At 36.3% G+C, this 116,022-nt stretch overlaps 4 protein-coding genes and 3 long non-coding RNA genes across 18 annotated transcripts; 4 read left to right on the top strand and 3 right to left on the bottom strand.

Moving 5' to 3' along the window:
- Positions 1-31,750: 31,750 nt before the first annotated feature.
- LOC148843427 (uncharacterized) lies at positions 31,751-32,687 on the bottom strand. The gene is made up of 2 exons (XR_016103879.1): positions 32,447-32,687; positions 31,751-32,084 (listed from the first exon to the last, which is right to left on the bottom strand). It is a non-coding gene; the product is annotated as an uncharacterized LOC148843427 (long non-coding RNA).
- Positions 32,688-39,820: 7,133 nt separating this feature from the next.
- Positions 39,821-40,874, top strand: LOC148843426 (uncharacterized). The gene is made up of 2 exons (XR_016103785.1): positions 39,821-39,975; positions 40,139-40,874. It is a non-coding gene; the product is annotated as an uncharacterized LOC148843426 (long non-coding RNA).
- Positions 40,875-51,726: 10,852 nt separating this feature from the next.
- Positions 51,727-55,701, top strand: LOC148843425 (putative leucine-rich repeat receptor-like serine/threonine-protein kinase At2g24130). The gene is made up of 2 exons (XM_088956715.1): positions 51,727-54,178; positions 55,310-55,701. Exons 1-2 carry the CDS (start codon positions 51,727-51,729, stop codon positions 55,699-55,701), a joined length of 2,844 nt encoding a protein of 947 aa, XP_088812841.1.
- A 1,607-nt stretch (positions 55,702-57,308) lies between these two features.
- LOC148843424 (uncharacterized) lies at positions 57,309-70,167 on the bottom strand. 2 transcript variants are annotated; one of them, XR_016103395.1, is made up of 3 exons: positions 69,918-70,167; positions 62,384-62,509; positions 57,309-59,170 (listed from the first exon to the last, which is right to left on the bottom strand). It is a non-coding gene; the product is annotated as an uncharacterized LOC148843424 (long non-coding RNA). The 2 variants fall into 2 exon arrangements; XR_016103394.1 differs by having other exon boundaries at positions 57,309-62,509.
- A 1,449-nt stretch (positions 70,168-71,616) lies between these two features.
- On the top strand, positions 71,617-76,022 carry LOC148843423 (putative leucine-rich repeat receptor-like serine/threonine-protein kinase At2g24130). Of its 6 annotated transcripts, none has more exons than XR_016103393.1 (3): positions 71,876-74,439; positions 75,091-75,220; positions 75,340-76,022. XR_016103393.1 is itself a non-coding variant. In XM_088958548.1 (3 exons), exons 1-3 carry the CDS (start codon positions 71,877-71,879, stop codon positions 75,753-75,755), a joined length of 2,535 nt encoding a protein of 844 aa, XP_088814674.1. In that variant the 5' UTR covers position 71,876; the 3' UTR covers positions 75,756-76,022. The 6 variants fall into 6 exon arrangements, 5 of the variants coding, with proteins under 5 accessions (XP_088814673.1, XP_088814674.1, XP_088814672.1 ...); XM_088958548.1 differs by lacking the exon at positions 75,091-75,220 and having other exon boundaries at positions 71,876-72,297; positions 72,742-74,439; XM_088958546.1 differs by lacking the exon at positions 75,091-75,220 and having other exon boundaries at positions 71,876-73,482; positions 73,606-74,439.
- Positions 76,023-87,757: 11,735 nt separating this feature from the next.
- Positions 87,758-96,024, top strand: LOC148843422 (putative leucine-rich repeat receptor-like serine/threonine-protein kinase At2g24130). Of its 4 annotated transcripts, none has more exons than XM_088958537.1 (3): positions 87,758-90,812; positions 91,411-91,747; positions 95,713-96,024. In XM_088958537.1, exons 1-3 carry the CDS (start codon positions 88,271-88,273, stop codon positions 95,732-95,734), a joined length of 2,901 nt encoding a protein of 966 aa, XP_088814663.1. In that variant the 5' UTR covers positions 87,758-88,270; the 3' UTR covers positions 95,735-96,024. The 4 variants fall into 4 exon arrangements, with proteins under 4 accessions (XP_088814663.1, XP_088814665.1, XP_088814664.1 ...); XM_088958539.1 differs by lacking the exon at positions 95,713-96,024 and having other exon boundaries at positions 87,758-89,819; positions 90,261-90,812; positions 91,411-92,347; XM_088958538.1 differs by lacking the exon at positions 91,411-91,747.
- Positions 90,146-114,034, bottom strand: LOC148843421 (zein-binding protein (Protein of unknown function, DUF593)). Of its 3 annotated transcripts, XM_088958540.1 has the most exons (4): positions 113,240-114,034; positions 111,365-112,776; positions 90,783-90,906; positions 90,146-90,670 (listed from the first exon to the last, which is right to left on the bottom strand). In XM_088958540.1, exons 2-3 carry the CDS (start codon positions 112,688-112,690, stop codon positions 90,826-90,828), a joined length of 1,407 nt encoding a protein of 468 aa, XP_088814666.1. In that variant the 5' UTR covers positions 112,691-112,776; positions 113,240-114,034; the 3' UTR covers positions 90,146-90,670; positions 90,783-90,825. The 3 variants fall into 3 exon arrangements, with proteins under 3 accessions (XP_088814666.1, XP_088814667.1, XP_088814668.1); XM_088958541.1 differs by lacking the exons at positions 90,146-90,670; positions 90,783-90,906 and adding an exon at positions 110,824-111,241; XM_088958542.1 differs by lacking the exons at positions 90,146-90,670; positions 90,783-90,906 and adding an exon at positions 110,824-111,241 and having other exon boundaries at positions 113,059-113,248.
- Between the last annotated feature and the right edge of the window lie 1,988 nt (positions 114,035-116,022).

Genomic DNA, 116,022 nt, shown 5'->3' with positions numbered 1-116,022 from the left:
ACGTGCGGCGTGATCCCAAAGAGGTGGCAAGAAATGTCGAGTCATCATCCAACCAGCAGGTCGCTTCCACGCATCTGGGTGTCGATAGGTTGGGCCAAATAACCTCTCATCAATTGCAATTACCAAACTTCAGGGGATGTTTTAGAAATTTAAGATTTTTTAAAACTAACTAAAAAGCAAAGTCATTCTTCCATCCAAGTGGTGGGTAAGCAATTTCCTCAAATTAAGTCTCATATTTAATGTATTAACTCCTATTGATTTCTGATTTTTTTGGCAAAAATACTCTACATTTTGAATTTGGACATTTTTCATTCTAGAGGCAAAAGATGTAATTTCAATACTAATATACAGATTATTCAATTCCTTCACATTAAGTACCATATTTAAGGTATTAACTCCTATTCTCTGTGAAAAACGTTCAAATTTCCTCACATGAAAAATGTCCAAATTGAAAATGAATGGTATTTTAGCCAAGAAATTTTCTAGAAATCAATGTGTTAATACCTTAAATATGGGATTTAATGAGAGAAAATTGAATGAACTGAATAGTGATATTGAAATTACATTTTCCCCCAAAATAAAGTGTCTAAATTCAAAATTAGGGATATTTTAGTCAAATAAAATTCCAGAAATCTCAAGCCTCATTTGTGTTTTTTAATAACATTTCTAATGTTATATATTCTTCATATTAAATAAAAATAATTGTTAAAATAAAAACTTTTTATTAATAATCAAAATGGAATACAAAATATAGTAGTAGTAATACCAACAACAACAACGACAATAATAATAATAATAATAATAATAATTGATGATGCACAATCTGCTCACTCCCTCGTGTCTTAGTGATGTGGCTCGAACAGGGGTCCAACCTGGCAGTGATGAGCTATATGGCCGAGCTGGTATCTGTGTGACAAGCTGAGTGTGTGCTGCAAAAAGAAATGAGGTGAGGGTACTCGAGTAGTTTTTACCCGGGAAGGGCACTCCGATGGAGTTGTTTCCGTAGTTTGGGGTATGTTGGACTGCTAGTTGCTAGATTTGCGTGGCAGTTTGTGAGTCCTGCGGCATACGATTCTATGAGTTGTTCCTATAATCGACGTAACGATGTTCGAGTAAGCATGACGCGTGGGACGGTTTCAAGGCAAGCTGTTGTTGTTGGTGGGCCAAGCTCACCCCAGCTCGGCCGCACACCTTATGTTGATTGCCATGTGCTGATCTATCGAGTTGTCTTGATGAGTTGGACGTTTTGTCGCCGACAGCGTCCACGTGCCTGTAATTGTGTGGGGTAGCTATTGTTGTCGGCAGGCCGAGCTCGCCCCAATTCGGCCACCCACCTAATGTCGATTGCCGCATGCCAATTTGTTGAGTTGTCTTGCTAAATTGGATGTTGCGTTGCCGACAGCGTCCATGTGTCTGTAACTGTGTGGGGTGACCAAAATGCCCCTCATCAATAATAATAAGAATTGCTATTGTAATTTAAAATTTTCACATGGAGTCCACATGAAGTTGGATTTTTTACTTTTTATTTTATACATGCATGCACACACACATACACACAATACCCCATCCCTGCTCCCTCATTCACTCTCTCTTTTGTCTCTTTCCTCAACCTACTCCTCCTATTGAGCCACATGGCAAATCTCTATCTACCACTAACCCAAGGCTCTATCTACCACCGTATGCCTCCTTAGCTCACGTCATCATCCTCTCTTCATTCCTTGCAACTATCTTTCTACTTTCCTATTTTTTTCTTCTTTCCTTTTTTTTCTAAGCCCCAAAATTTACTCCCGGTGGAGGGGTGGCCATTGCAAATTTATTCATGTGCAAAAAAACCTTAGAGGGGGGAACATGAGGCCTTACCCCTCAAAACTATATAGTGGAAATTAAACCCGACTCATATAAACATCAAGTGTCTGGAACACCTAAAATCAATGAATTAATAGTAATGGAAGACCTAGACCATCTACTGTAACCGAGTTCTGGATGTGAGAAGGAAGAGCTTTTGTGTAGTCATAAACAATTTTCTAAGAAGTTAAGCAACTAATCTTTGCAAGAGCATCCGCTAGTTGGTTAGCTTCTTTACAAACATGTACACAAAAGAAACCCAATCTACTCCTAAGCTCCTGTACTTGAAACAACCAAAACCAAAGCTTCCACGGGGTTATACAATCTCCATTAAGAATTTCAGTCAAGATTTTGGAGTTTGACTCCACCATAATCCTATTTAAATCTAAAGCAATGGCAAGCTTTAAACCATCCAGTAAAGCCATAGCCTCAGCAACTAAATTCGTTTCAGTGCCATAAGTGTTAGAGAAAGCACAAACACAACCATTCATTCCATTTCTAATGATACCCCCTCCACCATAGGGGCCCGGGTTTCCTCTGGAAGTACCACCAAAATTAAGTTTCAGATAACCATTCGGGACCGCCATCAAATGTACCACTTTAATGTTCTTTTCCTTTGATCAATTGGGTCTGCAGCCCCAAACCCTGTAAGGATAGCCGTTGGTTGTAGTTCACCTTGTAGATCAGAATTAAAGAAGAAGAAACCTCATGAAGCCATCGCACTATGATCCAAATCACCAATTTGAAACATTTGAATTTGTTTCCCATTCTGCGCCTATTTCTCTTTTTCCAAATCTCCCAAACCGCAAAGCAAGCAATCAGCCCTACAACAACAGCCCATCCATTCCTAGTCAATGCTACTAAAAACCAACTGGAAAGAAGCTCTTTAATACTCTCATTCCCCTTGAAAGGCAACCCTAGGATTCTGTTGAAGAAAACCACACTTTCTGAGCTAAACAACTACACACCAACATTTTTTTTCTTCTTTCCTATGTAGATAAGTTTCGGAAATAGATAAAACCAACCTCTCTCTATAATAGTTGTTTTTTAAGAGCTTTTATTGAGTAACGTCAATCTTCAAAATCAATATTCTTTTGATAATTATTCCATTTTCTTAGGAACCAAGACATGCTACGAATTCAATTATCTTCTTTAAAAGGCATGCTTAATATGGACTATTTGGTTTTCAATAAATCGATACAGTGTTCCATTAATAAATCAATAAATTATATTATAACTTTAATTAAACATAATACAATCTAATTAAATTATAAAATCAGTTTATTTAATTAAAATTTCCACTATGAAGCTAATATTAAAAATTAATTAATAATACAAGTTAGTAATTTCTTTAGTTTTAATGTTTATTTTCAATAAATTGTAACCACAAAATAATTAAAACGAAAAAGTAATAAAAATTAAAATTAAAATTAAGTACAGAAAAACTAATATAAAAATAAAAATGAATAATTATAATAAAAGTAATAAAATTTGTTTCTCTTAATAAGTGTTACAGCTAATAATTTTAAATTAAGTAGAATTTCAAAATATTATTAATAAATTGTAAAAAAATAAATTAATGAAACAACCTTGAGAATAATAAACCTTAATTAAATTAATGAACTAAGGTTAATTAATTATTTATTAGTTAACTTTGTGTACACCTATTAATTAAAGTAGGAAATTTTTATTTAAGTTTCTTAATTACATTAATTAACTTAACAAACTTAATTCACTTAGAAAATGATTACGTAATTAAAAAGAAATAATACCATAATTATATAATTTTTCCCCAAACTTTACTCCAAGTTAAGGGTAGCCACCTTAAATTTTATTAAGAAATAAAATCAAATAAGAAAGGATGACTTAGCCCGCGTTGCCCCAAAGCCCAGTATACCAAGCACATCCTAACACTAAACCCCAAAGCCCAGGACTTAGCTGCCTTGTTCATTGAATTGAACAAATGAATCCTGAATGTCATCGGTACGTCCAACCTAACAGATGCCAAGGACTATGAGCTTTGCCTTGAATAATGTCAACCAACAACTTAGAATCACTCTATATAATCACAGTCAAGTCAAGTGCTTTATTATAATTAATAGCATATAAGATAACTCAGCATTCAACAGTAATATATTAGAGCAATGATTATAAAAGGAGGTGATGAATGCAAAAATAAAGCATCCCTGCTCATCTCTAAAAATACCATCACCTCCATAATTCCCTGGATTACCTGAGTATGCACACTTAGAAGTAATGGTTCTAATTCTAGGTTGAAGAATAATGTAATCGTTTTTGGCCACGTATCAGTATTTTTATGATGTATCGATTTTTAGCTAAGCAGTTTGTCAGTGACGTCTGCCCCCAAGTGGTCTGTGATTCAGGGGCTGAAGTGGAGCTCCTTGGTGTAATGCAACTCGGCTGTTCTCTGGAGGAGATGACCTGCTCCTCTTTACGGACGGCGGGAGCTGAAGGACCATCCTTTTCTCTTTCTTTTTCCCCCTAGGGGGGTGAGGTCTTTATATACTGGTGATATGACAGGTTCGGTGGAGTTGGCCCTGTATCTTTGCTGCGGCGATCCACTACCAGGTGACGTCCTGGGGTGGCCTGTTACTGCAAGGACTGGCATGTTGGTGGGCTAGCGTGACCATTGCAGGGTACGGTCCTGTCAAGCAGTAGGCAACTACCAGAGTTGGCAGGTACGGCACCGCCATGTCATGGGGGTAGCTCTACAGCGGAAGAAACCCGTGCGGCATCCATACCAAGGTAGGCCAGGACAAGCCTTTGTGTGCTTAGAGGCTAGGAGTTGCCCGATGAGATGGCTCCACCAAGGTCAGTAGCACTGGATCATGACCTCCAGCCGCATGACCGGGGCACTCGGCTGGCTCAGGTCGGTCCATGGGAGGTGTTGCTTACGTGCTAAAGGGGGATGACCACAATGTGAGGCGACTATGCGTCGAAGAGGTGATTGGGCACTGATGCAAAGGGTCTCCTGTATGCCAATGATGACGGGCACCTGTGTGCCACAATGATAGGCAACCACTGGGCCAAAACACACATGTGTGCTAAAGGCAACGGGGTAGCTCACTCAGCTTGGGCAAGGGGCTGGCGTGGTGAAGGGTCATGCTTGAACCTGGCCCGCATGCCAAGCCTCCCTTGAGTTTCGGCAGCGCAGTGCCGATCCATGCACTGTTCCCATGAGCATGTGTGCACTCATGAAGAACCCTGGAAGCCATTCTAGCCATTAAACAGCACCGCCCCCGCAATGGATGATGGTCTAGGAGTGCCAAAGTTAGGCACCCAAGGAGGTCGACCACCCCTCCTCAAAGAGTACGTTAAGCTTTTAGAGGTCTGCCTGAAGATGACATCAATTCTCCCAATAATCTTACAGGCAAAAAATGATGATGTGTCCCTTAACGTAAGTCTGCCAAGCATAGACAAGACTAAGCCTGTGTCAGACCGTGACAAGATGTCATAATGTCACTGGAGGGCCAAATCCGCCCTCATCAAATACCATTATTGTTGTTAGGCACAGTTAGAAAATTTAAGATTGATTTCTCTCTCTATTGGAGGCCGACTTGGGTCTGGGTATTCAGCTCATGAGTGCAAGAAGTAATTTTCTGAATAATTTCTTGGGAGAAGTGAGCTTTACCCTCCATTCGCCTGCGACATCTCTCTTTTAAAATCTCCCAAACAATTAGTGGCGGCAAAGTTGAAATTAAAACTTTTAGTTGGGAGTTACTATTAGCTGCTAGGCCGAATCAAAAATGAATTCACTCTCTAATAACTTGATGAGTAATGAGAGGGATATACAAAGCTTGGCTAAAGTGTTTCCAACCGTTAATAGCAAGGGTGCCAAAAGTCGGTAGATGATGTTTGGTTTCAATTTTAATATTGTGATGAGTGTTTAAAAATGGCTCACTTGGGGTTTGTTTGGAGTCGTCATTCATCAGTTAAGGAAATAAGATTATGGGACCTCTGAGAATAATTTTTAAAAATGCTTTTATTTTAGTAGTGACATCAAAATCCGAGGCACTAGCTACACCAATCTAGGTAAGAATTGGATGGAAGAAGGAAGGTGTTAGGCATACTCTTACAAATCCAATAAGTTGGGCCCACATGAAATTCTCAAACTAGCATGAAGACAAAATGAACAATTCTTTAAACAAAAAGATAATAAAGAAAAACAGGTAAGAATTGGATGGAAGAAGGAAGGTGTTAGGCATCCCTCTCACAAATCCAATAAGTTGGGCCCACATGAAATTCTCAAACTAGCATGAAGACAAAATGAACAATTCTTTAAACAAAAAGATAATAAAGAAAAGCAAATCACAAGAACTATCCAACACAAAAGTAAATTCTACCTATTTTTATTTATTATTATTATTTTTTACCCTTTTGTTTTATTATTATTATTTTAATTTTTTATTTTGTCTTTTTTAGTTTAATTAATAACTTTTTTTTTGTCATTTTCTTATAGAACCCTATTTACATTTTTTAAGAAATTATCATTTGTATTATTTTATTTTCTAATTATTTGAATCTTTTTACGTATTTTTTAATTTTCTCTTCTTTTATTTTTTTATTTTTTTCTTCATTTTTTTATTATTTCCCTTTCAATTGCTTATTTCTCCTTTGTCATCTAAGTATGTCAAACCCATTGGAATAGCCTTCCTGCTTTATAACTTCACCAAATTTATTCATTGTTTTGTTTTATTACTTCTTTATTATTTTACTTTTGCCTTTTCTTACTTTTTTTCTTCTTCCCCTTTTATTGTCATTAAGTAAATTCATCTTCTCCGCTGATAACCAAAAAAGATCTGCTTTGTTAACATCCTATTCCTGTTATTATTCTTTACCTTCTCTTTTTTTATATATTCTTATAACTATTTGTTTTATTAATGGAGTTTCTGTAATCTGCACATATAGAATTCTAGAATAAAATATTCATAAATTAAAGAGATATAAAAAGAGTATCTGGATCCGTACTGCATCTTGTGCTCACTGCTCTCGGAACCGGAATAGCATAAGCCGTATCTTTCCTTTTTCTTCCTCTGTTTTTGGCTACTCAAAGTCACCATCAGAAAGTACCACACTAGAATTGTCATCCTGTCGGCCTTCAACTGCAAATATTTTTATTTAGATTTTGAATTCTTTTACCGATATGAGATTAATTGAAAATCTGTGAACTCATCAATTGTAGCCATGTTAGTATTAACTCTCGCTTCACAGTGAATATAGAGATCATCATGTTCAATAATGCCCACACCAATATCATGAGTGTTACCTTCACCATGAACGAGAGAGACAGGAGCATTCTCACCTGAATTTTCTTACTCCAGAATCACTGTAGCATTAGCAGTAGGTTGGGTAATCGACCTACCGATAGATTTTTCTTTTACAGGAGCCTTTTCTAGATTAGCCGGAGTTTTCCCTTTTTCCTTTCACGCTTCTTCTGATTTTCTTTATTTTTGTAGCATTCAGCCACCACATGCCCTACTTTGTAGCAGATCTTGTACTAGTTTGGAGTCCGGATCTTCTATGTCCATTTTTATTGCAGCCACATGGAGAACATCTCATCCTCTGCATAATATTATGTAGAAAATTTGGAGTCTTTCATAAATCACAAGCTGCCAAAAACCATTTTTACCGGATCCGGTCCAAACCCAATGGGGGCGAGGTTTCAGCAAATCGACTTAATTTTAGGGGAAATGACTTTGAACCCCCTTCACAAAAAGAAAACCTCCTAACACCTATATGTAGAATATCCAACCGCTGAAACACAGAACTAAACCAAAATACCACTGCAACCCCCCTCTACTCCTGATATATGTCAGTCATCTCCTAATTCTTTGACCATAATGCCCATACAAAACTCAGTGATCTGAACACCGGTTATGAAAAACTCTTAATACAAAATTCAGAGGCCCACAACTTAGATTTTTCTTTTTTTTTTTTCTTGTAAATTATTTCTTTAGAACAACTTGTAAATTAAAGATGGACGTATGAACCTGTAAATTCCTGTTTAAGCTTTCCTGTTGTCAAAAGAAAATCCAACATTTATTCAATTCTTAGATGAAGTAACCATTTATTCAATGCTTCGATCCATCTAAAAATAATATTTTTTTCAAAAAAAAGAGAGAGGAATTAGATATCATAGCTCAAAGCGTCTAATACAATTTGGCTCCACCATTTGCCATCTACTAATATATATTTACATGTTTTATATGCTAGTTCATGGGCAGCGGAGTTTAAATTTCTACGTGCATATTTGATAGATACCGATTCAAAATTAGGGATGTAATTGGATTGGATTCAGAAATCTGAATTCGATTTGATTAGTAAAATTGTGCATTAGAATCCGATCTGAAATTGATCAGAATTTAAGACCTTAGATTCAAATTCAAATCATGGATTCGGATCAGTCTCATATTTAATCCGATTCCACTTTAATTTTTTTTAATGTCAAAAAATTTTAAATAATTTTTGAATTTTATATAAATAAATTAATGTAAATATAACATACTGAATTTATTATATATATACATTCATATATAATATAATATATAAAATATATTATTATAATTTTAAATATAATTATATAAATTTATATATATAATTAATAAATATTATAATATAGGGGTTAGGGCATCAAAGACGGTAGTAGTATCTACATTCGTCTTCTCTCTTGCAAAAGGACAAGTATTCATTAAACGACGAACCGGGGTTCAAGATGCATGGAAATCTCCAAGTTGGGTATGGCTATCCACTACTCCAAGGTGAAGTTGTCTAGTCCGACGTGTTGGAAGGGAAGTTGTCTAGTAGCTTGAGTTTAAAGTGGTAAGATAGGTAAAATCAACCCTCCTTGCCAGACAGTTTCTACAATTTACAGAAGCCGAAATGATGCCAACTAGAGTCCTTATAGAGCTTGGGTGAAGGTGACCTATAGTTATGTCATGGTAACTAAGGACCTCGGGGACAAAAGGGTGAAGTGGAAACCTGAGCCCAACAACTAAGGCATGGTCAAAGACATAAATTTCATCCTTGGCTTGGTCCCAAGGATGTTGGTTAGATCCGAGAAGGTGATTTGGAACTCCTTGGGAATCCAGTAACCCATTTCATCAGTTGCCAGATGTAATTGGCAGAAAGTTGAGTTCGGACAAACTCAGACTTCTTCTTCCTAGAAGTCCAGACCCTTTATGGGAACCTCAATGTTCCTGATCTAAGGACCCTTCCTTGGCTGGAACAACTACCCACTCCTCTCCCTTAGACTCAAAGCTAGACATAGTTAGAAAGGAAAGTGGGAAAGTAAGAAAACTCACCTGAAGAAAGCTAGAACTGCTTGACCTAGCTACCTAGCTTTACCGAATTCCAAGTTCCCTAGCCCTGCTTCAACGCAAATTTATAGAGATTAAGTGAAGGACCCCTCCAACTCCACTATTTATAAGAAAAACAATTACACTACCAATGACTAAGATTGATCTAATACGGTTGTCACCAAGGACGCAATGATTTGCCTTTTGATGTTCAAAATTAGTTTAACACATTTTTTGGCATCTGTGATAGCTTTTTTTCAAATGAAATCCTTGTGTACTATCATGTGATCTATCAGATGATTCTAAATCAATAAATTGAACTAGCATAAATTTGTGACCTAAAAATAATTCAACTTTGGAGCATCGGGTAGACTATCACAAACTAGACTACTTTTTTCACTCGAAATTGTTCACCTCTAGCTCAGAAGTAGGGTAATTGATGAGGGGTGATTCGCACCTATAGTAATATGCCACCATGTGTCAGCTTGAGTTCATTTTATAACACTTCTTCCTACAAGTCGAGACCCCATTATGGGAACCTCAACATTCATGAGCCAATGACCCCTCCCCAGCTGGAACAACTACCAGCTCTCCTTCCTTATACTCAGAGCTCGACATAGTTGGAATGGAAAGTGGAAAGTAAGAACCACCCGAAGAAAGCTAGAACTGACCAACTTGGCTACCTAGCCCTACCAAACTCCGAGTTCCCTAACCTTGCTTCAGCGCAAGTTCATAGAGGTTAAGTGAAGAATGGACCCCTCAGGCTCCACTATTTACAAGCAAAACAATTGCACTACCAATGACCAAGATCAATTTAATAAGGTGGTTGCCAATGGTGCAATGGTACACCTTCCGATGTCTAATCAGTTTAACACATTTTTTGGCATTTGTTATAAGTTATTTTCTCATGAAATTCAAGTACACACGCCTTGTGATCATCACATGATTCTAAATCAATGAATTAAATCGACGCGAACCCACAACCTTATAATAATTCAAATTTAGAATGTTAGGTTGATCATCACAAACTAGATTACTTCCTTTGCTCGAAACTATTCCCTTCCAGCTCGAAAGTGGAGGGGAATTGATGAGGAATAGTGATATGAACCTATAGTCAAAGCTCCACAATGGCCTGAATATAATGGGCACACTTATCCTGAGTCTTGAGATCTATATAAGGGTGTGTCTTCACCCTCAGGAGGTATGCCTACTATTTGGCTCACACTATTGCCCTAATTCTTGTTCACCCACTTCATCAGCTTGGTACTAACTTGACCATTGGAGTTCTTTGTATTGGTCATCATCTCGAGCCCTTTGACATTGTCTTGCACATTCTACAACCGACCACATCACCTAATCTCTGAGTTGTCATTACTAGTGGGGACAACGAATTTTCGACCATCATCAAATAATATAACTATATTTATTAATAATTATTCTTAAATTATTTTGGTAATTTTTGGTAATACTTAAAGTACTTTTTGTAGTTTTCATAATTTTTAAACTTTTTTTGTAATTGCTTTTATTAACAAATATTGTTAATAAATATAAATTTAATAATTACTATTAATAAAAATTTAGTAGTAAAAACTTTCCAAAATATTTTTTTTCTAATAGCAACTTTAATTATGACTTATATTAATTTGGAATTTGAATTACATTATTGTTCACTTATGTTTTACATTTTTTGGGGGGCAAATGATATAAAGTTCAAATGGGTCCATCATATCTTATTAAAGAAACCTAAATGGAAGTTAGATAAACATGGATGATAAAGCTTAATTAACTTCAAGAAATTTTAGCACTAACTGACCTAATCATATCTACTTATCCAATTTTGTAATTAGTGGATCCACCTATTCTCTGTACTATTAAACTAAGTTATCTTGTTTTTTTTTGGTAAATGCTGTCGTTTTAGAGATAGTAAGCTGCATATTGCTACACATGGTTTCTTTCTTTACCATCTTCAAATAATACTTTGAGTCTCATTATTCGGGGCTGTATATTAATTTCTAATCTACAATTTTGGCCAAATAAAAAAGTATTGACTTGAATGAATTGAACTGAGCTGAGTTCTACTCAGTTATTGAGTGCAAATCTCGATCAACTCATCTCTACTTAGTTTAGCTTTAGGCCCCTAGTTGGTGAGGAATTTTCATGTTGGAATACAAGCTTGATTGGGATTAAAGGCCTTAAATAATCTGAGAGATAGTTAATGGGTCTTCCACTGTTCGTTGTTATAATTAATTAGATAGTCCATACTGGAAAAACAACTACACACAAGGATGAATGGATGATGACCCATTTCTGCTAACTGACAGTAATTACAAGACCAAGCTAGGTCTTCCACTGTTTGTGTTATAAATAATTAGATAGTCCATACTGGAAAAACAGCTACACACAAGGATGAATGGATGATGACCCATTTCTGCTAACTGACAGTAATTACAAGACCAAACTAGATTACCTTGAAGTTTGAAAACTTCAGAAAAAGGCCAAACCATGTTAAGAAGACCAACCAATCGTTCTGGATAAACTTTTATCCTTTATGGATTTTGGATTGTCTTGAATCCATTTTTGAAATCCGAACAGTGGCATTTCTCAAGCTTACGTTATTGCTGCAAATTGCAAATCATCCATATTGCCAAAAAAAAAAGGTGAACCATGTTAAGGACTGAACGATGAACAGAGAGTACCTTAGAATATGGTTTCGAGCAGTGTTCCACAGAAAATAATTCGATCCGGATAGGTGACCTCCATTACTTGATGGGCGAAAGTTTTCTTTTAAAAGCTATCACTGTTTGTCTTACATAGACCAGAAAAGCAGTAAATTCACAATAAGACTAATCAGTGATTTGGTGGAAGTTGTGGCTTTATTAAGTCAGACATTTCGTTTTTCTCGAGGCATCAAAATAGAGGAGACTGCATGTGTTTTGTGGTCTGGATGACTGGATCTTAGGCACGGCAGATCAGTGATAAGTTGTTAAAAATAATGTTTCCAACCTCTCGGCGACCGTGTCAATTGGGTCAAATAAATCAGTCATAAAACCTATTATCCATTGATATTCAAGTTGTTGATGACATCACGGATTCTCCCTTTGACTAGGATGGTTGAACCATTGATGCATTGACTCAGAGAGAAGAACAGTTGAAGCTCCAGGTCGGATTTTAAAACATCAAATGCATGTGAGTGAGCAAGGTTTTTAAAATCGGACCGGGTAGAGAACTGTTTTAGGTTGAGCAGTCTGACGATTTGGTCCGAATTGACAATTTATTCTGACAAAAAATTTAAAAAAAAATAAAAACCAAAAATGGTCAAAAATTGTTGTTCGGCTCAACGATTCAACAGTTCAACCACTTATGTCAACGATTCACTGACCAAATCAATGGTTTTGAGGCAACAAACAGTTTTGAAATAAAACAAAATCGGGTGACTGATTCTTGGTTTTTCCGATCCGGTCCGGTTTTAAAAACACTATGAGGGAGACAGAAAAATGAAAACTCTAAATATAACAATACAAAAGGGAACAGATTTTGATTTTTCATTCATTGTTTTCTCTTATGGGTTGACGATCGACATTGATAATGTAACTATCAGTCAAAATCTTCCTTGTCTACCTTACCCCACTTTTAACCTTTTACATGCATACACTCCTTTTCTATGAATAGTCCAACACTCATTGTTCATCTCTCATGTATGAGGGATAAATAAATGCACTCCCACAAACCACGGTACGGGTGGGAGTGGATTTAACGAATGACTTCTTTCCATTGTTTTATTCAGTGTTTTGAAACTGATTTAGAGGACGAATTGTTTTTGTCTCTGAGTTGTGGGTCAATGGTTCAGCCATATAGGTGAGACCGTGGCATGTCATACATCACTTTGGGATGTATAGATTGTTAAAAATTACTCAAAATAGAAAGAAAAGAAACAATATCAAGCATAATGTCATGGCCTCTTTAACTTTTCAATACATTGTATATTATAATTAGAGATGTTCACAGGATGACCGATTTGGGTCTAGGCTGGGCTTTGCCTCTAAAGTAAAAAATATGTCTCTTGACAGGCTGGATCTGGCTGGGTTTGAGTCTAGATTTGCCTCTATATTAATAAAACATGTTTAGGCTTGAGCCTGACTTTGACACTTGTATAAAGCCTGATGCTAGGGCCCAAGTTCAAAGCCTGATCAAGAACTTGGGCAAGAAGATTTGGATTATTTTTTATTCAACAATAAAACTGACATATTTATATTAAATAACCACAAACCCAAAAAAGAGAAGAGAAAAATGAAAAAAAAAATATTTTATATTTTCATTCTGTAAAGTATATCTTTCATTTATTTAAAATATTATTAGTTCAACCTCAAAATAGAGCTAGGCTCTTTTTGAGAAAGCTGGAGCTTGGCTCGAACCCTTGAACAATCCCAACCATGAATGGGTCAAGCATAGCTAGCCATTGAAGTTACAAAGTCCATGAGCTACCAATCCCAATGGGTCAGACCTAACCATTGGGCCTAGATCTTGAGTTCGTGCCCAGCTCTCATATAAAGCCTGAAATTAAGTTTTTCTTTTTTGTTTTTATTCAACAATAAAACTGATTTATTTATATTAGTCAAACTCAAAACCCAAAAATACTAAAAGATTTCATTATGACATGAAAAAATAAAGAGAAGAGCAACAAAGATAAAATATATATGCTATATATTTTTTATTATATAAAATATATTTTTAATTATATAGAATATTATATAGGGTTGGGCTCAGGCTTAGGCCAGGCTTTCTTGAGAAAGCTTGATCCCAATGGAGAAAAAAGGTTGGGTTTAGTGTTTTAGGTCTGGGCTTGAGCCCATGGGCCTAAAATCTTGTCCAAGCCGAACCATGAGCAAGTCAAGCCAGGCTAGCCTGTCGGGCTACACGGTCCATGAATAGGTCTATTAATAACCCATTACTTTGTGTTTGGATCAATGGTTCAACCACCGAGGTCGAATGCATTTTGATCAAGTCAATGGTTTCTTACAAAACAACGCGCGAGTTTTAGGGAACCTGAAACCAAAAATAGGACCAGTTGATGTTTTAATCATCCAGATCAATGGCATTGGTCTTATCATGTCTTTTTCACTGATCTAGGGCTGCAAATAAGTTGGATTAGATTTGAATTGAATCCGGATTCGATCTAGTAAGAGTCGGATTCGGATGCCCCCCTAATCTTTCCTGACCTGATCCAATATGTTAGTTATAAAATATTATATATGTATATTCTATATTAATTATATATAATTATAAATTATATATTATAATATATTATTATATTATATAAATAATATTATATCATCACGTTTTTTACTACAATCCAAATTGAATAAGATTCAAATAGGATATTTGATAAGATATTTGAATTCGAATTTGAATCATAATCTTGAGAATCCAATGAATTCTTGTCTAATTTGGATCAATCAGATTTCTTATTGAATAGGAACAGATATAACCTATATTGAATCTGATTCGATCATGCTTAATTAAAATACTACTAGGTTTAAGTTTGAGTTCAAGTTCGATTAAATATTCAATGAGTATGAGTAGTGTGCCTCATCAATAACTAAATGGCCAGAATACATGATTAGATAAGAGTCAAAAGGTTCAAACTAAATGTTTTAAAAGCCAGACAGATAAATTGAGTGTTGCAATTATAGGTAGAACCTAGGTCTCTCCATGGTTAGATTGGTCGGACCCCTTTTGTCTATCAAATGTTTCTGAGTAGCAATTAACGGTATGTATCAATAAGGAAAACCAAATAGAACAAAAGTTTTTAAAATAAACTTGGTGGTTAACGGGTGGAAATCTCATGTTTTTACTCTTCGCAAAGAACTGCAGGTTTATCTTTGCAAAGGTGATATCTTGACCTACACCATTAATTTTCTATTTTATACATTTTTTATTGATATCTCATTTACTTCACATTTTAAAACAATTTATAAGGTATGATTTGAAGGTTCAACCATTATGTTAAGTGGATTTGCATTAGAAGACGAGGAAATTGAATTTTTTTAAATTCCTTATACTTTTATATCAATTGGATATTGTATTTAAACTATTTGTTTTGGATTTTATAATAATTAATAATTCAACAAATAGATTTTGTTTTTAATTGCATTTTTAAATTGTTTTTTTTATGTATTAATTGCCATGAGATATTGAGATTTGTATTAAACAAGTATTAAATTGAAATTTGTCATGTAATTAAGCTAAAATAAAACTTATGAACAAGATGTAACCGGCCTGACACGGCCCACTTTACACCTCTAAAGACAGGGACTTCTAAAGATAAGTGCAAGGGATGAGCCAAAGTGAGCTAGATGATGACCTCTTAATTGAAATGCACGAACAAGAAAACACATTGTTTCATTTCTCACACTAACAAAGGCCACATGTAATCGGCTTCTATCAGGGCAAATCTATGCCCACACCATTCTAACAGTCTTTTTCAACCTTACATTGAGAATATCTCCCCATGAAATAAAACAGACAAATACGGAAATATTCTCAATGCAAGAAAAAAAAAAAAAAAACAATTGCCCTGAGCCGAACTCTCAACACTCTAAAATGATGCCTTATCACATGAATCAACTCCAAAGCCACCAATCTGCACCCTAGCTTAAGATTTAAAAGCCAATGATTCGGCATTATCATGCCTCATTGGTTTTTAAACCACCAAGTATATTACACCAGGGAAATGGGATCCCACTCCACTCAAACAAATTATACTACTTCCTTCGCTTGAGACTAACCTCAAACCATGCTACCACCCTCCTCAGCCTTGACCCTGTAATTAGGGGGATGTGATGTGCCCAAAATTATCCGTGCCAATCAACAATTGACACATGGATCCCTTGAAGGGCATTTATGATATTTCCCCCAGCCTTAATGGAGAGCCCTTCTCGAAGATGTTACAACTTGCAACAGCGTACGACTTCTTTGGCTCATTAAATGCCAATGTAACGCTGGGCCACGTTACATAGTCGTAACATTAATGAAGCTGGCCATCACTGTGACCCGATGTGTGAAGCCGTTACAAGATACCCATTGGCCGATAAATTACAGGGAGGAGGTCTTATGCATTCCGGAGTTTCCATCACTTCGGAAGTTTTCAAATTTCCCTTATTGCTATATTTGATAACATCACTTTCAAATTATTCAAGTCGGTCTAAATCCAACTCGAACCCTATTTTTTTTTATCACATACAAATCAAATCTCACATGCGATACATAAGATTTCTTGAGAGAAATTGAAACAAAAGAAGCCTTCATGACATTTTCAATTGGATAAGGTTGTTTCAGACTTTCAGTTTCTAACCCCCCCCCCCCCCCTAGTTGGATTATTTTTAGATTTTATTAATTTTTAAGATAAGTTATTTAAATTTGTATAAGATTTCTCCCCACCTTTATTTTAGTGATGAACCAAAAACCCTCTCCCCTAGTTTTATTAAACACGTTTTAATTAAGTAAAATATTATATCATCACACCCAAACTTAAACTTGTATGATATAGGAGCTTTGTTAATCAAACTTAAAGCAGATGAAGCCCAATGACATTTCTAATTCGCTCATGCTAATATCCAATTTGCATCTCTGACCAGGACCTATGCAATGCACCAGCCAGTGCCAACTGCCAAAGAAGGCTATTATTGGTTAGATTTTATATAGTTTTAGGAAAAATCACTAACCTCCACTATAATTTCTAATTAACAACTGCTTTCACCTATCCTAAACTTGGCCCCTCTAAAACACTCCCCTCAACTATGCAAAATTTATATAAACCAACCCCTTTCAATTGTTTGAGTAGTTAGGCATAATTATAATAATAAAGCATGGAATTAATAAGGGTAAATTGCTGAAACTTCCCCTGAAATTTCTGATCATTGTTAAAAATTCCCCTGAAGTTTGGTAATTGTAATTACCTCCCCTGATCTTTTTGACACATTTGCAAATAGAACACCTTGTTAGAATCCTCTAGCAAGAAGAACAAAAATTTCCAAAATACTCATGTAGTTATTTTTGGCCAAAATGATTATCTTCCAAACTTTTTCTTCATATCAATGACTATCCCAAGCCTCTCCAATCTCTTTCATTTACTTTCCAAATTTTCCCTTCATATCAATCACTCAAAGGTAAAATTATAACTTTAAACTATCTTTTTTTGTTGCTTATAAAGCTTGTATTGTTTCTTTTGTCTATAGAAATCAGTCTCAATAGTAAATACAAGGGTATTTTGGATATTTTCATGTCTCGTATTAAAAGATTTTTACAGAAGGGGTTTCTTTGCAACTATGTTAAAAAAATTTAGGGGAGGTGATTGTAATTACCAAGCTTTAAAGAAATTTTCAACAATGGTCAAAAATTTCAGGGGAGGTTTCAACAATTTATCCTGTTAATAAAAGAGTTAATTACTTATATATATACCCTGTACATTTAAGAAACTACTTATATACCCTGAACTTTCAAAAGTAGCTTTATGCATACCTTATTGACCTTTTAAACGTGAACTCTACCTGATAAAATTTGAAGGACCAAATTGTTCTTAAATGTTGATTGAAGTTTCGAAACATGCCATTTTCCTCTCTTTTTTCTTTTTTTTTTTTCCCTCTCCCTCTCTCTCTCTCTCTTCTTTTTCTCCTTCTCAGCTCTGCAATATTGGGCCATTGCAGCTAGCCATGCATTTGTCTACAGTTGCTTCAGAAATCTGAGGCCACGGTAGGCAAAAATTGTCTACAGGGGGTTGTTTGGAGATCATCCCCATGGACCGATCCAACTCTGAGCATTCAACTAATATAGTAAATAACATCCAATAAAGTAACAAAATTGGAACTTTGTTCAATGGGTATATCTATATTCTTATGGTTGGGAAAAATTGGAAGTTTCTATTATAATGTTTAAATGAAACCCACATCTCTACATCAAAGTAACAAAAGGGTCAATATGTACAGTTTTCCTAAAATGTGGAGGGAGGATTTTGGAGAGATCAAAGTTAAGGGAGGTTAAAACAGTTATCAAAAATTATTGAAGAGGTTTCAGAAATTTACCCCATTATTATTAGTTTATTATGAATTTGTATTACGTTTATTAAAAAATATAATTTTTATTAGTTTATTAATTTATGATTTTTTAACTTTATTATTTTTTATTGTTTTATAATTACATGTAATTTTTATATTAGTTACATTATTCAATCATTTATTTATTAATTTATTTATATATCTAAAATAGTTATTGAGCTATTAACATATAATTTATTAATCTTTATTAATTGTAAAAAAATTAAGTTAATAAACATGAAGTATGATTAATTAAAGATAATTATTTTGTTTTAGTGGAACTCAAAGATGGTACAGGTAACCAAAATAAAATCGGTAATCTATATAAATATATTAAGCTGAAATGTGTACGAATGAGGAAAATAGAATCTAACAGTATTTTTTTGCCTTTTTTACAAAAATTACAAGAATGCCACTCTCTACCAACTCTCTCTTTTGTTTTTTCTTTTTTTCAAATTACAAGAATTCCACTTGCTCCTAGTAACTCTCTCTCTCTCTCTCTTTCTTTCAAATTACAACAATGCCATTTCTCTCTCCATCTCTCTCTCTCTCCTAATAAATTACAAGAATGCCACTCTCTCTCCAATTGAGCGAGAACTTAGCTCGGCATCTCAACTACTAGGGGACCTACAATCAAAGGTAGTCGATCTCAAATTTCTGAGCTCAAGCTCAAGCTTCTAATTCGAATTGAGCTCAAGCTAGACGACACCTTGACTACTGAGGGAGACCTCGGCTTGGCACCTTATCAACTAAGGGAGACCTTAGCTCGACACCTTGCCTGCTAGGGAAACCTCAGTTCGACACTTCAGCAGTTGAGGGAGACATCGATTTGGCACATCGGCAATTGAGGGAGACCTCAACTTGGCACCTTGGCTGCTTGAGAGACCTGCAATCAAAGGTAGCCGACATCGAACTTCTAAACTTTTGACTCAAGCCAAGTTCAAGCTTGAGCCTAATAGTTTATGAGTGAGCCCCTACAATGTAGGGCCCCCTCTGCTAATAGTAAATTTAAAACGAACCAGCATCATACATTAGGTTCATTGAAAATCGGTCCTAAAATACCCGCCAAAGTCATCCTCTTCGCCCATGATGAAAAAATCGGGTTATGGTCAACTCGTTTTTTCAAGCACTCAAAGAATGAATATTTGGATTGGTATTCATGGCCCATAGTTTGTTGGAAAATGAGTATATGACCTCAAGAAAAACGAACTGTCTCACTGAATAAAGCCACAACCTCCAACAAACAGGCACTGATTCTGAGAATGTTAGAAATGAATAGTTTGTTTGAACATTGGCCGGGAGTTAAGCGGGGAAAAGATATAAAAAAAAAAAAAAAACAATAAAGCAATATGAATTCATTTAAAAGTTAGTTTCCATCAATTCTTCTAAATCTTAAACAAAGCTGATTCTGAATTATTTCTGGGAAGCTGTCAAATTATAAGAAAACAGAAAAATAGCTCATATTCATGTTGACTTGCTGCAATTTGCAGCAATAACCTGAGCCTGAGGAATTTCACTGTTTGAATTTCCAAAATGGGTCAAAGATAGCCCAGAATCCATAAGAGGACAATAGTTCCTGCACTACGATTGGTGGGCGTTGTTAACATGCTTTTTGGCCTTTTTCTAAAGTTTTCAATCTTCAAAGTAACCTTGGTCTTGCTGCTGTCAGTTTCCAAACATAGCGGAGAAATGGGTCACCACCATCCTAGTGTAGCTGTTTTTCTGGTATGGATGTGAAGAACCCACTAACTACCTGCCAGCTTATTTAAGGCTTTGAATCACAATCAAGCTTGTATTCCAGTATGAAAATTCCTCACAAAAAATTAGAGGCCTAAACTAGTAGAGATGAGATCGAGATTTGCACTCAATAACTCATAGTAGGACTCAGCTCAGTTCAGCTCATTCAAGTCAATACTTTGATATTAGCCAAATATGTGGATTAGAAATTAAGGTTCCGTTTGGTTCATGGGAATAGGGGTCTGGAATCGGAATTGGAATGGGCTATTCCGATTCCAAATGTTTGGTTGAGTGGAATTGGAATTCTATTCCCATTTCTACTGGAATGCTGGCATTACCCCATTTGAGGGGCCCTGCCCCTCCCTTGGGAATTAAATCCCATTCCTGCTGATTTCAATTTCCATTCCCATTCCTATCTGGACTAAACAGACTATGGGAATAGACAATTCCGATTCAAATTCTAAAGGATTTTGATTTTGACTCCTATTCCAACTCTGAACCAAACAGATCCTAATATACAGCCCCAAATGCAAGACCTATAGTATTATTTGAATATGGTAAAGAAATTAAATTAACCATGTTTAGCATTATGCAACTTACTATCTCTAAAAAGATAGTATTTACTATACTTGTACTCTTGATCCTAACCAAGACTAAAGAAAATCTTTACTTTAAGTTAAACTTTATCATCCATGTTTGCCTAACTTCCAATTAGGCTTCTTTAATAAGAGTCCAAGGCAAATGTTATATAGATTTTTACAAATTAATGCAAGCAAAAAGCCAATATTATTTTATTATCTATTAAAGCGTAAGGCATAAAGCATATGCAATTATTATATTTGAATTATTATATCATTTTTTCTATTTTACTCCTTTACTTTTAAATATTAACAAAAAAATCAACTAAAAAAATTAATTCTTATATGTTTGATAAATTATATTTATATTTTTGTAAACAATAAATATGTTATTATAAAATGTAAATTAAAATATCAATTAATAGTTTATAAAATATATAATATTAACTTAAAATATATCAAATATATTAAAATTATGCAAATGCACATCATATGAAAATTCATAAATTTTAATTACTAAAGTAATTATTCCATTATAAATATCTTATTTTATAAAATTTCAAAGTTACAAATTATTTTTATATAAAATGCAGATTAATGGATTTTATAGATTCAACTTATAGTATATTTTCAAATACTTTGTAAACAATACTTTTATTTTTGTAAATAATAAATACATTTTATTTAATGCAAATTAAAATATTAATTAATAATCTATAAAAATTTAAGATATATATATACCATAAGAAAATTTATAAAATTTAAGTATTAAAATAATTATTGTATTATGAATATTTTATTTGTATAATTTTTTAAAATTAAAATTAATTATATATATATATATATGTGGATTTTATAAATTATTTATTGATTTATAAAATACTAATTTTGTTCTTTTTAATTTATAGTTGAAGTTATTGAAAATAAATGTATGTTGTTTTTATTTGCATGTAAACATTAAGTTTAATAATTTATTTTATAAAATATATTAATATGAATTAACAAATGGCTTTGTGATTAATGTACATGCGCACCTGGGCAATGAGCAATCACCAACTTGGGTTCGAGTCACACTCCTTCCATTTTTAATTGCGAAACGCTAGCCGATACACTTTTGTATCGTGTATGGCCGATACTATGCAATATACATCCTTAGGCCTATGAGCCTTAGTATTGGTAGCTTGATGGAGGACCATCTCATGGCCCATTTCATCATTTAGGCGGCAACTCATGGGATAAGAGTCACATACAGGATAAGGATAATTCCAAGATCCAAGATTCAAGATAATTCAAGATAATCCCAAGAAGAAATGATAACCCATGCATGGACCGATCCAAGGAGATCGGGCGGTGGAGATCGAGGCAACCTCCAAGAAGAATTCGACCATAGCTAGAAGATTAGTTGTTTAGATCATCTACAATTTTCTTTTCTAGTTTCTTTACAATTTTCCAAGATGTATTATAAATACAGTTATTTCCAAGCTAATAGACACTCAAGTTTTCTCGCCAACTTTTCTCTCTCCTCTAGAGATTCATGTAGAATTCTCTTTGGCATCACTACGAAGCCTTCTATTCGCTCGGTGCTTGCATAGCCAGCCTGATTTCTTGCTTCTACGGTGCATCAGGTGGTATTAGAGCAGGGAGTTCCCCCAGTCAGATGGTAGCAGTCGCAACCCACCCCGTGACGGAGATCAGGGGTTACAAGCTATTTGGAGAGCAATCGAAGAGCAACGCACAGCCACACGTAACATCGAACAGCAGTTGGCAGAGATCGCTGGACAACTACGAACCTTGTTACGGGAGAATGTTCCACGGAACCAAGAAAATCCATATCCAATCGAAGGGGACGACCATGGTAGACCCCTCGTCAATCCTGCACCCCGACATCCTATTCTTGATGATGATAGTGACGACAAGTTAGACTTCGGTATTTCTCTAGTCAATCCCGGCGACGGCAGGAATGGTAGAAATTGGCGCAACCCAAGTAATTTCAACCCCCGTCAGAATAATGATGAATTTAAACTCAATGTAGATATTCCTACTTTTAGTGGGGATCTGGATATAAAGGGCCTTCTGGATTGGATCACAAAGGTCGATCGTTTCTTCAAATACATGGAGATCCCGGAAGAACGAAGGGTGAAACTGATAGCCTTTAGACTGAAGGGAGGCACATCTATCTGGTGGGAACGAATGAGAGAGACCCGAATCAGAGAAGGAAGAGGTCCTGTTCGAACCTGGAGGCACATGAAACAACTTATAAGAGGTAGATTTTTACCCCCAGATTATGAACAATATATGTTTGAATCATATCAACGATGTGCGCAGGGTTCAAGGAGTGTCAATGAATATACATCTGAATTTTTAAGATTGGCTGAATGAAATCAGCTATCTGAAAGTGATAACCAGCAAGTAGCCTGTTATCTGAGCGGTTTGAGACCGGCTATCAGAGACAAAATTGGCGTCTAGATGGTTCTTAGTGTACAGGAAGCAAGGAACTTATCCTTGAAGGCCAAATTAATGTTCCAAGAGAAGACCCGAGGTGAAAATTACTACCGGTACAATGGGAGCGACAGCAGATCGGCAATAGTCGACAGGAGCAAATCAGTCCCAAGAGTACAGCCTTCTCACCCGGCGAGTACAGCTAATGCCAGTAAGGCCATCATGGGAGGAAATACTCGAGGTAACCCTTCCAACCCTCCTAAACCCAGTAATCCCTATGCCAAACCTGTTCCTTTTAAATGCTTTAAGTGCAATGGAGTTGGGCATAGGTACAATGATTGTCCCAGACAGAAGGCAGTTAACATGGTAGAGAGGGAGGAGGAAGAAGATGTTGAAGAGGAAGTATATTGTGGACCTAATGGAGGAGACGAAGAAGGTCCCTATGAGCATGAAGAATATACATGTGTTGTGAGAAAATTAATGTTATGCCAAAGAAGCAAAGACACCACTCAACGACATCGACTGTTTCGCACTAGATGTACCGTACAGGGTAAATTGCAACTACTTCCTGAAAAACATCCAAACCCATACACAATTGGGTGGATCAAGGAAGTCGGCGGCATACGACTGGAGGAACACTACAAGGTCCCATTCTCCATTGGTAAGTACTCTGATGAGGTATATTGTGATATTGTAGATATGGATGCTTGCCATATTTTGTTAGGGAGGCCTTGGCAGTTTGATACAGATGCAAAACACATGGGTAGGAAGAATACCTACCAACTCGAGAAAGAGCGTGTACATTACACCTTATTACCTATGGCAGAAAGGAATAACCCAAAGGCCCCAAAAACAGATGAGAAAAATTTACTTATTATTACACATCACCATGCTGAATTTGTAAAAGAATGTAAGGATACCCGCGAGCTCCACTTGTTGGTAGTGAAGGGAGAAAGTGAGAATGAGACACTGGAAGGAAATAAAATTCCAGTGGAAGTGCAGGGACTACTTGATGAGTTCCATGATGTAGTTCTAGAGGAGTTACCTAAAGGACTCCCACCCATGTGAGATATACACCATATTGATTTTGTTCCTGGTGCTAGCCTGCCAAATCTACCACATTACAGGATGAGTCCCAAAGAAAATGAAATCTTACGGGAAAAGGTAGAAGAATTATTGAAAAAAGGGAATATTCAAGTCAGTATGAGTCCTTGCGCAGTACTAGCATTGCTAACACGAAAAAAGGATGGAAGTTGGAGGATGTGTGTCGACGGCAGGGCTATTAATAAAATCACTATTGGCTACAAATTCCCCATTCCCAGGCTGGATGACATGCTAGACCAGCTTGATGGAGCTGTCGTATTTTCAAAAATCGATCTCAGGAGTGGTTACCATCAGATCAGGATCCGTCCCAGAGACGAATGGAAAACAGTCTTTAAAACTAGAGATTGACTGTTCGAATGGTTAGTCATGCTCTTTGGACTAACCAACACCCCCAACACCTTCATGAGGCTAATGAATTAGGTACTGCGCCCTTTCATTGGGAAATTTGTTGTGGTATATTTTGATGACATTTTGATTTACAGCAAATCTATCACTGAACACATTGGACATATCAGGGAGGTATTAGAGGCATTAAGGGAAAGCAAATTATATGCTAATTTAAAGAAGTGCACTTTCATGAGCGATAATTTGTTGTTCCTGGGATTCATTATAAGCAATGATGGAATTAATGTGGATGAAGAGAAGGTGAAAGCCATTAGGGAGTGGCCGACCCCATCAAACGTCACGGATGTAAGGCGTTTCCATGGGTTAGCAACTTTCTATAGACGATTTATCAAACACTTTAGTAGTATTGTAGCTCCCATCACTGAGTGTTTGAAAAAGGGGAAGTTTCAGTGGGGAGAAGAACAAGAACAGAGTTTTGCTCGCATAAAAGAAAAACTATGTACTACTCCTGTCCTTGCCTTGCCAAGTTTTGATAAACTATTTGAAGTAGAATGTAATGCCAGTAGAATTGGCACATGGGCTGTATTGTCCCAAAAAAAGAGACCCACTGCCTTCTTTAGTGAAAAGTTATGCGAAGCTAGAAAGAAGTGGTCCACCTATGACAAGGAATTCTATGCTAGAGCCTTGAAAACATGGGAACATTATTTAATTGCAAAAGAATTTGTTGTTTACACTGACCACCAAGCTCTTAAGTATCTCATTCGGCAGAAGAAGTTGAGGAGTGATCTGCATGCAAGATGGTCTGCTTTCCTTGATAAATTCCCATACAAAATTATGTATAAGGCTACACAGCAAAATACAGTGGCTGATGCTCTTAGTAAGCGTGCCGCCCTCATCAAGACCCTCAGTGTTGAGATTGTAGGTTTTGAGTGCTTGAAAGACCTATACGCCCCAAGATGGAGACTTCCAACAGGCATGGGAAAAATGTATAAATCGACAGCCAGCAGGTGATTTTATACCTTCATGATGGGTTCCTTATGAAAGGGGAACAACTGTGCATCCCTTGCACCTCCCTCCGTGAAAAGATCATCAGGGATCTGCATGGGGGAGGATTGGCAAGCCACCTTGGAAGAGACATAACAATTGAAGCAGTCAAGGGGCATTACTATTGGCCAAAATTAAGAAGGGATGTAACTACTATTGTAAATAGATGTTATACCTATCAGACAACCAAGGGACAGGCCCAGAATACTGGTCTCTACATGCTTCTACCTGTTTCTACTGTGATTTGGGAAGACTTGTCCATGGATTTCGTGTTGGGTTTGCTCAAAACTCCTAGAAATATGGATTCTGTCTTCGTAATGATTGACCGGTTCTCAAAGATGGATCATTTCTTTCCATGCAAGAAGACAGCAGATGTAACAACGACAACAAAGTTATTTTTCAGAGAAATTGTCCGTTTACATGGGGTACCTAAGACCATCACATCAGATCGAGATACAAGGTTCCTAAGTCATTTTTGGATGACCCTGTGGGGGATATTTGACTCATCATTGAATTTCAGCAGTATAGCCCATCCGCAGACGGACGGACAGACAGAAGTGGTGAATCGGACCCTTGAAAATTTGATTCGCAGTATCTGTAGGGAGAGACCGAAGCAGTGGGATTTCGCCATAGCACAAGCCGAGTTTGCCTACAATAATGCTTAGTGAAGCTACCCAGAGTACCCAGTGCCTCGATAGAACAACTGGCATAACAGGTCCAGTCTGTCCAAAACGCCGTGAGACAGAAACTTGAGCAAATCAACGCAAAATACAAGATGGTGGCAAACAAGCATCGTCGGTACCAAGTATTTGACATCGGTGATGAAGTTATGGTGTTTTTTAGAAAGGAACGGATTCCCGTGGGGAAGTATAACAAGCTACAGCCTCGGAAGTACGACCCATAAAAGATCATGAAGAAAATCAATGACAATACTTATGTCGTAGACTTACTGGATCACATGGGCATCTCTAAGACATTTAATGTTGCTGACTTGCATCTTTACCTGCCCGAGACAACATTTGCATATCCCAATCATGACTCGGGGTCGAGTTCCTTCCAAGTGGGGGAGAAAGATTGAGGCCCATCTCAAGGCCCATCTCATCGTCTAGGTGGCAACTCATGGGATAAGAGTCACATACAGGATAAGGATAATTCCAAGATCCAAGATTCAAGATTCAAGATAATTCAAGATAATCCCAAGAAGAAAGGATAACCCATGCATGGATCGATCCAGGGAGATCGGACGGCGGAGATCGAGGCAACCTCCAAGAACACTTCGATCCTAACTAGAAGATTAGTTGTTTAGATCATCTACAATTTTCTTTCCTTGTTTATCTACAATTTTCCAAGATGTATTATAAATACAGTTATTTCCAAGCTAATAAACACTCAAGTTTTCTCGCCAACTTTTCCCTCTCCTCTAGAGATTCACGTAGGATTCTCTTCGGCTTCACTACGAAGCCTTGCGTTCGCCCGGTGCTTGCATAGCCAGCCCGGTTTCTTGCTTCTACGCTGCGTCATAGCTTGTGCTAGAAATACTACATCTCAGACCAATTTGTAACTAGATTCCCAAAGGTTAATGAGAGACTATATATGGTCGAATAGTGAGGGAAAGATATGTGTATGAACATCAACTTCAAACTGGAATCTAATTGCCTCTTCATCTACTAATCCTCAAGGTCCTGAACTACTATGGGATCACAATCAATCAGCTGGATTCAAACGCCATTAGGATCATGGTGAGAGTCATTTTTGTAGCCCTCCAAAAAGGTGTTGAATAGAATCTCAATCTTTATAGGTGTCTGCTCTATCTTATGACCTACACATGAGGAAAAGGATGGTGATATTTCATGGCCTGATCTAGGAAGAAGATTTTGGACAAATCCCAAATCTTCCATAATACCGATAGAAGAATTATTATATTTTTGTCTTGTGTTAAGGGATGTCCCTTATGGATGGAATGGGGGAAGCATGATATCTGCTTTATGAAGGTAGCTTTGATACTCAACAATGTGTAGAAGAACCTACTTAGTTGAGTTCAATTATCTAGGGAAGGGTTCCATCAACCAATTCCAGGGAGATTTGGTTAAGGTTAGGCTTAGTCTAGCTAGCCTCGATAGATCCTCATCCTTGATAAGATTTTATTTTTCACAAAATGATTCATACTAACTTTGGCTTGTTTACTTGTGTATGTATGGATCCATCTAATAAAAAAAACTAGCAACCGCCACCAAGAAGAAGGTTGACAATGAAGTGGCAACAAAAGGGGTTGAAGCCAAAGCCACATAAAAGAAAAGCGCAGTGGCGAAGGGGAAGGGCCAAGGAGAAAGTTGTTGTAGGAGAAAGGGCCTTTGGAAATGTTATTGTGAGTTTGTGAACAAGATTCAAAGTATTGATATGATATGCCCGTATCAAGCATATTGTATCGTATCTTTTGGTCTCGATACACTTATTTACAGGTGTTTCAGGACCCTGGTTTGTTTCAGCAAAAAAACCATTAAAAATCATATTTTGAAAAAGAAAACTAAAAAGAAACCCATTAAGCATGTATTTTTAAGTACCAATATGCCCCTGCCAATACACGGGCGTATAGATACTTTGAACCATGTTTATGACTAAGAGGGCCCTTGGAGATGTTGGTACTTAAAAAGGGGAGGAGTTGTTAGTGCACACACCAAAATGCACCCCACGACAACAGCCCCTTACTCCTCTCTCAGGTTCAATCGAGGACCACCCCAACTCAAGTGATCATAATCATCAACCAATCTTCAATTGGCTACATTATCACCTTCAGTGGTTAGTGAAGGAGATTGAAAACATGTATTACAAGAAGGTCATTCAAGTTCTGGGGAAGGTAAGAAGTGTAATATCTTGCACTCTAACTTTCATTTTATTCCACAATATGTGGCGACATAAGTAATTAGATTCTTATTTGGTTCCAAAGGTGATGTCCTTCAGTCCTCCATAGTCTCTTCGAAGATATGAGAGTACATCAGGACAACCAGTAAATAGGAGTTTTTTATTGTTTCTAAACAAGCGTCTATTAGTAGAATTAATCTAATTAAAAGGTGTATGGGATTTATTAGGAAGGAAATGCCTATTACTTATCTTAGTCTTCCTGTTAATGTTGGTATGCCTAAAAGCATTCACTTCAGGAGCTTTATTGTGAATTGCAGCTCATGTAGCAGGTTGGAAAGGAAAACTATTGATCATTGATAGCAAATTGGTTCTTCACATGCCCCTCAAGTTGAATGGGAGAAACAACATCCAACTTATCACAAAGATTGGAGGATCGACCAACTGACAAACTCTTAGTTATGATGTTGACAATCTGAGCTTTAGTAGAGAGATATAGAACAATGAGTTGTCGTTTGTGCACCATATCATGAACAAAGTGAAAATCAACTTCCACATATTTAGTTATAGTTTTACACATAAGAATGGTAGCCAATTAAAGAACCCTTACATTGTCACACCAAATAATGGGGGAAGAAGAGGATGTAGGATGCATTTCATCTAGGTGTTGGGTCTATATAATCTTAGTCACCATTGTAGCCTTAGCCCATAGATCAAGCTTTGTGATCGAACGAGCAATAGTGGGTTGTTTCTTTGCACACCAACATATCAAATTATGCACAAGAAAAAGAGAAATGTCATTAGTAGATTGCCAATCATCAGGACACCCAATCATCGTCGAGTATGCCTAAAGATGGAATATCGAGTAGGACCTAATATGGAGACCATACTCTATTGCCCCTTTGAGATAGCACAAAATGTGCTTTATAGAACTCCAATGAGCTGAAGTTGAAGGAAGAAGGACCAAACAAGACATCACCAGCTACCTTGGAGAGATGAGAATGAGGATCCAAGGGTGTACTCTTGGGCTTTGCTTTAGCTAACTCAACCTTCTATAACAGGTCACCTATGTATTGCTTTTCAGAAAGAAATAGAGAGTTCGAGGAGCGGGTGACCTGAATACCAAGGAAGAAATGAAGATCACCAAGCTATTTCATGGTGAAACTCTTAGATAGTTTAGAGATGAGGGCTTGAACTACTGTGGGTGGTTGTCGATGACAATATTATCATCTACATAGAGTGTCACATCCTTAGAGTGAAAGAGAAACAATGAAGGATCTATAGAACCCTTGAGTACCAACGGTCTCATATAAATGTCCTCATAAAAAAAAATCCATTTAACAAGGTGTTCTGGACGTCCAATTGCTTAATGATCCAATTCTTTGATACTATAATAGAAATGGTTCGAAAAAGTAATAGGGTTAACCACTGGACAGACTAAAACCTTGGGCCACAAAACGGGCCTTGACCTAAGCCAATGAACCATTTGAAGTACACTACAATTTGAAAATCCATTTGCACCCAACTATATTTACAGATAGTGGGGGAGGTACTACCGTCCACGTGGCATTCTTTAATAAGGCATCATACTCATCACACTGCAGTGTACAATTTTAGAGACACATACTAGGAGGAGAGGCTTTAAAAGGGGTAACAGGTATGACGAGACTGAGGTGGGCCAAGTGCAACAATAGGTGCTCATTGTAGAATATCCTCAAGGGGAAGAACCTTTCGAGGGGTAGAATTAGTGTGAGTGTCCAATGCTGAATTGTGAGGGGAGTAAACGGATGATGGTGGGCCCATCTGTGATGTGGTGTGTAATGGTGTAGATTGAGATTGGGCTGGATTGATCATTTAGCTCAATAAAGGCTAGACCAAGGTTAACAGGCATTGTAGACTACAGTGAGGAAGCATGTTGTTCATTACAAATGGTGGGCCTAGGAGGAGTGGGCCCAGTAGTGGATGTTGAACCTGATAGAGGAGCACCAATAGGTTGAACCATAGAAGCTAGTAATTAAAAAAATAGTGGTGCCAACTGAATCCTTGGGAGAAGAAATAATAACCATGGCTAATGATTTTGAAAGTGCAAATCATGTCTCATCTGACATGACTAGCCTTTATTTTAAACCCGTCTTGTAGAAGGTAAGGAATATACAGTGACACGGATATCCTTGTGCATAGAGTTGTAGACAATGAACACACAACAATTAGATCTATAATCAAATCAATTTTCATTGTAAGGCACAACCAAACATGGGGAACATGGCATAGTCAGGAGGACTTCCAAACAATTTTTTCAAAAGGGGAGAAACCACCAAGAATCGGGGATAGAAAATGATTAATTAATTAGCACAACTCACTACTATATCACTTATAAATAGAAGGGAAGAGAAGATGGATGGCGACTCCACTTAATTGGCCATGAAGTGATCTGCTTGATTTTTCCGACATTCACATTGACCATTGGATGTGATTTCTTTTGGCAGAGAATCATTGACGATGCCATCGATCTCATGGGTTCTGAATAAGTGTAAAACTGGCCTTCCAGGCGACATAGTTGTCTCTAAGTTTGATGGGGAAAAGGTGGGTTATATATTAGAAAATTGATGATAGAAGAGAGGGTGGTGAAGGCATTGGAGGTTGTAGAAGAAGAATGAGAAGTTGATATGCTGTTGTCGACCATGGTATGACTCTCATACCATAAAAGATTTCTGATATAATAAAACAGACAGAAACAAAGAGAGAACTAGAAGAGATGGAGTGAAGGAAGAAGAAGAAGATATGTATGAGAGGAAGATCAACTGATTGAGTCCGGATCTCCTGCTCACGTTTACCCACAACACACTATCCCCCGTGAATTGGGAACATCTCCCTCTGCATAATACTATGCAGAGGATGAAGTGTTCTCCATGTGTGGCTGGCAGCAGGGTTCTCGTGGGCAGGGACTCCAACTGATCGATCATATCATTAGAGTCTAGGTCTATTTATAATTACATAGGTTAGACTTCTAGTAGGATACAAACATCAGTCTTGTAGATGGATTCGGATTACCCTCCTATCCTAATACATTTCAAGATAGGACTCTCGATAGACTCCTTATCCTCAATACAACTGAAGATGCCATTTGAGCATGGAGGCGCCACTGCATATTTCGCCAATATTCAGTTATCCTTTACCAACTTAGATTGGTAAGAACAACTAAAAGCATTATATTGATCTCTCTCCATTAATTGATTGAGTAAGCCTCCTTAGAGTGAGTAATTACTATTGGATAGAACTTCTTCGTTGGTCCAGAATTGCATATCCTTTAAATTGTTCACATAAACAAATAATGAATCTCTTTTGTTTTCATTTTGTATAAGAGCAATGCCACACATTTACTTAGAGGAAGAGATGGTAGAGAGAAAGCAAACAGTGCAATTCCTGATTATTTATTTATTTGCCAAAAGAAAACAGCTCCACTTAGATTGATGAAGAAACAGTACAAGGAGCAGAGAGGCTTCCCTAATTACATGCAATCACTAACAAAAGGGAAGAGATTATTCAACTTTATTAGCAGTCGTAGACACAAAGACAGGTATGGGAACCAAATCCACTAGTACTGCAAGCACCAACGCCATTCTTGTACTGTTGGGAGCACCACTGGTTGCATATGGCAAGTTCACAACCATAGCTGTTCCAAGCAACTTGGCATTTCTTTACAGCATCCGAACCGGGCACGATTGAAGCAACTACATCAACCATCACTTATTCCATAAGCAAATGAATATCAGAAAAAAAAAAAAAAAATAGAGGGGGAGGGGGAATCAGACCAAGTCTATCTGTTGGATCAGTATTCCTATTGTGATCAAACATGTATAGTAGAGGAGGCAGCTTCTATAAATTCAAGGAATATAGAGCCACAAACAATAAAACACAAATTTATATATCAATACTTAAAACGAAAGAGAGAATAACAATATTGGACTGTTGAAGGTTGCACCATCTGATGTTGATATAAAAAGATGTAATCATGTATTATAGAAATTAATGATCAGAAATTGATGGGTAAACAGAGAAACAAATGAAAATGAAGAAAGAAAGTTTAAGAAACCTGAAAAGATTAGGAGGACAAAGAAGAAACTGCAGAAAAACTTAGCCATCTTTATATCAACTTAGACAAATTTGCAGAGCGTGTTCTATTGTGCAAGAAATGTATGTATCTTCTGGAATGGCAATTTGTTACAAGGGGTATTTATAGAGTTGTGAGTCTGTAGATTTATTCATAAGTAGAATTCCAAGGTGCATGAATCATCAAAAAAAAAAAAAATGTGGAAGGAATTAACTTTTGAAGTATCAAATGGGTCGAGAATATCTTACTAAGAAGATTGGAACTTAGGTAAACATGGACGACAAATCTTTTCAAAAAAAATTTAGCCTACAAGACATAAAATTAGGATAACTCAAAACTTATATTACACTATTTGACTTAATCATGTCCACGTACCCAAGTAATTAGTGGATCCACCAGTTCTCTGTCCTATTAAACTAAGTTACTTCTAATAACAAAGCAAGTAAAGCTTTTCTTTATTCTTGGTTAGGATCAAGAGTAAAATTTATTTACCATCTTCAAATAATTACTGTGGGTCTTGACTCAAGTTTCCATAGACCAAGCTGAGCAAATCTCGACTCATGTCTACTAATTTTGTCTCCTACATATAGGTGTCGAATTTGCATGTCTGGAAAACAAGCTTGATTGGGATTCAAGGCCTAAGTAAGCTGTATAGTAGTTAAAGAGTTTTTCATTGTTTGTAGTACATGTGAAGTCCACCAAAGTACAAGCTGGGTTAGAATTAGACAATCTATACTGGAAAAACAGCTACACAAGGATGGTGACCCATTTCTCTGCTTCATATGTAGCTGTGATATGATCAGTAGCAACAGCAATGTTACTTTGAGTTTTGAAAACTCTGAAAAAAGCCAAACCATGTTAACAAGGCCTACCAATCGTACTGGAGGAACTGTTGTCCTTTATGGATTTTAATTTGGACTATATCCATTTTGGAAATCCAAACAGTGGCATTTCTCTGGTTTAGGCTATTGCTGCAAATTGCAAGTCAACATTAATATGAGCTAGTTCTCTGTTTTCTTATAATTAATCTATTCATGAATATACATTAGGGGTAGTTTGGTAGCAACGTGTTAAGCAACTGTGGGTGCTAACCAAGAGGGAGTATTAATTATGCTTAACTGCTCAACCAGCCAGAAATTCAAGAATTAGATTGTTTAGGATTGGTGAATTCATATTCCTTTTTTCTTTTTCTTTCTCTTTTCCCCTAAAATTTCCAGCCAATGTTCAAGCAAAGTGTTCATACTCTCTAGCTAACATTCTCAGAATCAGTGCCCATTTGGGAGGACCGAACTATGAATACAGAGAGTACCTTGAAATATGATAATCATGCAGGGATTCACAGAAGACAATAAGACGATTTGGGTCAATGACCACCATTACTAGATGGACGAAAGTTACCTCTATAACCACTTCGCTCACACAGACGATGTCTTTTTTGAAAAGGTTAATTCACAATAGGTAGACTGATGAGTCTGAAGGATATGGATTTGTTGAATTCTTCACATGCAGTGCAATTGAAAAAAGTGTTGCAAATTAAAATGGCCAACGTTCAAAATATCCATACAAGTGGATATGTCTATCCAAGCTTGCCTTGAAATGTGATACACTAGAGGCCTGTTTGTTTTTCAGTAAGTTATTTATTCAGGTAAGTGCATTCAGGTAAATAAGGCAATGACCATTTTAGCCATAGAAATCTATTATTAAAAGGGGCATTTTTGTCCCATTCAGGTGTCGGTAACTTTCCCCTTATGTGGCAAAGCTATTTACCACTTACAAGATGGGTGATACCCAAGAAAATAAACTTTCCATGATCCCCACATAAAACTGAAAAAAGAACATGGGGTTCTGAGAACCAAAATCCCATTGACCAACTTCCCTCTTCTCCAAATCCAAAAAAAGGAAAGCCCCCTAAGTATAAAGACAAATCAGACAGACCCCAATATGAAACATACACATCGACCAATATGTATGAGAGGGGCCCTTATTTATCGATTGGTATGCCCCAATACATTCCAATATTTTGATCGAACACAGAACATCCGCTGCCCAAATTGGGCATCAATTAGCATGGGGTGAGAGGCCATAACACAACAATATCTGTTGGAGATTGTGGCTTTGTTCAGTGAGACGGTTCATTTTTCTTGAGGTACAGGTGGTAATTAATGCAACAGACAATGGGGGACAGACTCACAATGAATGTTGCAAAATATGGTGCTTAATTAATTATCTAGTTATCCCAACTATGGTGGCCACCAGTAGCAAATTATAGCTAAATTGCATGATCTTGTTGTGGTCATCAAACCCTAAAAGCTGTAAGATATAGCTCTGTAGCTATAGCTCTTTGTAGTTTGCAGGGTTGTGGTGGAAACATCGTGAAAAGTTTGGGAAAACAGTTTACCCTTAATACGTTACAAGATGAGGTAGAGGGCTTTTTATAATTTCAATGAACCCATGTATGGTCCGAGTTCGTTATAATTACCCACCATTAATTTCATGATTTCACTTTATTACAATTAATAAGAATTATAAATTGTTTGTTATTAACTTAATAACTATTTCTGATAAATAAATAAATGACTTAATAATTAATGTAATTAATAAAAATTACATCTAATTAATTATAAAATATATTACAAGTAATGAAATTAACAAACATTAATAAATTAATAAACTAATAAAGTTGCATTTGTCAATAAAGTTAATTCAAATTAATTTTATTAATAAAAAATCTTTAAAATAAAAAATAGTAAAAACTAATAAAAAAGAGTAAATTGATGAAACCTTGCCTATAGTAATTGACCATTTCTTTAACCTCCCATGAACTTTAATTGATTCCTCCAAGAAGCTCCCTCCACATTTCAGATAAATTGTAAAAGCCAACCCCTTCCATGACTTTGACATATGGATGTTAAAGAAAAAGGTGATCTCATGCTCATAAGCATAAGAAATTTTCAATTTTGGCCAAGGATCACGACGGTTTAATCAAATGATAATTGATAATTCTTGATTAAATGCTATAAACTCTATCCTGGTGGTTTTGACTGTGGGCTTATATCTACAACGGTTCTTTGATAAGCCATTGTTTTGTTCTCATTGCCTAAGCCAACAGTTTCATTATAATTGCCGGCTTTTGAATGGTTGGACCGGGGTCCTATGGTGGCTGTCTTTGTCTTCTAGGCCGGCATCTGTGAGCTAGGCCAATACAACCAATAGTCGTGGCCATTAAACCGCCAACTCAGGTATATGCCAGTGGTTTAAAAGGCAAAGCCGGTAATTATGTGACTTCTAGCATAGGCCATTTTTTCTCGTAGTGAAAGAGGGGGTGGAACTCTCTATTTAAGATTAGAATTCAATTACGGTGCATTCACTAATATTGGTTGCAGTGCTACACGTTAAATCTAGATCTCGATCAATCACCTTAAATTCTACTCTTCATTTGTTCAGGTTTAACATCTGACCAATGTTTTCTTTTGGTATGGTGTACCCGATGCACCATATATATATTTAGTAGAAATTTATCAAAACTAATTAAGGTTAACCAAATGTTCAAAAAAAACTTGTAATGATATCAATATATATATATTAGCAGGGACCGTGCGGTGCACGGGAAAATCTGAAAGATTTAATAATTTTATTTTTCATTTAATATTGATTTATAAAAATAACTATTATTAATTGAATATGAATAAATACTTTTTAATAAAATTAGTTTTTTTAATAATTTGTAGTAACTGTAATAATGTTTATTCTTTTTATTATTTTTAAATAAAATTTTAATTTACTTTAAATAAATAAAAATAATTATAAACATTAACATTTTTATTAATTCCACTAATAATTAACAATTATATAGGAATGACAACGAGGTGGGTTCAGGTCAGGGCACTCCATCCCTTTCCCTACCCTATAGTCAAGACACTCTACCCCTTTCCCACCCCATCCCTAGTGTCACGCAGGTTTAGGGCAAGGTAACCATTCCTCAATGTCGGGTGAGTTCAGGGGCAAGGCACCCTACTCCTCATCAAGACATCAAGGATGAAGAATCATCAAATTTCCCTACCTCGTCCCCAATATTGGACATGTTCAAGTAGAGGTGTAAATTGGGTCATACTAGGTCAGCACGACACGACCCACATGTGGCCCGCACAAAGTGTGAATCATGCCGAGTTGGCCCATGAGGCATCCCTGGTCATGCCTCCCTCCTCTAGGATAATTTGGGGGTTCGGTTTGGCACAGCCCAAGGCTCGAGCCTGCACGGGCACGTGTTGTGCCATGGGTCGGGCTAGTCCATGGGCCAGGCTATGCCTTACAGTAAGCCAAGCTCAAGGTAAGGCACCCACTCCCCATCCAAGGTTTTTAAAATTAGACCAAATAGGGAACCGTTCTAGGGTAGAACAATCCGATTGTTCTGTCTGAATGGATGACCCACTCTGACAAAAAAAAAATTAGAAAAACAAAAAAAGGCCAAAAATTGTTGTTTGGGTTGACGATTCAACTGCCCAGGTCAACAATTCGCTAACCAAATAAATGGTTTTTGGACAAAAAGCAGTTTTGAGGTGAAACGGTGTCCCATTCCCAATTTTTCCGATCTAACCATCTGGTTTGATCTAATTTTGAAAACACTATCCCCGTCAACCCAATATCAATTCGATGATAGAAATTATCAAAATGATATAACGAGTATCAACCACATGGTAAATTTCTAAAAGTACACTAAATTGTTCTTAATATTCAAAAATGTAATTTTATGAAAATTTTAGAAAATTTATTGTACTTGTGTAATTTTGAAAACTTATTCAAATTTATTTAAATTTCTATTAAATAATTTATTTTCTTTTTAAATGATTTACTTACATAATTATACTAATTTATCTTATAATTTCTAATATAAACTAACCAATAATTTCCTTTTTCCAATACTATACAAATTTATCTTAATTATTTGTGTAATTATTTGTTCAAATTATAGTTTTCCATTTCCCATAGCCATTTATCTTTAATAATTTTCAATACTTTGTAATGAAAATTACATAATTTTCAATGGTTTTCCAAAATTTATCAAATGTAATAAATTTTCCTAAAATTTCCAAAATATTCTAATAATTTTCAAACCCCAGGACTTCAAACCCCAAACCCAGGACTGCACGGACCATCGTGCTAGGTCTGACACGGCCCATGGGTTATCATGCCAAGTCGGGCCAGGCCAATCCAAAATCGTGTTGGGTGGGGCCAGGCCGTGGGCGGCCTGACCCAATTTACACCTTTACTTTCCTATTGGTTTAAATGAGATACCTTAGGAGAGAGATTATAGGAATATTTTTACATAGTCGGGTGACATGGCTTAATGGGAGTGGTGGGAAGGGGAGAGGATAGAAAGTCAAAGAGAATGTAGGGTTGGGATAATGGAGCAAGGTGAGGCATGGTGACGGGGACCTATGTGATGCATGGGCTTTGTTAAGCGAAAGTTAAACAATAGAAATACATAAGAGTACATAATTATTTTATATTTTAACTTTTTAATAAACAATACGATCATATTCAATCTGAGTTGGTCGGTTTTCTAGTATTTCATATCGATTTTGGTTTAATAAATATATATATTAATATTTTATATTTTAAATTTAATTTTTTTAATATGGGAAAGTAGAAAAATTCTCATATTTCTTAGTCTAAAATATTTTATTTCATAGATTTAATTTTTGTAATTTATTTTTTAATAATATCATTGTAGTTTATGAAATTTAATGTTAATTTTTAAGTTTAAATCTTTTGAACAAACAAACTAAATCGAAAATAGACCCAAATTGATACAACCCGAGTTTGTGGGTTTTCACTAATGGTCAATCGGTTTCGAGTGACAAACTGCTGACTTGACCAGATCGGTTTAGTTAGCGAAACAGCCTGCAACTGCACTGAACCAATCATTGAGCAGTTCTAATTTCAACTAAACTTATAGTCTAATATCTAATAAATAGCAATAGTTTAGTCTCCAATAATTATTGAAAACTTATAGCAAACGTACACAATCATTGAAAATAAGTTTATAATGAAAATATAATAGATATATAATAAAAATACAATAGTTACAAAAATATAATAAATACTGAAAATATGCTAAATTAGTCAATAAATAGTGTAATCTCAAATAAGTATTAACCTATAAGTTATAAAAATATATAATTACTAAAAATAAATTTATAACAAAAGTAAAATAAATACGATAAATAAAATTTCAAAAGTTAAATAATAGTTGTTTAATCTCCAATCATTATTGATAATTTTATATTAAATAACAAAATAAAAGCATATTAATAAAAGATTATTGAAAGCATATTTATAAAAAACAATAAATAATTACTGAAAATAAAATAAATATTAATTATAGTATATGTAAATATATAATGAATATATACTATCACTGTAAAATTATTAATACTAAATATAATTTTGTTGATAGATATTTTCTATAAGTATTAATTGATATAAGTGAAATTAGTTATTTACAATATTATTTAGTTATTGAAGTAATATTCTTATTTAAATTCTTAAATTCTTAATTATTTATTGAATTTAATAATCCATAAAATTATAGTTGACTATTATTACATAATTCGTTATTAATTTTTTAAAATATTAAGTTATTATTAATATGAATATTATGAATTCTATTATAATTATTTTTCTACTTTTAAGATTTTATTTAATTTATTACATAATTTCGTTATTTTAAGAGATAAATAGGAATTAGAGACAATTTAGGAGGAAGTGGGGGAAAGTGGTGCCACTTGACTAAACATTAGAAAAGCAAATCCCTCTTTCTTTATGGTTGTTAGAAATAGTTAAGCATATATGATTTCCTTATTAGTCTAATGGGTAATTATGTGGAATTAAAAAAATAAAAAATTCAAAAGAAACAAAAAATTAGGAAGGGGGATTTGAAGCAAGGAGAGGTATGGTGACGTGGACATATATATATATATATATAAATAGGAATGGGAATCACATTCCCTAGGTTCAATTCTTAGGATTGGGCATGAGTTGAGCTAAAACCCAGCCCATCGGACTAGAACCCCTAATCTTTATGCTTGGTCTTCAATCTTCAAGAATATATTAACAATGGGTGGAAACAATGAGCAATTCAAGTTTGAGTCCGCATTCATACACCCGTGGGTGCACCGAACGCATGAACCTGCAAATGAGAAACGACATGTCTATCAGACCAATGTTAACATTCGTTTGAGGGTTAATATGGTCTGATTGGTTCAATCGGATGGTTTACACGGACATGAACCGGTTCGTGTGGACACGACCAGTCTGGAACACAGACAAAAGGGCCTCGTTTCTTTGATTTTGTTTCCCTTGGAGAGCTCCTTCCACCGAACCCTACCCTTCCTCCATCGGCGGCAACAGAGTTTCGGCAGTTGATCGACGGCAACAATGAGACCTCCGGTGGCGATGTATTCTTCTCTCTTCTTCTTCTTCTTCTCCTCTTTTCATCGTCTTCTCCGATGGTAGGCGGCAATGCCCAGTCTTTTAACTTTTCTCTTCTTCTTCTTCTTCTTTTTTGTTTAATATCATCTTTGGTTTTGTTGTTCCGATACAAACTTATTAATAAAACTCTGTAGTAAGATCTTTTTCGTTTTTGTTGTTTGCTGTTCCTGTTCTTGTCTGTAGGAAATCTCAATTTGGAAATTAAGGTTTTGCTGTTGAGATAAGCCTACAAAACATTTGGATGGATGGATGCAACCAATCATTTTGAAAAATTCAACAAATTCAAAATGATGAATAAGAAGAGGAGAATATGAAGAAGAGGAGAAGAAGAACGATTGTCAGCCCCACCACTGGAGTTACTTGTCGAAGAAGAATAATGGAGAATAGAAGAAGAGAAGAGGAGAAGAAGAATATGCCGTCGCCGGAGGTCTTTTTGTCACCGTCGATGAACTGCCGGAGCTCTATTGCCGCTGATGGAGAAAGGATTTGGTGCATGAGTAGGGTTTGGTGGAAGGAGCTCTCAGGAAACATAATCGAAGAAATGAAGCCCTTTTGTCCCAGACCGGTTCATATCCGCATGAACCATCCGATTGTGTCAATCGGACCACGTCAATGCTCAAACGGACGTTAATATTGATCTGATCGACGTGTCACTCTACATTGGGTTCACGCGTCCAATGCATCCACGGGTGCACAGAACGCGGACTTTTGATTATCCGGGTTGGGACCACTTGTTCCATACCGAGGCCGGATAAAGCCTGGAACAAATATAAATTTTAGTCGTAAATTCAACCCTTTGTCACTTCCAAAAAAGCAATCTAAGTTAGATCTCAACTATGATATATTAAATTTCCTATTTAGTTTTGAGCAAGCAGCCAACTGATGACCTCGCCAAAAGAATTAGGAAATTTTCTGAAAATTAATGTTGAGTCCCACGTGTTGCCTATATGGTTACTTTCTCAGAACACAGGGCTATTTTTTTTATTATTATTATTAATTTTTTTAAATTTACCAACCTCCATTGTTTCTAAAAAGGGTTTAATTAAAAAACCCACTACCAATCTATCTTTTATTTCTTATCTTTTATTTCTTTTCAACCCCAAAAATTACTCCAGATGTAAAGGGCGGCCATCTTAAAAATTTATTAATCAAACAACACCAAAAGAAAGATATAATAAAATAGGGATGCCAAAAACCATAGAAAAGAGAACACTAATACCCTCAACCGAGCCCACGCATTAAAATATATAAAACAGGAATCTTCATATAATCTTCCTTCCACAGATTACTAATAATGTCCAAAGGAATATCATGAATTGATCTAAAAACCTGGAATCTCTTTTCAATATTGCAATCTTGACCAGAAAGCCTGCACATTATTTTCTAAACATGTGCGGTTTGAGGCAAGGTTTTAAAAAGTTAAATGTCAAGGAGAGGTAGTTAGATGTCAGAGAAGCGAGGTTAATTAATCTTTAAATCTTCAAAATGTACATGCATTAGATATGTGAACATTCTTTTTAATTATATATATACATATAACTTTATGCAATTTTGAATAATTTAATTAATCTTTGTACTTAGCTATTATAGTAATCCTCTTATGTTGCTGGGTTAATGTATGGTGTGCTACGATTAGTATTTAGGCTGCGTTTGGAATAGTGTAAATCAAGAATGGTATAAAAGTTTATATCGATTTGATTTTGCTGGTATTTGTAAGAAGTGTAAATGAAAATCAATGTATGGTCACCTATCATATGGTTCATTGTAAACATCATCAGTGTAAAAGTACACGATGATGTTTTATACCAAATCCAAACAAAGCCTTAGGGATTTTGAAGGCATTTGCTTCCCGACATGGGTGTAGAGGTGAAGGCTTTGTCCCCACAAACCCCTCACTCCACCCCCACCTTCCCCAGCCAAAAATTCCTTCCAAGGGCATAAAATAAAATGGTACATTAGAATTATTACAATATTGAGCAAACAAAAGAAAATCAAATAAACAATATTTTTAGGGTTAAAGACATAATGTTTGATTTTTTACTGTAATTGCTTTGTTCTATTTTTTTAGTCAACTATAACTAGAAAATATTTTATATTAATGTTTTAATTTTAATTTTTAAATTTAATGATTTTTATATGAGGATTACTTCTCACAAAATTAACTGAGGAGAATGCCCCTACTGCAACCTAGAAGGCGGTTGAGGTAAGGCAGATTGGCTTCACCTCACCTCTCTCTGCTGCTAAAACCATGGATTGAGACATTTGAAATATTTTAAAAGGATTGTGGAGGTTGGTGAACTTCCCCTCTCATGTACCAATATTTCCTTTATTTATTTATTTTTTCAGTCCTTTCTTATTTTTATTTTATAATATAATGAATCAGTTTTGGGAGGTTGTGGAAAAGGAATATCAAATTTTATTAATATATACTAGCTATTCTGACGGTCTCACAAGAACTGGCTTTTCAAGATTTTCTATATACAAATTAATTTAATTTGTATTTGTCAAAATGTATGATATATCCCCTCAGGTCCCTCTCTTCTCTTTAGACCCCTTTATCAATTTGTTACTTCTATAATTTGTAAAAATCTATTGAAATGAATCAATTTTGGGCGGTGGTAGATTGAGTAGTTCTTGTATGTAGATAGCTTAATTACTTGAAAATTTAATGGATATCAATTTTGACTAAACTCTTGTGATTTTTTTTTTTGTCTCCTCTCAACAGAAATTAAAGCATGCTTAAATGCGTAAAAAGATGTAGTTATACTTTGATGTATTTGACTTTTGTATACTTCATGCTCGTCATACTTTGACTGAAATATTGGTAATGGAAAGGAAATTGTAGTAATATTCTCAACTCCCTACACAATTTTAAGTAGTTAACCAACATTTTCTCATATATTCAGTTGTATGGTGTATACAACGTCCACGTAACGTTGGATGCAGCCTTAGCCCCTAGGTTACAATGCGCACCAGTACATATTTCAGTTGCATTGGTGTAAATGAATGAGAGTGCGGAAAAGGAAAGATTACAAATACAAATATGTACAGCACAAAATTTTGTATTCTGTATCACTAAATTTATATTTGTACCATATATATTTGTATTTGTATTCTTTCTAAATTGAGCCTGAAAAGCAAAATACAAAGTAAAATGAAGTGATCATCCACTTTTTAGGATTGATTAGTATGTTATATATATGTATGTGTATGCATGAGTTTAACTAAGAGTTAAAAAGAGACAACAATAGCAGTAGAATAACTAAGAGTAAAGAGATTCTAGTTGAAAATGTTTTATCCTTGGAATAAAGCTTGAAAAATGTATTTGTGCTTTATTAATTCTTTCTAAGAATCGTCAATCTCTTTAAGTGCTAGTGCCCATATTTTTTTGTTCTTAGGATTGGCAACTGGGTGGCGAGGGGACGGGAAACCTCTCTCCATCCCTGTCCCCATCCCCAGCCCCGCCTCCGCTAACGAGGGAAAGGTTATCCCCATCACCGTGGGGATCTCCATTGCCTGTGATTTTTATAATGTTAATTATTTTGTTTTTGTTTTTTATTTTATTTAAAAAAATAAAATAATTAAAATTTATAATCCTATTGGAAAAGATCACACATATTCAACAATATTTTTAAAAATATTAATATATAGATATATGTGTACATATATATATATATATATATATATATATATATATGTATGGGGATCTCACAGGGCAGGGAGTGCTCTCTCCGTCCCTGCTAACGGGGATGAAAATTTCTCCGTGGGGGGGAAATCATCCCCATCCCCGCCCCATTTGGGTGGATCCCCACAAGGATCGGGGAAATGAGGAAAATTGCCATTCCTAGTTGTTCTTACTATTGCATTTGAATAATTTGTTCTATATTTGCATATCGGCTTGGTAAAAGCATTAATTTGTGTTGTATTTGTCTATCTCGTTATCAAATTGTTGCTCTCTATAATTTCAGTTTAACATTTAAGTTTTGAAAAGGCATTACCTGAGGGAGGAAACCTTATAGAACCCAATTTATCCCCACCATCTTTGGTTAGGCTACTTGGGCAACAAGTTATCTACCTAAGGATGATGGTCCTCAATTTATTTGAGAAAGGATTAAGGTAGGTGGAAGGTGGTGTAGGTAGAAATACAAATCATAATTACAAATGAAAGCAAAACTAAATCACATATCAATTTTACACTTGATCAAGATTTGCATAACAACCAAATGCAACCTAAATGTATTTATTAACACCACTATCATTTATAGGTTGTCATTGGTTTGGACCTTTCCCTTCCTTTCCCTACCTTTTCTTTTAAACAAAATACAACCTTAAGGTCTTAAGCAAATAGCTTTAATCTTTATCTTTGACAAAATACACATCCTCCACTTCTATTTATATTTAATTGAGTAAAAACCACCATAGGAGACATGGAGGTAGGTGGGAACATGGAAAACACCTAACTCACATGAAACATTTTATAGATCTGTGTGTTACATGAATATTCTATTTATAATTGATTTTTTAGCATTGAAAAGTATGAAAAAACATTTTGGGCATAAGGGGCAATATTAAATTGCCTTTTTCTTTTTGACAATTAAGGACAAAAGAAAGCAAATATGACTAAACAAAAACAAGCCTAATCGAATCCATAGTTTGGTTTTCCTTCATGCCATGTGTGCCTATACACTATTTGGAACCCTAATTACTCGATCAAAATTTAGCAATCCTTCACTATGTTGTTACATCTCCATGGAGGAGTGATCTTTCTAAGAAGGCAATTGATGATGACTTGAGAATATTCTTCAATGCAAATGTGTTGACCTCCCAATTGAGTTACAACATCATGAGCTATCTTTGCAGCCGGTATCTCCCTAACCATGATAGAAGATCTTCCAATACCTCTCACCTTTGTTGCTATCAACCTTCCTTTGTGATCTCTAGCAGTGATGCGTACGGAACATCAACCTTCTACTCTAAGAGAAGCAACAAAATTTCTTTAGAATACATATTTCCAAGGGGATCCAGCTAACCTAGACCCTCTTTTTGCTTTTAGGAGAAGTTTCAAGGCTGAAATTTGCACTCTAATAATCGGATTTAACAATTCTTGCAAAGTTGATTATTTTATCTAGGTACATGTCCTCATTTTGAAAGATTTTTGCATTCCTCATTTTTCACATATACCAAAGAAGGAAACTCAAATTACCCCTCAAAGACCTATGATGATCTTGGCCATATAATTGCTCAATTTTTCTCCACTTAGAAACTACACCTTCATCTATTTCAGGGACCAGATGGTGATCCAAAATAGTTTGCCATACTTGTTTGGAGAGTTGACATTTTAGAAAAATGTGATTAGCATCCTCTTCCTCCTCACAGATTTGGCATTATCTCTATCTATATTCATTGGTAACAGTAAATGAGAAATTGTACTCACTTCAATCACTGAGTGCAAGAGAAATGTATTAATTTATAGCTGAAGTGTTTGAATACAAATAGAATTGAATTACATGAGTATAAGCATTGTATACAAGATAAAAATTGTATGAGAGAAATTGATTAACTAGACTACTTAGAGTCCACTTCGTTCTGGGTTATGTCATTGATGAGAGGAGTTGTATTCATGCAGGTTTTCTTCACTGATGTGTCACATGTTACTCCAACAGCCCCCGTCAAGAGATACAAGTTGGAGACTACATTGAGCTTGGACTGAGAAGTACTAAATTTGCTGGGGTGGAGTGCTTTGGTGAGCACATCAGCCAATTGATCTGCAATGGGGACATACTGAACATCTAATTGTCGAGCAATGACCATGTCACAAACAAAAAAGTAATCTACTTCAACATGCTCGTTTCATGCCTTGAAGACCAGATTGTGTGCTAAATATGCTGCACCAAGATTATCACAATAACAAGTCCAGATGGGATGTGGATACGTAATTCACCAAGTAACCATTGTATCCAAATGAGTTTTGTGGAACCATTGGCAAGAGCATGGAATTCTCATTCCATTCTTGATCGTGCAACTGTGATTGCTTTCTAGCACTCCATGAAACCAAATTGGAACACCCATAAAAATGCCATATCCATCCATGGAGCGTTGATCATCCACAAAGTCAACCTAATCCGCATCAAAGAACCTAGTAAGAGTAAAACCGTTAGATGAATGAGGGAGCATAAGTTGGGGATGTGTGCACCATGATCTCAGTTAACTCCTGCATGCGATGATGGAGAGGGAGCTTTAGTGTACATGGTTGCCAACTGAAGGAAAAGGTGTTGCAATTTTAGTCATCGTAATAGGCTTAGGTCCGAAACTAAGTGGTGGTGGCAATGGAGAGAGTGATGGAACCATGAGTCTCCTGAAGAAGGCGGAGGCGGTGTGGGAACCTACGAACAGATCTTAGCAAACGGAAACAAATCCTCATGAAAAGTCACATGTGGTGAGATAAATTTATGGCCAGAGGAAGGTAAATAGCACTTGTAGCCCTTATGTGAGGGATTATACCCCAAAAATAGGACTGAAATTTTAATTTTTATATTTATTATATGGTCGTCAGAAAGGACAGCAAGTGCATCCAAAGGTACGAAGGAAACCATAATCCGGTATTTTGTTAAACAACACCTCAAATGGAGATTTGTTTGAAGTCCAAAGATTGGGAGCTTATTAATGAGGTAAGTAGCTGTGTGAACCGCGTTGTCACGAAAACGAAGGGGAAGAGAGGTTGTAGCCAACACAGAGAGGGAAGGTTCTATCAAATGTCGATGTTTACATTCAGTCTAACCATTTTGTTTATGGGTATGTGGGTAGGCCAGGCAGTGTGCAATCCCAAAGTCAGACAAATAATTGGAAAACTTACAATATTTCCGATCCCAATCGCTTTGAAATGCTTTAATGGTGGTGGAGAATTGATTTTCAATATATATATATATATATATATATATATATATATATATATATATTTAACTTATTAAAAACATGCAAGGCATCAAATTTGGAGGCAAGTGGAAATAACCATGTAAATTTGCTAAAATCATTAATAAATATAATCTAATAACGAAAACCACCATTGGACACTACCGAGGAGAGGAAAGTTGTAGTAGAACGATTAACAAAAGTAGAAAATGGTAACTAATGATTCTTTCCTGATTAACATGAAGAACAAATGGACCCAAATTGTTCTTGGAGAAAGGTGAGTGGAGGGAATGTGACATATGGCTCTAAATGAACATGCCATTGAGGAATTGTGGTACATTCACCAATATTGGACTAGATAGAATGTGATGACGCATGCAAACTAAAGAATCTCCTTCTCTGACGTACAATCCTTCAAAACAAAATAATCAGGGTGAAATTCAAACATGCAAGGTATTATTTAAGTGAAAGGTAGAGGAAGGATACGAATTGGAAGAAGAACCAATATGCATGTCAAATTCTCAAACCTGAGCCATTACCCGCATGAACTTGATCTAGGTCATTTGTGTTTAGAGTAACATTAGCAGTCAACATTTGAGAGTCAATAGAAGCATTTCACTGCCAAAGTACGATTTCGTGATTGAGCAGTAGACCATATATAGGCCATCAATTGAGAGATTGTCATATTCAATCCATGTGGTGATGGATGTCACAAAGGACTCGTCAGGTCCAAGACCGGCTAAGATAAAGAGCAGCATATCCATAAGAGAAACTGGAACAAAAACACTGGCCAAACTATCAACAATACTCCATGCTTGTTGAATGTACTCATTGATTGTAAGAGAGCCTTTCTTCATAGTCTAAAGTTGAAGTCGTAATTGAGGGACCCATGATCAAGAAGGAGAGCCATAGGAACGTGCCAGGGAACTCCAAGCAATATCTGACGTAGAAAAACCAACAACTTGTGGTATTACCACTTCAATCAAGGAAGATATAATCCAACTCAAAATGAATTGGTCATAGCGGTACCAATCATCATAAGCAGAATTAAAAAGAGCAGATGGCATCACTCGAATCAGGGCTCTTCTTAGGAGGAGTTTGAACTGATCCATTAGCTAGACCCATAAGTTTGTAGATATTAAATAATGGGTAGAACTAGGCACGCCAAGTAGTATAGTTATCACAAGTTAACTTGATGGAAAGAAAGTGAGTGACATTAGGGATGAAGTTGATAATGGAGGGGAGGCCAAAGTTAAGGGAGGAGGAGGTGGCCAACAAAGTAGTAGAGTTGATAAGGGAAGAGGACACCACCGGAAATAAAAAGTTTAGATGAGGTCTTTCAGGCGCTTGATACCATGTAATAAATAGTAATTGAGAAACTGTACTCACTTCAATCACCAAGTGCAAGAGAGATGTATTAATTTATAGTTGAAGTGTTTGAATACATATAGGATTGAATTACACGAGGACAAGCATTGCATACAAGATAAACATTGTATGAGAGAGATGGGATAAACTAGATTACATAGAGTCCACTTCATTCTTGGTTGCGATAGTGATGAGAGGAGTTGTATTCAAGGACTCCCAGAAAATAACAAAGTCATACAAGGATAGGGGATCTCCTTGTCTAATTCCCTTGATGGGATAAAAAGCTTGGTTGGTGAACCATTTTTTCTTTATTTGATAAGAGATCATAGTATATATGACCCACTTAATGAATTTCTGACAGAACTCAAATTTTTCTAAGGTTTATTTGATGTAATTCTATTCTATCTTATCATATGCTTTCTCCATGTCTATTTTTCAATTTATCAAGCTTAATTTTCCCTAGGACATTAAATATCTCATGAGCTATTAGGATTATCAATAATCAATTTGTTAAACACAAAAGCGCTCTAATATGGGGAAACAAGATTTCTCAAAGTTGACTTAATTCTATTTACAATTATTTGTGCCATTATTATATAGACCGCATTACAAAGGCTAATGGGTCTATAATGGTTTGGACACTCTAGGCTATTTATTTCATGAATTTAATTTTATCCCCCCTACTATTTCCTAGTATTTTTTAAAAACAAATTTAATTCATGTAGGCCAAGGACTTTCATCCCCCCCCCCACCCCCCATCAAATTAAGGGCTTCTATAGTTTCTTTAATTTGGACCTATCTACAGATCATTTCATTTTGATCATCAGTGATTATGGGGTATATTACTTACCCAACATTTCTAGTACCTTCTAATGCTATTCTTTTTTCAAAAGCCTCAAAATATATTCCTTATTTGTAATACATTATAGGTCCAATTCCTATTCTTTTTTCTGAGTTTTATTTTTCCTTCTTCCTTTTAAAGTGATGTACAGAAAAATTTTATTATTTAAATCATCACATTTTATCCATGAAATTTTAGAATTTTGGGCACAATATATACCTCTTCTTTTTTTTTTAGAAAAGTAAGATATATTAAGAACGAAAGAAATGTGTATACAAGATACTCGAGGGAGGCGCAATATACCTCTTCTTTGCATAAAACGTTATTAATTTGTCTATTAAGTCTTTTCTTTGTTTTCAAGATCTTTGCTTTGCTTTTTTCTTTTTTTTTCTTTTTTTGCAATTTCTTTTTTCACTAAATTGCCTTTTCTTTAATAACACCAAACTTTACTCCAAGTGGAGGAACAACCACCTTAATATTTTATTAAATATTGCCGAAAGGAAGAAAGAAAATTAGAGCCAGCTTGCCAAACTCAAACAAAACATTCTTTCGTTTTCACACTCAACCCAACAAGTGGTGAAAAAAAAAAAAAGAAATTGACTTACAACGACGTTAGAAAAAGCACAGCTTAATCTATATGAAGAAGAGGAATGGCTAAATAGTCTTCTTTCAATATATTTAAAAGTATTATAAGAGTTTGAACATATCCTTCAAAAATTATTGATTTTCATCCTCAACACCCATATTAATAACAAGAAAATTAGATCATCTATTACCCTCTCTAAGAGGGTGAAAGAATTTGGCATTCATGTTGCATGAAATATTACCGATCTCCCTTGCAATGTAAGTTCCAAATAAGGATGAATTAATTTACCTTCATATTATCCATTAAGAACCTGCCCCATATATTAGGATAAGGTGAGGATGTTGATGATGGTTACACATATGTGCCATTAGGCATTATATAGGATAAAATGTCCATACAACACCCACAAACAATTTCTCACAATCCAAGAAAAGAATTAATTAACACGACCAAACAACATTTTCGTTTGCTATTGTCAAAATGCCTACTTGGAACTTATTTGGTGGCATCATGATGCACAACACCCCCAATACTAAACACTAAGGGTGACCATGGGTCAGTCTTGTTGGGTTTTATGCCATAACCTAGAATCTACCTTATAGGGATTGGTTCCAAGTTTTTGGAATCGGAATCTACTTTGTGAAGGTTGGTTCTAGGGTTGGTTCTGGCCTTAGTGGTTTCAAGGTCGGTTCCAAGGTCCTATTGAACCTATTCTTTCTTTATATAGCCCTTCAAAAAAATGAAACATGTTCTTCAAAATTTTGATTTCCAACAAATATTGTATATATAGTTTAAAACTTCTATTATCTTTATCAATTAAATTGAGGAATTTAATATGTAGATTATCATAATATGTCAATATATGATTCAAAACTTATTATTCTAATTTAAATTTGTAAATATTACCTTTTACAGTACTTATTGTACACATTCAAATATTAAAATTAAATCAAATGATTAAATCAATTAAAAATTCAATGGTCAAGTGAGACTATGGCCTTTGTATTCATGAGTGCTTGAGTTAAAATCTTTACATTCTCAAAAAAATATTTTGGAGTTTATTTCAAGAAAAGTTTGATCCCTAGACTGGTTCCACCAAGGCCAATTCATCGGGTCAGTCAGGGCAGGGTAAACCCCTAGACCCTAAAACTGGCTTAAGTGTTTCTGTAACAGGTTGGATAGGATAAGTTCAAGGTCATATTGATTGAGGTGAGTTCCATTCAGTTCCATGTCAAACCTACACACCCTGTTGTGAATTGCTTTCCCCTAGTTAATCGACATGGCGTTAAAAGTGTCCTCTATTGACTTGTTGACTTTCTACTCAAAGAATTAAGGCGCCAATTAAACGAAGATCTTCGCCCCTTGATTTTTTTATTTCTTTATTGGGTCTAGATGTAGTAGGCACATTAAATAAGCACAATGAGTGAGTACATAATAGCTGTGTGACACATGTCCTAATTAATGTGCTTTTCATCCAAATGTTTTTGCTCCGTTAGACAAAAATTATCCATTACGTTTTCTTTTTTTCATTGTTTTTAATTTTTAATTATTGACAAAAATAATAAAATAATAAATAATTTCTGTCTAATGGAGCAAAAAAGTTTGGATGAAAGGCTGAAACATGTGTCACACAGCTATTACGTGTTCAGTCATTATGCTTAGCTAACATGGCTACTACATCCGGACCCTATCATTCTAATTTTACTCTTTGTCCTTCCAAGGGCTGAGGATAGTGATGGGTGAAGCTACTGTTTTTGCCCATTCTTATGTTTCGTCTTTGTCAAATTTTTAATTAAGCTTAGCGAAGAGCGGTTGTGAAGATCATGATGATGGGTTTAATTTTCTTTCTCTGATCATTCCTCACTACTAATTATAAATTAATTAAGCAAAAACTACCATAAGAGACTGGATTTGTTTCTATATTTTATCTTCCTCGCGTACGTAGGGAGAGACCACTTTATCTTCTTAAATACCAGGGTGGTGAAGCTACTGATTTGTCAGTACTTTGGTTGTCTTCGTCAAATTCTAAGCTTAGCCTAGCGAAGAGCCATTTTGATAATAATCATGATGAGTTTCTGTACATTTGCAAGGTCTAGCTTTCTTTGTTTGGTCATTCTCTTTCCTGTTGTCTATGGAGAAGACAATGCTCGAAGTTTGAACGACCGAGCTGCGCTTCTCTCTTTCATGTCTGGTATTGATTCCGATCCCGAGAAAGTTCTCGGGAGTTGGAATTCTTCGGGTCTGCACATCTGCAATTGGACAGGTGTTACATGTAACAGTGCGAGAGAACAAGTTGTCAAGCTTGATCTCGGTCGCCGATCATTGAGAGGGACTATTTCTGTTGAGCTCTCGAATTTGTCCTCCTTATCAGTGCTTGATTTATCGGAAAATTTCTTTCGTGGTTCGATACCAGCTGGGCTTGGAGCACTTTCCATGCTCACACATCTGAACTTCACATATAATGTTCTTGAAGGGAATATTCCTGCTGAAATTGGTTTTCTGAGTCACTTAGAATATCTTGATTTATCAAGTAATAGGCTTGTGGATCAGATTCCGGAGTCATTTTTCTGCAATGGCTCCTCTTCATTGAGATATATAGATCTGTCTGAAAATTCTCTTACCGGAAAGATCCCTTTGTGGAATCACTGTAAGTTAATTGGGTTGAAATCTCTTCTACTGTGGTCCAACCGGCTGGTGGGTCCGATTCCTCAGGCCCTTGCAAACTCAACAAAGCTCAAATGGCTTGATGTAACATCGAACTCTTTAAGTGGAGAGTTGCCGGCAGCAACTGTGGATAAAACACCACAGTTGCAGCTCCTGTATTTGTCCTACACCAACCTCATTAGTCAAAACGGTAACACTGACCTTGAACCCTTCTTTGTTTCTCTTGTTAATTGCTCTAACCTTCATACACTCGAATTGGCGGGAAATAATCTGGGCGGACAGTTACCTTCTGTTATTGGTAATCTTTCTACTACTTTTGCAGTACTTCATCTTGAAGAGAATCTTCTTTCTGGTTCCATTCCTCCAAGCATCTCCAATCTTGTGAACTTCACCTTCTTAAATTTGTCTACCAATCTTTTTAACGGATCGATTCCACCTGAGTTAAGCCGAATTGGAGGTCTGGAGAGGATCTGTTTATCGAACAACTCACTGACTGGTGAGATCCCTTCAGCTTTAGGCAATATTTCCCACTTGGGTCTTCTAGATTTATCGAGAAACAAACTCCAGGGTTCAATTCCAGATAGTTTCTCAAATCCTTCTCAGTTAAGAAGACTCATGCTCTATGAAAACAATCTTTCAGGAACAATACCACCAAGTCTAGGGAAATGCACCAACCTAGAGATTTTAGATCTTTCTCATAACAAAATTTCTGGGATGATTCCAATTGAAGTAGTTGCAGGATGGAGTAGCTTGACGTTGTACTTGAATTTATCAAGCAATCTCTTGCAAGGGCCGCTGCCATTAGAGCTTAGTAAAATGAACAAGATTCTAGCCATTGATCTTTCATCCAATAACTTATCTGGCGCAATCCCACCTCAACTTGGGAGATGCATTGCACTAGAATACCTCAACCTTTCAGGAATTAGTCTGCAAGGCCCACTTCCACTCCCCATTGGCAGTTTGTTTAATCTTCGAGTGCTCGATTTATCATCAAACCATTTGGTTGGGGAAATACCAGAATCTCTACAGGCATCTCCCACTCTCACAGAACTGAATCTATCTTTTAACAACTTCTCTGGGAGCATAACAAAAGATGGAGCATTTGCAACACTAACGATAGACTCCTTCCAAGGAAACTCAGGTCTCTGTGGGTCCATCCCTGGAATGACAACCTGTTGGAAGAAACGTAAACATCACTTAGTAATCTTGCAAATTCTTCTCTTACTGTTTTTAACTCCTACACTGTGCTTCTTCGTGTACAGACTAAGGAACAAGTCAAAAAGGAGACACATAGCAGCAATTTTTGGTGGTGGGGAATTAAGCAAAGATGAACAAGAGAGAAAACAGCTAGAGTACCCTAGAATTTCCTACCAACAACTCATAGAAGCCACCAATGGGTTCAATTCCTCGAGCCTAATTGGATCAGGTAGGTTGGGGCACGTTTACAAGGGTACTCTCAAAGGAAATACAAGAATTGCAGTGAAAGTCTTCGATCCTGGGATGGGTGTAGAGATCTGTACAAGCTTCAAAAGAGAATGCCAGGTACTAAAGAGGACTAGACACAGTTCAGGCCCTAATCTGAGCTTGGCTCAGTTGGTGAGCATATGCAGCGATGTAGCTGAAGGGGTTGCCTACTTGCACCACCATTGTCCAGTTAGAGTTGTACACTGTGATCTAAAGCCGAGCAACATACTTCTGGGTGAAGATATGACTGCTTTGGTAACTGACTTTGGGATAGCGAGACTAGTGAAAGGTGGTGGCGAGGATGAGGCTATTACTCGCACAATTGATTCGTCGTCTACCATGGACTCCACTGCCGGCCTGTTATATGGGTCGTTTGGTTATATTGCTCCGGGTAAGTAGTTTCCTTGCAATATTAGTTTAGAAGATGTTAATGCAGGTATCAAATCATGACCAGCCAATCAATCCCACTCAATTTCTTCGAGTAAATTATTAGGATTTGGGCAATTTCAACCCAATTTAAACGGGGTCTGGATGAAAATTTGCCATTTCTTAGCTTAATTCAGATAGTCTGGAATGTCTGAGTAAGTGCAGCCAGATTGTCACCAAGAAATGATTGAATGGTGTAATAAAAATAGAATCTATTAATTAGATGGCTTTCTATACAAATGGCTGGGCAACGGTGCAAACATTATTAGATTCTCCCAATTCAATCTAATTAAGGGTAATTCAAATTCCACCCTTTTATAATCTCATAAAAGTTGAATTTCAATGTATTCCACTAGGGAACAGTGATATCAAAATCATTGTTATATCATTTTGTTAATAATATATAATTTTTTGGTTTAGTATTTATTTATTCAATATCCGATTGCGGTCTGAATACAATTTGAATCTGACCTAAATTCGATATACATTATCCAATTCAAGTATCAACATAAAGAAATCAAAGTTGGGCGGTCAGCCCATCTTAGATATTTGGGCTTGGGCTAAAGTTTAAAAGTATCAATACACTCAAAATGTACGAACATGCGAATTGGGTGTTTTGATACAATAAAACCTTTTTTTTCCCTCAAAATTGATCATGGGGTTGGTCTTAGGCCTACCTACCTCTAAAAATGCCCAAATTCTCAAACCCCTTATATTTCCTCTTATGCAGCCCCACTGATAACAATACAGTACTCCCAATCCCAATATGGGCCATATATCATGTCGAAATTTTGAACTTTAATTTGGGCATAGGTTTCAAGGCTGAATCTAGGCCCAACACACCTACATAACATATTATATGTGGTATTTCATATTTACAAAATGTATAAAAATATTTTTTATATAAATATAATATAAAATATTATGTATAACCAATAATTAATTATATAAAATTCATAAATCCGGAATTAGGCCCGACCCGGCCCAGCCCAACCCATGAAAAATTCTATGCCTGATTATCTATAGTGTAATTAATTAATTGACAAGCTTCTCGTTCTTATATCATCCTGTGCTTAATTGGCTTGATTTGATGCAGAATACGGAATGGGAAAGCGTTCTTCAACAAAGGGAGATATTTATAGTTTCGGTGTTCTAATCCTAGAGATTTTGACGGGTAAAAGACCAACAGATGTGATGTTTCACCAAGGTTCAAGCCTGCATGAATGGGTGAAGAGACGTTACTCGGATGACCTTGAGCCCATAATGGAAGAAGCCCTCCTTAGGTTTGCGCCACCACCAACACCGAGAAATCACAGCTTCAATGCATGGAAGCAAATCATCTTAGAGTTGATTGAGCTTGGTTTGATTTGTACACAGAACTCTCCTTCAATGAGACCTTCCATGTTGGACGTGGCCCTTGAGATTGATCGGCTGAAACAGTACTTAGCAAACCCTACCACCCTAACACTTGAAGATGTTTCTTGTTAAGTTGATCATGACTTTGGAGAAGAAAGCAGGCAGACTGGATCCCCACCCACCTCGTAGGGTTTTGTATCCTTGGTGTTTGGCACCAAGTAATTTTACAGGAAAGCCATTTTTTGGTAAAATATTGTCGCAACAATTTGCTTTGGGATTCATGAGAGGAAGTGTTTCTTGAATCATCAAATTGACTTCTTGAATCACCCCGATTATGTTGAATCATTAAAGTGATGTGGTACATTTAAATTTGAAAAAAGTTGACAACTTTTCCGAAGTATCATAATGAAAATAATAAAATCAGCGCACTTTAACCATCTTGTCAGCATGCATCTCCACCAAAGTGGGCATATGTCCTCATTTAATCCTCAACATGTTAAAAAGTTTATTAATGGCCAGGTACTGTTGATGTAAATTTGGTTATTTCTGTCATGAACTTTCACACACAAGTTTTCCTTACATAAATAATAATAATAATAATAATAATAATAATAATAATAATAATAATAATAATATTGTAAAAAGAAAGTTCTATTTGATTGCTTCTTTGAATATAATTTTTTATGTACAGAAAAACCACTATTATTGGATTACATTTGATCCTATTTCTAGTTCTTACATGTTAATGAAAATTCATTTGGTTTATCCATGGTTTGTCTCTGTCCGGATGAGCTTCAATTGATTTATTGAGTGTCTTATTCCCAAGGTGCAAACCAATCATATTCCTCACCTTATAAGTAGGGAAATAAACATTGTGTTAAGCAATTATATATTATGTAGGGTTGTTCACGGGTCGGGTTGGGTCTGTTTAATAGATTTTTTTCAACCAACCCAACTTGGTCGGGTTACTTAAAGAGAAAACCGAAACCGACTTGGCATTAAGCAAAATCGATCCAAACATGAAGGGTGGGTTTGGGTCGGTTTGGCCGGTTAGGCATTGTTTGTGAACAGCATTATAGTATAAAATTTCCTACTCCAAAAAAAAAAAAAAAAACAATCCCAATTCCCATTTAATTAATGCTTTATTGTTCTTTAATGTTAAAAATAAGTAACTAACTAGAAAGAATAAACTAGGATAAGTATTACCTAGTTAGGGAAACACTAGAAAATCAGAAACCAACTAACTCAATTTGGTTCAGTTTGGTTTTGGTTTTCATACATGAAAACCGAAACCGAACCAAATTATCAGTTTATCCTTCTTCATAACCCAAAATGGCTAATGGTGAAAAAAACCAATCAAATCGAGTTGGGCTGGGCCGGTTTGGTCGGCTTGGCATTGTTTGTGAACAACCTTCTCCCTAATTTGGATTGGATTTCCGCAGCCATCCATCACAAGGAACATTCAACTCTGATCAGGTCTTCAGAACAGGTGTCCCAATTCTTAGTATGTGTTTGGTTGCATTGTAAACACAAATATGCATTCTGCATAAATACCCTCTTTATGGTTCTAGAATGCTAAGTGTAATCTGTTTTTTGTATATTTGTTGCTTGTTTGAAATCGGTGCAAAGTATGGGCCCCACCATTAAATGCCTTAACTTTTTTGTCAAAAACACCAATATTAGAAGAGCACAAGTTTATATCTAAAAAATAGGTATAATAATGTTTTCTTCTCACAATATAAAGATGTTAGGAAAAAAAAAAACATTTTCATCTTAGTCATTACATTTTTGTATGGCAACTAAATACTTACAAACACGAACCGATATACATAAATATATCACAAACAAAAGCAGCCTAAGGCGATGCTTGTGAAAGCACTCAGGACCTACTGCTGGCTTGCTATATGTATCTCTTGCTACCTAACCCATCACAACTAAAATTGCCAGCGTTTCATACCTATAGGACCCATATGTACTAACAGCCTTAAGTTTCATAACTGTAGGACCCATATGCACCAACATTCAGAACAATGATTAATTATATAACAAGTAATACACAGCCAACCCAGCAGCAAAATCTGGCGCCTCTTGTGAAAAGCACTGCCAAACACATGTTAGCATTTTCTGACTTTGTCCTCTCCATAGCTTTCATTTTCACATAAACAACTTTCACTTTATGTCCTTTTAAGCTAACTTTTCCATAAAGCAAATGAATTTTGTAGAAGGATTGGAAAGGACCGAAAAAAGATTGTCTGCTATCGCATTGTTCTTTTTTATCTTTGCTTACTAGGAATTCTTTTCATTTTTCAGGTCATATATCATCTTTACTATTATAAACGACAACACCAACACAATGAAGAAGATACTAGATAATTAATTACCCAATTGTTAAACTTCCGACAAGTTGTTATAATAGTAAGAGTGCTGCATTTCCTTTAGGTTATATATGTTTGGTTTGAAGAAAAAAATAGGGAAACGAAAGAAAAGATAGGGAAATCTATACACCATTTGTGAAAGTTTTCCCAGCTAACTTTCTTTTCTTTTTCCTACTTTTTTTCTTCAAACCAAACATAGCATTAAAGCTGACTGGTGTCATCATTACTAGGTGCCTAACTATTGATTGGTGCATGGTAAAATCTCTTGCAGCATGACAAGTTTTTCATTTCTTTTTATGTTCCAGAAAACCACATCCCAATGCCATGGATAGTAAGGCTGTGTTTGGTTGCAATGCAACTGTATTTGCACTAGCACAAATTTATGGGAGTGCAAATAAAAAAAATGCAAATTCTCTTTTAATTTTGTTTTGGGTTTTACTTTATTTTGCTTCATATTTTAATTTATTGCATTTGTACTACAACCAAACAAGATAAACTAAAATTTAAAACAAAAATAGGTCAGAATTTACATTCAAATCATTTGCACTGCCATTATTTTGCATCAGTGCAAATTTATTTGCATTGCAACCAAACACAACCTAAGGTCCAGCACGGGGTACTATACACATTTCTCTATGTTGTTTCTTACTTATTTTACAACTAAATGGAGCTTGTACAAAAAAGAATCTGTTTATTTTTTATCGTTTTGTTCTTTTTATAGTACAACAACACATTTTTGGTACTAGCATCCATTGATCAAATTCACCATATCAATACTTTTAAGTATGGATATACAGAGGTATATCGATACTTTGAACCACACTAGCACCATCAAATTCACCATATCGCATCCCATGTGTTTGTCAAACCAATGTTAATATGTTTTTTTTTTTTTTTTTTTTTTTTTTTTTATAAATAGCCTAATGGAAGTTCTATAAATCCTCCATAAATACAAGAGATAAAAACTCAGGTGCTGTTTCCATTATCAGGTGACTCAAAAGATTTGCTAATAAATGACAATTCCCATAACTAGGCTCCAGAAGCTGAAATGATTGAGGATGGTAAAAATTCCCCATTTTCCATTACTCTCTTGCACCTCACCTTCCAAAGATGCCACAAATGCAGAACTGCAGACGCAAAGAAATCCAATGCAGGATTCCACCAATCAGTCAAACTCGTTTGGTGCGTTATTTTAGAAATCTGACAGCCTATGTTTTCATCTTTTCCTGTTTAATTGAGAAAAGATCTAGTTGTCAAAAGCCGTAGTCCTAAAATGATATGGGAAGCCGGTTACTTGCTATTTTCAGGGAACTTCAAATGGAGCTTTTCATTTTTCTCAACTTGTCTTCACATGAAAAGATGTGTCTTAACCAAATTGTCTTTAAACTATTAAGTACTTAATGCAAAAATTTACATCGTCTTTTGATTGACAGATCTACTAGAAGATCTTATAAAAAAGGCTTGTCAAATGGCCTCTAAGACAACTATATAGGATTACTTGCATAAATCCTATTTCACTATTGCATTCTACCAAAGGTCATTCACATATCTTCACGCTGGACCTACTATAAACAGGCATAAACAGTGCTATGTAACCCAATCAAGAATGAACACACCAACGATATATACAACTATTCACTCTTGATTGGATCACATGGCTCGTTCTATAATTCTGAGTCCTCACGTATGAAGAAAAAAAGACAATTACCCAATCTGCACTCTCCTGTTCGTTAGTGAGAAATTTTACCATTAAACCAAGCAATTGCCCTTGGTGGTGCAATTAGGATTGATCCGACTTACACTTTACACTGCTTTGGGCTTGGGTCTCTGAGACGGGCCTATTCAAATTTTGGAAAACCCCAACCCAGGCCCGTCCAACACCCTATTTGCCCGTTAGATTCCTGGCATATTTTAATATAAAATTGATGTTTTGTTGTCTTCGAATATGATTTCTAATGTCTGATATATCTCCAGAAACTTTATTAATCATTTTATAATAAGCAAGTTGGTTTGTATATTAGGGATTACTTATTCATAGAACTTTTGTAATAGGTGGTCCTTATTCTACTTGAAAATGCCAATGAACATGATTGTATAGGGTTTATTATCGTATCTATTTTATAAAAAACGGTCCTCTTGTAATTATTATTTTATAAATTAATAATACAAATTCTGTGGTTCAGAAAAGCTCGTTTTGTATGTTCTGAAGAAAATATTGTAGCACTATTGAGTGTTTCACTATGTGCATCTGACACTAAATTAGATCAGAGAAGGGGATTCCTATTTGTCATCTTACTACTCTCATGTTAACATCCCTTCCCAACTTCATTCACTCACCTATATTAGTATATGAACACTTCAAAATGGAATTGTAAAGTATAAAATTAAACTTCCATATAATGTTTTAAAAACCGATCTTGAATTGGATCGATTTTCGCCACCAATTTCTGGGTCGGTGGTCCGTCCATCCGGTCTGAACAAATCAGTCTATGATGTTTTAGAAAATTAAAAAAAAAATATATATATATATATATATATATATATAAATTTTGCCTAGAAACCATTGTCTGGATCGAACAGGTATGGTTCGACCGCCTAAGTCAGCAAGTTGCTGACCATTTCAACAATTTTTTGAAAAACAGTGATTCTCAAGTGAAATAGGAAAAGCTGATATCTTGACCAGTCCAACCATCTAGATTAACAATGGTTTATGGCAGTGCACCCCCTCCCATCCCCACCTTGTAGCCAAAATCCCCTATCCCGTTGCCGCCCCATCCCTAGTGGTAGGGTGAGGCACTAAGGATGGCAACTTTCCTGTATCTCGGATCCCCATGGGATCCACCCTGAATGGGGCGAAGATAAGGATGATTTTTCCATGGAGAAATTTTCATCCCCATTGGCAATGATGGGGTGGGGACAGGGAGAGCATTCCCCGCCCAATGTGAACCCTAATCCCTATCCTATGGGAATCCGGTCCCACTAATATATGCATATATGAATGTGTACATCTATGTATGTATGTATATTAATATTTTAAAAATATGAATATTAACTATTTTATTTTTAATTTTAAAATAAAATAAAAAAAATAAAATGGTTAACATTATAAAAACTCACAGGGATGGGGATTTTTGCAGGGACGGGATGGGAGTGGCTCCCTGTCCCCGTCCCACCCTGCTGCCATGCCTACGAGGCACCCTTCCCCCATTAGGGATGGAGAATGTCCAAATTTTTTCAGCCCCAACCAAATTACTTAAAATACATTAAAATTCAGAGGTATTTTAGACATATGGTTATGGGAATTTGGGGGTACTTTGTGATTATGGGATCCTAAAATTTTAGAACTTAGGGAAATTCAATGGTATTTAAAAATTAATATTAAATCTAAAATATTTTAATAATTTACCACTGAATACGATAAATTATACGCAAATCCCATCTCTGCCCTAGTGCAAAATTATTTCCCCCATCCATCCCCGCCTCGTCCCCATTATGATCAAGAAAACCCACACCATTCAATGCGGGGTGGGGCACACCACAGTATTTACGGGATTTTTTTTTTTTTTCATGTTGTTCTATATTAATTGACAATTGTTACTTGTTTTGTCTCCAATAGCTAACCTACTAACTGTCTTCATCAAAGAGTATAAGACCGGATTCTGAACATCAGTACCTTGCTATATTTTAGGAATAGAAATGTAACACAAAGGCTCTTCATAGGTCCATGCATATAGATATTGAGATGTTGGATAACAACAATTCTATGGACAACTTGGGGAAAAAGGAACAACATAGTATGTTTTCTTTGGAGCAGAGCAGCTGTTTGAAATCCTGACAGATGAAACCAAAACAACATACGGGTGACTCATTGAATTTGTGACAAAGACAAACTTAGAGACTTCTTTCAGAGGTAAAATTGTGAGAGTTTGGGACGTTGATGGTTTCTTCAACTTCAACATCTAGATGGTTCTTCTCCCCAAGGAATAACCAAACTCAATTCTGATGGTTGTTTAATACCTTGATATGATTTTCTGTTATTAATTTGGTAGGTTAATAACAGAGGCTATTTTCACATTGATATTATCGATCTTAGTCTTCTCAGTCTCTTATTGATCAATAGTGTCAATAACAAACAAGATGTTCCTCTTGTCTTGCATGAGGGCATTCAAAAAGTTGATTAAGGGGGACACAAGTCATGGCAGGAAAATAAGAGATGGAGGATCAGATCTTGGTAAATGGTAATTGTAACAATATCAAAGAGGCCAGATCTTTGGCAGGAAACAGGAACATCTTCTTCCATTTGGATCAATATGTTAATTAATTAGCTATCTAATTCACTAGCTATCAGAATAAGATCTTTTTTTAATAGTACAGTCAAATAAAACCAAGTAAAAGGCTGATACAAAATCACTCAACTGATTAAATTGATTTTCCCTTACCTCAATTGATTATCAATAGACTATTAAGTAGGTTGATGTTCTAAGCATAGAATCCAAGCCATATCATTGTTGAATCCATGTCCTGATCCTACTCAGATATCATATCAGAACTGAACAAGATGTGTGCTGAAACATGAGAAGAGACATGTCAGATATCATGCTGATACTAAATTAAACAATAATGAACAACACCATAATCATTAACTAATTATCATTTGAAACTGTTCTAGTAAAAAATAAAACAGAAATCAATTACCACTTAAGTATACCGTAAAACAACGTTCAAAGCATATTTTCAACAAAACTGTTCAGGTTTTATTATGGGCAGCATCATTATCATTATATTTTTTTCTTAGACTGGGAATCAACCAAGGTTAAAATCATTTGTATAAACCAGTTTTACTAGTTTTGTCTCCAGTAGTTAACCTACTCACTGTCTTAATCAAAGAGTATAGAACTAGATTCTACACATCAGTATCCTACTATATTTTAGGAAATGGTATAAGAGAGAACAATTCTTCACCTAACCTACAAAATTTAGCTTTATTTACAAATCAATTTTCATAATTGATTTGTAAAAATTTTATTGGAGGTTCCCCATCCGTCAAAGGAGTGCACCTACAAGGGCACAAAGAAAAGAAATGATACAAATGGACAATAGATCTGTAAGTCAAATAAAGTTTAACAATTGTTCTATAAAGAAAGTAAATGTGAGGTTAGAGATGCTAATTGGGCCTTTTCTTTTTGAAGGTTCTTCCAAGTATTGATTTTAACACGGAATATCTCCAACTAGAAGCCCTAATCTTGGTTTCTACCAGTCCACCACCACCCTAAGTCTCACTTGGAGAATCCCAACCAGGTAGAAGGTCCAAGGGTAAAGAACTTGAAAAAGGTACCAAGTAAACAGATGAGCAAGATTAACAATCCAAATTTTATTGGAGGCATCAAGAAATACACTCTTCAAGGACTCAACAAGTGAGAGAACGTCTGAAATTTTAAAACCTCTTAAACCACTCCTTAAACCTAGGGGTGCAACTTGGGCGGGCTTAACCCAAGCTTGGCCCGGCCCAACCCGATTTTTTTTACGGGTTGGGTTGAATTTTCTGGGCCTCAAGTTGGGCCTGGACTTGAAAAGGCGGGTTTTTATATTTTTCGGGTTGGGATCGGGTTGAGGTCTTGAGTAACCCGAGCCTGACCTGACCCAACCCAAGCCCAGCCCGATGTGAGTACATGTAGTATATAGTTGAATCAATGAATCGTCTGTTAATATGTTATTATGTTGACTTAACGGTAGTTGCCTAATTAGTAAATTATTAATTTAATATTAGGTGCCATGTGTCAACTGTCAATGCTATTACTCAAAGTCATTAATTAGTTTCTTAACTTTCATTTTCTAAACATAATTTCCCTCTTTCACTTTTTGTGCCTCTATGAGACTTTGACGTTTCAAATTCTTTTAATTCAAATGGCATTATAGCAAGTTTGGCGACATTAATTAAGGAAACTCAAAGGCCAAACCACCAAAAGCCCAAAAGTCCAAGTGAAAAGTGAAAACCTCTTAAAAATCTAAATTCTAAAACCCTAATACTATTACTAACAGAATACCGAGAGTTGGAGTCTTGGTTCACAAATCATGAAATCACAAACTCACAAGTTCTAAGTTCTAATGTTGGAACATTGTTGTAGTTGTAGGCCTGTAGCCAAAATCACTGTTATACTGCTTAGTATCTTGAAGAGAAAAACATGTATTCAATAACCACTGTTAGTATCCCTTCTTTTTTTTTATTATTCTGGGTAACACCACAATCTAGTAATTATCCAATATCTGATCTTCTTCTTCCTACAAACACCTACAGGCCATTGGTTTTTTTGGTTACATTTCATAAGCATTGTTGGTGTTGGTGAAGCAAGGGCAAAAGGTACATATATCATATCAGCATCATTATTATGCTTTTCTTTATTTTATTTTATCTTATTTCTACTATGCATGGGTTCATGAGGGACTAATTTTGAATGTAAATTTTTAGTTTTGTTGAAGGATTGATTTGGACTAATTTTTAGTTCATGATGGACTGATTTCAAATGCTTTCTAATTGATTTCATTTCATTTGTTTGTTGTCATTGCATGAAAATATGCAATTTAAACCATTATTTAATCTTTCATTAATTATATTTTATGTTTTAATTTTCTATGGGGTACATCTTTATACTTGGTCTCCAATCTTCAAGAATATGTTAACAATGGGTGGAAACAATGAGCAATTCAAGTTTGGCTTGGGCCCGGGCCCAACCCGAGTGCCTAAAATTTTAGTGTGGGCTGGGCTTGGGTTGGGTAATTCGGGCTTGACCCCAGGCTTTAGGTCCAATTCTTAGGGTTGGGCCTGTGTTGAGCTAAAACCTAACCCAACCCGCCTGACTTGCACCCCTAATCTTTATACTTGGTCTTCAATCTTCAAGAATATGTTAACAATGGGTGGAAACAATGAGAAATTCAATTTTGGCTCGGGCCTGAGCCCAACCCAAGTGCCTAAAATTTTAGTGTGCGCTGGGCTTGGATTGGATAATTCAAGCCTGGGCTCGGCCTTGGGCTTTAGGTCCAATTCTAAGGGTTGGGCCTAGGTTGAGCTAAAACCCAACCCAACCCGCTTGACTTGCACCCCTACTCAAACCTAGACCCTAGACTAATCCCTGTTTGGAACAAGGGACACAATGGGTAAGTAATTTTTCTTTGCGCATAGAGCAATAAAGGACTTGAAATTTGTCCTTTAGGAGCAGTTCCTGACCAAAGATCTTCTAAAAATTCAGTTCTATTGTGAGAAAGAACCTCATGCATACCTTACATATTGCAAAAATGCAGGAAAGATAGAGAAAATAGCTTTCCAAGTAGAGGTTAAAGATGCCCTTGTCCCCTTGCTTGGCTGGGTTGAGCCATGCTTGAGCTTTGAACCTTAGGCTTATCACAAGCCTAATCACAATCAGAGCATGAGCTGCAAATGGTGACTGCAAAGCTAATTTTAGGGCTGTCAATGAACTTTGATACATTCAAAACCTGATTTGATCCATTATTTTGGATTCAGATCTTAAAGCTTGGATCCATTTAACAATTTGATCATCTTATTAAAATCCAAGTCCAATTAAGATATTATCATGTATGTATGTAACAACAAAGTAGTTTTGGATTAAATCTGAATCGAATCCAAGTCTCACATTGCAGATTCGGATCTGAAGTTTCAATAATTGGATCAGATTCATGTGTATCTGGATCCAATTCTATTTATTAGTGGGAGGTTGGGATCAAATTCATTTCTTCCATGGTTTATACCTTGAGGGAGGGAATGGATCAAGCTTGTGTTACATAGTTAAACTAGCAGTAGTGGGTCAGGTTGTTCTTATTGTCTGCACCAAGTTCATATTATCATAAACAATACTTGAGCTGCATGTGGTATGCACTTGGGCTCCATCTATCCTCAACATTAAAGGTTTGTTTTATTTTTAAATCCCAATGGTCTGTTTCATAGTTTATTTGGTTCAGAGGGGATTTGAAATAAATTGGAACGGGATCTCATTCCTATGGGAGAGGAAAGGAATGGTGATCCTATCAAACGGGGGAAATCATTCCTAAGGAATGGTGATTCTACCAAGGGAGAGGAAGTTGCTCATGAAAAGACCATTGTGGCCGGGTTTCTAGCTGAAGTTGGAATCCCTATATATGTCAAAATCTCCTGCTAGTAAGCTCTACTAAAAGCAACGACTATTCCTATTTTATATAGCTAAAGGTATACATATCAAATCTCATATTGATGAATTTAACTCTATTATCATGGATTTGTAAATTATTGATGCTAAGGTTAAAAATGAAGTCCAAGCCCTTTTGTTACTTTGTTCCTTACCACCCTCATATAAGTCTTTTAGAGAGTGACACCATTACTACAGATGATATTAAAGCATCATTACTCTCTAAAGAGGTGATTGATAAAGACTTGACTACAAAAAGGGGTGATAGTCAGGACTCTGGATAGTTTGCAAGAGGGAGGTTAAGGATAAGGGCTCAAATATTAAATCAAAGTCTAGATAAAAATTTAGACATAAGAACTTGACTTGCAACTATTGTCACAAGAAAGGGCATAGTAAGTCAGAATATTATAAATTGAAATGCATAAACCTAAATGAAGAAAAGATAAAGAATAACTCTGTAGAGGTTGGTGTAGTTGAGGATGAGAATCCCGATGTTCTCTTAGTGACAAATGACAAAACTAAATCCAATGATGAATGGATTCTAGATTCGGGTTGTTCCTACCATATGTGTCCCAACAGGGACTAGTTCTCCACCTAGGAATCTATTAATGGTGGAGTTATATTGATGGGTAATAATGCATTTTGTAAAACTGTGAGAAAATGAAAAATTCGAATTAGAATGTGTGATAGTGTTGTGAGAACACTAACAAATGTACATGTACCGGATTTCAAGAAAATTTTCATCTCTCTTGGCACTCTAGATACTGATGGGTGTAAATATTCAACTGAAAGTGGAGTTTTTAAAGTCAATAAGGGTACTCTTGTAGTGATGAAAGGCATGAGGACAATGGAAAACATTGCTTGAAAAGCAAATATGAAAACTGACGAAGAGGTTAAAAACAAATGATGATTTAGAATTTTTGTGAATATGAATTTAATAAGTTTTATAAAAATAAAGGCATTATAAGGAATTACAATACTATTGTCAAAACACCATAAAATAATGTTGTAGAATGTATGAAAAGAAATCTACTAGAGAAAGCAAGGTGCATGTTGTCAAATGTTAGAAGTCTCTCCAAGGATTTTTGGGCAAAAGCAGTTAATATAGCTTGTCACTTGATAAATCCATCCCCATCTATGTAAGATTCCATAAGAGGTATGGTTTAGAAACCTTCCTAATTATTAAAATTTGAAAATATTAGATTATCTAGCATATGCACATGTTAATGAATCTTGAGCTTAGGGCCAAGAAGTGTATATTTGTTGGTTACATTTGGTGTGGAAGGATATAGGTTGTGATGTCTTAGTCCAAAATCACCAAAATTCATAATTAGCAGTGATATTACTTTTGATGAATTTGCTTTGCTTCATCCGAGAAATGAGTCTTTCATTTCTTATGATGCAGATAAAATACAAGGTTCAAGAAAGAAAGTGGAATTAGACGTTAGAAGTTTTTCTTCACCTCAATTTACATCAATCCAGGTGCATACAATGGTTGAGTGAGTATACAAAATTACAAAGCATACAATGGTTGGATACTTGGATTAATGAAATATGAAAACTGGAAAATGGAATAAATTAATAAAATATAAAAAATACAATATAAATATAAATTGAAAATACAAAATTACATTGTTAAAAAATAGCAAATAAATTAAATAAAATTAAAACAAAATTTACAATAATTTGAAAAAATGCTATACAACTATTGAGTGGGTATACAAAAAAAAATTGACTTCATCATTTTATGATTTTCTCCTATTGTTCATGACTTTCATCATCTACTTTAGGTGAAATATCGAGTGTAGTGATATGCCCTCTATCTTGTAATATGTCTTCAGCATCCAACCAATCTTTAAAGCAGATGCACATCTCTAGACATTCATCATTCATGCAGTTTCTCTTGTCATCTAACACTTAGTACCTGCACTAAAACAAAACTCCGATGGAATTGTAAACACCAGAGGGTTTAGTAGTTCATGTGCCATGGTTGCGAGAATTGGACAAGTTTTTGACTGCTCACTCCACTAGGCTACAATATCAAAATTATTTGTTCCCTCACATAAAGTAAAAAAAAATTGCATGTAAATAAAAATTAAGTTCAAAATGAACTTGTTATTGAGGTAACGGATTTCTTCCTTCTACTTATTAAATAAAAATGTTTCTCTCTTCTACTACTATACAACTTATAGAATTATTTCCTATTACTTAAGATTCATATAAATTGTACATTTCAAATAATAAACTATTAATTTCTTCTTTTTTATTTCCAATTTCAATATTCATGTTTTCACAATATGTTTCAAGTAAAACATCTAAACCATCTTTCCTAATCCTACGATCTAATATTGTAGCTAAGAAATAAATAAAAAAAATGTTCTCCTAATATTTTTTAAATTTAATTTCCATTATTTCAACATTACTTTTAAATTGTGGATTATTTCTATATTTTGCAAAACGATCACTAATCACCATTAATTGATAAGGCAAATTACAACTAGTTGGATAATAAATACCCGATAGTTCATTAGTTGCATCATAAAATTATTTTAAAAAATATCTTATACAAATTGCAATTTGCTAGTCTTCTCAAATAACATATCAGTAGGCATTTTTGTATTATAAAAATCATTAAGAATTTGTTGGTAAGAAATACAACTTTCTAAAATAGCATAAGTAGAATTCCATTTATGTTTAACATCTAATATAAAATTTTTATATTTTAACCATAATTTTGACATAAACATTTAAATTCTTTTTTTCTTGCTCTAGAACTTTTAATATATATATATATATATAATACAATTTCTAATTTTAGAAATATGAGTAGAAATAATATTGAAAATATCCTGAATACATAAATTTAAGATGTGGCATACACATCTGATATGAAATAACTTACCATTTAAACATGATTTTAATTGAGATTTTAAAATATTTATTGCTGAATCATTATTACTAGAATTATCAAAACTAAAAGAAAATAATTTATTGTCAATTCCATAAGCATGTAAAGTATTTAAAATGCCTACAGCAATAGTTGGGCCAAATTGTGGCCATTAAAGCCTAGTAAAATTAAAATTCTTTTATTTAAAATCTATTTTTCATCAATTAAATGACTGGTAACACAAATATAACTTATGTTAAATTTAGAAGTCCAAAATTCAGAAGTGCAACATTAGAATTATATTTTGATAAGATATACATTAAATTTTGTTTATATGTAAAAAAAAAAATTATTGCATCTGATCTAATAGTATTCCTATAAACTTTTATAAATTGTTGATTTACATAATTGTATAACCATTTTTCAAGTTTAGGATCTTCAGCTAACAAAAATGGTTGTTCAACATGTACAATGTATTTTGCTAATTCTTGCCTAATTTTTTTTAGAATATTTAAATGTACCAACCCCCCCCCCCATCTCTCCCTTCCTCTTCTTCTTTCCTATGGGTGAGCAAATGTCTGCCCAAATGGTCAATACCACCCTTGCTACAATAGTTAAAATATGTCATACATGTCTGGCAAATAGCTTTTTTTCCCTTCTCCTCAACCTCCTCTACTTTAAATATTTTCCAAACCGGGCTAAACAACTTAAAGGCCCTCTTTTTTTTTCCCCTAGTATAAGTACTAGGAGTGGTAGTTCCATCAATATCAATAGCATCAATATCTGTGCTAATACTATCATACTGCAATTGAATATCGTCGCCATTGAACATGTTGGGGAAATGATTTCAAGAGGAATCAACAATTTTTTTTTAAATTCCAAAAAATAAAAAAATAATTTAATTGGACTTACCCAGATTGCCGATTCAGAATCCCAACTTGATTTTAACAATTGAAGCCTTTCAGCTCCAAGAGTCCAAGCCTCCCAAATTGTTAACTTGAGATACTTGAGCTGGTTGAGCAAGACTTCTTGTTGAAACTTCAATAAAGTTGAGAATTGGAGAATCAATCAATTAGAGTTCAGAAAATGTATGAGAGGTTGAGAATTTGAGAGATTAGGAGATTGAAACTTGAGAGAGTATAAGAACTAGAAAAGAGATTAAGAGAATTGGAATTGGTGTGATGAGAATGGTGGAGGATAGGGCTATTTATAGGAATTGAAAATGATTCAATTGCCCAAAACACCCTAAAAACTAACCATTTTTAAGTTCTTAAGAGGGGTATTTTGGTCATTATAAACTTATTTATCACTTTACCCAAAATGTTCCCCTAAACTAGTTGTTTGGGGGCAGTGTCATTTTTTCTCCCCCGCTATATAGTTATTTATAGCTGTTGAGGGGTATTTTTGTTAAAAAACACGACCTGGACCATCGTGCTGGGCCTGGCACGGCTCACATGCTGTCATGCCGAGTTGTGCTAGGCTACGGGTGGTACGGCCTGATTTACACCTCTCAAAAAGTCGATGGATGCAAACTAGATTGGCAAACACATCACAATTATGTGAACAGAGCTTTTTATGTCACTTTATAATGCGTCTCCCAATTAGGTTCATCATCATCCCACAGATATTGCAATCTTTTAATTACTTTAAATCATATTAAAATGAAAGTTGATCTAAATGACACTCATTTGCATAGTCTATAGAGACCCTGCTTTTCTACTCCCAGCTGAAGTATTTCCTATAGCAATTGTTTTCGTTCAATCCTTGTTAGTCTAGAGAGTTATATTAATTGTACTTTGGTTCTGTTTGATTGCAGTGTAAATCTAAATTGGATGCAATCATGTACAAATTTTGAACCAAGCTCAGCTTTCCATTTATTTGTAATTATGATTTGTACTCCAATTAATATTAAATTTTTACCTTTTATCCATTTGCATTCATTAACAGTAAAAACTTTGCATCCCAAAATTTTATGCAAGATTTGTACCACTTCCTCCTACCTTAATTCTCTCTCATATATAGTGGGGACTGGCAGGGGACCACATCATCTTGCTTCCTACTTCACTCCCAAACAAACAACCCACTTCCGACTTCCATTATTTTTGAGGACTAGTGGAATACATCATTTTACTTCTTACAAACAAATAAGACAAAGTCAAATTTGAAGCAAAAATAAACAAGAATAATTTACACTAAAACTATTTGCACTCCCATGCATTTACACCAGTGCAAATGAATTCACGGTATTTGTTCTTGTATACGTTCTTATCTATCAACTTATAATATATTATTAAAATCAAAAACAAGTATTGTAGATATTACAATATTATTTTGTTATGTTACTTAATTCTGCTCTAGTTTTTTTATGCTTTCCTACCAATTGTTAGTAGACAAATTGACGTTGTGGGTAGTGTGTGGATTAGTATGTTCTTATGCTGACCATCCATATATCCCCAAAAAGAAATATTTTCCATCAATCTCCAAATATTTTACGGCCCTAATTGGATGCTTAAGTTGAATAGTTGAGAATCTACTCATCACAATTGCAACCGATGAAGCAAATATAGAAAACAGAAGAACTAACTAGTCCAACAAAAAATCATACCTTGTATAGAACTTCTGTCCCAAAAGAAAATCAGCTCCCACTATCATCACAAGTCATAACCCACCTCCATCTCCACCCTCTCAGTGCTACCGCTCTATCTTCTCTCAGCAAGTTTTTTGTGGTGGTTCTCTCTTGCTCCTCAACCAGACTCTCATGTCTTTTCCTTAATGATTAATTTATTTATCATAAGTTTGCAAGGTCAGCCGCATAGGTGGGAGGAGTGACAAATAAAAGGAACCCAAAGTCAGCCACATTCATTTCTAACCATGGTACTAAAGAGAACCATGTTAGTTCTACTATTACTTCAATATATGGTTTTGGCCTTTGATCATCCATTCTCTGATAATCACCAACTCCACCAACACTCCCTACTAACAGACAAAGCTGCTCTTCTGGCCTTCAGAGATACTATAACATCAGACCCAAATTCTGTACTTGCCAACTGGGACCAATCGTCCAACGTGTGCACATTTACAGGCGTCAATTGCAACAGGTGGCGCCATCGAGTGGTGAAACTCTGGCTCAATGGGACCAATATAGGTGGCCTGCTTTCTCCCTTCATTGCAAATCTCACCGGTCTCCGGCTCCTTGATCTCTCAGATAACCACTTACATGGCCTTATTCCACCTGAATTTGCCTCCTTACGCAACCTTCGTCTCCTGCGGCTTGTTGGAAACAATCTGCAAGGTAGGATACCAGATTCTCTTTCCCACCTTTCTAAGTTAAGATATCTCAATCTGGCAGGGAACAGCCTTACTGGTGCAATTCCTGCATCCATTTTTATCAACTGCACTTCCTTGGCCTATATTGACCTTTCTAGCAACTTACTCACCGGAAAAATTCCAGACATTGGACATCTACCTGACCTTTGGTGCCTCAACTTATTTCAGAACAACTTGACTGGGAAAATCCCTGCTTCTCTGTCCAATGCATCAGCGTTATATAATTTAGATTTGGAGAATAATCATCTCTCTGGTGAATTGCCATCAGAAGTTGTAGGGAAGCTGCAAGAACTTAACTTTCTTCATTTATCATACAATGATATGGTCAGCCACGATGACAACACTAATCTTGAGCCGTTCTTCACATCTCTTATGAACTGCACTGAGCTAACAGAGCTTGAATTGGCAGGTATGGGGCTGGGAGGAAGCTTGTCCAGTACCAAATTTGGTCAACTAGGGACTGGATTGTTAACTATCCACCTAGAAGAAAACCAAATCTTTGGGTCCATTCCTCCAAATGTGGCAAACCTCATGAACCTTACACTGCTGAATTTGTCAAGCAACCTTCTAAATGGAACAATTCCAGGAGAGATAGGTAATTTGAGATTAGAACAGATGATCTTGTCTAACAACTCACTCACTGGAGAAATTCCAGCCACTTTAGGATGGATTACTTCAATGGGTCTGCTCGATTTGTCTAAGAACCGATTATTCGGAGAGATCCCAGCAAGCATAGGGAATCTAAGTAGACTGAATTATCTGTTCCTTAACAATAACATGCTTTCAGGAGTAATACCTCCTAGCATAGGACAGTGCAAGGATTTGCACAAGCTAGACTTGTCTTATAACAGATTAACAGGGAATATCCCTAAAGAAATATCAGGTCTAAGTGAGATCAGGATGTTCTTGAACTTTTCACATAATCTTCTCCAAGGAACTCTGCCAATTGAGATTAGCAAAATGGAATCGGTGCAAGAGATTGACCTGTCCATGAACAATTTTAGTGGGATCATCTTCCCTCAACTGTCAGGCTGTATTGCAATAAAGCTGATCAATCTGTCATACAATTCCTTGCAAGGAAAGCTTCCAGAATCCTTAGGTCAACTTCGGAATCTAGAGTCACTGGATGTTTCTAACAATTTTTTATCTGGTGAGATCCCATTAAGCTTGAGTAGATGCCCTCTCACTCAGTTGAATCTTTCATTTAATGATTTTAATGGATTGATACCCAATGGTGGCATGTTCAAATCAGCCATAAATCTTTCTTTCTTAGGCAATTCACATCTATGCGGATCAGTTCCTGGAGTACCCATCTGCCAAAGAAGTCATGAATGGATTCATTCACGAATGTTCTTGATCATGATTTGCATTGTGGTTTCTGTTTCAGCATTCATATCGACGATATTATGTGTGATTTGTTACCAGCACATGAGACGAATACTTTCCTCTAGGAAAGATGAAATGTTCAGATATTCAACGCCAACACTGAAATCCAACTTTCCAAGAATTACTTACAGAGAACTTTCAGAGGCCACCGGAGGATTTGATAAGGAAAAGCTGATCGGTTCAGGTAGTTATGGACATGTCTATGGAGGATTCTTAGGCGATGGGACCGTTGTTGCAGTCAAAGTACTACAGATGCAAAGTGGTAATTCTACAAAAAGCTTCGATAGAGAATGCCAAGTCCTAAAGAGAATTCGTCACAGAAACCTGATGAGAATCATTACAGCATGTAGTCTACCAGATTTTAAGGCTCTTGTTCTTCCTTATATGGCAAATGGGAGTTTGGAGAGCCACCTCCACCCACACCAGGAAATAGGCCTACGTTCAGGTTCTTCAGATTTGAGCTTGATACAGAGGGTCAACATCTGCAGTGACATAGCTGAAGGGATGGCTTATTTGCATCACCATTCTCCTGTCAGAGTAATACATTGTGATTTGAAGCCGAGTAATGTGCTTCTAAATGAAGACATGACTGCTCTGGTTTCTGATTTTGGGATTGCAAGGTTGGTGAATACTGTAGGAGGGGGAAATGGTGGAATTGTTGACAACATGGGGAACTCTACTACAAATATGTTGAGTGGATCTGTTGGATACATTGCACCAGGTACATTTTCTCCTCCCTATTTTCTTCAAGATTAGAGTAACAAAAATTTAAAGAATTTTATTATTTGATATAACTGAATAACGAATATACGTACAGAATGAATCCTATTTTCTTAGAAACCATCATCATGTAACAAAGATAAGGTGTCATCTATCTTGTTGATAAAGTCTCTAGCTGGTTTATAGCAGAGACCAGGGATCGAGTCGATCTGGCTTTCACCAGGGTTGGGGGTTTAGGGGTTTGGGTTTGGGGGATGGCTACCCCCCTCCCCTCCCCATCGTGTAGCCTATTGCCTATCAAAAAGAAAATTGTTAGAATTGAGAGTGCAATTAGCTGAGGGTAAATTCTGCTTTACTTTTGCTTGAGATTTGACTTTATCTATGGTGAGAAGTAAAATGAAGTGGGGGGGGGTTTATTTGTTTGGGAGTTCGGTAGGAAGCATGATGATGTGATGATCCCCACTTCATGTAAGAGTGAATTGAGGTTGGAAGAAAGTGGTGCAAATCTTGCATCAATTTTTTGGGATGCAAAATTTGCACTCTGTGAGTGAAATTGAGACGAAAAAAAGTAAATTTTGTAATGAGTGCAAATAATATTTACATACAAACAAGTGCTAAACTAAACCTGGTGCAAATTTTTTATCTGGTTCAGATTTGCAAAGCAAATAAAGGGAGCCCTCGCAACAAAAATTGCTTACATGGGGAAGATCTCATCAAGCTTGATGGTCTTTTAGCATTGCTAGATCGAACAATCTTTAGCAATTTTATTCAAATTGGATAGTGTACTGCATTGTACCCATGCTTCTTGGAATATGTAGTGTTAAAGTGAAATCTTTAATTAATCTTTAGCCTATGTATTACATAAAATTTTGTTTAACCAACAACCCTTTTTATCATGTAGAGTATGGATTTGGTTCAAGTACATCCACAAAGGGAGATGTTTACAGTTTTGGCATTTTGGTACTTGAGATGGTTACTAGAAAGAAACCCACAGATGACATGTTTGTTGGCGGGTTAAGCCTCCATAAATGGGTGAAGAGCCACTATAATGGAAGGGTGGAAAGGGTGATAGACCCTTCTTTGATGAGAGCTGCAAGAGATGAGTCTCCTGAAGTTAAGAAAATGTGGGAAGTCGCAATTGGCGAACTGCTCGAGTTGGGTCTACTTTGCACCCAGGAAGCCCCATCAACTAGGCCTACCATGCTTGATGCTGCTGATGACTTGGATCGCCTAAAGAGATATCTCAATGGTGATACAACTGCAACATTTGCTTCTTCACTTGGGATATCATCTTCTACCATAGGGGAGGATTGGTGACTGTCCAAGGTGCTGTACATACAATGAGAATGTACATTTTGTCTGATCTTCCATGTTGTCCTTCATAGTTTTAATTTACATACTGTGGATCTATCACCATTAGATATATCAGGTTTGACCCACAGCAAAACAAATAAACAAATGGAAAAATTCATCTCCAAATCTTGTACTACTGGTAGTAAATATTTTGATGAGTCAAATGCAGATCTCCCACAGTGAAAACTCAATTGGACTGAATGATCATAGCCAGTTATTTAAATTCTCACCCCTTTGGCAATTCATAGAATTAAATAAAAGTCTGAAGGAACTAATGGCTGCGTGTACCTTTCATATATCATATCCCCACCACCTGTAAAGTACTGATTTTTTAGGCCACTCAATGATCAACAACCATATAAGGATTGAGCACGTCCTGACCAGTTCTCAATGCATTTCAAGCAATTATGAAGTTGGTCCTTTGAGCTTTGAAGGTGTGAATTGTTCCACCATACAGTGCTCCTCCCACTAGGTAGATTGATTGAAGGTATCTATCACTGGTTTTTGGATAGGAGGACCTCACCAAACAGTTGCATGTTTTGTTTGTACATGTATAGAGGAAAGTGAGTGGATGATGGTGCGCCATGATAGTGACCACCATCAAGTATAAAGCCTAGCTAGTGATTTACACATTGGCTACTGAAAGCAAACGTGTGTGATTGGAACAAACAAATAAAGTACACAAGATACATGAAAAATAAAGAGGACAAATGCTTGGATGAAAAGGCAAATCAAAGTGGGGTTATCCTAGAGCTGCCAATGGGTTAGGTCTATCGATACAACTGATCGAATTGACTGGTTCTGGTTCTGTGGTTCTGTCCTGATTAATAATTGAATCAGAACCAATTGTTGGTGTTCCAAACTGATAAAGACCTGGACCGGTTATGTAGTTAATAATTTATATACGCTTCCTGATTTTTGTTATAATTATGCCTAAAAGGATAAATAGACTGTATGCAAGGTTCAAAGTATCGGAAATGTTAAGTGTATCAGAAATGAAGTTTTAAGAGATATATATCGGGATACGCCTTAGATACACATGCGTATCGGAGAAAAACTAAGATACGCATAGATACGCTTGGAAACACTATAAATACTTTAATAAATCATAAAAATACATCAACAACACTAAATATAAGACTTCAATGAGGTGTATATATATTAAATTAATATATTTTAGTAGTTTTATGAAGAAATATATTATAGCTAATTATAATTTTATTAAAAATTCTATGCTTAATTATACTTTATAAATTATAGTTCTTAAGTTTTAAAATTTTATGGGATGAGAAAAACCAAACTCTCCTATCCAACCATAAAACATGCATTGGCACAACTTCTATGTGAAAACATAATTAATAATTAATTATTTTTTAAATAATTATTATTTATTATTCATTTTCAAAAAATATTTATTAAAGAATAAATTTCAATTGCTTTGTGGGTATGATAGATCATCCATAGAATTTTAATATATTCAATCATTGTGATCAAATGATAAAATATAATTAATTATTTATTTATTTATTAATTCTAAAAAAATAAATAATTATTAAAGAAGAAATTTCAATTGGTCTATGGATATGGTAGATCATCCATAGAATTATAATATATTCAATTGTTGTGATCAAATTATAAAATATAATTAATTATTTTTTTAATTCTAAAAATATAAAAAATCAAAAAAAATATTAAAGAAGAAATTTCAATTGCTCTATGGATATGATAGACAAATCCATAGATCTAAAACATATTTAGTCTTTATAGGCAGAGAAAATACTTACATTTTCAATTTTTTTATTAATTTATATTTTCCCCAAATATATTCATGAAATTTCCATAAATCTAGTGATAGCACAAAAAAAATTATGATTTTAAATGTAAGAAATGTAGATCAACAGAAATTTAAACATTCAAGAAAAAAAATCACAAGATATTATAAAATACCTATTTTTGCCATATTTTTTCAAAATTTGAAAAATATTTAAAAAAAAAATTAACGATTCACACTTGTTTCTTGCAAACTTTTGCAAATCTAGCACTCTAGGAATGAAATTTAGAGTTTTAGAGTCATTTAGGGGTGAAAGAAGGCTTATTTCGGGGAAAAGAAGCTTGCTTTCCCCCTTTAATTTTTTTTATTTTTTATCATATATTTTTCGTCGATACGCTACCGATACGCCTCGATACGGGTCCAATACGCATGAAAAAGACAAAACATCCGATTTTCATGTGTATCCTGTATTGGTTTTTCAAAGATACAATACGATACGCCCCGCATCGGGCATATCGTATCGAAATTTTAAACATTGATTGTATGTATGATAGCTTTGGTTAAAACACTTGTTTTATCAACATATAATAGAGTCAAATCCTATTGTCCTCATTAATAATTGGTTCAAGACTGATACCACATATTCCAAACCAGACCCAATCCTCTGACAGTACTAAAACAAAATAATAAAACCAATGAATAATGGAAGTGGGACTGCTTAAAGGGAAACACTATATTGTTTCTTGCTTTATAATATAGATTCTAAGAATTAATTCATACCACTTGAAAACCTTGCTTTGTTAATGAACAGTTGTGAGTTAACAATTCACAGTAATGGCCAGGGTTTTAGTTAACTTCTATCATTATAGGATCAAAACAACAGTATTAAAATAGCTTTCTTTTTCTTCACTATTACAAGATAGCTTCTTTCATCCTTACAAAGTCAACCAACGAAATTTGCTTAAATCTTTACTTCTACCTTGACCCCTGCAAAAATATCCATTGTTTCAAAGGAATTTACAAATGCATCCTTCCATTAATTATCCTATAAGACAGTAGTGTTCTTTTTTTCTTACCTTTTCTTTTTGTAAGAAGAGAGAATAGGCACTAACAAAACAGGGGGCAACCCCACAAGTTTTTTCTTGAGATTGCCTAAGTATGGTATTTCCGCTAATACTAATCGGAGAAGTTTAAGTGTAACATGGGTGGGCTTAGATTGGGCTTTTGTTAAAATTTGAATGGGCCTAACCCAAAGGCCCTAGCCCAAAGCAATGCAAAATGTTATTTTAGGCCAACCCCAGTTGCACCCCTAAGTACAATCCTAACTTGGCCTTTGATGAGGTCGATAGGCACGACCCAAGCATGTTCTGCCATGCATCCTAGAACAAACTAGACACTATTACTCAAACCAGTTCGATCACCAAACCGACCAGCCAAATTAGACTACCTGTGAAGCATAACCAAATAAGGACAAGATATCGAGAAGCTTAGGCCAACCCCAAATGGTTGCCTCCCTATAGGACTAAAACTCCTTGGCAAACATGACACCTCTTCTCCTCCTCTATATGTAGGTATTGCATTCTTGGAATAACATATGTATCATAGAACCCTCTCTTACCTCCTCGCTTTCTTACTTTCCTCATGGACTAGCCTCCTTTGCTCGATCCAGTGACTCATTACCGACTTGTTGACTTCAGCATCAAAGAGCTCACCCTAGGAACATACCTTGTCCTCTCTACTTTCTTGAAGGTCTTTGGAAACATCTCAATTCTTCCACTCACCTTGGTTCAATCACTTATTTCCTCTTTACCTGTTGCTTGGATTCAAACTGCAACAAATTGGCAACATCTATGGAAACCGAGCAAAGAAGCCATCTCATTAGGCCTCCAAAGACATGCATTAACAATTACAAGGATTCCTAGAACCAGTCCTTTCTCAATAAGTCTCTACGACAATGAAGGAGCGTGACCTACACCACAAAATCCTCAACAACCAACTTGAGAGGTCCAAACCATCATGAAAAGATCAAATTGAGAACATTTTGTGCTAAGTCAATGACCTCATTACCCTATTGACCAAAGATCAAGCAACACCTCAATAGCAAGACAACTCCAAACATCCAACCATCTAACACACTCACATCAACAACTAAACTAAGTACCATGAACAACACTCCTCAGTCCAAAGAAAACTGGGCAATTGCTTAGGCTACAGAACAAGCAATAGGGTCGGGACCCTAACCCCCTGACCACTCAACCCAACAACCTCAATACAACCGTGCAAAATAGCTGCCCCAAAATAACCATGATCTTTGGGCCTCAAATAACCAATCCCATCATCCATAATCCCAACATAATTAGCAATAAACTCCATAGTTAGAAAAGATCACAAGACGATAACCTCAACCAAACCCTAAAGGCTCCACACTACAACCATCACAACCCCTTGAACATCTAATGGATGCAAATCCTACTTAGAGTCTAAGATAAACCCTTCTTCACGTGACCTAAAAAGCTTAAATCTAATGAAGAAGATTATGGTACAATTCTATGAATTTCATTAAGGTTGTGGACATGACACAAAAGATTGTCGAGAACTTAAGAATGAAATTTAATACCTCATCCAAAAAGAATACCTTGGAAGTTACACCTCCCATGAAAGACACAAGAAAGGTAGATCTAGAAAACGAGAACCCAAGCCAAATGACCAATAACAAGCATCAAATTAGCTAGCACCTTAGGAACATGAGATAGGGAGCCTTAGCTCAAATATAGTCCAACACACCATAGAACACCAACCAATTCTAGAACACCTCTTGTACCTTATACTTTAAGTCTTAATAAAATTTAGTTTTCATTCCAAATATGTTTCCCTACAAGCAAGATAACGGGTCAAGGCTCGATCACTAGTATTAACCCAACTTGCATAAAAGGCTGAGAAGGTTCATCTGAGGAACTAAACAACTAAAGGCCTCATGTAGGCCACTCTACGGATCAATAAGGCTATCACCTTTGGTCATGTCAACAAAATTGTCACACTAACCAATCCACCACCAAATGTGGCTGAATTAAAAACCTAAGCAAGTTAGTATCAACAAGGTTGGAGGTCAAGTAGTCAAGTTACTGAGCTAGACTTTACTAATGCCACTGGTCATACCAATAGGTCAAGCACAACCACTATTCTAAGTGCAACTTGTCCAAAATGGTTAAATACTTCTACCAAGGACATGAATAGCTCAAACTCTATAAGCCTCACATAGGCAATCTCAGTGGACCTAACTTAACTTGTTAAGGCTAGCTCCGAGAGGTTAGGCTACCTTGTCCATGAACCTAACTTAACTACTTAAGGCCCCAAACGGGCCACCTCAATGAATTAACTTAGTCAAGCCATCTCAACATTTGACTGTGCATAGTTATAACAACCTTCGATAAGCCACCTCAATTTCATTGGATTGTAACAACAAAGAAACAATATGCAACAAGTCAAAAGAGCTCAGCTCAAATAGATATTCATTACTTCTCAACAAAGAAGCCTTGGACTTTTAAGGCTTGGAGGGTATGAAACAGAAAAAGAAAGGAAAAAAGGTAAAAAAAAAATCATGGGCATGTAAGTCCATAGCATGTATAGAAGACAGTAAAATCACATCTAGATGGGAGACATGCCATCGGTTATTAGCATGACTGACTCCTTGGCAACAAGAAACTCCACCAGGGTGGTCGTGACGTCCAAGAAGCTCATGTCAAGGTCAAGGTAGTGCTCATCAACCTTCACTCCATACATGGTGAACCCGTTCATGAAGGTGATCACCTTGTATTGGTTAAGGGTGTCTTGGTGATCCTTTGACACCATGTACCCTACAAATTTTTAATCAACTGCCTTATCTTTTTCCAAGGCAGCTCGAGCCCTCTTCATGGCCACCCATATCTCAACTTTAGCATCTCAATCTTGACATTACAAGCCTCCTCCTTCAACATATCACTATATTATGTTGACATGTAAGCAAGGTGGTCGCAAATAGCCTTACTAGTGAAGGTGCCCTACAAAAAGAATGTTGCTTAGGATGGCAAAGGAAAATAAACCAAGTAAAACAAATAAAATGAAATCTTACCAACCTCAATTGCCTTGATGTAGGAATGGCACTAAAGAACCTTGGTAGAATGGAACCTAGCCCCTTCCGATCCATGGTAAAGTAGATTCCTTAAGCCAACACCTCGGCCACCCACTTGATCCTCACAAAATCAGCCTCAATGACAGGGATAAACCACTCCAACAAGAACATCCACCTCTTCAAGGCTCATGGAGTCACCACAATCACTTTCATCCCAACCTCGTCTTTGTACAGGATCTCGAGTACTCTTGGGTGATCGCTTGGGGAACAGTTGCCTCAACTCGATCAAAGGAGTACCCTTTCCGTCGGCCTCAAGTATCTTCCTCTTCCTTACATGCTTGAGAAACCTATAATGATCATCCATCTTTGAAACAAGAAAAAAATGAATATCAATACATGCACAAACATTAAAAGAAAAGCTTGAAATCTATGATCAACTTGGGTTATGCCCTTACCTAAATTTGACCAACATAGCTCATCCTCAACTAGACAAGTCTCAAACAAGAACTCTTTGACATTGACCTTAGCACTAACCAAACTCTTAAAATCCCTATCATCCTGACTAGCATAGGCTGGTTACAAAGGCTAACCACCTCACCGGTAACCACCATGCCTCTAGCTCAATCACGTAGAAAAACCATTCGTTCCAACTGTGGATAAAAGAAGGAGCCCTAGTAAATCGAGTTCCTTTTTTCTAGACCAAGAAGTAATACCACCCCTAGACTAGGGATAGTTCTTCAACACAAAAAGTGCCTAGAAGACCTAAGCAAACAAACCGACTTAGTTGACCCAAGCCACGTAGGCAACATACACTAGGAATCTCACCAAGTTCAACACTAGTTGAGATACAGTTACTAGATAGAGGGTCAAAATCTAGGCAATCCACTCATCCATGAGAAACCTAAGCTGACTTCTAAACTATCCTCATAGATGCACAACCAACCCATAGGAGCCTCATAAGTCTTCTCCTCCTCAAATGATAGAGGGTCAAAATCTAGGCAATCCGCTCATCCATGAGAAACCTAAGCCTGACTTCTAAACTATCCTCATAGATGCACAACCAACCCATAGGAGCCTCATAAGCCCTCTCCTCGACTTGAGACATGTTTCCAAACTTGACCTCTTTTCAAATCACATCCGAGGTCCTAACCTCAAGAACACACTCAACTTCATTGTCCACGTCAACAATATTCACTTACACATACCTTGCCTTAGCCTTTACCTCACCCTTGGCACCGAAAGACATAGCTTGACTCTAAACTTTGGCTTCCTCAGCCTCAATCCCGTAAATGGCCTTGTCCTTGGCCAAAGGACTACCAACCTTAGTCTCCCTAACCTCAACCTCCTCAATCTCAACTAATGAGCTAAAGTAGCTACTTCCCAATTCCGACCCTAAATTTGAATGCTCAGACCAAAAACTAGAACTTGAACTAGTAGACATAATGAACTAGCATGGTAAGGTAACTTACCAAACCAACTAATATAAGACACCGAGCAACCAATCCGAATTTAACTATCGACCTAGCTCTATTCTGCTCTCCTAAGTACTCCAAAAGTAAATGATGGAATCTTAATCACTTAGGACTCCTTGTCTAAGAATTTCAACGACCCAAATCAACCCACAATCAATAGTCTAGATTTCATCCCAATCTAACACCCACCCACCATACAAGTAGAAGTAATGTGACCCCCTGGAGAACATGTATAGCAGACACGCCTTGGATGGAGAACGGCATCATAGCTCAGATCTAAGGGCCTATTTGTTTGCTTTGAAGTTTGACATCAGAAAGTACAATAGTTACATTATGAGGTATGTTGGTATTGGTGAACTTTTCTTTCCTCGGAACTCTGAATGTAGAGAATGTTGTTCTGAATTCTAAATTCTGAAAATTATCAAATATCTATTTTGACCCCATATATGAGAGTTTTTGTTTGCCTTTTTGGGGGTATTATTGAAAAACAAAAAGTTGTATGATTGCACTTTAATAAATAAGAGATAAAAGGAAACGAACAACCATTTTTCTCTTAATGTTAAAAGATCCATCTTATCTTAAGAGATAAGAATTAAGAAGAAACAAATAGGCCCTAACTCTTCTAGTGGCATTACTTTCTTCAACTAAGCCAACCTCTCAATGCCCAAGCATCAAGGTGACGACCTCAAGCCCATGCCCACCACTTATCTTAGAACAAATCAAAGCACTCACCAATTACTTGAATTGGAAGTAAGGATGAGATATCAAGAAGCTCAAGATATCCCTGATGGTCATCTCCCTATAGGATTAGGATTGCTTAGCAAGCATGGCACCTCCTCACCTCCTCTCACCCATCCTCGCATTCTTGCTTATCTTACTTACCAGCCTCATTTGCTCAGCCCGACAATTCACTACCTGCCTACTAACTTAAGCATCAAAAAGTTCACCCTGGAAACATACCTCAGGAATCTCTACTTTCTTTTAGGTCTTCCAAAGTAGCCCAATTTGACTGCTCACTTCAATTTGACCTATTTTTTCTCTTTATCTATTGCCCAAATTTGGACTGCAATAGCCTTCATTTTTCACTTAGGTTATGTTTGGTTTGAAGCAAAAGGTAAGGAAACCTATACAGTGATTGTTTCCTTGCCACACTTAAATAAAGTATCACCTTTTTGAGATAATTTGATAAATCTTCATCCCGATAAGGTTTTCTTACCAACAAAAATAGGATTTTAAAAACTTTTTAATACACTACATCAATGTTTTATGTCAAAATAATTAACGGAAGGGGTCGTACTCCTCCTCATCATCACCTAAGCCTTGTCCCAATTTACATAAATCTTGTTTCATCCTTGAAGACAATTAATACATGGTTAATTATGTTTGCATGTTTATTTGAAACACTGAAGGAGGTTTTTGCGGAAGTCAAAAAACATGCGAGGTTTCAAGGGGAAGGTTCATGTAAATGATCAGAAAAAGAGAAGAGAAAGGAATTTGAATTAATAAACAAAAAAACATAGATTTGCCGACAACACAAAAATCCAAACAAGACAAAGGTACTTTTCATAGCACATCAATACTGATCAGTGACTCAAGCCTGCAGAGATAGTGGGTGTGCAATATTGTGTACACAAGTTCAATTCCACCGTGCAAATGCATCTCCCAACCACCATGTCTTAGTTGCTTCGTTGCCACTCTCGTCTCCACGCACAGCAAGTAACCAACAAGCAAATTTATGCGCTCAAGTGCCCACAAGTTCCATCAGTATACTTGAGTTGTCTATCCACTTCATGCTGTGTTGCAGCATTAAGATCGTTCAGTGGCACATGCGTCAAGCATTAACAGCTTTCAGAGGTCGAAATTTTTCTTTCACTGACAACCCATGTTGGTCAAATTCGAACAAGCAAGAATGAAAAAGCAAATTCTTTTGCCAAGAAGAGAAGCTTTAAATTCATCAAGCTAAATGATGGAAGGTTTCTTAGCTTCCTTAAGCTACCATGATAATGCTTTATCAAAAATAACAATCCAGGTGTTTAGCTGTTAGCACCATGCGTTTCGTGAGTGATCTGATACATTAAAATTTGAAAAAGCTGACAGGTTTTCTGAGTGTCTTGTTTTTGTCGAAAAAACAGGAGATGGCATTCCTGATTCTTGGTGAAACAGAATGCTTCTGAAATGACCTGGTGTCAAACAACATGCAAGATTTATGCGTAAAAAACAGAGGAAAGTGTTCCTGATTCTTAGAGAAACAAAACAACCTGTGAAACATATTGGTGCCAAATTTCATGAATACCTAGCCCAGAACCATGCTATATATTGGTAGGACACATCATTCTCCACTACTTCCCATGTTTATAAACTTGGCCCATCATAATTCTCTTAACTTTAGCTCCTAATTAAAGGCAAGAAAAAAAGTAGAGAAATTAGGGACGTTCCAAAAACATAGTTGATCTTGCATTCTGTATGACCGAAAAGAGCAATTAAAAGTTGTTTCCACCTCTTCTTTCACTTTTTTTCCATTTAAGCTTGGGCTCATATCCCGAAAATAAAGTACTAGGGATGACTGAAAACACCAAAACAAACTTCTACTTTGGCATGCACTTGCAATAATCAATATATTTAATTCCTTCATCTTTGCTTAACAATTTGAACCTCGAGATGGAATATAATCCACAAACAAAGAACTAAGTAATATTTAATGATGTTTTTGTTAATATTTAATTTGATTACATAAAGTAATATTTAATCTTGTTAACAATTTGACTTTATTTAATTCCTTCATCTTTGCTTAACAATTTGGACCTTCAGATGGAATATAATCGGCAAACAAAGAGCAAAGTAATATTTGATGATGTTTTTGTTAGTAGAAAAGGGAATTGGCTGCAGATTTTTCTTGTCTTGTCATTCACTGTTCTGCTTAGTAGTTATAGTGAAAAATGAGAATAAGAAGTTGATTTGGATACTACTACCACCATGATGGCATGGATCCATATTTTCTTTGTTGCTTTTATTTTCTTTATTAGTTACAACCTCTAACTTCTAATTATTACTGTCGATGAAGAAAGACCACTAAGAAGGGGGAAACTGGATCACATAAAAGGCCATTACCCAATGATGGTCCCACTATTTGGAGTTCACTTTTGCTAAAAAAGAGGAAATGCTCCTTTGAATTGTTGATAACAAAGCCATGTTGTTCATGTTATCATGAGAAGTATATTCTTTCAAACATGCACAATGTGGCTATTCGATCCACTGAAAAAAGAGCATTTTGGAATTTTTTTCCACCATCTTCCTTTGGGCCATTTTTTGCATAAAGTGACCATTGTCAAACTTGAACCCCATTCTCACACTTGTCAGCCCGACATTTTACAATTTTACCAAGCAATGGCCCCTACCAAACTGTATCAAATAGTAAATAGATAAGTACTACAAAAAGATTTGAGGTTTTCAAGAAGCCATGCCTAAGTATGTCAGAAATCCAACCATACAATCTAACTGGATTTTTTTTTTTTTCTATAGACCACGAGGAAGCAGGGGTTACACCTAAATAAGATTAACAAAATTATTAATGTAATAAGAGGAGAAAATCAAACAAAAGAGATCTTATTGGGTAAAATTCCTTGGCATTCTATTTCCAACAAATTAAGACAAAAGGAGACAGTATAACTGTATAAGGTGATGTAAAATCTGTTAATTTTTTAATGGGTCTGCATGGATGGATCAATCCAACAATAATCAAACACCACTGAAAAATTAAAAGCATTTTAAGTTACCAATCATCACATCCAAAATATAAGATAGCTATTAAGCCAGAGTTCCTTTTCGTCAATTAACCAGCAGGGCCTATCCCTATGAAAAAAGGCAGAGAAGAAATTTATTTATTACAGAGAATTTCGCATGTTATTTGTCTTTTTCGTGAAGTACTCTTTGACTTCTAATAAGGGGATGTGCCAGTTTATCAAAAAAACGAAGAGAAAGAGACGGAGAGAGAGAGAGAATGGCATGCTTTCACTTTTAGAACTAAAATATATACTTTGAATTTGACTAGCATTAGGGAGCCATGGAACCAGGAAAAAGAGCACTTAGTTTATAGTGTTCTAGGGTGCACTAAGACATCAAGTTATTCAAATGATAAAATATTTTGAATCTGTCAAGTCTTTGTCTTAGTTTACTACTCTGAAAACCCACATTTTTTCCAATATGGGGTTTTTATAAATTTAAGGTTCTTATAAACATTCCATAACAACTCTTATATTAACCAATAGAAAAGCAGAAAAGACTACAAAAGTAAACTACCTGTAAGAGGTCTCGTCAATATATCATATTACTGAATAAAATAATTCAAAATCTTCTCTTTTTCACCTTTTCGGTTTTAATTCTTAAATAGAGAAGTGGAGATAATCTAGTTCTCCACTTAGTGCCAGAAGCAAGAAACAAACCAAGATATAATTGCTGCCTAGCGTGACCTACCCATATAACCACTGGAGTATTCTACTTCAGCAGACGGATTACTAAAAGATAGTTTACATATAATGAGTCATCAGTTAATATGGTATTATGAAGTTGGAACCCCCCTCCCCTGCGCCCAATGCACATACACGTGAAGGTAAAAAAGAACAGGTAATTACAGTAAAAATGGACCAAAACGATTCACCAGTGCCAATAGTTTCAATCAGTGATCTTAGATGATCATGGATTCTGCATACATAGGCCAAACAAAAAGGAAAAAAAGATTCTGAGAAACAGAATAATTGTAAAGTGACGTCTCTTATTCTCTTCATCTTTGAATTTTTTTTCCAAATACAGAGATAGGAGGAGATGGGTGGGAATAATGTTAAACACAATGGACATGTTGGGCACCCACTTCACAGGTGTTGCTAACAGATGAGTAGAACTTATTAGCTTTATGTCCCACTAGTCCAATTGCCCATGGCACCAGTAGATTTCTAATGTTTAATCATCAACTTCAGAGATATCTCTTTTTCATTTGTCTGTTTCTTAATCCTCATTCTCTCTTTTCTTCTCGTCTACCTTTTGTTCTTTAATAAACATGTAAGTTTTGCACTTCTTCAACCTTTGGTCATTGTACTTAGAGACTTCCATTACTCATAGTAAGGCAATCATCAGAATGGATCTTTGGACCATGGTCAGTGCCATTCTACTCCTTACATTTCCATTTACTGTTGGTTCTCTTCAAGATCACCCGAAAAAACTTGGAATTAACATAGACCGATCAGGACTCTTGGCATTTAAGCAAGGCATATTGTTTGATCCTCAGAAGGCCCTTGATAATTGGAGAGAGACAATTGATGTTTGCCGATGGAAAGGAGTGTCTTGCAGTTCGAATGGAGAAAGAGTAACTGGCCTTTATCTCAAAAGTAGATATCTCCAAGGAACAATATCACCATTTCTATCAAATCTCTCATCCCTTCTGCAGCTTGATCTCTCAGAAAATTTGCTTCGAGGACCAATTCCTTCTGAGTTTGGAGCTCTAGCTAGCCTAGAGGCACTAAGTTTACGTGCAAATCAACTTCAACATCAAGTTCCAGAGAATTTTGGCTTGCTTAAACACTTTCGGTTCATTGACCTGAGCAAGAACCAACTAGAAGGCCGGATTCCAGCCTCCCTTTTCTACAACTGCACTGAGCTAGAGTACGTGGACCTCTCTGATAACTTGTTCATTGGTTTCATCCCTTCACAGATAGGAAATCATCTTCCTTATCTTGAAACTTTCCGACTTTATCTGAACCAATTGAGTGGGATAATTCCCACTTCTCTCTCAAACTCATCCTATATGGTTGAGCTTGATCTCGAATACAACTTTCTCACTGGTAGATTGCCAACAGAGATCGTGAAGAAAATGCCTCTATTGGAGATATTATATCTGTCAGGTAACCTTCTAGAGAGTGATGATGATAATACAAACCTGAGCCCTTTCTTTGCTGCCATTTCAAATTTGACCCATCTAAGGGAGCTTGAAATGGCAGGAAACAACCTTGGAGGTGAACTTTCATCAATAAATTGCTTGCTTTTCACCAATCTCTCAGAGCTTCATCTCGAAGATAATCTAATATATGGTTCAATTCCACCAAGTATAGCTGGCCTCTCTAAACTAACCTTGTTAAATTTATCCAGCAATCTTCTGAATGGAACCATTCCCTCTGAGTTAGGTCTTCTCCCCAAGTTAGAAAGATTGATTTTATCTAATAATTCGCTAAGTGGTCAAATTCCAGATCTTCTTGGTGAACTCAGTCACCTGGGCCTCTTAGATTTGTCAAGAAACAAACTGTCTGGACCAATTCCAGCCTCACTAGTAAATCTTACTCAGCTTAGGATACTAATCCTCTATGAAAACCTTCTATCAGGAGCCATACCAGCAAACACTGGAGGGTGTATAAATCTACAGATCCTTGACTTGTCACATAACAAGTTAACTGGAACCATACCATCAGATATTGCAGGATTAAGTGATATGGGAATATACTTCAACCTTTCTAACAATTTCCTTAATGGAGAACTTCCAATGGAGATTGGAAAAATGGACAAGGTTCGAGCCATTGATCTGTCATCAAACAATTTCAGCGGTGCAATTCCTACTACTCTGGCAAGCTGTGGTGCTGTTGAAGTGATCAACTTTTCTCACAATTCTCTTCAAGGTCGGATTCCTCCATCCTTGGGTAATCTTCTAAACCTCCAGTCCTTGGATATCTCACACAATCTACTTTCTGGTGAGATTCCAGGTGAAATGAGTAAATCCAGCAGTTTAGTCCAACTAAATCTCTCATTCAATAACTTCAATGGTTCAATCCCAAATGGAGGTCTCTTTAATTATTTAACATTTGAATCATTAAAGGGCAATCCAAATCTCTGTTGGTCATTAGCAGAAATTCACTGCCAGTCTGGGAATAGATCTGCACTACATTCTCACAAATTCCTGATTATGGTTGCCAGCTGCCTCTCTGCAACAGTTTTTGTTCTTACGCTTGCTTGTGGGTTATTAGGATACAAATTTAAAAAAAAAATCGAATTTAGAAGGATTGGTGTTTCAAGTAAGTCTTTTATTGCATTAAGATCTAGCCACTCAAGAATCACTTATAGAGAACTAATTGACGCAACAGGAGGGTTTGAGCAAAACAGATTGATTGGGTCTGGTAGCTTTGGACATGTTTACAGAGGGGTTCTAAGAGATAAAACTGTGGTTGCCATCAAGGTTTTACAGCTGCAAACTGGAAATTCCACCAAGAGCTTTGACCGAGAATGTCAGGTTCTGAAACAAATTCGGCACCGAAACCTGATGAGGATTATTACAGCCTGCAGTCTCCCAGAGTTTAAGGCATTGGTTCTACCTTTCATGGCCAATGGAAGCCTAGAGAGCCATCTTTACCCACAGACAAAGAGCTTTTGTTCTTCTTTGAGCTTGATTACACGAGTGAATATCTGCAGTGACATAGCTGAGGGGCTTGCTTACTTGCACCACCATTCTCCAGTTAAGTTCATCCATTGTGACTTGAAGCCTAGTAACATCCTCCTAAACAATGAAATGAATGCACTTGTATCAGATTTTGGCATTGCAAGGTTGATTATGAGAGTTGGTGAGGCAAATGTAACAAGAAACACCAATAGTTCAACAGCCAACTTACTATGCGGCTCAATTGGATACATTGCTCCAGGTACCATTCTCTTTCAACTATAGAACCTTTTTATATAGAACCTCAATTGAACTTGATTTTTGTACAGGCCTTCAGAAAATATGATGATGTGTAGCTTTATGCATATAAGACATTATTAGTAATTCAATTAATCTGAATGAAAAAAAAATGATTGGGAGGTTTTGTTTTAGAAAACAAAATCATTCATGTTAGAGCACACCCCCTAACTTGTTGGATGTTAGCTCAATTTTCATATGGTTTTTGCATATATTTAAATTTGAAGCAACTCAATTGGGTTGAGGATGATTAGATGACATTTCAAACCCAACTAAAATACCAGAACATTTAGACTTGGCAAAACTCAAATTAAGCATCAACTGAAGTTAGTATTCTCAATCTCATAAAATTATGCTGGGCGAGGTTAGTTGTACTTTTCCCCAATCCATGCTCAACCTGTCTAGAAAACAACCCAAAGTTTTCTTGGCATATATATATATATATATACACACACACACACACACACACATATATTATACATATACATGTACAACTTTCAAAATTCAGGGAACTTTCCCTATCTTGATTTAAGAATTCTTTTGCACATTTTATGTCACTCCAGAATATGGACTGGGAAAAAATGCATCCACAAAGGGTGATGTCTACAGCTTTGGAATCCTTGTGATGGAAATTGTGACCAGAAAGAGACCTACGGATAACATGTTCAATGAGGATATGAGCTTGCCAATGTGGGTGAAGAGACATTGTCATGGACATTTGGATAAAATTATCGATCCATCTCTTCTAAAAGATGTAAGGATTCAGAGTCCTAAAATTAGAAACATTTGGGAAATTGCAATCATTGAGTTAATTGAACTAGGCCTTCAATGCACTCAAGAGGCTCCTTCAACCAGGCCCACTATGATTGATGCTGCCGATGACCTTGGTCGACTGAAAAGGTATCTCTCTGGTGACACAACCTCAACTTTTGCATCCTCATTGGGAACATCATCTTCTACTATCACAGGACAAAATAAATAAAACCCCGAAATGTCTAAATTTTACATGATAATTAGAAAGAAATAAAATTACTCAAAAGGGCTCAGAAGGTTTGTTTAATAAGAACTGCTCAAAGTCCTGCTCATATCTCATGTAAAAGTGGAAGACTTTTCAATTTGTTTTGAAGAAAAATCCTGGTTGAAGCTCTATTCCACCTTTAAAATATGCTGGATATAACAGAATGCCAACCAAAATAATGCAGCACTATAAAGACTGTCATAACCAAGGAAACAAGTTTTGCAGTTTACATCGCAACCAAATCTTTCCAAGATTAAGAACAGAGTCAGAAATTCTTTAGGTCCCTATGACACATGTAGCTGTTAAGACTTCACCTGCTAAAGATATTTAGTCCAGATATTTGGAACCAAGGATGCAGCTATGGACTGTCATTGCCTCACGTTGAGAGATCATGTTATCTAATAAAGGATGTCATTATGTATTGTGCAAGGGTAACTCCTTGAAATATAAAAGAGGTTATCTAACAAAAAGGTTTTCTGTTACCTTTGGAGTGTTTACCTCTCTCTTTTTCTTCTCCTGAATTGTGTTTTAGTTTCTATCTGTGCATGTGCATGCGTGTGTGTGTGAGAGAGAGAGAGAGAAAGAAAGACAAAAAACCAATATATTTCTATAAATCTTTACCATCATTATTTTCTTAAGTAAATATAATCAAATTGCTAGATGAGTTTTTATTCTTTCTTATGATTAGGTAAGAGGGATGTGACTGCCAAAGTTCACAACAAAAAAAGTCTTTAGCAGCATTACTTCTCGGTACTATACATCAAATTATATGCCACTATAGATTTATAGCAATGTATTCGCAGCATATCATTTTGCACCATTGAGAACTGTGTCGATACAAGCTATAGCGGTATATAATAAAATACCACTATTGACAACTCAATAACGGTGTTTATTTAGTCAAAAGTGGTATATCTATATGCCACTATAAACATAGACAAACAATATGTATGTCTTTTGTGGCAATTAGAAATGCCACCATAGATATAACAATATAGCAGCAATAAGTAAATGACGCTATTGAGTTACAATTATAGAGATATTGTGGCGATTATATGCACCACTACAGCTCGCTCCGCTTGCTCACCTCCGACAAGACCCCCCCCCTTTCAACTAATGTTATGCATCTTTACTCTTAATATAAGAGTTTTTTATTAAAAATAAAGAAAAAATGAGATCCCCCCTTCCTCTTCATCCTCCTCCTAACCCCCTCCTTGTGTTCAAGAGGCTTACGCCTCTTGCATTATGAACTGCGCCTCACGCCTCTAGGTAGTTGAAAGCCTCGCGTCATGCCTCCGCGTTTTAAAACATTGGTGATACCTATAGCGGCATTTATATGCAATATTACAACTATAAAAAACGCTGGTGTGGGCCCCACTGCAGTGGGCCCCACTGTGATCGTAGGACAGCATGTGTAGTTATTTGTTTCAGTTATAGTAGTGTCAGTTTGAGTCAGTTTGTTAATTCAGTTGTTATTTATTTCAGCTTTTATTTACTTTATTTATTATGTAAGTACTAAGGGCAGATGTGTCCTTTCCATTATGTACTAAACATAACCTATAAATAATAAGAAAGTGGCGGCAGCGGATCTGTTAGAATCTGTCCCTCCTTTCAACCACTTGTGTTCTCCTGTTTCTCTTCTATTCTCTCTCCTTTCTCTCATTTTTCTTCTGTTTTGTAAACCTAAAACCTATCAGGATTCAAGACTGATTACAGTCTTGATCTTCTACTTGGTATCAGAGCCTATCTAGGGCTTCTCATGTGTGTCTAGTCCAGCCGACCACATGAGAACTAGCTAGGGCTGGAAGTTTTGAAGAAGTATTCGGTGGCTAAATCTTGGAGATTACCAAGAGAGGTTCGCAACAGTTGAAGACTTGCCACGGCTTGTAGAGAGTTAGTAATCAGGAAGAAGCAGCGAAGGTTGGGTTCAGGTAACCCTAGAAGACAGTAAACCGAAGTACATATGTAAGTTTTTTTTTTTTTTATTGAGTTTCAGAGACTGCAATCAGTTGAGATAGGTTGGACCTATCTAGGAGGGGCCGAACTGTGTTCAAGTTAGTTTCTAGGGTTTGACTTGCCGAACTATGTTTAAGTTTGTTTCTAGGGTTTGACTATTGGGTCGAAACCCCCCCCTCTCAGAGGTGACTATTTTTTAGGGTTTCATATTGCCCTACGACAAGTCCCACTTGTGCGGATTGCTTGGAGAGTGCAGTTGAGCACTTATTTCAGACCTACAATTGAAACCCTAATTTTGCTCTCGCAGTAGTGGGCCCCACAGTAGTGATTTCAGAAAATAGCATCTCAGATTGACAGGCTGCCTGGTACTATACATGCCGATTGATTTCATATCAGATTTGAGTTGATTCCTTGCATATACTGTGATAGGCGGCTGGTTTCAGATCAGATTACAAATCAAAGCAGATTTGTGTTGGTTTCGGATCAAATTTCAGACCTACTTGTTTGACTCTGTTTTCTGGTATAGTGGCTCTAACAGTTTGTAGCCACTAAATCTTGATCAAAGATGGAGTTTAAGGGTCAGGGAGAAAGTAGTTTTGGAAACCACAGTTATGGTAGTGTATCTGAAACCGGGTTTCAGATTACAACTATGAAATTTGATGGGTCAAATTATTTGGAATGGGCTCAATCAGCCATGATGGCCATTGGAGGAAGGGGAAAACTGGGTTACATCTTGGGAGATGTGAAAAAACCTTCCAAGGAGGATCCAACATACACCAAGTGGGTTCAATAGAACTATTTGGTTATGGCATGGCTGTGTAATTCTATGCAGCCACATATCAACCGAAATTACTTGTGGGCAAAGACAACCAAAGAAATATGGGATGTTGTGAAAGAAACATATTCCCAACCCCTTAATGTTGCCAGAGCCTATGAACTGAAGTGTGAGGTGAACAGCCTTAAACAAGGAGAGAAGCCAGTTTCTGTCTACTCCTCAACCTTGAAATCCTTGTGGCATGAGATTGACCATCTAGAGACCCTTGAGTGGGAGTACCAAAGATGCACAGACTCACAGAAAGCAAGTCGAGACGAATAGGGTATTTGAGTTTCTGGCTGGTTTGAATTCAGATTATGACATTGTGCGACAACAGATATTGACAACAGATATTGACAAGAGATGGTCGAGACGAATAGGAAAGTCATGATGCAGCCTCAGTCCTCTTTCCCAGCCTTGACAGCTATTAAACCTAAGCCAGGGGGTGACTCAGAAAGGGACCGGGAGAAGGAAGATAAACGGGATCTGGTATGTGAACATTGCAAAAAACCCAAGCACACAAAAGATACTTGTTGGAAGCTACATCCTCACTTGGTCCCAGCAAAACTAAGAAATAAGAAGGGATGCTCATGTGGTCGTGAACACTGATTCAGCATCCTCATTAGGCACATCCCTAGAGACTTTAGCTGCTGTTCGGGCTGCCCTCATACAGTTGGAAAAGGAAGTTGGAGTTCAGCTCATCCATCTCAGTCGCCATCAGCTCCTGCCACATCTGCATTTGCACATTCAGGTACTCAAGCCTCAGATTACCATGCTTCAGCTCCAGGTAATACTAACCACTGTTGGGTAATAGATTCAGGTGCATCTGACCATATGACTAGCTTGCCATCTTTGTTCACTTCTTATCACTTGTCCTCTGACCGAGATAGAGTATCCATTGCTGATGGCTCTCTTGTTCCCGTTTCGGCCAAGGGGGACATCAAATTATCGGATACTATCTCTTTATCTTCTGTCTTGCATGTTCCTAAGCTTGATACTAACCTGCTTTCAATTAGTAGTATTACCAAACACATGAACTGTTCAATAACATTTTTCCCTGACCGATGTGTTTTTTAGGATTTGGAGACGAGGAAGGTGATTGGGACTGGTCGTGAGACGAACGGGATCTATCTACTTGGAGAGAGTTCTTGTCGGGAGGAGTCAGTGGATAAGAAGTCTTTTGTTTCCCAGTCCGTGAGTTCGGTTATGCTTTGGCATAACCGATTAGGTCATTTATCTTTTTAAGTCTTTGAAGAGTCTGTTTCCTGCTTTATTTGAGTCTGTTGAGTTATCAAAGTTGAGGTGTGAAAGTTGTGAATTTGCCAAACATTGTAGAACATCTTATTCTTTAAGTAATAAAAGGAGTAATTCCTCTTTTGATATTGTGCATACTGATGTTTGGGGGCCATATCATATCTCTTCTATGGGTGGGTACAGATATTTTCTACTGTTTGTTGATGACCATACCCATTTTTCTTGCGTCTATCTTATGCGTTCTCGGAATGAGGTTCCTGCTCTGACCCAAAACTTCCATCAGATGGTTCTCACTCAGTTTGGGACCAAAATCAAAGTCCTTAGATCTGATAATGCAAAGGAATACTTTGCTCAGCCATTGACCGCCTACCTTCTTAGCCATGGAGTTATTCACCAGAACACTTGCCCTTATACACCACAGCAGAACGGCGTTGCCGAAAGGAAGAATAGGCATATCTTGGAGGTGGCTAAAAGCATTATGTTTACCTCCAATGTACATATTCGCTTCTGGGGTGATGCTATCCTCACGGCAGTTTATCTCATTAATCGAGTTCCTTCCCGAGTTCTTGATATGAGAACCCCCTTTTCCCTTCTATACCGAGACGAGGAGTTGTTCATTGTTCCCCTTAAAACCTTTGGTTGTACCTGTTTCGTTCAGCTTCTCGGGCCTCATTATTCCAAGTTTGAACCTAAGGCCTCCAAATGCATTTTCCTTGGTTATGCACAAACTCAAAAGGGTTATTGCTACTATGATCCGGTTTCAGGGAATCGGTTTGTCTCCATGGATGTCACCTTCTTTGAGGAGACACCCTATTATCCTAGGGTTTCTCCTCAGGGGGAGAGCAGTGAGAGTGGGGCTGTTTTGAGTTTCTTTCCTCAGGGGGAGAGCAGTGAGAGTGGAAGTGGGGCTGGTAGAAGTGGGGTTGTTCCTTTACCTATTCCACTGGATAATGAAGGTTGTAGTGGTGAGGGTGGTCAGAGGGAGCCAGAGTTGAGAGTCTATCACAGGCGATGCAGGCAGGTTGATCCTAGTCATCGGTAATCCTGGCCAGCTCTAGTTCCTTCTACGGCTCAGATCCAGAGCCTACTGAGATACCTCTCACTGTTGCCACTTCCCCTCTTTTGGATGACCTTGATCTCCCTATTGCCATTCGCAAAGGGAAACGACATTGCACCACTTCTACGGCTCACAGCATCTCACAGTTCTTATCCTATGATCGTCTGTCTCCATCTTACCGGTCCTATCTCACTTCCATTGCCGATGTCCCTATTCCAAGAACAGTGCAAGAAGACTTATCAGTTTCAGAATGGAAAGATGCAATGCAAGTCGAAATGGATTCCCTGTTGAAGAATAATACTTGGGCACTAGTTGACCCACCAAAAGGAAAGAAACCGATGGGATGCAGATGGGTGTTCACTATGAAGCATAATGTTGATGGCTCTATTGAAAGGTACAAAACCTGGCTGGTTGCAAAGGGGTTCACTCAGACTTATGGTATAGACTACTTGGAGACCTTTGCCCCAGTAGCCAAGATGACCACCATCCGAGTTCCGTTATCCCTTGCAGCAAATCATTCTTGGTCCCTATTTCAGATGGATGTTAAAAATGCCTTTTTGAATGGAGACTTACAGGAAGAGGTTTACATGCAGTTGCCTCCTGGATTCTATGATACAGAGACAAGTAAGAAGGTTTGCCGACTGAACAAGGCATTGTATGGTTTGAAGCAGTCACCTAGAGCCTGATTTGATAGGTTCAAATTAGCCCTTGAAAAGTTTGGTTATGTACAAGCCCAGTCAAATCATACACTCTTCATCAAGAGGGTAGAGTCCTCTCTGACACTATTTGCAGTATATGTTGATGATATTGTGGTGATAGGAAATGACAGTCATGAGATTGAGTCCCTCAAACAGCTCCTTCATCAAGAGTTTGAGGTGAAAGATCTTGGTGCACTACAGTACTTTTTGGGTATTGAGGTTGCTAGATCCAAGCAAGGGATTTTTATCTCTCAGAGAAAATATGTTCTAGATGTGTTGGTAGAAACTGGAAAGTTGGATGTTAAGCCGGCTGATACACCCATCGAACAAAATCACAAGATTAGTGCAGAGGGCGGGGAGCCTCTTGAAGACAAAGTTATGTTCCAACGATTGGTTGGAAATCTCCTATATCTCTGCCTCACTCGGCCGGATATCAGCTATGCAGTTAGTGTTGTTAGCCAGTACATGCACTTCCATAGATCTTCTCATCTTCTTGCGGCAGAGAAAATATTAGCATACTTGAAGAGATGCCTGGGTAGAGGTATACTGCTCAAGAACAATAATCACATGAGGGTGGAAGTCTATACAGATGCCGATTGGGCTAGGAGTGTTGATGACAAAAGGTCTACCTCTGGATATTGTGCCCTTGTGAGAGGTAACATTGTCTCTTGGAGGAGTAAGAAGCAGAGTGTTGTTTCCCACTCCAGTGCTGAAGCGGAATACAGGTCAATGGCTAATGGAGTGGCTGAAATCTTATGGCTAAGGTCACTACTTGAAGAGTTGGGTATTGACTATGAAAAGCCCTTGATGTTGTATTGTGATAATCAGGTAGCTATTAATATAGCCCACAACCAAATGCAGCATGACAAAACTAAACATATCGAAGTTGATCGACATTTTGTGCGACAAAGGGTCACATCACAAGAAGTGTGTCTTCCGTACATCACATCTAATATGCAGCTCGCGGATATCCTCACCAAGGTTGTACCAAGGAAGAAGTTAGAGACAGACCTATCCAAGTTGGGAATGATAGATATCTACTCCCAACTTGAGGGGGAGTGTAGAGAACACTGATGTGGTCCCCACTGTGTTCGTAGGACAACATGTGTAGTTATTTGTTTCAATTATAGTAGTGTCAGTTTGAGTCAGTTTGTTAATTCAGTTGTTATTTATTTCAGCTTTTATTTACTTTATTTATTATGTAAGTACTAACGGCAGATGTGTCTTTTCCATTATGTACTAAACATAACCTATAAATAATAAGAAAGTGGCGGCAGCAGATCTATTAGAATCTGTCCCTCCTTTCAACCACTTGTGTTCTCCTGTTTCTCTTCTATTCTCTCTCCTCTCACTTTTCTTCTGTTTTGTAAACCTAAAACCTATTAGGATTCAAGACTGATTACAGTCTTGATCTTCTACTACAACCACTATAGATAACTAATTTTTAAATATTATGTTCAATATTACAGCCACAAAAACCTATGCTTTTTCATATCCCTTGTATATACATTTTAGTTGCACTTAAATCAAATTTGCAGACAAACTCTTATTAAAATTCAATATATCTGTACTATCTATAAAAGTGCAAATATGTGTCTTTGCTTCTAGAATTTTCATTGGACAACAAATGCCCCCCTCTAAAGTTTGAATTGGAAAACAACTAAAGGCAAAATTGTTATTTCACATCTCCATTTAGTGCTTATTTGATAAAAAGAAACAAAAGTACTTCTTTTGTTCAAAAATTGGAAAATAAGCTAGAGCAAAATTTTCATTTTACATTTTTCATTTAATGCTTTTCTATATTATTATGTGTGAATAATGGTGTGGAACTTTTATTTGACTAAATTACCCCATTTTTTTAAATTTGGTCATTTTCTAATTTTAAGGACAAAAAAGTAATTTGAAAAACCACTTTTCTCTTCATTCAAATCCCTCCCATTAAGTCTCATTTAAAGTATTAACTCCCACTGACATTCATTGAATCCTATTCTTGATTAGAATACCCCTGTTTTTTGAATTTGGTCCCTCTCTGAGGGCACAAAATATAATTTCAACTACTACATTTCTCCTCATCCAATTCCCTCTCATTAAGTCTTATCCTAGGATATTAACCCTGAAAACATGGTAATCACTGTCAATCAGTAATGAGGCAGCAACCACAAATAAAAAAAAAGAAAAAAAGATAAAGTAGAAAATGAAGAGGAAGAGAAAAAGACAGGAGAAGACTGAGAGAAGAGAACTAGGTCAAAACTGATTAGGGAATAGTTTAGAAGTCACTAACCCTCTAAACCAGTCGACCCACTACTTATATTAGTGTAAATAAAAGATGTTTACAAAAATACCCGTTTATGATAAATTCTGGATAGGATTTCCCTTAATAAAAGAAAGGAAATACTAAGCTACCCTACTACCCCAAACACAAGAAATTTGTTCCCCTCAACACTCCCCCTGAAGCTGGTGTGTATATATCATACATTCCTAGTTTGCTAGTAATGAAATCAATACAAGGTCGGTGTAAGGCTTTAGTCCACAAATGAGCCAGCTGGTATCCAATTTTCACGAAAGGGGTGTTGATATCACCACTTTGAACCTTCTCTATAACAAAATGGCAATCCACCTCTATATGCTTTGTCCTCTCATGAAAAATAGGATATGAGGCAATATAGATTGTTGCTTGATTATCACAATGTAAATGCATGGGTAGTTTAATAGGTATCCCAATTTCATGAAGAAGACTTTTAAGCCAAACCAACTCCCCAGCTGCTTGACTCATAGCCCTATACTCAACTTCAGCACTTGACTTCGTAACAACATTCCACCTAGAAAAGTACAATACCCTATCGTTGATCTCTTATCAGTCAATGACCTAGCCCAGTCTACATATGTGAAGCCTAATACAGTAATTGACCGTTATCTCTATAAACAATTCCCATACCAAGTGAACCCTTGAGATATCTTATGATTCTAAGCACTACTTCAAGGTGAGGAACACAGGGAGAACTCATGAACTGACTTACCACCCCAACAATAAAACAGATGTTTGGGCGAGTAATAGTCAAATAATTCAGCTTCCCAACCAGTCTCCTATACTGTCCAGGATCTTCAATCAGCTCCCCCTAATCTGATGCAAGTTTAGTATTTGGATCCATTGGTGTAGCCACAGGTTTACACCCCAACATACATGTCTCCTCAAGTAAATCCAAATGTATACTTGCATTGTGACAATGAAATTTCTGCGGTACATCTCATGACTTTTATTCCAAGGAAATATCACAGTTTACCTAGGTCTTTGGCATGAAATTTCTCCTACAAAAACAGTTTCAGCTTACTAATACCTTGTGAATCACTTCCTAAAATCACAATATCATCTACATAAACAGCAAGAATAATAATACCAATTTTAGAGGTCATGCAAAACACAGAATAGTCAGACTAACACCTAAGGAGACCAAATTCAACAACTATCTCACTGAATTTCCCAAACCAAGCATGAGGTGATTGTTTAAGGCCATTTCAACCTACAAGTTGTTCCTTGATACTCCCCCTGAGCAACAAACCCAAGTGGTTGTTCCATGTAAAATTCTTCCACCAGATCACCATGTAAGAAAGCACTTTTAGCATCCAACTGAAAGAGAGGCCAATGGTTAATAGCAACTAAAGAAATGATAACACGTACTAAAGTAATCTTAGCAACTAGAGAGAAGGTTTCATCAAAATCAACACCCATTAGGTTGGAATTTCACTGCATACACCCACCGACATCCAACAGGCTTCTTACTAGAAAGAAGGGGGAACTAAGTCCCAAATACCATTTTGATGTAGTGCTAGCATTTCTTGTTCCATAGCTGTCCTCCACCCAGGATCAAATAAGGCTTATTGCAAGGACTTAAGTAGAGGAACAATAGAAAGAAAGGTAACAAATGCATGGGCTGAAGTGGACAAGAACTTATAAGAAACAAAATTGAAAATAGGGTGTGAAGTACATAAATGTTTACCCTTCCGGAGAACAATGGGAACATCTAAATCCAAAGGTGGTTCAATAATGGAAGGACTCTCTATATGTGGTAGGGGGACCACCAAGACCTGTAGACGGAAAAGCAGGCAGTGTAAAAGCTTGAGCCAATGGCCTCTTCTTGTAAACCTATTAAATAGGTGGCCTGGGATATATAGATTGAAAAACCTATGGAGAAGAACTGTAAAGAGGAACATGAAAAGGAATATCACATATAGAAGAACAAGAACAATCATTGGAAGGAAAATATGGAGTTAATTCATGAAAAGTGACATTTGCACTAATAAAGTGACAACAAAGAGATGGATTGTAGCATTTATACCCTTTTTGAGTTTTAGAGTATCCCAAGAAAACACACTTAACTATACGGGAAGAGGTGGCCTGGGATATACAGATTGAGAAACCTGTGAAGAAGAATTACAAAGAGGAATACCACATATAGAAGAACGAGAAGTAAAGGAAGGACATAGGAACACAAAATTCTTTCATGCTATAGCCAATGGTAGGAGAAAGAAGAACTTTATCTCCAAGCTAGTGATTAATGATGTAACATTGACCCAACAGAATGAGATTGAAGGGTCTTTTGTGGACCATTTTAAATCCATCTGTAGAAGGCCTATGTCTAGTAGATTATAGATTGAAGGTTTGGAGTGGCCTAGACTCCCGACAGAATCGAGGGTGTGGTTGGAGAGAAGCTTTGAATTGGAAGAAATAAGGGTAGCCATATTTTCTATGAATAGATCTAAAGCACCTGGTCTTGATGGCTTTACGATGGCTTTTTATCACGATTGCTGAGAGGTACTTAAGGGGGATATTCAAAGAGTGTTTTCTGAATTCTTTGAAAGAGGGGTGATCAATCCAAGTCTAAACTCTACCTTCCTTGCTCTGATTCCAAAAAAGGGAGATGCCTATCACCCCAAAGAGTTCAAGCTCATTAGTTTGGTAGATAGCCTTTATAAAATCATTGCTAAGGTGCTATCTCGGAGGATTAGAAAGGTGCTACCCTTAATAATTTCCCCAAATCAGAGTGCCTTTGTGAAGAATAGACAAATTGTGGATCAAATCCTAATTGCAAATGAGATTGTGGAAGATTTCAAAAGAAGTGGAAGGAAAGAGTTAGTGTGCAAATTGGATCTTGAAAAGGCATATGACCTAGTGGATTGGTCATTCCTACTAGAAGTCTTAGAGTCTTTTGGATTTGGGAAGAAGTGGTGCAAGTGGGTGAAAGCATGTATTAGGACTTGCCACTATTCCATTTTAGTGAATGGTAGGGTGGTAGATCATTTCCCAACTACTAGGGGCATTAGGAAAGGAGACCCCCTTTCTCCTTTCCTCTTTACCCTAATTACTGAAGTCCTAGAAAAGCTCATTGAGAGGGCAGATTCTAGAAATTTGGTGAAAGGCTGGAGAGTAAGGAGGAATTGGGTTCCAGTAACACATCTATAGTTTGCTAATGACAATTCTTTTTTGTGGTGGAGATGAGGTAAGTAATCTATGTATTTGAACAGGTGACTAATCTTAAATTGAATTTAGATAAAAGTTATGTGATTAGCATTAATTTGAGCGAAAGTGAGGTGGAGGATAGAGCCTGAATTTTGGGTAGTGAGATTGCTCAATGGCCATTGATCTATTTGGGGCTACCACTAGGGGATAACCCAAGCAAGAAAAGTTTCTAGAACTCGGTGATTGATAGATTCACTAAAAGGTTAGCATCTGGGAAGAAAAATTATCTATCCATGGAAGGCAAGATAACTTTGATTAAGTCAACATTGGCCAATCTGCCAGTTTACTTTCTATTGGTGTTTAAAATGCCTAAGGGAGTATGTGGGATTTTGGAAAAGTTAATGAGAGATTTCTTATGGAAACTAGGAAAGGAGAAAAGGGATCATAGATTCAGGTGGGATATAGTTACCAAAACTAAAAGTGATGATGGGCTTACTTTAGGCAATTTGCAGAAAAAGAATGAAGCTCTATTGGGGAAATGGCTTTGGAGACTTACTTTGGAGAGGGATAAATTATGGGCTCAAGTTGTCTTAAGTATTCATGGGCAAGCAGCGGATGGCTGGGACTCGGGAGTATCAGCTAGGGCTACGAGAGTTTCTCCTTGGAAATCCATTCATGCCATACTTCCTTCTTTCCTTCCTCTAATCAGGTATGACCTGTGCTCTGGTAACCTCGTGAAATTTTGAGATCATGTTTGGGTGGGAAGCACTTCGTTGAAAGATCTATTCACATCTTTGTATTCTTTATCACATTTTAAAAATGAGCTAGTCTCCACTTTTTTTACCACTTCTAATTCAACTATTGACTAGAATTTGGGTTTTAAAAGGGCCCTTAAAGGCTTTGAACTGAACATTATATCTGACCTACTAAAAATCCTAGATGATGTGGATATTGACCCCTCTAGGAGGGATAGTAGGATTTGGGTCCCTTGTCCTTCGAGTGTTTCTCATGTTCCTCTTTCTTCAAAGAATTGGCTCATTCCCCACCTGTTTTTGGAGTCCCTTTTCCAATTTTGGAAATTTGGGGTAGACCAATTCCTCCCAAAATTAGTGCTTTTTGTTCGGAAGCTTTCCTTGAAAAGTGTAACACTTGCAACCTACTTCAAAGAAAAAGGCCTAATTGGTGTTTATCCCCACACTGGTGCATCCTTTGTAAGAAGAATGATGAGAATTGTTATCACTTACTGGTTTCCTGCCCATTTGTTTCAGAGAGCTGAAATATTGGTTGTTTTGGAAGGGTTAAAAAGAGCTCAAGAGTTAAATATCAAAAAGCTGATAGTGGAAGGTGATTCCAAGTTGGCTATAAACTGGCTAACGAAGGATGATTCTAGTTTGTGGAAGTTTCTAAATGAGAAGAAAGACATCTAACTCAAAACATGGAAGTCAAGTTTCAATGGACTAAGAGGTGTGCCAATTCCTTGGCAGATTCATTGGCCAAACAAGGGGTGGGAAGAGTCAATTTTTTCTGGGCAATTTTGTAATCTGAACTGTATTCTTGGGAGGGTTAAGTGTTTTTACACCTCCTTCTGTATCTTTCTTTATTAATATCTACTAATAAAAGCCTTTGTTATTTATCCAAAAAAATATATGGAGTTGATTCATGAAAAGTGACATCTACACTAATATAGTGACGACAAAGAGATGGATTGTAGCATTTATCCCCTTTTTGAATTTTGGAGTATCCCAAGAAAACACACTTAACTGCATGTGGTTCAAGCTTGTTTCACTAATGTTCAAAAAGATAAATAAAGGAAACACATCCAAATATGCGTGGAGGTAATGGAAACAAAGGAACATTAGGGAATAAAACAGAATGACAAACATGATTATGTAAAACTAATGAGGGCATCTAATTAATAAGATAACAAGTAGTAAGCATAGCATCACTCCAATAAGTTTTGGAAATATTCATATGAATGTGAAGTGCTCGAGTCACTTCTAATAAATGGCGGTTCTTCCATTCAGCAACACCATTTTATTTAGGTGTATTAACACAAGAAGTTTGACGTCAAATGCCATGTTCATTATAGAAATCAGTTAAGGGAGAAGACAAATATTCATTTGCATTATCAGATTGAACAACACAAATATTGAGGCCAAATTGAGTTTTTATTTCCATAAAGAATTATTTGAATAAAGAAAATAACTTTGATCTTTCCTTTAACAAAAATAACCAAGTAACTTGAAAGAAATCATCAACAAAAGTAACAAAGTACTTAAACCCCAAATAGGACACAATAGGACACAAACCCAAAACATTAGAATGAACTAAAAGGGTCTAGACACATGACTGATGGCACGAGGAGGAAAAGTAGCCCGATGATGCTTGCTAAGCTGACATGCATTGCACTCGAAGCTAATGTTAGCTAGTATTGAAGGAAACAAAACATGAAGACTCTGCAAGGAAGGATGGCTGAGTCAATAGTGTAGCTGGAAAGGTTACACATCAGAAGATGATGATTAAAGAGCAGTGTTCTCTAAGCCACCCCCTAGATAGTAGAGACCACCAGACTCATGTACTCCACCAATCTACTTCGTCTTGAGGTCCTAAAACACATAATAGGAAGGAAAAAAGGTGGCAGAGCAATTTAGTGCCCTGGTCAGTTTATTCACATACATAAGATCAAAGGAAATTAAGGAACATAAAGTACAGAAGATAAAGGAAGTTGTGAAGTTGTGAAGTTGGACTGATACTTGCAATTCCAGAAATTGGGGATGTGCATCCTTTGGGAACGATGGCATGTTGTGTAGAAGAAGGTAAAGAACAAAACTGGGTAAAAGCAGATGGAGTACTTGTCATGTGGTCGGTAGCTCCTGAGTCATTGACCCATGGAGATGTGGTAGAAAGAAGGCAAGTGGAGCTAGTACCTGATGTTTGAGCAAGAGTAGAAGTGGATGAAGATGTAGCTGCAATCAATCTATTATACTCTTCCTTTGAGATGGTCATAGTTTTCCCATCTAGCTGATTATTAGTAGCAATAGTCTGTAAAGATGTATTAGTCATTCCATCATGATAAATGGTTTGATTTTCATAACTCCTCGTTTTCTTCAACAAACAGAAATACTTGAGTGTATGGCCCTCATGATGGCAGTGTGAACAAAATAGAACTCCATACAAGTCTCTACAGTATGCAATGATGTAACCTTCTAACACACAGTGAGTGCAAAATCTAGTAGTTGTATTCCATCCACGACCACAACCACCTCTACCTCCAATATCACCTCTCCCACCATATGATCCAAATGGGCCACGTCCTCCCCATGTACACATCAACCACCACTTCCAGAAGTAACAAGGGCAGCACAATCGGATAAAGGAATAGATTCAGATAACCTAGCCCTTTGAAGTCTAGAGAACACAACTTCTAAATCAGGTAATTATGGACTCGTACTAATATATATTCAAGTTTAATGCCTGAGAGAAATTTAGTAAAACTTAACTCTTTCCTCTACTTTTCCATAATTGTAATATCACTAGTGACAGGCTAGTAAATGTTTAATTCTTCACAAATATTCACCATATCAGAATAATAATTTTCAAGAGACTTACCTCCCGGCTGTAAACTTATAAATGATTGAAACAACTGATATATCCGCGTGATATTATTGCTACCCGAATACATCCTCTTCACTTGATCCCAAATCTGTTTAGACGTATCCAGAAAAATAAGTGTGCTGATGATTTTGGTCTTTATGGAATTCCACAACCAAGTCTTAATTTGTGCATCTTGTTGTATCCACTTGAGCACTTGTGAGTTTTCCGTCCCTGGCTGTGAGAGAAACTTCTATAGATTTAGCCCAAGTAGCATAGTTTCCACTTCCATTCAACTTAATGGTGGTTAACATAAAGTTTGTAGGTATCATAACAGTTGCCTTAACTCCATTGTATCTTACTTAACTTCAATCAAAGTTACACACACTTCCAAAGGTTATTTTGACCTAACAAAACTGCTGAAAGAAAATAAGGGATGAAAATACCAACCTTATCACTCTCAATATAAAAAGACAGCACCTTTCACTTCACGATTTGAAATACTTGTCTTGGCATCACTATTCAATCAGCTCACAACTTGTACACATTCCAGATTCAGTTTTTCCATTGAAACGATGGATTCCCTCTTGGTTTGATTCCACTAGAGGGTCATGCACATCACCAGTCACTTTCCACAGCAGCTGTGATGGTATAGACCATCACAAATCACCCGGAAATCTATCTGGGTTCAACTCCAATCACTAACAATAGTTGCAGCACGCTTAGAAGAGAAAAAAAAAATCAACCAATTAGGGAGGAAAGAAGAAAAAAAACCCTAATCACTTCACCTGCTCTGATACCATGAAAAACATGGTAATCACTGTCAATCAGTAATGAGGCAGCAACCAGAAATAAAAGAAAAGATAAAAAGGAGAAAGTATAGAATGAAGAGGAAGAGAAAGAGAACGGAGAAGACTGAAAGAAGACAACTGCGTCAAAACTGAATAGAGAAATAGTCTAGAAGTCCTCAGCCCACTACTTATATTAGTGTAAATAAAATGTGCTTACAAAAATACCCCTGTTTATGATAAATTTTGGACAGGATTGCCCTTACTAAAAGAATGGAAATACTAAACTATCCTACTGCTCCAAATACTATTCCCCTCAATAAACTCTCATTCTTTTATTGAATCCTATATTTAAGATATTACTTTCATAAAATAAAAACAAATAAATTCTATCAATTAGATCTATATCCAATACTTTTAATACTATAAAATAAATGACTTTTAAAATTTACGCAAAAATGGAACTGTTTTTCCATTGTGGTGGCAAGTAAACATTTCAATTATCCAAGTCAAGTGATTTTTAAAATTTACGCAAAAATGGAACTGTTTTTCCATCGTGGTGACAAGTAAACATTTCAATTATCCAAGTCAAGTGGGCTAGTCCATGACATCATAATTAAATAAAAACTTTTAAAATATAGAAAATTTGGGCACATCTCTAGTGTTATATATATAGATATAGATATTAATCGCATTAAAGAAAAAGTTTGATAAATAATAATTATTCTTATTGATTTTGGAATAAAATATAAATTTAAAACCAATACAACCCTTGATATCATAATTAAAATGGAATGATATAAAAATACAAAAGCATTATGTAATAATACAAAAAAAAATGTAAACAAGATTTAGGCACCTATCTAATATTTTATATTAATTATATTAAAGAAAAATAAGTGTGATAAATAAATAAAAATTAAAATAAGTGTCATATGTGTCAAACATTGATTTCATAAATAAATAATAAAATTTAAAAAAAATAAAAATACAAAAAATGAAAAAGATAGAAACTCTATAGAAAGCATTTGGACATATCACTAATATTTTAAATTAATCATATTAAAAGTTAGACACTATAAATAAGAATTGTTTTTAATTTTTTATTGATGATATAAATAAAATACAAAATTCAAAATTAACCCAAAAGGGAAATCGTTTCCTGTTTTGGTGGTAGATCAATTTAGTATTTTGGGTAAAATGTGTCAACTTGTGAAGTTATAATTAAATAATAAAATTTTAAAAATATAAAAACACAAAAATATACAATAAAATATATATATATATATATATATATATATATATATTATGTAGAAAACATTTGGGAAAATTGTAGAGAATTTTGTGAATTAATTGTTCTGATACATATAAAACCGAAAAAAGCACATCAAGTATTTCTTGAGTTATAAAGCTGGTCATAGGGTTAGTTTGGTCTTTTTGCTTTTATTTCTTTGTTGTTTCTTGTGTTAGACATTGGGTCTTTTGTCTCAAGGGTAATAATGTAATTATATCACTAATATAATAAAAACAAGGCTTTACATACTAGAAAAACACATTGTACTAGAAGATGAATCAAACAATATGTAGAGAGGTTGTGTGAATCAAGATGAAATATTAGATACTATACCTCTAACCTTGCTTAAAACACACATTTAGTCTTGAACTAGATCATCCATTTTCCATTTTGGGGAACTGACCTAACCTAAGAACTAAAACCAATTAAGCCTTACTCAAATGAGTTTCAACCAGATTACATCAGATGAGAGGGTTGACACATGCTAATTAGATTAACAATTCTTTCAAATAAGTTAGAGTAGCTTATTGACTGATCTCCTAAAGTTATCACAATGGGGCTATCATCCTGCCAAAACATAAAACACAACAGATTAGTAACAGAGACACCAAAATCTGTCATTAAAATGACCACACAAGAGGAAACCTGCAGGTGCTCACTTACCAAACCCTGCAAATAATCCCATTACTTTTGTTTTCTTAAATTCAAAAAAGTGAAGATCTATGGTGATAGAAACGTCTTGCCCATCTTAACAAAACAAATTTTTTTAATAGAAAAATATAGTCTGCATTGGATAGAACTCTTTGGCCAACAGGTATTAACCAATAAATCCATGGATTCATCTCAAGTAATAAGATGGTACCCTTGTTATCAGTACTTTCAAGTTTTCAAAAATGAATGTTACAGCAAGAAATGTCATGCTTTCAACTTTGAAAAGATCAGCCATCTTAACATAGAGTAATCAACCAAGAAATAACAACTAAACAGTGTAAAGCATAACAATGAATCAAATTTTATAACAGGAGGATAGAGAGAGTTTGAAGTACTGTGACACAACGCACATCAGAAATGGCATTAGAATGTGCAACCCAATCGCAAACTCTAGCTTCATATGAAACCAATCTAAAAGTAATGGTGCACTTCAAATGTTTCAAGGAATGAAAATGAAAGTAAGATACGAGTAACTAAAGAGATAGATGAGGCTAGGAAATCAAGATAGCAATATATCTGCATTTTCTCGACAAGAGGTTAAAGACAGAAGCTTTTGACATGTCATAAATGCTAACATACCCACCATCCTCATCAGAAACACCAAGAAAATGAGAATTCTTGCCTGACAGCAAAACCAACAAAGTGACAATTCAAATAAGACTTTACTTCTTCAAACAGAATTCCTTGAAAACAAGCTCGATTTACCCACCTTACAGAATGAAATAACCATTAGAGGATTCACTATGCCATTGTGCTCGATGGATAAAACCTGGGAACCAAAGCTGCTGGGATCTGACCCCAAATAGCCGAGGTGTCGGTGTTTCCAAACTGCATGGACTAAGGGCGAATGAAAATTGGTAAAAAAAGAATAAAGATGGCAAAAAAGAAAAAAAAAATGGAACTGGTGAAGCACCTATATATCCATTGAGCTCTCTCATTTTGAGAGACGGATACCTGAGATTTATAGGTGACACCTGAATTCCAAAGATGAAAAATGAGCCAAAGAAGCCCTAGATTTTTCAATCACCAATTCCAGGAGAAAGGAGAAAGAGTTTCAGTGGGGAAGTTCACTGGAGAGAAAGAAAAGAGAAATTGTGGCATTTCTAGTAGCAGTTCTCAACAACTGCTGCTAGAAAATGCCTATATTGTGGCGTTATGTGAAACCCCTCTATAAAAAAATGCCACCAAAGGCATATTTTCTTGTAGTGGGTGAAAACTAAGAAAATATTTCCTTTGTGAGGTTGAGAGAGTAATATGCATATCAAAGCATCTTGAAAGCCAAAGAAGTTTCCGTATGAGCTAAGTAATAGGATGTAGATGCCAAATGAAGAAAGCAGTTCTTGCATACAATTCCATGAAAAGACACTTGACATATAATATGGTTTTTCAAGTACATTAAAGTATTCTTGCATAGTATACATTTTGTGTCACAAAAAATAAATAAATAAATCCCAACCATAGTCGTTTCCATTAGTTCATGCCACTTCTTGAAAGCCAAAGATGTTCTTTCCCAACTTTTTGTAATTTCTAGTACTCTGTTGAAATAAACATACAGCAGCACTTCTGGAACTGATGTTGCATGAAGCTCAGTTGATCTTTCTTGAGGCAGTAACATTTGAAACAGTTGCACCAAATCCAAATAAACCATATTACAAAATCATTGTATCAAACTGATATCCTACAAAGTATTAAACAATTAACTCATGCTAATCGTCCAGTACAAACAGTGCAAACTCTACACATCCATGTTTGGAAAATCTGCAAACATCCATAGAAAAAGTCCTTTCAAGAACACATAAATAAGTAGAAAATCAAGTTAACCTGGTAGAAACTATCATGGAATCAAAATAATGGTGTTGAAACATAACCAATAAGACATACCTCAGTGACAGAACATACTGGAGATTCATCAAGTGGAGGCAACTGCCTATTCCTTCGGTCAGAGTTTACCACATTGATCTTTTCATGAATCTCCTTTAACATATTCAGTTCCTCTTCCCTTCGATTAGAGGCTTCTTGCTTAATACTTCTATCATTCAAAAGTAACTCTAATCGTTTACTAAGCTGCCAAACCTCAGATTGCAATAGAGTAATATCAACAGGAGGAGCCACAGAAAGGGAGTCATGTTTAACCTCATTTGTTTGTTTAAAAAGCATGCTCTCATGCTTTGCATAGGGCAGAACATTCTTTGCACACTTGGCTTTGTCTTCTAAATAGCAATCTGAAGTTCCCTGTGGGACTGAATCTGCCTTTCCAAGCCTGGTCTCACCATAGTGGATGAATGTTTGCCATTCTTCTTTCTTTGATCCAGAGTGTTTGTAATTTTCATGACTTTGTGGGACTTCAAATATATCATGGACACTTTTTGTGAAAGATGTACTTCTAATATTTTTTGTCTCCAAGCATGGAACATCAGATGCATCAAGCTCAAATATATTCTTGGGACTTCCAACCTGAGAACTTGAAAGTGAGAGTGTACTTCCAACATTCAACTTAACCTCCATGGATTTTAGTGGATCACTTCCTATACCAATGTCTTTATTATGAGGTAAGTCAACTTGTTTATCCAACCATTCGATTTGTTTCCAGTATGAATCATGGTCTGCAACAGCAGATTCTTCAGACACCTTATGCATCTCATTGTCCAGAATATCAGACTCAAAATCCAGTTTATCAATTGTCCTTGGAATCAATTCTTGAAGCAAAAGTGCAGACCCATCTTCTCCTACAATACCCTTCTTAGAACATGAATCTTTATGTTGAGCTGCAGGGAGAGAATTGTTCTTTTTTACAGATTGATGAACACCAATATCCTTGAAATAGGCTTCATTTCTACGCACAAACTGATTATTCAGCTGCCCAATATATGAATCATTTAGACCCACACTCTGTAGTTTGTTCTTGTAAGCCTGAACTTGGAACTCAAGTGAAGCAATCTCCATTTCTTTCTGAAATATGAGCTCCTCAAAAATAGCCAGAGATTCCTCAGCATGGTTAATCTTTTCCTCTGCCATTCTCTTGTATTGACTTGCTTCCATCTTTTCAGCTGCCTTTTCTCCTTGTAGACGCAATATCATGGATAAAGCTTCAGTAGCAGCTGTGGCTGAGGCTTCTCTTTCCTCCTCCAATTCTGTAGTCAGTTTATGAAGAAGCTGTTGTTGGGTAAGAAGCGCTTCTTTGAGAGCTATACTCTCAGTTTCGGCCATTCCCAACGAAACTCACGATGAGAAGTAACCAAACTTAAACTGCACTTGATGAAGAATAATATTTCCCAATCTGTATGCAAACCCAACTGAGAAATAGCAACATGCATTACCAATATCAGAAGTTTGAAAACACAAAAATCTTATGGAAAGATTAATAAAAACCAAATTACAACATCTCATGGTGCCCAAAGCAGAGGGAAGAAATTGGAAAAGCAAAACAAGGACAAAAACCATAGAAATCAGAAAAGGTACTACCCTACCATCTGTTCTTCCTAATTAAAAATAGCACTAAATGATTTTCTTGATAGGTGCCAAGAAGTAGAATTTTAAAAACAATAATCAATAATACTGAAAACCAGGTGGATTACATCTCAAGGTGCCAAAAGAAAATTCTGAATCTGAAAGTCCATCACCAGCCATGAGCCATCCTAATCAAGATAGTATTGTGCATATCTCCTCGGTAGGTGCTAAGGTGTAAAATTAAAAATCTTCAATCACCATAAAACGAAGGGAGACAAGGAAGAACAAGAACCCAAGAAGTCGGTTTACCTTATAGATGCGGAGATACCCAGAGAAGGACCCAAATGAGAAGAAATACACTGTGAACAGCTACGAGCCTCTCTCTCTCTCTCTCTCTCTCTCTCTCTCTCTCTCTCTCTCTCTCTCTCTCTCTCTCTCTCTCTCTCTCTCTCTCTCTCAAAAACAGCTTCAACTCACAAAATCAAAGCGTATATAACCTTCAATGTCAAGCGTCAACTTCACTCCGAAGCCTCCCCCAGCCAACAATTAGATACTTGGGCGTAATCAACAAAGCCGAGACAGCATAACAAAAAGAAACCCTTAAAGTCTCTTGAGAAAAAGACTCTTAACGGTCAACATTATTACAAGAAAATAAAAGAGGAAACAGAAAGAGAAAGTAAACCCAGTAGAATACAAATGCATCAGTTTACATAAAGATTGCTCACTTTCCTTTCTTGTCTTTCAGGAGGGTTCCGATCAAGAAGAAAACAAAACCAAAGAAACCAACAAAAAACCACGTAGGTTTCTCACTTCCAATAACAGGGAACGAAGCTTCTTAGAATGGGAATTCTACCTGGATAAAACAAACCCACAATTATAATAATTAATATTTCTTTATTAAACCCTAGAATTGATCTGAGAAGTGTCGGATGCAGAATGCATCCATATCTTAAGCAAGATAACGGATTCTTTTCTGTTCAATAATAATAATTAAAGCACACCCATGATCCCATGGGCGTTGCTTCTTTTTCATTTCCTTCTACCCGTTATCCCACTTTTCTTTATTGAATCTTCAATTTTTTTTTCAAAAAGTCGTTATTAAGAAGCACAACGGCTAATCTTCGCTTTTGATAAATCTGGCGTTTTCTATTAAATAAAAAGAGAGAAATTTTAGGTTGACTCCCTCTTCCTTTTTTTTTGATGAGTTTGACTCCCTCTTCCTTCCACCTATACCATTACAATTTATTTTATTCTTTTTTATATCCTTCTCTCAATAAGCATGTTATTTGCCACGTGGCTAGTATCAGTAGCTAAAATCTATTCACCATGAAAAAAAGGTGAAAATATGGAGAAGGGTACTTTTGTATCTTAATACAATCGGTTCTTTTTCTCGGATAATGTTGTGGGGGCCATTTTTAACCGACCATTCCGACCAGACCTCATAAATGGCGCCACGTGGCAAAGGGAGAATTGGGGAAAGGAAGCATCATTAGTGTCGGCTTATTAATCAATAAATAAACCCCAAGGTTGTTCCCCAGTCATTAAGGTGTTGAAAACAGAATAAATAACTTGTTTTAGTGGTCTTCTGCTTTTAGCCTTTTACTTCCATCACATGATGTATCCACATCTGGAATCTTGGACTTCGTTGCTTATGAAGACATCAGATAGAGAGATCCATATCCGAACTCAGTGATTCAAGCAAATGATCTCAACCATCCAAGTAGTGGGACCTACACTATTGATCCTCTATTCTCTTTTGTTCAAATGAGCAATGAGATATGTAGTACTGTGATGAGAATTTTTTATTTTTTAGGTTAATGAGTTTGTGCAATGAGATGAAATGTTCCAGTTCTGTGCTCTTGAAAAGGATTATACCCAACACACCCTAGGCAATTACTAAAAAACTCTGCACCATTATTTAAATGTTGAAATACCATTGTCTTGCTTTATAGGACAGTTTGTCTGTAACATTATTAAGAGACAAATTCAGGGTGCTTCCTTTTGAACACTGGTAGCAGAGGAGAGAGAGTGAAGGAACCTGCAAGGAAGGTAGTGGTGGCTGAAGTTTAGTACATCATTATGACTGTTGGGATTAATTGACTGAGGAGGTGACTGGAGCAATGAATAGATATCAGTGTTGGAAGTGGTGATTTAGAGAGAAAATCAAAGACAGTTTAGGCTGAGGGTAGAAGTGGACAGGCAATGAAAGAAAGGCTAAAGAAGTAATGATGCATGGGCAATGAAGGTAGAGAATAAGAGAGTGGATGAAATTAACTGATGATTTTAAGAGGCCAATTTGATGACGAGTCTGGAAGAGATGGGGAAAGCATGTGAACAGATGGAAGTAATGAGTAAACAGTAGCGAACAGTGGTAAACCAGAGAGGAAAGCAGAGGTAGTGGTTAGTTAGGTTTTGGCTAATGACAGAATTCATATATTCAATTGTGAGAAAATCAGAGATGGTGGTGATGTTTGGTATTGAATATCAGTACACTTCATATATTCAATAGAGAGAAAATCAGAGAGAAATGACGCTTGATTTTGGTTAATTTTTAGAGTTCATGTATTCAAAAAAAGCTCCAGTGATTCACTTAGGATGGTTTGAATCCAGTAAATGATTTATTAACACCAATTTACAGTACACATCAATGGTATATTAACTGAAATCTTGGTACAGCAAAAAAAACCTAGCTGGCTAAAATTAAGATTAAGAGAGAGATTAAAGCTAGAGCTTTCCCATGGCAGTTTTTGGCTTGCATATGGGCCCCACCAGACAGCATATGAGCAATGTTTACCTGTATGGTGAAAAATCTGAAAAGCCCATTATTTTGTCCTTGAGGTAAAAAAGAGAGAAATTTCCGTTGAAGCTTTTTTTGTATGGCTTCTCCAAAAGCAGCTCAACCAAAGCTTCAACAAAGGGGTCCGGATGTCAGAGCTACAAGCAATCAGAATCTTTTTTATTTCTGAATCTCGCCCGTTGTGATTGCGAGCATGGTTTGAATTGTTAAATAGAAATGTCCCGGAATGGCCAACAAATGGGTCAGAAACACAGAATCTTTGGTCGGTACTCGGTACCAGCTTTATAGTAAACAA

The sequence above is a fragment of the Nelumbo lutea genome, chromosome 8 (genome assembly GCF_056320005.1).
Source record: "Nelumbo lutea isolate HS-2025 chromosome 8, American lotus-T2T, whole genome shotgun sequence".
Taxonomy (NCBI): Eukaryota; Viridiplantae; Streptophyta; class Magnoliopsida; order Proteales; family Nelumbonaceae; genus Nelumbo; species Nelumbo lutea.
The sequence above is the reverse complement of the archived record's forward strand: the minus strand, read 5'-3'. Positions and strand labels throughout refer to the sequence as shown.

Bases quoted from the DNA above. Each gene is read 5' to 3' on its own strand.
- LOC148843425 (XM_088956715.1), top strand. From the start codon at position 51,727: ATGAGTTTCTGTACATTTGCAAGGTCTAGCTTTCTTTGTTTGGTCATT. The intron at 54,179-55,309 runs GTAAGTAGTTTC...GATTTGATGCAG, and splicing joins GTTTGGTTATATTGCTCCGG to AATACGGAATGGGAAAGCGT.
- LOC148843422 (XM_088958536.1), top strand. From the start codon at position 88,271: ATGGATCTTTGGACCATGGTCAGTGCCATTCTACTCCTTACATTTCCA. The intron at 90,813-91,410 runs GTACCATTCTCT...ATGTCACTCCAG, and splicing joins AATTGGATACATTGCTCCAG to AATATGGACTGGGAAAAAAT.
- LOC148843421 (XM_088958540.1), bottom strand. From the start codon at position 112,690: ATGGCCGAAACTGAGAGTATAGCTCTCAAAGAAGCGCTTCTTACCCAA. The intron at 90,907-111,364 runs GTATGTCTTATT...ATATGCATAAAG, and splicing joins CAGTATGTTCTGTCACTGAG to CTACACATCATCATATTTTC.
- LOC148843423 (XM_088958543.1), top strand. From the start codon at position 71,877: ATGGTACTAAAGAGAACCATGTTAGTTCTACTATTACTTCAATATATG. The intron at 74,440-75,339 runs GTACATTTTCTC...TTTATCATGTAG, and splicing joins TGTTGGATACATTGCACCAG to AGTATGGATTTGGTTCAAGT.